The 144179-nt window shown below is 41.1% G+C and overlaps 7 protein-coding genes and 1 long non-coding RNA gene across 24 annotated transcripts in view; 2 read left to right on the top strand and 6 right to left on the bottom strand.

The window, feature by feature from the left end:
• Positions 1-586, bottom strand: part of LOC146383858 (uncharacterized) — a 3067-nt gene extending 2481 nt beyond the window's left edge. Inside the window, exon 1 of the mRNA XM_084935373.1 lies at positions 433-586. The gene's annotated coding sequence lies outside the window, so the exon portion shown is untranslated. The remainder of the gene's footprint in view (positions 1-432) is intronic.
• On the top strand, positions 532-2652 carry LOC146383857 (uncharacterized). The gene is made up of 2 exons (XR_014800790.1): positions 532-632; positions 1084-2652. It is a non-coding gene; the product is annotated as an uncharacterized LOC146383857 (long non-coding RNA).
• On the bottom strand, positions 2251-27121 carry prrc2b (proline-rich coiled-coil 2B). 4 transcript variants are annotated; one of them, XM_084935371.1, is made up of 31 exons: positions 26935-27121; positions 22359-22536; positions 22070-22247; positions 21620-21722; positions 21225-21288; positions 20913-21056; positions 20031-20344; positions 19767-19891; positions 19500-19663; positions 18395-18482; positions 18134-18302; positions 17144-17483; positions 16856-17046; positions 15974-16157; positions 15603-15810; positions 13252-15294; positions 12905-13068; positions 11653-11768; positions 9856-9997; positions 9221-9297; positions 8795-9067; positions 8555-8656; positions 8199-8391; positions 8012-8109; positions 7755-7882; positions 7371-7611; positions 7030-7197; positions 6799-6878; positions 6576-6657; positions 4929-5138; positions 2251-4680 (listed from the first exon to the last, which is right to left on the bottom strand). In XM_084935371.1, the coding sequence occupies exons 2-31, from the start codon at positions 22471-22473 to the stop codon at positions 4513-4515; spliced, it is 6672 nt and encodes a 2223-aa protein (XP_084791497.1). In that variant the 5' UTR covers positions 22474-22536; positions 26935-27121; the 3' UTR covers positions 2251-4512. The 4 variants fall into 4 exon arrangements, with proteins under 4 accessions (XP_084791497.1, XP_084791498.1, XP_084791496.1 ...); XM_084935372.1 differs by having other exon boundaries at positions 12905-13071; positions 15603-15807; XM_084935370.1 differs by having other exon boundaries at positions 12905-13071; positions 22070-22244.
• An 8814-nt stretch (positions 27122-35935) lies between these two features.
• On the bottom strand, positions 35936-44797 carry LOC146383855 (inactive phospholipid phosphatase 7-like). Its single transcript, XM_084935366.1, has 3 exons — positions 44489-44797; positions 43565-44309; positions 35936-37521 (listed from the first exon to the last, which is right to left on the bottom strand). Exons 2-3 carry the CDS (start codon positions 44037-44039, stop codon positions 37133-37135), a joined length of 864 nt encoding a protein of 287 aa, XP_084791492.1. The 5' UTR covers positions 44040-44309; positions 44489-44797; the 3' UTR covers positions 35936-37132.
• fam78ab (family with sequence similarity 78 member Ab) lies at positions 41004-56903 on the top strand. 2 transcript variants are annotated; one of them, XM_084935368.1, is made up of 3 exons: positions 41004-41430; positions 46702-47005; positions 52468-56903. In XM_084935368.1, the coding sequence occupies exons 1-3, from the start codon at positions 41019-41021 to the stop codon at positions 52991-52993; spliced, it is 1242 nt and encodes a 413-aa protein (XP_084791494.1). In that variant the 5' UTR covers positions 41004-41018; the 3' UTR covers positions 52994-56903. The 2 variants fall into 2 exon arrangements, with proteins under 2 accessions (XP_084791494.1, XP_084791493.1); XM_084935367.1 differs by lacking the exon at positions 41004-41430 and adding an exon at positions 45313-45913.
• A 12687-nt stretch (positions 56904-69590) lies between these two features.
• On the bottom strand, positions 69591-100552 carry nup214 (nucleoporin 214). 7 transcript variants are annotated; one of them, XM_084935358.1, is made up of 36 exons: positions 100354-100552; positions 99467-99662; positions 99170-99324; positions 98842-99040; positions 98678-98748; positions 98521-98584; positions 98212-98315; positions 94951-95057; positions 94714-94780; positions 94105-94228; positions 91441-91599; positions 88989-89547; positions 88771-88898; positions 88566-88654; positions 88018-88104; positions 86859-87008; positions 86455-86613; positions 86212-86315; positions 85924-86097; positions 85560-85642; positions 85368-85454; positions 84724-85032; positions 84384-84548; positions 83926-84037; positions 83292-83355; positions 82472-82541; positions 82274-82358; positions 81732-81784; positions 80120-81637; positions 79366-79433; positions 79039-79258; positions 78646-78798; positions 74018-74189; positions 72685-72863; positions 71764-71797; positions 69591-70219 (listed from the first exon to the last, which is right to left on the bottom strand). In XM_084935358.1, exons 1-36 carry the CDS (start codon positions 100393-100395, stop codon positions 70183-70185), a joined length of 6147 nt encoding a protein of 2048 aa, XP_084791484.1. In that variant the 5' UTR covers positions 100396-100552; the 3' UTR covers positions 69591-70182. The 7 variants fall into 7 exon arrangements, with proteins under 7 accessions (XP_084791484.1, XP_084791486.1, XP_084791487.1 ...); XM_084935360.1 differs by having other exon boundaries at positions 88018-88101; XM_084935361.1 differs by having other exon boundaries at positions 72685-72830; positions 100354-100551.
• Positions 100553-101615: 1063 nt separating this feature from the next.
• On the bottom strand, positions 101616-137723 carry nacc2 (NACC family member 2). 7 transcript variants are annotated; one of them, XM_084935352.1, is made up of 8 exons: positions 112696-113242; positions 112053-112278; positions 111463-111644; positions 110585-111355; positions 108929-109105; positions 107465-107570; positions 107139-107236; positions 101616-107044 (listed from the first exon to the last, which is right to left on the bottom strand). In XM_084935352.1, exons 3-8 carry the CDS (start codon positions 111572-111574, stop codon positions 106521-106523), a joined length of 1788 nt encoding a protein of 595 aa, XP_084791478.1. In that variant the 5' UTR covers positions 111575-111644; positions 112053-112278; positions 112696-113242; the 3' UTR covers positions 101616-106520. The 7 variants fall into 7 exon arrangements, with proteins under 7 accessions (XP_084791478.1, XP_084791481.1, XP_084791479.1 ...); XM_084935355.1 differs by having other exon boundaries at positions 112797-113242; XM_084935353.1 differs by lacking the exons at positions 112053-112278; positions 112696-113242 and adding an exon at positions 137181-137723.
• A 4413-nt stretch (positions 137724-142136) lies between these two features.
• The window catches only part of tmem250 (transmembrane protein 250), a 2429-nt gene continuing 386 nt past the window's right edge, over positions 142137-144179 (bottom strand). Inside the window, exon 2 of the mRNA XM_084935350.1 lies at positions 142137-144091. Coding sequence (XP_084791476.1) covers positions 143515-143934 — 420 coding nt within the window. The 5' untranslated portion in view covers positions 143935-144091 and the 3' untranslated portion in view covers positions 142137-143514. The remainder of the gene's footprint in view (positions 144092-144179) is intronic.

Genomic DNA, 144179 nt, shown 5'->3' with positions numbered 1-144179 from the left:
AGTTAACTTTATGCGGCAAAGATGGCTGCCGTATGTTCTGTTAAGGAGCGATATGGATTTTTTTTCTTTTTAAGCAACTCTTCCGTGAACTGCTAACGGGGTCTGACGAATATTAAATATTAAAAAAGTCCTATTAACGAGGATCGTCTGTGTGAACAGGCAGTAATGAGGAAAAACAGCCAGCTTTTAGCCAAGAGCCATTTTTCCCCTGCTTGGATTCTGTTTGTAGTAGAAAATGCTGAAAAAAAGAAAATTAACTAATTAAATATTTTTTTAAAAAAATGTAAGTTTTCAGATAAATTCAGAGCGAGGCGGTACTTTTTCGCTGTTTATCGTTATCGTCACGAGTGCAGCACAGGAAGAAAAACGTCGAAGAAGATGGTGCATCTTTCTGTCCTCAGACAGCGAAGAAGAAGAAGAAAGAAAAGTTACCTTAGCTATCTGGCTAAGAAACACACCACTCCAAAAGCTTCGTGGAAAGCCGCGCGGTGAGGTATGCAAACTCCCGCTCCGCACTCAGGAAGGAAGGAGAAACTTTCTTCGTCCAGACTCGCCTCCTTTGGGTTTTTTTACGCCGCAAAACTCTCCGGAATCTCTGACCCGAGTGACGTCACCGTGCCTGAACCACACAGGTGCGTTGTTGCCGTGTTACTACGGAAGTTATTAATACATGTGGACGTTTACTAAAGGTAACTTTGTGATTACAGTTAAACAATGTACAGCACAAAAGAAATAAAGCAGCAAAGGCGTTGCTCCCAAGACACAAAAACCTGCATTGTGTGTCCACTGCTGACCGAATAATAGAGTGGGTGTAAAAAAATCTGAAGAGAGTTAGAGTGGGTTTTTTTAGAGTGGAGAAAAAAAGGCAGAAAAATACGTGGAGCTTTTTCAGTTTTCTTTTTGTGCCTCCTCAGTTTTCGTGACCCTTACATTTATTTTGTGGGCCTTGGGGAGTTTACCAGAATTTCTAATCAGAGTGCTTGCTGATCATACAAAATATATCATTATTATAAAACCATTATTTAGATGCCACAGCCTACCTATGTATTGTTGCTTACTATATCCATCCCTTTATGTCCACAGTTTGCGCTTCTTCGGGACAGCGTGCCATGTCACAAAGCTCAGACTACCTCAAACTGCTTTCTTGGACATTGAAATGAATCCACAGCCAATCTCAGTCCATCAGAGCACCTTTGGGATGTGCTGGAACAGGAGTTTCGCATCCTGATGTGCAGTCAACAAATGGAACCAAAATCTCTGGGGAATGTTTCCAGCAACTTGTTGAATTCATGCAACAACAAAAAAAAGTTTAACCTGAGGGCAAAAGACTGAGTCCAACCCAGTCTTGCCTTTCAGGTGTCTGGTAAGTGTATTTCCTGCATGGATTTCATGGGGTATGTCAAAGTTGATCTTAAGTTGGCCAGACCAAATGAAATTCTCTTTTCTGTCAGCACAAAGAAGTTTAACTACACATTAAATCCTTAAGATATCATTGTATAAGAAAAAACAAGTATAATTTCAACAGTATGTCTCATTTTTTCTACATGATAAAGAAATGTTGCTGTAACAAAGAAAGAAATCTGTCAACATGACTCTCAGGGCTTAAACTGTAAGAAATAAATATATAATAAATATATTTCTCTAATAAATAAAATGTCCTAATGAAAAAATGATGGTAGCTTATTGGCCAGGCTGTCCTACAATACTAAAATAAAGTTTTTGTTTATTCTTTTTTTTCTAAACTGTTGAGCCAAAAAGTTCTCATATTCTCTTAATTTAATGTTCATCTATTACTTCATTGCCTTAGGATAGTATGAATGGCATGGAAGTCTTTATCAGTAGGAAAAGCCGTAAAACCTATAAAAATACACTGAGAAGCACAAAATCCATGTTCCCCTTCACATCTTTCAGTGGGCCAGATTGGATTAAGAGTGACTACCTATCTTGCGTCTCCTTACAAAAATGAAAACAATGAACTAAGAGCTGGCAGTCCTCAGGTGTGTGGCACAAACACCTCAGACTGAACTTGTCTATCTTCAGTGTTAAAAACAAACATGGTTAGCAGAGCCTAAAACTTTAAAAAAACTTTTTTTTGAAACTTTCCTTTGAAGCTCACATATTTAGTAGACAGTTAACCTTACTGCCCATCAAGAACACCACACATTCAACAAACTGCAAACTATTCATCCCGATAATTGCTGCCATCAGAAGAATCTGAGGTACGAGAGAGAGTACAGAAACAACAGTGCATTTAAGAAATCACAACTGCTTTATTTATTTTCTCTCAATAAGCTCTTTTTCTTTAACAAGGGAGAGTAATGACCAAATACCTGAAAGGATAAAGGTCAGAGAGGATAAATAGAATGCTGGATCAGCTGTAGAAAGCACTGGTCCTCTGACAAAAACTGAAATATGCATCTTAAAAGTAAAAAAAACAAAACAACCTCAAAATGGGCAACATTGCGGTGCAGGTACAATGATGAGAAGCGCCAAGATCCTTTCAAGAAAGGGGTAAGAGGCCAAAAAAACCAACAACAAAAAATAACCCACACTCCAAGCCCGATAAACCTAACAGGTGAAAGCAGTCCGTTCTGAGAACACAGTGACCTTTTTTTTTTTTTTTTTTTTTTAAAACATCGAATCCTTTATAGTGCCACAATATCTAAAATGAAATGCAAGTTTAAGCCTCCCTTTGCTCACAAGGCTCAACTGTACAGTTAAGTATGCATATACACATATAGCAGTGAAACACTGTTGTAAAGATAAACATTTGTAGTGTCATGGAGCATTATAGTAAGCAGTAACAGTTATGGCAGGGGCGTCGTGAGTTTCAAATTGAGCGCCCGTTATAAAAACAGAAGACGAACAAAAATAAATGATTCCATCAGCTTCACATTTTCAAACAGAACACTTTTTTTTTTGTTTTTTTGTTTGTTTGTTTTAAAGTCCTTCGTAGTCTGCTGGAACTGCTGTGCTTGCACACACAAAAAAAAAAAAAGGTGCATTTGAGTTTAACAAGCAAACACCCCTCGTTATGTGATAATTAGCTTCTAACGGAGGAAAAAAAATTAATTGGACCCTGATTGTGATTATAGTTAGGCTGCATTTATTGCTAGTGCCACCTCAGAAACCAGATTTTGAATTATCAAATAGTGATGAGATTTTTTTTTTTTCTTTTTTCAATAACTCCCCTCAGTGATTTTGAAATGGGATCTGAACAATATGAAAGTCTTTCAGGAGCCCTAAAGAAAAAGAAAACAAACGCTAATGGATGTTAAAGAAGGAAAAAAGAAAAATCGCTTACATCACATGTTCATTAACACAGTTTGATTTCATTACAGCCCAAAGCAAGAAAGAAAGCAAACATTTCAATCAGCTGTCTGAGAGTCCTTTTACAGCAACTGTGAATGCCCACCTCTCAGCCCTCCAAAACTTCACAATGAACCCACAAATGTTTTCAGCGTGGTCAATCCAAATCCACACACACACACCCCCGCACGCAGACAGAGCACACGTCAGCATAATAAATGCCGAGTTCAGGTACAGTCTTTGTGAAATGTTGCCAGCTTCTAGGTAGATGTCCTGCAAGTTTACACACATTCAACACATCACATGCACACGCCGTCGATGCCAGTGAACTTCCCATGGAAGCAACATAATTTTGGTAAAACCTCCATCTCTTTTTTTTCTCCTTTCAATTTACATACAGAGTGAGCAACAGAATCTAAAAGCAAAGAACGGTTTAAAGAGAAAAAAACGTTTCTAAGAATCTAAGCAGTTTTTACGCAGTTCATGTGTTGGGTTAAGTAGCCCAAAAAAGACGCATTTCTGAGGTGATCCACTTGACTTCTGCTATGTTTGACATGCATGATGCCCAACAATTGTGTTTTATTTTTTTCCTGGGTTAATGAAATAAGTCTTTTAGCATTAGTATGGATGTCTGGGTCGTGACTTTATTTATCAGCAAAAATACCAAAGAAAACCAAAAAGTGCCCCACACTGCATTTCAAATTTGCTTTAAAGAAAAAAAAAAAGTTAACAGACTTTGTTTCTCAGTTGTATGAAATTTCTGTTGGGTCTTTAAGGGATGCAGTCCATAAACAGGGAGTAATTACAGTTTGGCAAAACAGTATGGAAAATGAACCAAGTGAGCTGGCCATTTTCCTCTTCCCCCACTTCAGAGAAAACGCACACACAAAAACAAAATGTCTTTTCTTCTTACCAATATCCCCTTAAAAGTGACTAATAATAAATTAAAGAGGACCTTGAAGAGATCTGTTTAAAAGACTGTGTTTATGCATATATTTATATATATTTATATATCTCTATACGTGATGTGAAATAACAGTGTCCAGTTCTGAAAGTTCAAGAGGGGGCATTTCATTATGTTGTCTGCCTGCAGGCCCCGGGCCTTCGAGCCTTGGGGGTAAGGTGGGTTTTAAAAAGGCTGACAGTGGTCAATGAGCTTTGTGTTGGCAGGCTTGGTGGTGATGAGGATTTTAAGGTCCATTGTTACGCCTTGCCCTCTTCTACTTTGACAGCCTGGGGTTTGATGGCTCCAGTGCGTGCTGGTTTGGCTTGGCCTGTGGAAGGTAGGGGCTCCTGGAGTTTGCTGGTCATGCCCCCGGACGGTGTTTTGCCCTCTCCCACCGCCTTGCGTACATCTCTTATTGTTTTATTCTGTACAAAAAAGACAGAGGACTTATTAAAGAGACAGCAGTGCCTGGTAAGCCATACATATATGCACCAACAAGTGTTTTATGTAACACCATAAAAGTTTCACATTACTGAAAATGATTTCAACACTAAAAAAATGTTACATTTTTTTAAGTCAAATCACACAACAGTGAACATGAAAAGCATTTCAAAATAAGAGAAAGATAAAATGGATTAAATTAAATTACCTATATTTACAGTGGGTGGCTCACCTTCATGCCATCCTCTTGCCCTTTAACTGGGGGCTCGGAAGCTGAAGGAGGGGTGGAGTGGGGAGGGTCACGGCCAGGATTGGGGTAAGGGGGGGAACGGATGATGACGGGCTTATTGACCTGCATAACAGGTCTCTGAATAGGGTTGGGGAAGGGGCCTGTGGTGGGGGGCCGCATGTGCATCACCATGCTGCCCTGAGCAGGAGGGACCTGTTGGTCACAGAGGAAACAACAGGAGGAAAAGCAGGTGAAGGGTTGGGAAATAAATGAAATGCAAATAATTAGCAAGTGCTGAATTCCTTAACACATTTTTAGACTTGACTTTTAGATTCCAAATACTGATGTTCAGGCTAAAGGATGTAGCGATCCTATATTAGGAGTATGCAGTATGCATCAAAGACTCACACTGAGCAGAAAAGAGACCAGTAACAAATACCTTTTTAAAAAATAAAAAACATCTTGGTCCTCCTGTTATTTATTTAAAATAATAAAGCCCAAGCGAGTAAGTGCATATTCTTGTATTTGTATTCACCTGTGATAGTTTACTTGAATAACGTTCAAATCCAAGTCTGATACTGGCTTAGACATAAAATACCGGGGGGCTGCCAGTGCTACCCCTCAGCCTCCTAGTAAATACACATACGGTATGAATTTCAAACTCCTATGACTTTGAAATTCATACCGTATGTAAAAACAAAAATGATTCCCCGTCTCTTCTTTAAAGTAAAGTGTAGAGCTTACTCGTACTTAGTGCTCTGTATGAGCAGAAACCAAGGTAATGGTCCTGGAAAGGTTTTTTGTTTTGTTTTTTTACAGTATACTATATTCTAATTTAGGGCTGTGCGATATGACCAAAATCTCATATATAAGAATTCTATCATCCCGATAACGATATAAATCACAAAAATGTAACATTTTCTGTAAATTCTGTGAATCTCGGGCAGCTCGACTTGCGTGAAGTGTTTCCAGCTGCGCGTCGTGTAGCTGGAGTCGAGTGTTTTAACCGATGCATGAAACGATACATTTTTAGACATAGGTTGTAACGGCCGCCGTTTTCTTTGTATCTATTACACGGCGTGCTGCGGGGAACAGCCTGTTCTAACGTTTGAGTCTGGCGGCTCTTTTTTAATTCTCATCCGTAAATAATCTGCTCTTTCACGTGATTTAGTTTATTTTGAAAAATCTCAACAGGATCTTGAGCTTTATTGTGAAAGGTTTATGTGGAACATAAGCGGACACGCGATGCTGTTACCGTCGTTGTTGCTACCCACAACGCATAAAAACAGGCGCTTGTCCGTCTGTAGTGTGGTTATATTACATATAAGAGAAAGAGAGAACTTTAAGAAATTAATATAGCCACTACAGTGACCATCAAAACGATGAAAAAATATTGCCGTAAACCGTTTATTTTGCGACACCACGAAACAAACGATAGCGTAAAATGAAACGATAGACGTTTTTATATCGTCATCCGATATATATCGTTATATCGAACAGCCCTATTCTAATTGCATAATGGTGCATTTAACTAATCATGTCTAGAAAATAAAACATACATATAGGAATATATTGTGCGGCCCACTTTTAAAACAATGGTCGTATAAAAACAAAAAAATATGGTAATATTTTAAGGTGAAAAATCCATACCTGCTGAGCAAAATGTGTAGGCAGAGGGCCTACAGGTCCTCCAGGACCAGAGGGCTTCCCGCCGGGGCTAGCAGAGCCAGGTCTGATATATAAAAAAATAATAATAATAATAATACAAATGAATTAGCCAACTGTGCACTGTTACACAGTGGAGCACATCTGAAGTGATAAAAAGATCTACATAACTAACTTCTACTACCTTCCTCAAATTATTTCCACTCACCTGTAAGAACCTCCAGATATGCCTGGGGAATGATTGGGCTTCTCAGAGAACTGAAAACCTTTCATTTCCAACTGTGAGCCCTGACAGTGGAGAGACACACAGAGGTACATTGTCAGACAACTGTAGTGGAATTTCAGTAATGGTCAGCGGTGTAACAGGTAAAAATGGCACACCAGTGCTGAGATATCTGATGGATGGAAAGTTGAGTAACATGAAGCCAGTAAGGCTCACCTCTCTGCTGCCAGTCATGACAGCTGCCTGCGACCCTGGTGGTAGCATTCGGCGTGGGGCTCCCACTGACAAGTTCTGTCCCTGCTGCAGCTGGATGGACTGTGGGAGGATGAGGTGTTGTTGAGCTGAACCATAACGCAGCTGAGAGCCAGGCAGGGGCATAGTGACCTGGTGAGAATGAAGAATTGATTGTAAGCCTTTAATATAAGACAACAGTCCAATTATGCCATTTATATGACGGCTTATATTTGTTAGGCTAAAACAAACACTATGAACAATTTTAAAATCCTCTTATACGTTAAAATGGATATTTTAGTCCTGAGCAGCAACAGCCCACAAACCTGAATGAGCTGAGAGTCCATTAACTGTGAAGAGCCCATGCCAGGCCCTTGGTTCATCTGACTATCATAGACTAGCTGCTGGCTGCCATTCATAGGCTGGTAGTGTGAGCCTGACTGGGGTTTAACCATGTCTGATGGCTGCATGCCAGGGAAAGCTGAGTATGGGCCCTTGAGAGGGGCTCCACCTGACAGTACCATGGGGCTGGGCTGTGACAAGTTGGGGTGCATGTAAACCTGGGACCTGAAAAAGGAAGGAAAAGAAAAGCAGAGTGACACAATGAGCGAAAGGAAAAAGTATTTTTTTTTAAAACTCTCAAAAAGATTTTATCTGCTTTCTAAATAAATGAAGTGAAGCAATATGGAAATTCTTTAAGCAAGCAGTACCTGAAGGGGGGGATGGAGCTGAACATCTCCTGGGACTGAGAAACAGGCAGACCTCCCCGAAGCCCCAACTGGGCCTGAGCCTGAAGAGACGTGTGTAAAGAAATGGGAATCTGCTGGGCTGCAGCCGCCTGAATGAGTGAGCACATGCAGCATGATGACAATTTGCTGGTACACAAGCAAGCCTGTGTGTGTGTGTGTGTGTGTGTGTGTGTGTGTGTGTGTGTGTGTGTGTGTGTGTGTGTGTGTGTGTGAGAGACCTGTTGGTAAGTCTGCTGCTGGGTCATGGTAGGTGGTACAAGGCGTGGCTGGCTTGGAAAGACGTGACCATCCAGATACAGCGGGGGAATATGATTACCTGCATCAGGGGCAAAACCCAAACAAGCTTTCATTTACTCCTCTAAGATAAATCCTTCATCAAACTCAAGAAACAAAATGTAGTTTTACCTTGCATGGACATGGAAGGTGCTACCGATGCAACGGGCATTGGTGGCATGGAAACGCCTCCAAATGAGCTGTAACTGACACCAGTGGATGAGCCGGCACTGCAGGGAGGCTGAGCACCTGAAGCGCTGCCACCAGGAGAGCCCTGCTCAGGAAGAGACTGGGAGTTCTCCCACGCCTTGCGTGCTGACTCCATCTGCAGAGACACAAACATTTATAACTGAGCTGCACATTTCACATCAGCGTTTTTCTAATGTTTCCTACTAAAAGCACCACAAATCAACAGGAGTACCATTCTTTCTAAGTTATATATTAAAAAAAATAAATAAATATCTGACATTGGATTGTGATTTAAATACCTTGAGAGTGAGATCAGCACTGGGAAAGGAGATGGGGTTGAGGTTGATGCCAGGCTGCAGGTGGTTGGAGCGCAGAATGGGGATACTCTGATTCAAAGCCGTCTGTTTGAGGACAAAGAAGATTATAAATACTTACAAATCAACATATCTTATTTTCAAATAAGACACTATTCCATTAATGGGTTCAGATGTATTATAGCTAGTTTCATTGATTTCGATAAAGTACAGTAAGTCACTTACGTCCTGAAGCTTGTTCACAGGATTGGACACGGGTACTGGGGTAGAACCCGGCGGCAGGCTGAAATCGGAATCTTTGGCACTGACACCAAACTCAATGGGTGGGACAGGCAGCACAGTGTCCACATGGAGGTCCACACCATTGACTGGTGTGATAGGGCCACCTTCCAGCCTATCGACACCTTCTGAGCCCTTCCGGTGTTTCAGGGAGCGTTCATTTCCGATGGGCCCTGGTTTGTGCTGCTCTTTGTTTTGTTCTGGGCCCGCATCAGAGTCCTGTCCCAAAACATGCAATGTTATGAGTCTGTCTGTTTTTGAAAGCAATACTAGAACAACTGAAACTAATGTGAAAAAGAAAGTTAAAATGAGATTAAAAACAAAACAAACAAACAAAAAACATGCAGTTTAGTAGCAGCTGCATCACACTACCTCAGAGTTGGGCTCACTCCCAGTGTAAGACACCTGTTTGGTCCATGAGTCTCCCCCTGAAGACTGCACTGAAAGAGCTTAAACAGATACACAAACCTCACTGTTATTAATGAAAAATGCAATCATTTGAAAAACAAAACGTTCACAAAAAACTCAAGCTTTCATATTATGCACATTCATATTACAACATCTGTTCTTTATGGACTTTGCCATAAATACTGGGAATAATGCTGCAATGCTCTTGTTCTATATGTAGGTTAGATTATATGATTAATTTCTCATGGAGTAACGAGTGCCCAGGCTTCACCACAAGCTATGAAAGGACTTGTCAGTTAATTTTAGTTCATTTTGAGTCCCAGGAAAAAGGAGAGTAAAATTACTTTAAGTTGGTGCAAAACGTTTTGTTAAAGCCCTAAAATTAAATATAGAAGTCTGCACTTAAAGCATGCCTTCATTGTTTAAGTTCACTGTGATAGTGAACAAAGGTAACCTTTCAAAAAATGTAATTGCCCAAAAATTCATGGGGCCTGACTGTATGTGCCGTCAGTGTGTGTTGAGGCTAAAGGTTTATGTTTAATATAACAAAATGCATATCTCAATGAAGCACTGACCAAAAATTAAATAAATAACAATACCTGAGCTGTTGGTCTCCCAGATTTCAGTTCCCAGATTGTTAGAAGAAATTCCTTCCTCGGGTTGTTCAATGCTCATGCTTCCCTGCTTTTTGGCAAAGCGTGGTGGCATCTTGGAAGTGACTGTCCTGTTTTTCACTGGTACCTAAGATGGTTAAAAGAAAAAGCTTCAAGGTTCGCTGTGTAAAAATGGCAAGCAACTAAATGGAATGAACACTTTTGTGTAAACATAATGTGATATATCCTAGAAAATACTGCCGGCCTCCAGTGCTACCCCCCTCAGCTTCCTTGTACATGCACCTGAGTTAGAAATGTGAAAATCCTAGATCACTTCCTTGAGTTATCGCTGAAATTTTAACTTGTCCCAGAGTTTTGGTACCTATAGTACACATGTGAAATTCCTATGCCATCACTTTTTTATGCTTGAGGGATAAAAAATATATATATTACACATTCCCTCTCTTCTTCACATGCCGATGTGCTTGCAAAGTCTGATGTAATGAGTTAATTTAGTTTTAATAAGTGTAATTAAGGGATCAGTGCAGCCACCTTCCCAGAGATCAGTGTCCAGGCATCACAGCCAGCACTTACTAAACTAGGTATCATCTGTGTAATACAAAAAGAGTAGCACTGCCATGTATTTGTGCCTGTTTGTTTTGTTTGGACATGTTAAAGTAAGGGTTGAATTATTCTCAAATTTAGCACATGTTCAGCGGTCAGTCAGGCAGAGACAATTATATGGAAGAAAAGACACAACAAAAACTGACAGCATGGCAGGCAACAGAGCATCTTAAATAAAACAACATTAAACATGAGGTTGCTGTGTGATTTAAGTCAACTACCAGAAAGCCATGATAGAGGGGTTAATCGCTATCCCATAATTCTCCTTGGCCCATCTGCGAGTCATCCTTTCTCAGAGAGGACAGAGTGCACACTCTCAGTTTTTAAACTCAAATATCTAATATACTTCCATTACTAATCTAATAGTAACGGAAAAAACAAGCTGTGCATATGTAGAATGACAACTGAATCGCTTTTCAGGACTCACATCTTGTAGAGAAACAAATGAGCGGTGCTGCAGAAAGCTGGAAAGATAAGAAGGCTTTGCCAATGCAGAAGGAGCTTGGACTCAAACAGTATTATCAGAAGGTCATTGCTGTATCACTTAACAATTAAGTAAGCTTGCAGCTTTCTCCAACTCCAACAATGCATGAATGTGACGATTAGTTTGTAGCATTTTTTAGCAAAGTTGTTTGAAAGCGGGAGGCGAGCCAATTTACAAGCAAGGGTTTAGCGAATTGCTGAACTGATTTGCTCAAGTAAACCCTGTCAAGACTGTATTATACCATTCTAGGTAGTTAAGATCACATCGGTCAGCTAACCCTTGGCGACCAGTCGCCTGGGGAAAAAGGTATATTTCTCAGTGGGGTGTGAAGTAGCTTTAACTGGCTGCTGCCAGGTAAAATATGTGGCAAAAAAATCAGCTTGCCCAAAAACCTCCTTGTGAATTCACAGGGACATTTCCATGGTCAGCAGTATTTTGCATAGTAGACAGTGACTTTCCTGAAAACATCTGCCAACTGCTCACTGATTGGTGACTGAGTACTAAAGAGCATTAACAACCAACCACTGCAGGACTCATAAAGGGAGCAATAGGGCACTTATAGGACTGCAGTTCACATATTGGGCCAACAGTGTCATAACAACGACTTTCAGAATTAAACACATTTTAGAGGGCCATTTTTATTAAAAAACAAACAAACTAATAATATTTTTGAATTTGGTGTATGTTAAACTTACAGCTGCCCCTTGTTCTTTCCTCCTTCTGTCATCTTCCTGTGGGCGTCTTTGCTTTTTGGACAAGGCATCCTGGTATCCATCTGCATTTGAACCTGGTCCCCCTGCGTCTCCTTCAACTACAAAACAAAGTTTTTGTCAGAGGAAAAATCAAGAGTGCTCAAGTAAAAGCTGCAGTGCTGAATCGCATCTGTACCTGTGTAAAATGCTCCATTAATACATTTTACCCTGAATTAAATTACCCCACCTAAAATGTAAAGCTGCTAAAGACTTTCTCCCAGTTTAAACCTAAAATATGAGACCTTTCAATTAATTTTACTATTTAAAAATTATTAATGGTATTCTCACTGCACCTAGAAAAAAAATCATAGTTATTCTGCTGTCTGAAAACAAGAAAGGAGGTCACCAAGACTCAAGCTTTTTTTTGTTTTACGAGACACACCTATGGTATCAATTTCAAAATCCTGTGTTTCCTTGTTCTCAAGTTATCGCTTTCAGAAACTTGTGTCCTCACCCCCTACACCAGCATGGTAATGGCGCCTTTTACGGCTAAGGGGTAGAAATGTGTATATAAAATATAGCATATGTGAGCACAGAGAGTGAGAGAGAAAAGAACAGACGTCAATTGCAAACAGGAAGCCAGCTGGGTTTAGCTTGCACTGAAGTGAGACAAAAAAAGAAAGTAGCCCACACCAGAACTTCTTTATTGCTTGCAAATCTGTTTTTCCACCACCCATGGTTATCCCTCAGCATTAAATTTTCCCCATAGCTTTGGCCTGTGGGCATGACATCAAAGTTAATCATCATGTTAGCCACGTTAGCTGGGTTGCGTGCAAACAGGATTGTCCTACTGCTGTGGGGACACTGCCATAAAAAGTTATTTACTAACTTTTCAGCTTGTCAGGGGACAAGAGCACATTAGAGTACTATTTGTAGGCCTCACACCTCTAACACGTTATCTGAGTGTTTAGTTCTCAATCTATATTAACAGACATGAACTTCACCTTGCAGCACAGGAGTTGGTGTTCTGCAGCTGTGCAACTTAATTTTTAAACAAGTTAGTCTGATTCCACACATGTTAAGAAAAACAAAATCACATAACACAAACAAGATTCAAGGGGATTAGAGGAATGAATGAAAGCAAATGTGTTTACAGTATTTTTAACACTAAAAATACACTATTGCCAACACTTCATTTCCATCAGAGTGCATTCCCTATGCATTCCATAAAGATGTGAAAGGAAGTTGGACTCACTTGGGTAGCTGCTGAGCTCATATGGGGACAGTGGTTCAGTGATGTCTGTTTTGACAGGTCCTGGCTTCAGCTCCTTGTCTAATTTCTTCCCAGCGGGCTCAATGGGCTCCCTCTCTTCTGGCAGCTGCTCTATGCTGTATACAGAGCCTGACTCATCTGGACTCCTGCTGTGAACAGGACATAGAAAAAGTGCTTAAATTGTGTGTTTTTTCAAAATAAACCAAATTGAGTAACTGAAAATGGTGTCCTTGTAATCAAAATTATAGTCATCATCATACAAATAACAATGTGTTGTTGGTTTCTAAGTAGCTATAACAGACGACTGGTCAGTAAGTTATTTGCCTCACCTTTTACAAGAAGTGCCTCCATTCTGCCAGCTGTCACTCCTGTTCGATGAGGAGGTGGGGGGATTATCAGGTGCACGCACCATCTTGCTTGCGTCCAGCAGTGATGGTTCTCCTTTCCTGTTCTGCCGTTCCACCAATGGTCTCTGACTAGAGAAGCTTCTCTTAGAAAGCTCCCTCTTCTCACTGGAGCCTGGCTCCTGGCCAGAGTCTGAGGGAATATCGCCATGGCCCTGTGTAGCAATGCCTCCACTTCCACTCCGTTTCTCTCTCCAGTCACCAAAGTCGCTGTTGTCTGAACCAGTCTCCCATTCCTCTGTCTGGCCATGCTGGCTAGAACGTCCAGAGTAGTGGCCACTGGGCCAGCTATCATCACCAGTGCTTTTAGAATGACCTGGCCAGGGATTTGCAAAGTCTCCGTTTATGTACTCATCACTTGTCCACTGATTTGAGCCAGGTTCACGCTCTTGTCGTAGACGACGGAAGCGCGGAGGCTTGTCTTGACGTGGAGGACGCCTTCTCCTTAAAATCTGTCTGTCAGGGTTCTCACTGTCAAAGTAGTATTCTCCTTCACGCTCCTCTGTTCCATTTTCCATGAAGGAGCCAGTAAATTTAGGAGTGTACTTGAGAGCGTCACGCTCAACTGGGGGTCTGCGGGAGTAAGCAGTCTCTGCTCCAGGACCATAACCATTTTCTTGCATCGAGCCACTACTGCTGCCACTAAATTGAGGCCCACGGCCCCTCCATGTAGAAATATCTCTAGATCCTCCAAAGCTTCGACTGTAACTACCAGTGGTGTTCAGTCGTGGAGGCAGCACCCGATTTCCAAAGCCTCTGGTGACCTTGGTCTTTTCTCTGGAATCTGGGGCAGTCTGATCATCTGTGTACACCTTGTTGGATCTCCAAGAGTCTCTATCAGCTTTACGGACATCCCCAGACTCTGTATAGCCTTCTCCATTTTCAGATCCTTTCTGGCGACGCCTCTTGGGAAGTTCCTCATACTCTGAGGCTTCACTCAATGTTTCACTGACATTTCGCCTACGGGGTTTGCCCCTCTGAAACTCCTCGACCTTGATTAGATCCCTGGGTGGTGCTCGACCTCTGCCTGCTCGCTGAGTGCTGCTGCCACTGCTGTTGTTATTGTTGTTATAAACACCTCTGAGATTATCTCCACCGCGGCCACCACGGGTTCCACCTCTGGAGTTAAATTCCCGGAAGCCTCGACTGCGGCCTCTACCCGTCCCCCTCACTGCACCAAAGGCCTGTTCTTCATCAATAAAGATCCAGTTATTGCGCCGTGGTGCCTGGGGTTCTCGGTTCTCCTGACTATCTCTAAGTGACTGGCTCTTAGCACTGCTCCAAGTGTTCTCCTTGGGAGAGTCATCGCTGTGGGTGCTCAGAGGTCTGTCCATTTTACTGGGAGCTGGAGACTGGCGCTGCCTCTCTTCAGGTTGTTTTTCAACCACAGGTGATGCAGAACGCCTACTGTTGGCAGGCTGGTTGTCTTTCTTCAAGTCATAAACGTTAGTAAGGACTTCTTTCTCCAGGCGGTAGGGGACAGGCTTCTCCTCAGGCTCAGGTTTAGGCTTTTCATTCTCCTTGTCTTCCACTTTGAGAGCCTTAAGAACTGGTTTCTTGATGGGACCAGTTCTGCGTATCAAGGTGCGTCCACTAGCCTCAGATGGCTGGTTGACACTACTTGAACTGGAACTGGCTTCAGACCACTGGTTTTGGGCACTGTTAACCCCTCCGTCTTGTTTCTGGCTACCATCTCTTTTCCAGTTGTCTGTGGAGCCATCTAAGGCCTCGTCGTGGGATTCAAGGCCATCTTTCAGATGCTTGTCTCTCGACTCTTGCTTTGGGTATTCACTATCTGAATAATTCTGAGAGAGGTTCTGAGCCGTGGTGAGCAAGCCTTGGTCATGTTGTTCTCTGTCTGAACCTCTGCTCTGATAACTGTGATGGAGAAGATCATCTTGAGTGTGGGACAAACCATCACTGGCCCTCTCTTCATAGGAGTCCTGTTGGGAAGAGGCCATATCACCTCTGTGGATACGAGGAGACAAAAAAAAAAAAAAGATTAGGAATGACAAAACCAGACAGAGGCCCATTAACAGAGCCTCTTGCCCTTAACAACATAGATTCCATTAAAAAAAAAACATGGACTTTACAGTGTTGATAAGAAAATCCTCTCTATATACTTAAAAATAATGTCAGCATATCCTTTATTTCAGTAATCACTCAATTCAGAAGACTTAAAGGAATTATTAAAATGCTCAGTTTCACAGATTAAAACACAAGAGGGCCTCATGCCTTAATTTAAGGACTGCAGAATTCGAACAAAATAAACTTACCTGTCATCGGGATGTCCGCTTTCCGAGCTTTCACGCTGTCTCTGGTAAGGTGGAGTAAAGCTACGCAAGGGATAGCCATCTTGATTCCACACTGGGTAAGGCTCAGTGGAAGGCGCTCGTCTCTCCTGAGGCAAGTTTGGATGGCATCCCTCATCAGAACCGGGACTGTTTAAGTGATCTTGGTGCATCATAGGTTTTACCATTCCTGCTGAAAATCAATCAATCACATATTAATCATGTTAAACATGGTGTGCCTGTCCTTCCGTTATCGACTGTATAGTCTGTCTATACCGAAACAAATGTGTCTGGCCAAACCACCTGTTCTTTGTTTAAATTTAATACATATAAGTATATACAGATTTAGTAATTACCAGGGTAGTAGTCAACAGGAGAGCGTCCCTGGGTCATGCGGGGATCCATGAAAGGTGGCATCATCATCCAGCGCGGATCAAAACCGAGGACATGTGGAGGGTAGTAGCCCCGCTGAGTGTGGCTTGACCCTGATGGATTAGGGTGACCTGACTGCTGCCAATGCTGCATCTTGAACATTTGTTCCTTTAAAATCCACACAATAGACATTCAATAAATGGGCAAAATTGACACTGTCTGTTCTGTGTAAAATGAGACAAACTAATTGAAGACATTTCCAGGCTAAGCTAACAAAGTCAGCAGGATATTGTTCCCCATTTAGCATTCATAACAAAAAAATCAAAGTACATTTATTCTCATATATTTTAGAATGAACCAAGAAGGTGCTGGAGATTCTCTTCTCAAGAAATTAGACCTAACTTTCTAAATATCCTAGTTTCACTTCTCTAGCACAACCCCATCATGGTCAATATCAAAGAGGCTGTTCTTTATGAAGGTGACAAGTTCCAACACACAAGCTGTACTTGCCTGGGCTGCCCAGGTGTATTAGTGGCCTAATGCCGCATAATAAGGTCAGCAAGTAAGCCATCTCTAAGAGATCCTGAATGCAGTAACACTAGAAGTTCCAGATGGCTAATTTGTGCCTCTGTAAAGCTGCGGGGAGTTTATGGTTTTCACCCAAATATACACCAAAGGCTACTGTCACACATTTGTTACATTATTTATAGATGTTTTAGTGCAGCTCCTCATTTCCTAAATCTCTACAACCAAGGTGGACAGTGCAATGTTAACATGACCATGGGCCACATTATTAAGAACAGTGCAATGAAACCAGAATTCTCCTTAATTTGGAGTTGAAGCTATTGGCATCAGCTGGTGCTCACCTGCTGCTGGTGGTGTTGTGGTTGCTTTTGAAAGCGGGGTGGCACTGGTTTGATTGGCTGACGCCCACTGTAGTCTCCTGATGGTGAGGAGGGCTCTGGGCCATCGTCTTCACTGCCACGGTAGGTAGAGAAGCCAGACTCTTCACGGTAACTATGGCCAGGGGAATTGTCCGAGGGACACTCGCTTCCATCTGGAAATCGTGATAAAACACGCTTGAATAGTTGCATTTGTGCATTTTTAAAACTATATTTTATATAAAATAAAAAGGACTAAGGACTCTTTTTTACCTTTTGTGCTGTAGTGCCAGTTATCATGGTGGCCTCGACTCTGTTCCCGACTTGGGGACAGTGGAACTTCTTTTCCCTCTACCTCCTTCTGGCTGTCATCCGTCCTTGATGTCTGCCTTTCAGTCTTCCCAAATTTTTCATCCAGTTTTTTGAGCTTTTCAGCACATGCTGCCAGACGTTCCTCACGAGCACGCCTCTCTTCCTCCTCCCGCCGTCTTCGGGCTCTCTCAACAGCCTCAGACAGCTCAGGCGACACATACTTGGCCCTAGCTGGTGCCTGAGACTGCCGCTGGTGATCATCCTGGTCAGCAAGTGGGTCTCCTTGGTTTCTCTGTTGGACCTAAAGGAGTTAAAGGGGAGGAACTTGAGTGATGAAGATTATCCCTTTCTTTTTTTCTTTTTTTTTTTTAAGGAGGTCCATTAGATTTTATTTCACTCTAAATTTATTTTGGGGGGAAAAAAAAGGACTAGCAACTATTTCTCCCAGATTAGTTGCTACTCAAACTCGCTGTTACCCGTAGGTCATAGGACACTTGTCCTGTTTCTTAAATTGCATATCCTATAGTATCTCTTGCTAAAATAAACAATCACCCTGGGAACAGATAAAAGCTTTGTTTTTACTGTAAGACATATTTTAATATTGTGGCATCTTTAGCTTATTTTAAATAAGTGGTTTGACAAATTTTCTACAATGAATTGCAACTAACAAACACCAAACGGACTTGGCAAATGAAAAGTGCTTAGACATATCACTATGGTTACCGCAAGGTCATATCTCCTAATTCGCAATGACAGACTCACTTCAGGGTATGTAAAGGCAGACAGCTATTCATATGCTCTACAGTGGTGTCTCTATAACGTTCCACAGTCACAAAGGAATTAAAGAAAACTGTGTGTTTTGACTGTGATCATCATAATAATTTGATCTTAGGTAAGTCATCTCAAAAGAGGAGGGCTGAAATGGAAAAACACTGCCCTGTGCATGGTTACCTGGGTGTCTGTGGAGAGATATTTGCCGTTGGTCTTCCTGGGAGGCTCGTGGTGGTGATGCTGGAAAGAGTAACTCTCTTCTGGACCCTCTTGTGGGTAAGATGCCTCCCCCGAGCTAAGGGAGGAATGGCAGTCCCGCTGGTTATCTCTCTCCCTCTCCCAGTCAGCCCTATGAAGAAAAATAAAGCCAGAAACATTTTTAAATAAAGACAAAATTGGAGTGTTTAGAGTAATAAGCAGCCTTAATGGACGCGCTCTCACCAGATCTTGTTTTTGTCACTGGAAGAGTGTTCTTCTTCATCATCACTAAATTTGAGCTTCTCACTATAATCAACCTCCTCATGAAGTCCTGTGGGCAGGGGGAAAACAAAACAGTCAGTCACAGTGGTGAATCAGGGTGAGGTCTAAACTATACTGTCCTGGCTGTATTTATAGAGTGAGGTAACACAAGCTGTGAGGTTGAGCAGACAAACAGTTTGTTCTCCTGGGTCGTATTTGTATTGTGAAGAACAGTCACCCTGTTCTTTAGAATCACAGTTTAAAGCAACTCTTTTTCCCCCATTTATCTGTCAGACTGTGGTGAATAAGTCACTTGACTTGCTCTAAACAGGTAGGCCGACATCCCATTTATTTAACAACAGTCAACCAGAAAACTGTTATTAAAAAGCCACAGTTGGAACTGGATCTCCTCAGCAATTGCCAAATTACACCGAGCTGGTATTTGGTTTTCATAGTACATACAAAGCCCATCTGATTGCGTCCTCTGTGGCTTTGCTTTGAGAAATATATACATGACCGTTCGCAGTGTGTGTGAGGAAGATTAGCATTACCCTAAAGTACACAGGCTGCACCATTGAGGTTATGACGAGATAAAGAGAAAGCACCACTCCAAGCCTTTAACTGGAATCTCTTGATCATGTTACACATTCAATAAAGTAACATTAACATTTTTTTTCTTACTTATAAGCCACAGACATATCATGCATCCCCAGGGTTTTTCCTCCATATAAGAAATTTTAATGGCCACTAATGAGATTGTGACCCTCTCCCAAAGGAAAAAGATCACTGTGACTGCAATTTAAAGTTTGCAGTCACAGTGAAATCTACTGTGAAATATATTTTTTGTTAAAATGGTCAAAAATGATGGGAAATACTCATCACCTTCTGTAAGATAAATTAACAGACTGATCATGTATGATGAACATCTATGGCCAACCACAAAAGGCCCCAACAATGAATACTAGAAAGTGATAAATACAGCATTCCACACATAAAAATATAATGGTGAAAGATATTCACAAGCTATAGAAGAATCTCACAGTGAGAAAGTGTCTGGGACCATTACACATGTCTAAGATATACTGACCAGCCCATCCATCTTCACAATCATTGTCAAGCTCATCCAGATCCTTCAAATCCTCTGGATTAATAATGGCTGGGCGAACCGGTCTGTCAGTAGGTCTACGGATAGGCTGCGAAGAAAGTCGAGGCGCAGCACGGACAAAGCGATTCTCTCTCCTTACGTCACCACTGCAATGAGATTGTGGCAAATTAACAACTGCCAAGTATCCCAGATCTCTATGTCAAACTGCTGAAAAATGGATAACTACTTGGATATTTAAAATGAACTTACTTTACAAGCTCAGGTTTGGCATAGCTCTGCCTAAAAGTAGGTTTGCTGTCAAAACGGGCGGGGGCTGCTACGGTGGTGGGAACATGGTCTGTACCCGTAGCTTCACGTGTCTCTTTAGAGCACATCTGAAAACAGCAGGACCACACGGGACGATCATATCAGGCATGCAAATGCCAAACACTCGGTTTTAGATTGTATCTAAAAGTAGGCCATGTTGTTTTCTTCCACAATGACCTGTAATGTTATGAGTCATACAGTACTTACAAAGGCAGGCAACATGTCATGGTAGACAGCAGTTGAAGTGTGATGAAGCTGGTACTGCAATGCAGTAGGGACGGCTGTTCTGCGGACAGGCTGAGCAGGTCGCAGGGAAGGCTCCTTGGGGTCAGGGCCTGGTGACGGAGCCGTCACCGCACTAGATGAGGTGGTGACTGTGGCGGAGGAGGGGTGAGACGAGGCTGGAGGGGTGCCAGTCTCAGCCAGGGCAGTGGCCTTACCCTCAGGATCTGCTGGCAGGCTGAGGGTCAGGGATGAGGGCTGAAGGTTCCTGCCACCACCTTCCCTCCAGCTTGTCACATCTAGAAGTAAAAAAAGAAAAGGTGGAAAATATTAGAGGACCAGACCAAGCTAAACTAATAAAATGTCTAAGGCCCTGTGAAATTAGGAACTGCACTGAATTTCAAATAGCAAAAGGTAACAACTTTCATTGAAAACAAGCAATGACTATAAATTAAAAACACATCCACTGACCACGTTGTTTCATCTCATCTCAATGTGGTAATTTCAAGAACTAATTACAAGTGAATTAGTTTCATACTTTTTTTTAATCAGAAATATTTAATCGAGTTCCCAGCCTGCATAGACAGATCATGGCCAAATGTGAGGGTGGGTGGTGTGAGCCAGTAGTCGTTAGTAAGAAAGTTGTCAGATTTCTGCTCTGAAAGACAACTTGCTTGGAAACTATGCAAGTAAATGACATCAAGAAGCATGAAATGCAGGTTAGAGGAACTGAAAAAACTGCCCTCTTTCCTTTATTTCTTAAATAAAGTAATGTCTGCCAGTTTAAAGCTTTGCCTTCCAGGAGGTGTTACCTTATCTGTGAGACTGCCAATTTCTAAAGAAGGTGAAGCACAAAACATAACTTACTCTGGGGGCGGAGGCTTGGTCCGGGCCCATACGACGGATCGAAGCCGCTTCTTTCCTTGCCAGCCCTGTCCTGTTCTCCAGCTGCCTTCAGTGTGGGAAATTCCTCGTGAGAGAAGGGCTGAAGTCGGTTTGAGGCCCTTGAACCTGATGTAGACATTGAAAGACACCGCATAAAGAGAGATGCTTGTCTGAGCTGAGCAAACAGAAAGCCATTTTCTCAACTGGGGTTTGAAATCTGAACAGCATACTGAACACCAACTGCGTGACATTTCATTTTAAACAGACTTTATTCTGAATTAATGAATGACTCACCATCTTGCTCTACTGCCTTTCCATTTAGCTGGGCCCATTGCTTTGGTCCACTTGTGTTTGTGTTCTGTGAAAATTAAGAAACCAAAGTCACCATCCCCACAGACCTAATGGACGTTTCTCTACCTTTGAGGCACAAATGAGAAATTATCTTAAATATTCACAACCTTTCTTGTTCAACTTGGTAGTGTGAGCTTTCCTCCATAAAGAAGGTATAATTCTTTGCTCTTCTGCCATTATTAGTCTTCATTAGAATATCTACTAGACACTCATTTGTATACGAGTAGCTCTCAATTAGCAAATAACCGAAAACATTAACACAATCAATGTGTTAATGAAAATCTGCAATAAATATATGACTGAAGCAGATTTATAAGCATACGTATACTCATACACACCTCCTGGTTGGCTACCGGTGAGGACTTCTGAAGATTGGAGACAGATTTCTGCAAAGCCAGCGGCGGCTGCAACTCCGGCAGCTGTGGTGTTGATGCAACAGAACTACGAAAAATAAAAAGACAACTGTGAGAAATCAACCCTCAAAAGCCTCTAAACTGCTTCTCTTTCTTCCTGGTGAACAGCTGACTCCTATCAAGATCAAAGCTTTAACTTATTTTATCCTGACACTGATCCCTAAAAAATATGTGAGTTTAATGTCAATGTTGATACTTCAGGAAGGACATTTCCATTTCAGCCACTGTAATCAACTAGAAAGGGTGTCTGACTCCCAGTGCAATGATACTAAGTGAAAATAGAAAAAATTATAGCATAATTAATTTACTTTACATATTTTTTTTTATTTTTTTTTTTTTAAATCGGAGAAAGCGGGTCTATAAAACACGCCTTACTTCTTTTGATCGGGTTGTTCCTGCTTGTTCGCCCATCCTGTACCGTCTTTGGGCACTATAATCACGTTGGGATCGTTTCCTTTGTTTTCGGACTTCAAGCTCGGCAGATGAGCTGGTGGGGGCATACGCCGGGCTGTGGCCACTTTACCAAGACTCTGCAAGCCATGTCGCGGAACTACTGGGAGACAAAACATGTAGATAAAGAAGTAGGACCAACATTAGTAAAGGGGCTTAAATTAGATAACAGATGAAGAAAAAGTATCGAGTGGAGAAACAAAATGAGCCTTACCTGTGTTTTTCTGAGTTTCTATTGATTTTCCCTTGTACTTATCAAATAGGCTGAGTGAGGAATACTTGCTTTTTCCATCCTTGGACTTGGTTATTTGCCCCAAACGATCGGACATTGCGATGTAATGTCATCTAGTATGGAAATTTTTCTTTGCGCCTCTTCCCAGTGCCTTCTGATTCTAAAAAGAGGAAATGAAATATCCACCTTAGTACAGAAGTCACCCAAGGAAAAACCAAACCTCAAGAATAAACAATGTTAATTCACAACCTTTGTAAATATTTAGTGTTAATCTGCTAATATAGACCAAACCAAAAACTATACAACACAGCACACTGTAACTGAGATATTCTACATGTAATACTGGTTTACAAAATACCCATGTAAATAAAAAAGATAAATGTTCACAGGAATAATACACATGAGTAAACAGTATACAAGTTAATATAATATAAATATTACATATTATTAATATCAGTTAATGCACTCCAAGTAAGCCAACAGGGCATGTAAGCAAAGTGTGAAACCAAAACAGCCATTAAGTCGCTTAGAAACAATTTTACAAGTCCCTGAAACTGCATTATCTCCAGAAGAGATTCACTCGTGTGACATTTTGATGGTGTTTGATGGTGGAGAGAGCATCAAACACATGTCCCAAAATCTTCAGTTGGTTCAAGACCCGCTGACAGTATATGATCGAAACACTTTAGTGATATCACATCCTCTCTGGATCGGTCCACGGCTCCCTACAGAAATGTTTCATCAACTCTTCCGCGTGTTCCACTTTATTAGTGCAAAAAAAAAAAAAAAAAATCAATGTATTTTCACTTAAACAAGCAGCTGTTTTTTATGTGCATTAAAGTTATATAAAAATTTTACAGTGCAAATGCAAATTCCTGTCTGACAGTTTAACCAAAAGGCATTTCCAGTAGAAACTGGCCGACATATCCTCAGCATAACCATGTATAATATCCACAAAACTTAAAAAGAGGTTACGATAGCCGTAATGCTCCGACAATCCATCAAGCGGTGCGGCTTCGTAGCTTTGCAAAGTCGTACTAAAACATTTGACTGATTTTCGAGCGCCGTCTACCACATAAAATCGTTTCGAGGTCAGTAAACACAACCAGAATTCAAACATAAGGCACACGGGATTATAAGGGGCACTGTCGATTTTCAGAAAAATCAAAGGATTGATTTTAAGTGTGCCGTATCTGACGGACGAAAGCTAAACCAGTTCCACACCACTGAAGTTGCAGCATTTTTACAAACCCCTTCTGGTTCATCCGTTTCATTCAACGATCCATTTTCACCCTTCTCATTCTCCGTCATACTTTTTCCGCCATGTGCGTATGAAAACAAAGGCACTGCGCATGCGCGTTTTACCCATATTCTATCGCGATATTTCATTTTCTTATCGTTGCCCAACATTATACCGGTATTACCGTGAACGGTATGATATGACCCAGCCCTAATCTCAAGTCAACATTATTCAAGTAGTTTATCACATAAACTTGAACCACAATACAGCCATCTATTCTGAAAGACAGAAGAAGACAAATCCCTGGGTAGTAGCTGCATATGTGGATCCATCTGCTGTGGTGACCCTTGTGAATAAGGGAACTGCTGAAAGAAGCTTCTATATGAATCATGAAACAAGGTAATACAAGAAATCCATGTGTGTAGTTTTTACTGTGATACACCAAATTTCTTCTGAAGCGATCCAAATCTGCTTTGTAACTCAACGTGCTGTTTCACATGATTTTACACATTTTTTTCCTGGTGAATTTCTGCACATTTTTTAAATTGCCATTTCTCATTTCTCTCGTCTATAGCAGGAAAATGTATTGAGGATATGGTTTAAAAGAGATGTAACACCTGCCCAAAAAAGAAAATTTACACTATCAACGCATAGACCTTATGTTTTAGTACGCATGCATAGAACATCTTTATGCAGTCTTCAAATATCCTCTGCAGGTAAACATCAGCCAACAAAACATTACGGGGTGACTAACCGTGAGATACAAAACACTATAAACTTTAAAAACATCAATTACTCTCACAACATTTGAGCTAAAAAAAAAAAATGCAGAGCTTAAGACAGTCTCTAAATGAATATCTGATATTGTGTCCAGGTCGATGTCTAGTGCTAAAACCAAACAATGCCACCAACTTTCAAGAAATTATCAATAACAATGTCATCCTATGTTAAGCCCAGTTTTCTCCTACCATTTCAAGAAACACTGATCGGGGAAAAAAAATAATCCCACCTCACACCAATTATTAAGCACATCCCTATGTTTTTTTTCTTTTATGCACTTAGGCCTACATTGCCACTTTACCACAGTAAGGTCCTGACATGAATGATGGCTGCAGGTTTAAATGTAAGCATGAAGAATGGTTATCTGTCTTTAATGTGTTCGCCTGATGTTAAACCGGCAACCTGTACAGGGTGTACCGGGGCTTTCACTCAGTGACAGCTGGGATGGGCTCAACCACTATCCCCACAACCCTGAAATGGACCAGCAGCTAGGAAAATGGATGGATTTTTATGATTAATAGGAAATAGTTTACACTGAAAACAGTAAGCCAGTATGATTATTACAGCTAGGAACCTTGCTTTTGGTATGCAACATCTTGCTTTTTAAAGTTTTTCCATTTTTTAAAAATACATGTGGCACTGCGTCCCAATATCTCAGTAGCAGTTGTCTTGACACCTAATTATAATTGCCAGTATTGCTAAATATCTCTTTGGGTAACAGAAAAAAAATTTTTATGCAATCCAACCTGAGAAAAATAATGTGACATGTTAAATTCAAATCAAACTCAAGCATGTCCATATTGACAGGAAGCAAATGTCACAATGTTGCAATGCCAAGAATTCCTTCTCTTTCCTGGCTGGTTCAAACTCCATTTCCATCTATTCTTTATTCAGTGTTGAACTATTCTGAACAAATGATGGAGGTTTGCAGAAACTATCTGAATTTACAGGATACTTTAGTGAGAAACATCAAGTTAAGCTGACAGAAGCCATAGCATGAACAAAACTAGAGATGGCTTCTCAACCCCACATGTAAACAAATAGTATTATGGTGACTTACTTTTTCGGTGTGATTAAGCAATACACAACCTTGGTAACACAGTTACAAATGTCTTCTTTGTCTTCATTTAAACAGTTTCATGTATTTTTTTTCCAGTGTTAAAATTATTGTTGTTGTGCTTGGTCAAGCGTCTTTTTTCATGATGGCTACATGAGCAGATTTTTCAGTGTGTTGGATAACAGTATCAAAACAAAATACATCTTGATAGATTTATAACAGGACACAAGCACTAGTGTATACTAGGAGTATTTTCATGTGTGAATGAAATTAAGCAGGTTTCAACCATCAGTGGATAGTTGATTATCGTATTTGCAAATCTAAATAATAGTAAATATCATTTGAAGCTAACACCCGTCAATCCATAGCACAGTGGAGGCCGCTCGGTTAAAAGCTCCGCATAGGCGTTTTACAAAGACTTGTAGCCATAAATATGTCCATCAAGCTAAATTTAGTTGTGCAATACACTCTGTTATGGTCGCTCGCACTACTCCAAAAAAACATAAAATCTACCAACCTCTCCAAACACAATCAATTTTTAAAATACATTGAGATGTGTAAGCTAACGCCTTGACGGCTAACGCTAGCTCCGCCTTGACTTTGTGTGAATTTCAAAAGGCTACATCCACCAGAAAACCCAAAGAAAACACCACAAGCAATAAAGTGGGCATTATGTAATCGTAAAACAAAAATTTGGACTGGATTTTAGTTTCACCCCGAGTTACTGTTCTTATTTTTTTAAGCTAGCATACATGCTAAGCTCTCCAGCACAAAACTGACATTAGCGAGTGCTGCACAAAAACAAGAAAGTCAAAGGCTAATGCAATCGTTTAGACTACAAATCGATCGTCTCAGGTCTGTTTAACACACTTATCAAGACGGGCTAACTGTCTGTTAAATTGCAAGAGATTCACACAAACGTTACCAAAGATGTAGCGGCTACTACTCGGCGACAAAATATGCTAACTGCTGGCTATGGTTATGTATATAGCAAATGGTCGTAGTGAGGATCCTGTAGAGTCATCTAACTTCACAGTTAAACGACGAAGACACACACAAAAAATGTAAACTGCTACTTTTCTGTTTTCTTTTTCCCCTAACAACGGCTCTAACTTAGCTTCAGCTAACAGCCTTGACTCTGGCAGCTTGTTGGAAAATTAGCGAAACGCCAATCCCGTAAAACTTCCAGTGGAGGATGACAAATTACAACCGGTGTTTTTTTCAGTGCTTCTACAGTGGTGCTTTTATTACTGGGGATATACAGGCTTTTCTGTGGAAATTCTCTATAAAATACTCTGACCTGTGCTTATTTTTTTCCCAATCCCGCTTGGCTTTTTGAACGGCCTGAACACAGCGATGGGAATGTAGGACAAGACGATTAAAAATGGCTGCTGCCAGGAACAAAGCAACAATAAAACTGGGCAGCGGAGAAGACGAGCGAACCGGGAGCTCCCACGGAGCTATCTGCACATATAACTCACCGATTCAACAACTTGGAGTGTCTTCTGATCAGTGACGGTGAGAAATTTCCACAAAATGTTGTCTACTCAAAGGATGGCTTGCGATTGTACAGCCGAATCTTCTTTAGGTTTAACCGATTGCAATGTTGTTGCTGGGGTCCTACCCGGCCTGAGAATGAACAGGGCAGAGTGGAGGCTGGATCGGCTCGGCTCACTACGTCCTACGTCACCGAGGGACGTCGCCAGCACAACATCGCCTCCTGTCGTTTAATTTCAGAAATCACAAAAACACTTCCCTTGATATTTCTAGGCCCTTAACCCCCAAAAGCCCTTTTTGATTGACCCCTACACACGAGAGAATGAAGCACAGCAGTTTTTTTAAGTATTAAATAGATTTTTGCATAAATATTTTACAGTGAATGCGGTTAAACTGAGAGATATTTAAAATACAAAATAATAACAAGACAACTACAAGATGTTATAATTTGACTCACACCTGTAATTTTATGATGGAGGCATTGATTCATCATAAATTGAGTGTAACAGCAGGCTAATGGTTCCTCTAGCTGTCTTCAAAAATGGATGTACTCCTCTTTATGCACTGAAGAAATACAGAACTTCTTTTCTGGATCACTTCTCCACCTCACCCTAGCATTCTTTTGTCACACCAACCCTCTGCATGTCCTGTTTCACTACATCCATGTGATCGTCTTCTATTCCTTTAACCAAAATATGAAATCTCTCTTTACATTAATCAACTTCTTTCAGAACTTTTGTTACACAAATACCAACGTGTTTTACCACAGGGATGTCAAAGCGTACACTGTGTGCACGTTTATGAACAGAGAAAAGTTTATGTTTTCGGATAGAGAGACCTTTGAAAAAATTCCATTGTCTTGAATCATCATCTGAAGTTCATCCTTGAGCTGCCTTCTGCAGTCTGGCTTGTTACAAGCTGTTTTCTTTTTATTATTATTCTCACAGTTCTTTAAAAAATGAAATAGCCAGCAGCATTAAAGCAATTTTGGCTGCTTAAATGAATAGTCCTTGATGGAAACACTAAGAAACCTTTCTTTAAAATGCTGATTAAAGACCAGATTAACTTCAAAGTGAAATAAATCACAGACCTGAAAGCCTACTAAGGAAGGCCGGGTATTTGACAAACGTGTTATTAAGCGAGCATTGTCAAAAACATAAGAGATAAGGTCTTTATTGTCATTGCACAGTCATACATAGTACAACAGTACAATTAAATTGGAAAACTGTCCCACGTCGGCACTACGTACAATACAACACAACACAGTAACTTAAGTAATAAAAAGAAGAATAAGTGTATGTTTATTGCACATTGTTATTATTGCACCATGTTATTAATATTATTATTGTTATTGTTGTCCCCCCCACCCCCACAAAAAAAAAAGTCCAGGGAGGTAGAATTCAATGGCGCAGCGGTAGAAGACGATCAGCACCTCCTTCTTCAGGTCCATTTTTCTGAGGATTCTCAGAAAATGGAGATGCTGTTGGGCCTTCTTTAAAACTGCTGAGGTATTTGAGCTCCATTGGATTTCTGTGTCTATGTGCACACCCAAGAACTTGAAAATGGAAAATGCTGACAGGCTGCATCAACGGGGGCCTTCCTTCTTCTGAAGCCGACTACCAGCTCTTTTGTCTTGGTGATATTGAGATCCAGGTTGTTGTCTACACAACAATCTGACAGCCTCTTAACCTCAGCTCTGTATGCCGTCTCGTCTCCCCCAGAGATGATCTGCGAACTTAATGACTGCATTGTCTGGGTGGAAACTGAGGAAAGATAAGGCCCCACTCTAACTCTGTGTACACGGACTGAGAGGAAGTCTCTGATCCAGCGGCAGGTGGTAGAAGGAAGTCCGATATCCAGCAGTTTAATTTTAGTCTGTCCAGGAGTATCATATGAAAAGCAGAGCAAAAGTCAACAAAGAGCAGCCTGGCTGTAACGCTCCTGTTGTTCTGGGTGAGAGATGGTGGTGTGGAGCATTGTAGCAATGGCATCTTCAGTTGATCTGTTAGCTCTGTATGCGAACTGGAGCTGGTCGAGTGTGGGTGGCAGGCAGGACATGATGTGACGTCGGACCAGTTCCTCGAAGCACTTCATTATAATAGGTGTTAGAGCAACTGGTCAGTAGACGTTGAGGCTGCAAATGTTGGTACGCTTTGGCTGTGGGACAATTTTGGCCGACTTTAGGCATGGCAGGATGCAGGACTGGGACAGTGAAGCGTTGAAGATTTTAGTGAAGATCCCAGCCAGCTGGTCTGCACATTCTTTTGGAAACCTTCCGGTCACCCCATCTGGACCGACGGCCCTCCTGGGGTTCACCGCCCTCACTGTGCGCCTCACGTCATGTTCCTGCACCATGAGGCTTGGGCTGTTGCTGCCGTCTGATGTTTTAGCTGCCTCTAGTCCCTTCACCTCAAAGCGTTCTTCAGTTCCTCCGCAAGCACCGCGTTGCCCTCAGTCAATGTGGTATTGCCAGGTTTGTAGTTGATTAGTTCTGAACTCCCTGTCATACCTGTCGTGAGTTGTTGCTGAAGTGGTCTTCAATCCGCCTCTTGTACGCTGCCTTGGCCTCTCTGATAGCTCTTTTCAGCTCAGATCTGGCTGTACTGTAATGCAATAACATCACCGGATCTGAAAGTGGCATCACTTTGCTTCAGCAGGACCTGGATTTCTTTAGTCATCCAAGGTTTCTGGTTGGAATACACCCGGAGACATTTGTCACAGTAACACTGTTGATACAGAAGTTAATATATGAGAGCACTGATGTTGTGTGCTCTTCGAGGTCCTGGTGTTCAAACACACTGTGCTTTCAAAACAGTCCTGCAGCTGATGTGATGCACCTTCTGGCCACCTTCAGTCTTTCTGGCTGGGGGACTCTCCTCCTAAAAGGAGTGCATGCAGAGATCAGCAGCATGGACATGTGCTCTGACAAACCTAGATGTGGTAGAGGGGTTGCTCTGTAGCCTTTTTGGATGTTGCTGTAGGCTTTATCCAGTGTGTTTTTCCCCCTTGTTGCACATTTAACATGCTGTTCAAATCTGGGGAATACTGACCTTAAGTCAGCATGGTTGAAGTCCCCAGCTATAATGTGCACTGCGTCGGGATGGGAGTTCTGCTGACTGCTTATTGCCTTGTCCAGCCCTGCAGCCACGCTTTTGCCTCCTCTGTTTACGTTTCCTCTTTGGCTTGCCGCTGGGAAGAACCAACCACGGAGACCCTGGAGTTCTTATTATGTCCTCTGGAATGCCGTGGAAGTGGTGATAGTCTGACGTAATGTTCCTTGCACAGCGTAATCCCAAACTCAGAAGGTCCTGACGACTGTAAGTAGACTCTACTCGATGTAGAGTAGTAAAAAACACATACACTCACACATATACACGTAGAAAATATAAAAAAGAAAGCACCGAACATGAGGCGCAGTGAGCCGCTGCGTCTGTGCCCGTCACCATCTTTAAAAGAACATGAAGAAAGACACGGCAATGAGACTCCTGACTAAAAATCTAAAAAGGCTTCCGAGTAACATTTTTCAAATGTTACTTTTAGATAGAGTCTGCAAACTGTGTTTTATGATGGGTGCTGAATGATAAGACTTGCTTCTAGACAGATTGTTGGCGATTGCTGTTAAAAAACAACAACAACAATAATAACATAAAAAATTCTCTTATTCAACATTTTAACACGATGACTTTCAATATTAGCATTGTGTTCATATGTAATTTCTCACTTATTCTCTCGAAGACCTCTGTAAAGTCTGGTATTGATGATTGGGGTGCTGCTGGAAACTCTAAAGTTTGAGAGACTTTTGCCTCCTCTTTGCTTTTTTTTTGCTTTTGCTTTTTCCTCTTCATCAGCATTTTCCTTTGGTGGGAATTGGGTATCATTGTGCTCCCGTTGGTCTCCTCCAAAAAAAAGCCCACACAGCAACCTACGTTTGTCCACAGCCCGACATTCACACACAAGCCCCAATATATGCCCCATCACTTTGCACTGCCACACTGACTGGCCATAGATGTAGCCATCTGATGGCTCTGTCAACACTGACTTGTAGTATCAGGGCTAACCCCATCTCAGACATGCATGGATATATTTTTCTGACATTTTCAGCGGCAGATTACCCGTATCTCCTCCTCCTTTTTTCCTGCCGTGCTCACGAGTTTGTCATGGATTCTGATATATAATGCAGAACCTCTGTGCTGTCAGCATCCCAGATAACAATATTTCCTTTTGCTGAATGCAATAAGTACTCCGGGTTCAGGCACATTCGTAATAGCAAATGTCATATAATAATTAAAAGTCAAAAACAATTGTCAAATAGTCAAACAGTCACTTGTTTCCTGAAGCAAGCAATCTGGTGATTGAGCTCTTTTCCATATTAAAGTTCCACTTCCCCCTGCAGAGAAACTGTGCTTCAGAAACGCAGGATGCTGGAGGGATGCTGAACTGCATGGTGTTAAGGTATCCCACATGGTGATCACGCCATTTTATCAAATGGAGGCAACTTGCTTAAAAATGCTGCAACAGAGTGCACACACAGGTCTTATTATGGGATCTTTTTCTTCCTCGTAGACAGGAATAACTCACTGTTTGAGTTGTAACAGACTGTGGACCCAGATCCAGTCACCCTTAGACCAGAAAAGTAAATTCAAACTGCAGAATGAAATCACCGAAGTTTGATCAGTGCAACTGTGTATGATGTGGGTGATGAGTTTATGGTGTCCCTCTAACTTATATTTCCAGGATGTTGGTTTGTTTGGATGCCACAACCGCAGTGATATATCTGATCCACCAGTCACCAACCTCGGAAATGATGAGGATCTTTCAACACACGCGCAACACTCTTAAAAGAACCATTTCTTACAGACTGTTTTAGATATGCTGGGTTTGGTGAACACAGGTGAGAACAGCGAAGATCGAGCAAACAATTGAATCATGCTGCACACACTGATGAAGATGGGAATCCTAATGTACAAAAAAAGACTTAAGAGAGATTCTTTAAGAGTGTTAAAGGATATGCGCCTCTGTATGATGGGAGATGAGCACAGACAAAAATTCTTTTGAATCACCAAAGGAAATAAAAATCCCTTTGAGGCCACTGGATCAGCAGTGCATGATCACCACTGGGCTGTCCTGCTTGATAATGCAGTACTTTAATTCAAACCGTTAAGGGAACTCATTCCACATGCACAATATTGGGTCTCTGTCATCACACCATAACTTTGTTATGCCATATCATCATCATCATCATCATTTATTTATATAGCACTTTAAAAACATACCTGGTAGACCAAAGTGCTGTACAATACAAATATGCATATAGTAATAAGATAGCAGAAACCAGACATAGCAATAAAATTAATAAAAAAAAAATTTCAGTTACCCACCGAGTTAAAAGCCAGGGAATAAAAATAGGTTTTTAATAAAGACTTAAAACTGGCACTGATGTAGCCTGTCTAATATGGAGAGGAAGGTTATTCCGAAGCATCAGCGCTGCAACAGAGAACGCTCGGTCTCCTCTAAGTTTCAGCCGTGACTTTGGGGCCGAAAGCAGCAACAGCTCAGCTGACCGAAGGGAACGAGTGGGGACATGGGTCTTCAACAAGTCAGACAAATAGACAGGTGCCAGACCATTTAGAGATTTAAAAACCAATAAAAGGACTTTAAAACGGATTCTAAATCCAATTGGAAGCCAGTGTAGAGAGGCCAAAATCGGAGTGATGTGATCAAATTTCCTTCTCCCAGTTAAAAATCGTGCCGCAGCATTTTTCATATGGAGAGATACACACATCTCTGACTCTTTCTGGGATGTTTTGCATTTTTGGAGTTGCTATTTGAACTCCTGGCAAGAAGCTGGTTCTTATAATCATGGATCGCAGATATTCATTGATGAGTTCTTGGATTCTTCCAGCAGAAGGCAGTTTCTGAAACTCAGAAATTCGAATGAGATCCATATCAAACATAAATCTATAAAATTGGATTCAAATTTAAAATATGGTATAAAGCAGACTAAAGACAGCCGTGGCCCATGTACGCATCTGAAAATCTCCCTCCAAACCTTCACTGAGGAGCCCTTTTTATGTGGCAGGTTTCCTCTGCATGCTCTGTTCTCCTCCTGCAGTCCAGAGACATACATGTTAGGTTAACTGATGACTCAGAGGTGGCAATATGTGCAGATGTGAGCTCGATAAAGCTATGAGTGAGCAGTAAACCTATAAAAATGCAAGCCCAAGTGTGTGAATTAATATTATAAATACATAAAAAGCTAACATAGCATTAGGGTTCAGGATAGGTGTGTGGGGTACAAGCCACAAAGATAATAAGTACACCTTCACCAAGTTGTCCTTGCATGACACAATGTGGTAAAACTCCTGGGATCAAATCTCAGATGCACTTTTTGTATCCATCTGTCCGCACAGTCGTGTTCAGCAAAGTCAGATTCTCTGAGCACCACAGTTCTCTTTTCCTAAGCCCTTTAAATCGTTTCTCCTGACCTTTCCCATCACAGTCAAATAAAGGTGATTAGGAAAAGGTTGGACTATATCCCACCACAGCCCACTGTGTATTTGGATATGATGTCCTGGAGTGTAGTCAAGAAGAGTCCTCTAGAGGGAGCACCTGTCTAACCTGTTACTTTTTATTAAAGCTGCATAAAGCTGCAAATGACCCCATAGCTTCTTTTCATTGCCTTGCAGTATTATTTTTATGGCCTATTGCACTGCAGTTGTTTTTAGTCCCCATGCTCATGCTTCAGTGTATAACATTCACAGTCACACACTGAAGCATGACAGCATTTTACCCATGATCAACATATATGTCCAAGAAACTATTTCTGTCTCTTCTGCACAACACTTACTGTCTTAAACTCTCTGTTAAATATTCAAATAGCACATATAGTTTCACAATAGATCCTCAGTTCCAAAAACATTAAGGTGAGAATCTGATTGATTTTGAAATCAGTTTTCATTCCTGCTTTTGGTTTCACAGCGCACTCCTTTGCATTGGTGCGGTTTCCTATAAAAATCCTCTGAGATAAGAACAGTGTGACAGGAGAGCTATAAGGGTATGAAGTATTAACAATAGTCTGAATCGGCACATTAAAGTGTGCTTTCTGGATAAAAACTCTGTCGAGTAAGCGTAATCTTGGATATTCCTGTCTATTTTTGGTCCCATTTAATTTGTGTAAATTAAAATATTAATTTATGTTGCATATTCAGTCGTGTAATTTCATTTTATGGCTTTGCGTGATTGAGTTTATTATACTATTAAATACTTCATTAATATTTAAAGGCAGACTGTGGCCTGCCATGCACCCAGAGCATTTTAATCTATAATTGTGATAATACAGGAAAAATTAATTAAAAAATTAAATCTCTTTTTCATTAAGTAATTTTAGGTTGATGGGAGGCTGTAGTGCCCATGTTATGCACACTCATCAGCCACACCTTGCTAGTATTGGAATGCACCTCCTCTTTCAGCCTTCAGAACTGCTTTAATTCTTCATGCTATAGATTCAGCAAGGTGCTGGAAACAGTTCTCAGAGTTACGGTCCATATCGACATGACAGTGTCACACACTTGCTCCAGATTTGTTGGCTGCACATCCTTGATGTGAATCTCTTGTCCCACCAGATCGCAAAGGTGCTCTATTGGATTTTAGACTGTGGAGGCCATTGGAGTACAGTGAACGCACTGTCATGTTCAAGAAACCAGTTTAAGAAGCTTGAGCTTTGTGATGTGGTGCGTCATCAGCAGAACTCAAGACTCATCCAATCAAGGAAGTTTGTTTTGTTTATGTTTTGTTTCTCCAGCCTCCTACTGTCTGGTTTCGTGAGACTGTGTACCAGTTTCTGTTCTAAGCTGACGGGAGTGGCAGCCGGTGTGGTCTACTGCTACTGTACCCCAGCTGCCTCAGGGTTTGGCATGTTGTGCGTTCCAAGATGCTCTTCTGTGGTGAGTGGTTATTTGAGTCATTTTGTCTTCCTATCAGCTCAAAGCAGTCTGACCATTCTCCTCTGTCCTGAACTGGCGCTAACTGGATATCATCTGTTTTTCAAGCCATCCTCTGTAAACCATAGAGCTGGCTGTGTAGGAAAATCCCCGTAGATCAACAGTTCTGAAATGCTGAGACCAGCGTGACTAGCACCAACAACCATGCCATGTTTAAAGTCACTTAAATTCTGATGCTCAGTTTGAATGCCAGCAGGTTGTCTTGACTATCTCCATCTCATCTGTTGTGGATGGAGGCAGTGTGCAAAATGTGTGGTGTAACTGTTGGCCAGAGGGGCCGATATGGCAGCCTCGCTTCTGTCAGTCTGCCCCGGGGCGGCTGTGGCTACAACTGTAGCTTGCCTCCACCAGTGTGTGAATGTGAGAGTGTATGAATAGTGGAATTGTAAAGCGCTTTGAATGCCTAGAAAAGCGCTATATAAATGCAATCCATTATTATTATTATTATTAACTGGTCTGTGAGCCCCTCATGCTTTTGCTGTTGTTTATCCATTGGCAAGTCACAGAGAAGAGTAAAGTTATAACATGTAAAGAGCTGAGGTTGAAAAAGAGTGAAACGTGTCCACTGCACCCACTATAGTGGGTGCAAACACCCCATCTGGAAAGAAATGGTGTAAAATGGCTTTCCAAATGAATAGCCCTCTCCGTATGACATCTCTATGGAAATCCATAACTTAATTTTCTTGAGCTGTGGGGAATTTTACAATCCTTGTGAAGTCTGAAGTAATTAACATACTTTTTTTTGGAAAGTTGTCTTAAGAGCAGACAAATAAGCTACTGGTAAACAGAAAACAACATTTATCCTATTAATTGTAATAAATATTTTTTTCCCCCACATTCTGCTTGTGACAGATCTGCCCAAATCTTTAATCACAGACAGAATAGAGCAGCAATCCCAAACACCCACAGGCACATATACATGAAAACAACAAATTTGGACTGCTAGTGGCATCCTCTTACCAAAACTAAATAAAACACATTTGCATTTTCCTAACGGTTCATTTCATTTTATTGAGATAGAACAACATAGTAAAAACATCATATACAGATCCCTGTACAGCACATACTCGCGTACACTAAACTGTTTAATCATACTAAACCAATGAAATGATGGCAGAGTTCATTCAAAGCCATAAAAAAAAGGCATAACATGTCCACAGCTGATATTTCAAACCAATGTTTGCTTCTGCTTCGTATGCATATGTTCCCACACACATGCACTTGTTTTTAGTGAGGCATAGAATTAGTTTCACTGACATAAACAGTTTATGATCAGCTGATTTAGAGATTTTAATGAATCATTAAAGACCTTTAATGAAAGTGCTGTGGAGAAATATTAGCTTTAAAAATGATTTAAACTCATTAAATCACAAATGGCACATTGATAGAAATTATACTTGAAAGGGTAAGAAAAAAAAATTCTGGGTGATAATTGTACATAAACAGCTTAATTAAAAAAAACTTCAAATATGATAAACATATGAGCAAAAGAAATACACAAATGTAACAGAACAGTCATGCCACTTATAAAAAAATGTAGACTATCCAAACTGCCTTACTTTCATATATACTTGAATGTTACATACAACAATATAACTCCAAATTTCAGTGTTCAGCTGTGGCTTCTGTGTTTAACTCTCCTAAAATAAAAGAGAGAAAAAATGAGATCCAATAGAGTTTGGTGTCCTTGATAGAAGTTAAATAAGAAATGAATATGAATGAAAGTCTTTTGAAAAAATCCAAACCACTTTTCCTTCATGTACACTTTCAAGAAAACCTGTAGCCAGTCTGCAGATATTTTATTTTGCTTGTGGCTGTTAGTGTTTTGTTAAAACTATGAAGCAGTGTCATACTAGAACTTGTAAAGCGTTATGAAGGTCTTGCGAGCTTCCTGGTTTAGGAATTGCATGCAAGTCAGCATCTGGATCCGAATATTAGTGGGTTCCTGCTTGCAGCCTGCAACGAAAACCTGCTTTGCAACTTTAACCAACGCAGAGGTGACAATTTAAAGGAAAACCCCAAAGACTTGAGCCTTCATCATGAACAGAAGAATGCAAGTCTTGTTGAAACAAAGCCGAGGTGCATTAAGGCTGTTCTGGCAGCAAGTGTTTCCTTTAATTTGTCACCCGTCTGTGTGTTTGATATTGCAAGGTTAAACAAGCCATGTGTGCTAGTAAAAAGCTCAGAAAAAGGGGCTCCAGCTCAGCGTGCTTATGGAAATAAGAGTCTGACAGGTGTTTGATGAGAGCCACACCGTCTCCATTAGGCTAAAATGGAGCATGCCAAGCGCAAAGCCGCACACCATATCTGTTAGGTGGTGCTTGCCCAAGAGCACCCGGGACATGCCCACTAGGAAGGCCCACAGCACCAACAGGATGCGAAGCGGCACAGCCAGCACCAAGTGGGACAGCAAGAACTTGGAGACCATGGCAGCTCGGCTGGCGTGGGCAGCGGGGAAAGAGTACACGTCCATGGCGACGCAGTCCAGGAAGCTCGGTGTCATCTCCCAGGGTCCTCTCCGTTTCACCAATCTCTGGACTCCAGCCACGGTCATCACGTCAAGGATGAGGGCTATCATGAAATAAAGAAAGCAGACAGTTAGTATGAATATGCAGTGAAAGTCAAAGAAAATGGTTAAAGGAGTACCTGACTTGCATCATGGTACAAGTAAAAGATCATCGTTTGAAACCATATTCAGAGAAGTATAGAGGTGTTACTGGTGATATGTACATTGATTTTAAGGTAAAAGTGATCATTTTGCAGAAAAACAACCACTGTGAGTGGTTTTACTTTGTCTCCCCTAACTGGACATCTCTAAGGTGTGAGATGATTAATGGGGATGGATGTAGCTTTAAAAAACTTCAAATAAAGTAAATTCAAATGGACATCAACTCAATAATCAGTTTTATAAAACTATTGGTCCATTTGGTAGTCTTCACATAAAACAGAACAACTGCAGTAAATGTGTAAGTAGATATTTCGGTGACTAGTACTAACCAGCGAGTAACATTTGCTTCACATACCAGACATTCGGAGACGCCTTTTATAACTCCACAGCACTCCCCAAAAATATTTCTACTCTGACCATCAATAAAGCCATTTAAAGCCATCACACTCACTAAACCAAGCCTACGTTAAATAACTGTCAAGTGTCTGAGGTACTAGTTATACTGCTCTAATACTTGCTATCCTAAAGGGACCGTTCTTTCAAACTCAATCTCAGCTCATTAAAGGCAATACAATGTGTCCATGCATATAAAATCAACTAAATCTGAAAAAGTTCTCTCAGAATCAGCCGAATTGTTCTGCACAGTGAATTTAGTCTGTTTAAATTTTACACTCATGCAGTGAATTTTTTCCCAGTTACAAACCCTACAGGGTCTCACACGGTCTATTTGCAGTTTGTGGCTTCATTGCTTTTTGGGCTTGTTACAGATTTGTTTTGGCGTAAAATAACAGGTCTCTTTTACTGAATTTTCTAAACTTTAGAAGGGGGAATTCCAGTTGCTAGGACCTCGTCTGCTGGCTCATCCACTGACTAAAGATGTTTGATCAGTGTGATGATTCCCAGCTCTTACACAGAACACCAACGATGAGTGTTAAAATATGACAGAAAATCATTTGACAGATCGAAGATGAGCCTGGAATCAAAACGCAGATAAAAAAAGAGGAGACCTTTCATAAGCAGCCGCACTAAAACATCCACAGTACCAATGCTTGATTCTATGTCACAGACATCAAATTGGTGTCATCATTTTGTTAATGAAGCAATAATATATCCCACAATACTGACGCTTAGTGTTGGTTATAGGGAAAAAAAAGTACCTCAAAGGCCTACAACTTGGAAATATCACCAATTGGGAGGTAAAATTTTGTTATAGTTCAAATAAAATGAGGCATAAGATGCCAACTGATATTGAGTAGAGGTGCAATGGAAGGACATTTGGGGTCTTTGCTGCACGACCCCATTGTGCCATCTCAGCAGACGGGGACGGTGCTTGCAGCCAAACAGTGACGCATCATATCGGCTGTAAGCACAAGTCTCTTTGCGACTGAGGTTCTCTAAGGTTTGCTGTCAGTGCAGACAAACTAAGATTTTCTCTGTGCTCCTTCTGTGAAAGATTGTCTGCAAACCTGCGGTCAGCATTGTGGTTAGTTTTCAGAAGTACGTCATCTAAGATTTGAGGTGATGAACTTAGATTTGCCATTTGAGGGTGGAAACTCCGATTCTAGGAAATGTAGCAGGCGTGAGCAGACAGTAGGTCAGGCTGCTATGCGCTGCTGAGAAACAGAAGGAGTAGTCAGTCTGTCGTGTATTCTAACAAACACACTGTGGTTAGTCAGCTCACATGCACTTATAGTCCTGCTCTATATACTCTACATAGATGTAAAACACAGTAATGACCACAGCAAGCCATTTTTCTATGTTTGCTATTGTTCACATTTACTTTTCAACAAGGGAGGTTACATGTATTTATATAAGGTTTTTTGTATTGGAGGGGGCGGCATGGAGGCACAATGTTTTTTGTGCCATTATTGGAAAGTACAATGAGAAAGACACGAAATACAATAACAAAGGAGCAGGAGGGTGACATATAGTGAAAGTCGAGCTGGTAATCAAACTAAGAACTTTGGGGAATCCACCTAAACAGCTAAAAGTGGAAAGATTGTTGAAATTTCCGTTGTGAAAACCAGCGATATCTCATATTTTCATCTCAAACAGACATCCCCTGCACTGCAACACTGAGATATAGACAAAGCATTTGTGAAGTATGTGTTTAACATCAAGAAACACCATTCATTTACTGCTTCTCAAAAGACAAAAAGAAGGGAAGGAGGGCTACACAGGTAAGCCTCTTGAAACACAAAGCTAAATACTGAGCTATCTGTTCCATCAAGCATGATGAAAAATTAATTAGAGACAACAGCTGGGTGAGCATGACCTAATCCTGTCTGTTTGTTACTGTCACCCTGCACACAGGCCTCCGCCTCGGCACAGAGAGATGGTCATTCAGAGCACAAGGGACTCTCTCTCATTCATCCTTGTAATAGCGGTGAAATGGATGCTGACAATAATGTTGCAATCTTACCTGCATACTTAAAAGAACCATATAGATGATAATGTAACATGAAATAAACTTGAGTACTTTAAAAGGAGAAACAAAGCCACACACACACACAAACCACACCTGCTAAAAATAGGAACATCCCCTCCACAGCTAAGACACGCTTTTTGGCGTCTCTGACATGTTTAATAGTCTTTAAGAAGGTCCCAGGTTGCGTGCGAGTAAAACAACTTAAAACGTAAAGGAGAAACATTTCTACGCTGCATAGCACCACGTGTTTGCAACAGTGGGCTGAATCAAACTAATCCCGACAGACCAGTCATGGCTGATTAGTTTCCCCGATAGATAAAAACAAAGTATACTTTCAGCGAGTATTTAACATTAATTCCTCTGCCCACTGTTGACCATGTTGGGATATTTTCTCCCGACAGACTTCAACAGACCAGAAATTATCCTGCAACCAACAAATATTGAGCAAAAAAAAAAGTCCCAAACACAATTCAACAGTGTCCCAAATCCAGAGATTTAATAGCTCCCACTCAGAGAACAATGCAGCTACAGCTACACAAGATTTGTGTTTCTGTTTGGTCTTTAATCTGTGTTTGGGACTGTGTTTATGTGTGCATGCCTGCACATGAACAAGCATACACACAGGTCCCCCAGACTTTCAGAAAATTCTGATCTGATGTAGTGAGATCAAAATTTTACTGCAGGATAATATTGAATGTGCTGTAGTAAAGCTTTATGTAGTTACTGATGGAAACAATAACCCAGTACTGAGTCAGTAACAGGACTTGTAAAAGCAACGTGTGAACCCATTCTTAGGAATCTGGGTCTTTGCATTGTTTGTACATACTGTTCCACTGTACCATGGCAACCCTGATTGGAAACATTGATAAACTGCTCATGAACACAAATAAAAACTTCAAAAGAGGATATTTGAAGGGTCTCGAATTGAAAGAACTTAATGTGAAGGACTCACTGTTGTCCAGCTTCATAGATATGACGCATGGTCAAACTAAAAAGTCTGCTTCACTCAATGCAGCCAGCCAGGACACTGCGCTGTGGGACACTGTCACCTGTCCTCAGCCCTACTCCTGCTCGACACCTACCCATCAGTCGTCCCGGGCTGAAGTGATGGTCCATAGCTGCCTGAGGGATCAGAGTGGTGCTGTTTCTCCACCCAGCCTGAACCTCTCCAGCTGCTACACAGCAATGCCTGATGACAACTTACTCCATGTGGACGGCCAAGCGGGTGTGGACCCAGAAACAATGCCTGCTAACACTGCAGCTTTTCCACCACTGGTGGCTGATAACACTAGAGCGGCCGGCCACCCCACCATGAAGCCAAATAAACGGACCTCATCCCAGCGTAGGATGCTACAGTTACAGCATTCTCCTTTCCGGGCACAAAGTAAGGACTATGCACTTCTTTTGCGTAAGAACAGCCTTAATCTGTCATGCCAAAAACTGATTTTCCCCTATTTGGCAAAAAAAAGAAAAGAAAAGAAAAGTATTTAAATTGTTGTAAATGACTTGTTGGTATATAATCTGTCTAACATATAAAGTTATTTTGGGTCACAGAGCAAATTCCTGTCACAAGGCAGAAGCTGCAATCAGTTTTTGGCAAAGTGACTTTTTTCTATCCTGCATTTATCCGGGTCAAAAGTTTCACTGGCGTTAGAAATGTCCCTTTCAAGAGTGACTGGCCAAGAGGGCAACAGAAATGGCAACAAATATAAGATAATAGTTCCATAAAGATTTTCTAATTAGCCAAAAAGGACTAGATAGATTATAATGTCATGTCAGAATCATAAAGACGCTTTCAAAACAGGCAGTTTTTTAATTTTATATATAACTTCTTTCTTAATCTTGTTCACTACAGCCTATTTGTCATTATAAACAACAATATTACACATGAAAAACACAGAAACAGCAGAAATCACTTTTTGGCACGACAGCAGCTAGTCTGGTAATGATTAGTTGTGTTTTATTTAGCAGCTCCCCTTTCAGGCCTCACCAACTGAGTACGCCGGATTGCCGTCCTGTGTTCATAACGCTGTCACCAGCTCCTCTAATGCCTTATGTTCAGTCGTACTCAATGCCCATTATCCGTTTTAATAAACCAAGATCACAATTTAAAACATAAAGACCCAGTTATAGTATTTCACCAACCTCATATTTCACTGATGCTGCCGTTTTTTACCAATCCCTGTAATTATAAAGGCACAGAAGCAAACCGTCTCATTTTCATCAAATTTCTACTTCCGGACTTAATCATTTAATTCCTTTGCCCTCTAAATCACAGCCCTCAAAGCCTCTAAGTCCAGCAGTTACTGCCCTTCTTAACTGCAGATCTTTAATCTTCTGCCCATTATCTGTGACCTTCTGTTCTGCTAACATGTGTGTATGTAGGAATGAATGAAAGCCTGTGGGCTTGACTCTGCGTCTGCATGTGTAACCATTTAGACTTTTTTAAGTGTTTTTATCCAAATTGTGAAGCACTTTGTAACTGTTTGTTTTAAAAAGTGCTATACAGATAAAGTTGGTATTGTTATGTATGACTGCTGATTTTGCCTTTGGGGGCATGGGTCAATTTGTCCGGGCTTTCAGTACAACAAGAACTTCCTGTCTACTTCCTGTTCCAACGAATGCAGACAGATCAAAGAAAGGAAGTTTCCAGGTTGAGTTTCAGCAGATGAAGTCTCTCTTTTGCTCTTGCCACATACAGTTTAACTCTATATGCAATCAGAGGCACCTCAGACGTGGTTGGTCAGTTGGTTAGTCTACTCGAACTACAAACAGAGTACAAATAGGAACCAGAAAACCTGTGGTGGAAAGAATCTTGCCCACAGATTTCAGATTCATATGTTTTAATGAAGACGGTTCAGAAGGTTCTGAATAATCGCTGAGTGATACAATTTGACAGAAACGTACTGCAAAAGACAACTTTTGCTTGAATGATTGACTGCTTTGACTGCAGCAGTATTAGATTGTGCTGTGTTACCAGTTTGATTCGAATATACTGTTAAGTTAAATCCAAACCGGAAAACTGAAGATTTACTAGATGAGAAAATGATAAAGGTTACATTGCCTGCATAGGAACCTCAATACGCAGTTGTGACGTCACTAAAAAAAAAAAACAGACTAGGTGATATTTTGTCTTTTTCTTTCTGAATTTGCAGGTTTTCCTCTCTGTTGCTTATTGACAGCTGGGAAAAGGTATCAAATGTTGAGATTCTCATTGCTCTACTATAAAAGCAGCAGTTCAAGTAATATTAAGCACACGAGATACGGTCTATAAACACTTGTGAAATGTGCCTTCAGAAAATGTCACCCACACTTGTTTGTCAATAAACCCGTGCACTGGGAGGCCGAATACACTGAAACTCATTTGGCAAGCTCATTTTTGGCACAGCTGGCTGGTTTCAAGTGTGAGAAGGACAGGAGTGGGAAAGACACTGTGTCACTGTGGGTGCCAGGTATGGCTGCGTGGTGCATTTTGGGTACTGAACGACAGAGGTTGGTGAGTGTGGTGTGGCATTTACCCAGCAGCAGGTTGACTAGGACCTCCTGTCCAGCCAGGGTATTACTCCGTGTGAGACACACGATAGTGCCAATGATCCACGTGATGCCATGCCCTGTGAGAGCCAACAGGGCAACCATGGAGCGGCAGCCTCCCCAGGAGGACGATGTGTAGGCGCACACCCCCATGCGCTTGGACAGGCAGATGTCAATGGCAAGCAGGGAGTTCATTGCTATTCCTTTGAAGGAAGGGTTCAGCTGCATGCAGTCTTCCTCTGGCATTTTGGTGGACTCTCTTCTGTCCCTGCTGCCTCTGTCGGTAGGTTCTTCACTCTGCTGACTTGTTTGGTGCTTGATTTGACCCAGTCGCCTTGAGCTGCCTCGGCTCTCAGCGGGGCCCCCGCCGCTACAGAGGGGCTGATGGTTGAGGGACATAAACTCAGGTCTGCCCAGGACACTGTTTCTCTCCCGCGCCCTGGATCTCACACTGGAGGGCATACTGGGGGTGTTGGGGCCAAGTTTTCTTCTGTGGCTATAATGACCGATTGCCAATCTCCAGAAGATAATGCAAGTGGTGCGAGACAGTGAAATGTCCCAGGATAAACCCCCCTCCCCTCCCCTGCCTACACCACTCCTCCCCCACCTCCTGTGGCCTTAATAGATATATTTAGACACGCTGGAATGCACGTTGTCTGTGGTGTTTATGCCATGCGGGGAGGAAGAGTGTATTAAATAGCATCTGCTCCGTCCAATCCAGAGAAACACGATCTAAAGCACGGAGATAAAAATTACAACATGAGCATTTCGTTACGCACCGATACACCACTAACAGGTGCCTCACTGCGCGTGCTTTTGGTGGAAATCAAGCTCAGTGCAAATTTAAAACAAAAGAAGAAAGAAAAACACTGTGTAAAGAGACTACGAAAGACACGGCGTTGTCATCTTACCGAGCGAAGAAGAAGGGAGAGCACGGGAGCGCGCACATCTCTCTAAATCCTCTCCGATATACAGAGAGGACGTTCACGTATATAAAGCGATCCGCGCAAAATCAGAAGAAAGTTGACAATCACCAAACCGTCGACAAGAAAAGAGAAAAGACAAGGCAGCGCAGCGCAGGCAGTGCAGCGTTTGCTTGTTCCTGGCGGATTTGACGTAGCTTACGCACGATTCCCGATTCAGCCTGGGCGCTGCGCTCCAGCGCGGACAGCGGAGTTCTCCAAGGTGCTTAAACAGACAGCGCCAGGACGCACAGAAACCCCGCATTCGGCTTTATTACACACAAAGACAGGGGGCAGGGCTTATGGAGGGCCACGGAAACAATTTCAAATGTTCAGAAATGGTAAAAAAAAAAAAAAAAAGAAAAAAAAAGAAAAAAGAAAAGAAAAGAAAAGAAAAAGCGATGAGCACACAACCTACATTTTTACAGAATTTATCGCACCGATCAGACCATTTGTTGTCTGCTACTGCCACACTACAGCAAAATACATAAATAAATCAAAATTTATCAATCATTTATAATTTATTTAAAGCTGACTGTGATCCACTGATTAGTCAGTGGAAAGACATTTCCAAAATCCCCACAAAAATGATTTCATTTGTCTGTGTCCAAATTTTCAATACCACCCAAAGAGAGCGGACACGCGTCTTAAGTTACCTGTGGGGGCTCTTTTAGGCTCTCAAAAATCACTTACTAATTATATGTTATCAGTTATAATTATAACCTTCTCAAAATGAGGGACCTTTAGCCTCCATTTCCCAGCATGCTTGCAACACTCGCAGAGCGGAAGTGTCGTCAGGAAGACTACTAAAAGCTGCTTCCCAGGCAGCTCAGATAGACCAATGCGTGTCGGGGTGAACCTGCCGAGGCAGAGATGGGACGAGCGCGGAGAAATGACAGCTTGTGCAGGAATTTAGGCTGAACTGCAGCCCATCTCTCGGAGCACTGCAGCTGTCCGCTCGGTCGAACTATGTAACAGTTGGAATTTCTCCCATCAGAGCTGCATTATACATATTTTGTATCTATATATTATTATTATTTTTTTATTCAGTTTGACACCTGATCCCGTGGAATGGTCGCAAAAGTTGACCCGGCGCCGTCCTTTTGGATGTTGCGGTGCTCAGTCTCAAACTCGACCAGACTGTCAGCGCTCGGAGAAATGCTACCTCTGTTAACGGGACGCTGAAATTGTTTGCAGTTGGAAGGAAAAGGGAGAGAAGGGGACGAAGAAATAAATAACGGGATCGGTTGTGGAAGGAGATAACGGAATTACCTCTGTGACCGGAGAACTGTGCGAGCCGCCGTTTACGCTGAATTTCTCCGGGATTTCGCCCCAAACAATTCAGTGGAGACTTTCCAGTGAATTGTTTTATAGGTAGACTTTTCTTCTTCTTTTTTTTTTGCATGTTGCTTTGTCGGCTTTAAAAACGGGAAAGAAAAAAACAGACCTCAGTTCGTAATTGCACTGCGAGAACCTCTGTTTCGCAGATGTAGCGTTCAATGGTACTTTTCCTTATGAGAAACTGAAGCAATATTTTAAGTTTGGTGGAACATTTTACGCTTTTGTTAAACGGACTTTCGGCTGCTCCGCGTTACAGTAGAGGCATTTTAAACTGTGGGCGTCCACTCTTGAAAACCTCCAATATTTGTGATTAGGATTCTCGTCACCAGCTGGACGCAGTCACAGGGTTATATCTTTTGAGTGCACACGCAAAGGAGAATCTGATGCCAAGCTGTAACACAAGTAGTTTTTTTTTTTTGCGTGTGTTAATTATTTAGCTCATACATGCCACGAACCTTTCCAAATGGACCCACTTTTCCCAAAGGCCAGAACTTTGTGTGGCAGTGTCTTGTAACTTTGGCAGCATGAAAACATCTGCGCTCGGATAAGAACATTTCTGGTGCCAGAGTCTGTTTTGGTGAAGTTGCGTTCACGCACTGGGAAGCATGCGCTCTGTTGCGAAGATTTTCTAGGCCTGCCTTCTTTTGTAGTTTTGGATAAAAGAAAAAGAATGCATGGCTTTTCGTGAGAAACATTGCTTCATATAAATACTTTCTTTGTGCTGGTAAACCATTTTTTTCTTCTCTCTGTTGGGGAAACATGATGTGGAGCCAACTGTGGTGATCGTTTGCTTGTTTCCATGCGTCTTTCCTCTCCTCCAGACTGCTGGACGTTCTTGTGGACTGTGTTGCTATTTAATGCAATGGGCTGCATCCAGAGTATCAGATGTAAGCCCAAGAGTTTCCGAGACAGTATCGTCATCCTGGAGCTGAACGCTACCATCGACTCCAACCCCACCAGCATCGACGAGACATCCGGCGTGGTCTTGCGCTACCGGACGCCGCACTTTCGAGCGAACGCCCGAATACTGGTGCCACCAGTAGCAGCTAAGGAGACGTGGACCATCGGCTGGATCCAAGCCTGCAACCACATGGAGTTCTTTAACACGTATGGGGACAAAGGAATGTGAGTATCCTCGGGTCTTGTTGTTGCTTGGTCAGGTGTAAGGGATGACAGCGCGTTGAACGCATGTGGATGAGATTCAAATATGAAAAAAACAAAAATCACCTTTGACATCATTCCAGCTGATGAATAAATATGTCATTTGAGTTAGTTTGCAAGTGGCATTTTTTGCTATTGACACTTTTGGTCAATATTGGCTCTTCTACTTTTAATTAAATGAATTTTATTCCAGTTAGCCAACTGTGAGCTTGGTTTCCAAAAACTATTCAGATTATTTTGCCATTCTATTAGATTTAATCCACGACAAACCACAAAGAAAGTATCTAATGCTCACAAACGTTAGGGAACTAAATGTGGTTTCTAATGTACGAAATGACCCCAACACAGGGAAACAATCACAGCTTCACTACTTGTCTTATTTTTGTCTGAGCAAAAGCTCAGAACTTGAAACTATTTAGCTCACAGATGTGACAAAGAGAAGTTAAAATTTAAGAGGCTTAAAGCTGACACTGTTATAACAACTTTTTGGGAGTGCTTACATCTTGAAAATGTGAAGAGTCCAATTAGGAAGACTTTAATTGGATCAAAAAATCTGCCAGGAACAGTTACTGAAAGGACGTCTAGGTAAAAGGTTTAACCAGTTTAACATAAGCAAATGAGCTTGAGTTCTTTAAGTACGGGCAAAGACGAGTAGCAGAAAGAGTCAGTGCCAGCCACCCAACAGAGCCAGAACCTTAATTCCTGTGTAATTTATGGTTTAAATTGTAAGAATATCTCAGTTTCTGTTTTATATTGCAAATAATGCTAAAATTACTCCTTAGAGGAAATATTTCACAGTAGTGAAACTAGCCTACGGTTGCATGTGGTTCTCCCAGTTCAGCAAGGGCACAAGTGTGCGTCATGCAAGCGGAACGTCACATATCAGCATCAGTTTTAAAGAACTTAAAAGATAACTGTGAGTGTGTTTTAATAATCGATAGCTCGACTGTCCCCACAACACATGGGCTTTAAGCATATGCTTGCAGGCTGCAAACGCCTTCAAGAGCTTACACATGTATGAGTGCGGGACACTGTGATGAGAAATAATAGTTGCTGTAACCTTTCTGATGCCCCCTCCTTGGAGTGGAGTTATTTTTTCATCAGTCGTTATTAATAAAGCAAACATGAACAAATGCTGCTTTTAACTGTGCTCATCTCACCCAGGGACTATAAAAAGGTCTCGCTCGCTCTTTAATTTCCTTTATTTCTCAGAACGAGTGTTTACGTACGTAGGGTTTGTCTTGTATCATGTGATAGGCAAACGCAAGTCGATCCGTGTGCTTTATCTGTAGACACTGCAGCAGAGGATGTTTGGGTGCTGCACGACTAAGATTAGAGTCCCCTCCCGGACACCCCACACCTCAGTATGGGCCTGTATGACACAGAGAGAGGGACAGAGCCCAATTACTTTCTGAAACTCAGTCTCACTGGGTCTTATTGGCCCTTTTATCTGGCTAGATTTTACACTTTCCATCTTTTGTCAAGTTCTTTTTTTTAGATAATGGTATACAAATACATGCTGAGAAGAAAACCCACATTCAAAACCATGCATGCATTTAAAAATGCTGAACTTAAAAAAGACGTTTTTTGCAATATACCAGTAATGAGAATGGCTGCGGTAGTTTGAAACATAGATGAAATGCAAATACATGTATGACCATTTAAACTAGCACCTGTAACTATCTGGTTACGCAGCATATAAGTGGTGGTATTGTACCCCTGCGTCTGTCACCTCCCACCATAAAAAGACAAAAACATAGTCGCTATAAGCTCGCTGTCACCAACGCCACGTTCCCGAAACAGACAGAAAACAAAATAAATGACGCTGAAGATAAACTGATGGCATTATGCTTTTCTCAAATTTTCCATAGCTGTTGAGATAATATCATTTTGGTAAATTTTGTTTTTGACATTACTGGTAATGAATGTCTGATATCATGACTATATATAATTCCACTTACCACATTTTTCAGTCTTCTCAGAAACCACATAAGTGTACACTCACAACCATTTCATTAGTTCTACTATGCTAGTACCAGCTTGGACGCATTTTGCCTTCAGGATTGGATTGGATTCCAATTCTGACCCTCCCACCCAAATGTTGCAAAGAAATCGAGGCTCATCAGTTCAGGCAATTTTTCTCCAATCTTCTATTGTCCAGTTTTGGTGAGCCTCAGTTAGAAGTTAACAGGAATGGCACCTGGTGTGGTCTTGGCTGCTGTAACCCATTGCTGTCCACGTTCAACCTGTTGTGCATTAAGAAATGCTCTTCTGCAAACCATGATTGTATCAAGTGGTTATCTCAGTTACTATGGCCTTCCTATCAGCTCAAAGCAGTCTGGCTATTCTTCCAAACTCTGGAATCAAAGAGACAAGTTCACTCACTGCTTTTTCTTTTTTTTCTCAGACCATTATCAATAAATCCTCAGACCAGCTCATCTGGCACCAACAACCATGCCATGTTTAAAGTCTTCAAAGTGACTTAAATCACCTTTCTTCCTCTTTCTGTTGCTCACTTTTAACTTTAGCAGATTGTGTTGACCATGTCTACGCACCTAAAAACACAGAGTTGGTGTACCTGATGAAGTGGCCAGTGAGCGTATAGTAAATGCACTCTTGACTTGAATTACCCTACATGACTGTAACAGATATGGTATATGTATATATAGCACTGTGCTGTATATAGGGGTGTTAGAATGTGCACACCCAGATGTACAGCAGTGTTTACAGAGGGAAAATCCTTCAATCTCGTGCATTCGAACATTGACTTTAAATCATTGTCCAGTGTTAGGAACACTAAGCATTTATTTCCTGCAAAGACAAACAATGAAAGAAAAGGCTGCCTATTCCTTATGTACATTTTTAAAGGCACACTTAGGTTGTAAGAGATGAGTCTGCTACCGCTGCTGAGACTCTCATACTAAGTAGCTCCTTTGATGCTAATAAAACTTCAGTGTACTGTAATTGGACAGAACAGCCGAGGACGGTAATGCTGCTGATTTCTCTGCTGGCTTTGGATGATGTGCTCGGGATTCTGTTTGCATCCATCACTTCTTCTCCCCCGTGCACCCATGGGCTTTTAACGAGGCGCAGTTTATCGAGTTTGAACAGTTTGTGTGTATTTAGAAAAAAACATAACAGACATGCACAAAGAAAACAAACAAAAAAAATCCAATTTGTTATAGCTACGTCTTGAAAGAAATCGTATCCCTGTTGCATACAGAACATAACAGTCATGGGAGGAACATTTATTTTCACAGAAAACGGTGAAGCTCATTGATGATGCAATTATCTTGTTGATTGCTCTGACACCCTGTTGTCTTTACTTTTGTTCCTAGTCTTCAGTCTCCGTGGGGGAGGGGGAAAAAGAAGCATTTCCTGGGCGTCTTTATCATTTCTGTCTTTCTTTTTTAAAAAATCAAACAGACTACTTTCCAAACTATTTGCCTGCAACATGCAAATGAGTGTGAGAGCAAAGGTGCAAAAACAGGAAATAAGCAATTTCACTGCTTGCTTTTGTTCGCAGTTGTGATGAGACCTTTTCAGTGCATGGACAAATCCTCAAAAAAGCTTATTTAAAATCCTTTCTTTCGTCATAAAGCTTCAACTTTTCATATATAATTCAGTTTTAAATAGATTCTTATTTCGAACACATTTTGGTAGGCAGCTTTCAGTTTTGACATGCAGCGTACGAGGCCTAAGACCGGAAGAATTCTAGGTGACAGGGAATCACAACTATCTTTATGACAGCAGCGGTTTAGTTTTTTTTTTTTAAGACTTGCCACATGAGCTAAACTACCTCTTCTGTAACATCACACAATTCATTCATTAGAAGTGAATAAACCAGATGTCATTTACTGCATACTCAAAGTGGGGGTTTTTGCAAAGAATTTGTCATACAGTTAAACTCAGTATCTTGGTCAAGTTGCTCAATTTTCCACTGATCCATTTCTTTAAACGTTTTTTTTATTGCCTTTCTATCACCACGCATTCAGTATTTCTGTAATACTTTTAGCCATTTACACCTTTTTAGCCATTTTCTCAGACATGGATTAGGCCTAAGGCTAGACTGAACATTTAAATCCAGCGAGCTTCTCCTTTGAAACGAAGTTTTTAGTCTAACACTCATCTCAATCTATGTCTGGGAAACAGAGTCTGTCTTTATTCACGCTAACTCTGAGAGTTACATGTTAAAACTCTTCTGCTTTCCAAATATAGATGATAATTTAGATATTTGTATCTATGGTCTTGCACACGTAACATTATACAGAAACTGACATGCTCACAAGTCACGGTGTAAAAAACGGCCTAGCAGCTCTTTAAAAAAGAACGAAAAAAAAAAAAAAGAGTGGGTGAATCATTTTAGCGTGTCTGCGGTTGTGTCACAAACACGACCTATGGGAGGCCATTTGCTTGTGACAAAGCAGGCAGTGAAGGCGCAAACAGGAAGTAAGCCCTATCTCTGCAGTGCTTTCCCCAGGCGTGATCAAAGTTCCTCAGCGTGTAGATGAGCCCACAGCTCTAGGTTAATCCTCCTCTGATACATGTGCTTTTTTTTTTTTACACTCAATGAAACACAAGCTTGAGGTTTACCGTAAATCATACAGTCATAAATGATGAATTGGAAGAATTTTCAACAGAAGGTGTCAAATAATTTGAATTGAGGAAATGTGTGAGTTCATGACAAAATGGAGAGTTGCTGCAAAATGTTTGGGAGGCATCGTATTAGATGATGAAGGGATCCTTCAGAACAGAAATGCACATTTGCACACAGACACACACGGGCCTGCTATTAGCATGCCTGACATGCTAATCTCACCAACCCCCCTGGGTGAATTCATAAATCACAATGTGAGGCCAGGCGTAGCAGGCTAGTAAGTCATGCGGGCTGGTGATCGCACTGTTATCTCTGTTCTGCTGAGCCTCGGTTTCTTTGAACGAAAGGTAATCTTTTTCCTGCTGCGGGCGGAAAATCGATAGGTGGACAGAGCAGAGGTGCAGGGTCACTTAAGTCGTTCGGTGTCGCCCGCTGTGCATGTCAAAATATTTCATCACTGTATTGGGTTCCAGCTCAGCGGGACGTTACTGCTGGAAGCATCCAGCTGTGAGACTTTGATCCAATTTACTGTTCCTGTAGTGCGTTTGGTAGATAGACAGAAAAATCTATCAACTGAGGAGGCGGCCACACTTGTGGTTCCATTTATTGTGTATTTACTGTTCTTCATCATTTTTATCAGTGTTTTAAAGGGGTCAAATGACCTAAGATAAAAGGTCAGATTACTGTGCTGCGTCTTTCATACCCTGTTAAGCATTATTATATAACATTTTACATGTGCTTACATCCAGTTTTCCCTTCAAAAACAAATGATTTTAAATAAAGGATCAGTGTCTGTGAATCCTCATCTGTGCCTCCTTTCAACTTCCAGGTCAAGTTGGGAACTCCCTGATCTGCGTGACGGCAAGATCCAGGCCATCAGCGACTCAGACGGCGTCAACTACCCGTGGTACGGAAACACTACTGAAACCTGCACCGTCATAGGCCCCACCAAGAAGGACAGCAAATTCGTAGTCAGTATGAATGACAATTTTTACCCCAGCGTGACCTGGGGAGTGCCCGTCAGCGACAGCAATGTGCCTCAGCTCAGCAGCATCTTCCGCGACCAGAGCTTCACGACTTGGCTCGTGGCCATCAATCAGGCCACCTCAGAGACGCTGGTCCTGCAGACGATCCGCTGGAGGATGCGGCTTGACATAAAAGTGGACCCGGAGAAGCCGCTGGGTCAAAGGGCCGTTCTGAAAGAGCCCGTGGCCCAGGTACAGCCACAGATTCTGGGAAAGAATGAGCCCATCCCCCCCAACGCCATGGTCAAGCCCAATGCCAACGACGCCCAGGTGCTGATGTGGCGGCCAAAGACTGGTGACCCTGTGGTGGTCATCCCACCTAAATACTGACCTGTTTTCCCTCTGACTTTCACTGACTGGCCTTGGATACCTTAACAGTATCATCTTCTTTAGTTTCTTTCTCTCTTTTACTCCTGCTCCTCACCAGCTCTCACTGCTTTAACTCTTCTTTTTTTCTGTCTCTATATTCTCTCATGTTTGAAAATGAAACCAGCTCTCAGAAAACAAAACAAAAGACCAGCTGTTGCTTTGAGGTACGGGCTTGAACACTTTCTAAAGGCACTTTTGAAACCGGAAAAAATGCAACTATTCTACCTTCAGACTTGGTCGGGTCTCACTGTGCTAAACTGCAAAAACGAAAGAGAGCATTTGTTTTGTTTTTTTACAGTACTGTATAATTGTTTGAGCCAACCGACGTAGGGTTTAGGAGTCCAGGGCGGATTGAAGTTTTTCTATGACCGTGCGTGTGCAGGTGGATATGCACAAAGGTCATGAACAAGCATCAGTTGTGTTTTGTTTTGTTTTTTTAATTTATGGACTGGAAGAGAAGCGTATTTAATTGTATTTGATGTTATTGCTGTGTTCTCTACATGACAAATTGCATTGGGTGACATACTAGATTTTAGTACTTTTTAAAGAAAAAAAAACATGCAAGACATTCAATCCATGCTGCCTTACATTACATTGCTTTCCACTGCGAACTTCTTAGCCTTAAACAAAGTGCAATGCAGTATGTGGTAAACTCATGCCCGTTCCTTCCAGACTGTTGGCACTGGCACGTGTGGGTTTAGGACAGGAACCACAGCACTGAGGAAAAACTCGGGTTTCAGATCTTGGCTTGTGGGTTTCATTTACCTGCTGAATCTATTGTCTTAACAAACGCAACTGGCATTATGCACAGACACAGTTACACAACTGAGCTAACTAGCTGAGCTGTGTTTCAAGTGCTTTATGCAAGAGAGGAGATGCTCTGTGCAGATGGACATACAGAGAGGCGAGTCTCATCAGCAGCCCTCAGCACACACACATAAACACAAAAACATGCAATAACAACTTGAGCATAAAAAACTCCACAGCTGACCTCATTTCACTTATTTTACTCAAACCTTTACTGTTTTAGCAAAGTAGCAGAAAACAAGTTCTCTTTTCTCGATATTACGCCATCTCAGGGCCCCTTGTTACTTCCTTCCCTTCTCGAATCTTTTTTTCCACCCATCCTGTCTCGCCTCCTCCTTATCACATTGCTCACATTGAGCAATCAATATCTGTTATAAATAAGAAGGGAAATATTTTTTAATAAGTGGTCAATGAAAACAGCAGTCTGTCTTTTATTTTTTTCTCCTGCAATCTTTTTGTCATCGCGTTTTTATTGCTGCTGCCATTAATTTGCCTTCCATCTAATTTAATCCAATCATTTGTCTTCTATGTTAACAGATTTTTCTGTTTGTTTCCCCCCACCGTCCCTCACCCTCAATCACTTCTAATCTTTATCTACCACCAGTGCTCCTCCTCCCACTCGCTCACTTGTTCACTTCCTCTCTGCCTCTTTTATTTATTTTTTTCATCTGCTGTCGAGGCTGCAAAAGCAGAGCAGGAGGCATGCGAGTTTGATGCTCAGTTGGCATATAGATGACCCACTTCTCCTTAGCTCTCACTGCAGAAATGTGGGGCCTGTGTTTTTTTTATTTCACCGCTGGTGCACGACCCCCCCACACACACATAAGGAAGTGGCTCTGGTCAGCTAAAGATCGACGGTCGATGAAATGATGCGTATTTAAGTGCTAATCTTTGAGAAGGGCTTTGGTGGTGAACTGAAACTGCTTGCAAAAGCATGAAGAAACAGGCTAAATTTGGCAATAAGGGAGGAGGGGGACCATTTACTTATCAATGGTATCCCAAAAAACTATGGGTTGTGTACACAGTTTTTCACTTCCAGTTGTTCGAAGCATCTTGCAATTTCCTTCCGCCCCTCCCCAGTCTCTGTGTGTTCAGTGCCAACTAAAGAAATCATCTGCACTCAAGTCTGATCTGCTCGTGCATTTCACAAAGGTCACTGGGCTGCTGTTTGAGTCCAAGCATCATACGCTGTATACCACCAGACTTGGTCCGGTCCTTCAGTGGCCCTACATCAGCCACTTTCACGTGAGAAAGCAGGCACACACAAATGTAAATAATCACGATCTGTTCCACATAGGAGCGGAGTCTAATTAAGGTGACGGGTAACATCTGCGTTTACCTCGAGCAAAGAGCAGGCGGCTGGGTGGAGGGGTGGGGAGTGGGGGATGCTGAATGTGAAGGTGACAACAAACCGGATCCAACTTAGATCTTTGCAGCAGCTTAAAAATAACGCTGGCATTTTCAGAGAACTTGGATGTCAAGTTGCTTCAGCTTGTGGCTTGTAGTGAAGGTGATGCCGCTCATGCTGCGAACCCACCGACCTCTCTCGGGCAATAAGCGGCCCGTCTGCTCCGCGGAAAGCCACGCGATGACCGGTGGACACCGTGGATCGTACTCAAGTTGGACCACGTGTAATGTAATTAAGTGCTGACACACAGTCACTGACTTTCAGTGTGTGCGTGTGCTTTAATTCCCGCTGGGAGGATTTAGGCAAGATGAGGAGTTTCACTCATGTGCTTATGCTGTTGTTGAGTCATGACCCTCCCTCTGTCTTTCTCTCTCTATTCACCCATCTCACTCACACACATATAAGCAGAGGGCAGGGAAGGTTGTGTCCTTGTCATAAAATGAGCTTGCCCTCACAAACATACAAAATCACCCCGAGGCGAAGGGACCAGCCTGGCTTGGTATCTGTTTGTCACAGCAGTGTCACATTGGCAGTGAGAACTCATTTATCAGCCCGGCACGTGGACCGTCTGAACACATGCACAAGCCATATTCAGCAGCACGCCTGTTTACTAGAAAACAGGAAATGCTTCGCAGCATGTAAACATTGTATTGTAATTGTATTGTATTAAGATCCGAGAGAATTAAAGTACCGGGCTCACCAAGTGGGTGCCTGCCAGCTATCAACAGCATTTATGTAATACTGAAGGCAAAGGGCACCAATTGTCTTCTGTGTGTGTCTCAATCTTTTGAGCTTTGTGTAGATGAAAATGTGTGTTTTGTGTTTGTGCGGAAACTTCAAAAATGCTGTATGTGCTTCCTTGACTAAGCCACAGAAAAACAAAACCACAATGTTGTACTTTTGCTGTACAAATGGTGAAAAAACAAAGGTGCCAAAATTGGACAAAGCCAAAACTATGCATTGTTTTTAGAGACATGTGAACTCAAAAAGCTCTTGGCACTTAGTGACAGACCTGTTTCTTTGGTTGTTTATTATTGAATGCACGTTTGTATTTCCAGAGAAACATTATGAATATAGCCATGCTAGTAGGGCTGTGCCAAGTGAGTGTTTCCTCTCCTAAACCCACACCCTTTACAGTTCCTGTGAGGACTGCTAGCTTTGTTTCATTTCCTTATTTAGTTATCTAGTGAACTAAATTCAAATTGAGTTCACACTCAGGACCACCTGCCTTCATTTTCCGGCTTTTACTTTTGGCCATACCCCACGAAAGTTAGTATTCCACAGGTGCTGCTCCATTGTACTGTTCTCCTCGTGTCAGCGATTATAAGTCGTCGTTTTAAATGTAGCCCAAAAGATAATAGGAGCAACTAAGTGTGTCCCTCCTTTTTTTTGGTTTGTTTTCTGGAAATACAGCACTGAAACAGTTCAGGCCGAATGTGTTTTTTGGGAATTTTTTTCTGTTCCGCTTTGACTTTTACACCAATACTTGAAAATGGGTCAGTTCTGGTAAAATATTTAAAACTGTGAAAATGCACACCACTGGGGAAACAAACCCTCAGAAAAAATAAATAAATAAAAAATTATATATATATATATATATATATATATATAAAATATAAAGAGGTCTTTTTCATGCCTAATAAAATGTAGAAATATTATGCACAGTCTGGCTTTTTTTATTTTTATTTACACGTGCTATTCGTTACCTGCAGATGTTGAAAACTTATTTGCAAATTATAACCTTTATATACATTTTAATTCAGTGAGGAATCCTATATAGTCACGGTAAAAAGAAAGGACACCTTAAAGTTTGATATATAAGGAATTAATAAAGGATTATCTGGTCCTTACCAGGTCTTACGATAAGGTAAATACAACCTGAGATGAACAACACACATCACACAATGTCACTTTATACAAATTTCTTAAACATTTCAATCAGGTTGAGATCTGGACTTTTTTAAGCCACCCTGTTATAGTTTTGCAGTTCGGGATTCTTGTTCTGCTGTCATTTAGCCAAGCTTTAGCTGCCAGACAGATGGCCTCACATTTGACTCTAGAATACTTTGGTTTATGGAGTTTATGGTCAACTCAGTGACTGCAAGGTGCCCAAATCATCACCCCTCCACCACCGTGCTTTATAGCTGCTTTTTGCGCTGATATGCTGGGTTCGTTTTTGTGTCAAACATGGTGCTGTGGATTAAGACCAGACATTTCCACGTTGGCCTCACTTGTTCAGAGAACAATGTTCCAGAAGTCTTGTAGCTTATTTGATGCAATTTTGCAAACATAAGCTGTAAGCTGGGGTTTTTTTGGAGGAACGAATCATTTCCTGGCAACCCTTCCAAACAAAAAGAAAAATGTATTCAGTCTTTTTCTAACTGTCATGAACTTTGGCATTTAAGATGCTAACTGAGGCCTGTATCTCTTGGGAAATTTGGTGTCTTGAATATTTTCCACTTGTGAATAATCTTCCTCACTATAGAATGATGGACGTCGAACTGTTTGGAAATGGTCTTATAACCCTTCCAAGATTGATGGGCAGCAACAACTATTTCTTCAAGATCATTGCTGATGTTTTTCCTCCTTGGTATTGTGTTAACACACTCCTGAATACTCCAAAGTCCCCAAAATTCTGCTTTTATAGAGATGCATACACTGGTTCAGTTAATCAAGTGCATTTGATTTGCAGCACCTGGCCCCTACTATGAAAGTAACGCAATGCTTCTGCAGGATTTATTTATTTTTTGTTAAATAAGTAATGACACATAAGTTTTGTAGTTCATCTCAGGTTGCATTTCCATAATCATAAGACCTGCTAGTATTATTCTTATTCAGTCCTCACATGTAAAAACCTTCACTTCAAAGAGGGTGTAGTTTCTTGTACTTTTTACCATGAAAGAAAAAAGAAGCTGATTATTTCCACTGATAAATGTATCGATTTTATTAGTAGACCACTGAGCTGATGGTTCCTTGCTGCCCAGCATACATTCATCCATGTGTGTCACTTCGGGGTGTTTTTCTCTATGATGGATGGTGTTTTCTTTCAATGTGTACAAATCAAAAGGACCAAGCATGCTCTGAACCAGAACAAAGAACGGCAGAATTTAAGAGCTGAACTGAAAAAATCTTGAAAGCCTGCATGCATACGCACAAATCCCCCAGGCTTCACATACACAGCAGAGCACACAGTAGATTCTTGTAACACTGGTATGGATATTACTACTTTATGTATGCAATTATGTCACATTTTGCTGATGGCAGTAAAGCAAAGTAAATATGGGACATTAAAAAAAGGACAAGAAGGGATTTAAAAAGATAAAGTCCAAGAATGCAGTAAAATATGGCATGGGCTCGTGTGCTCAGACAGTATATCATTTTCACTTGAATTTGATTTAAGAAAGCAGCAAACAAATGTTTTCTGTAGATTCTTTGCAGTCAGTAGAGCTGAAACTACTGAACACCTGGGGCCAGATGTATAGACAGACACAAATACACACAAAAACCAGTGTACGCCTTTTTCCACACGTATACTGGTATTTAGAGGAAAAAGTGGGTCGAAAATGTTCTTAACTACCTCACAAATACTTTGTGTACACAGAATTATCCATATTAATATGCTGAATTTTACAAATCACAAACTGCATTGTAAATAATTGAGTGTGTACTAAATTCTCTCAAGCCATTTTGTATTTTACTGAATTACATGAATTTACATGAAGCTCATGCTTTTTCTTTTTTAACTTCTAGCAGGGGACTTTGTTCTCAGCCTGCAGAGTTGAGAGCTCTTTCTACAAATTGCTCTATGTATCCTATAGAAAAATCTGTGTGCATATTTCTAACTTTTTGTATGCACAATTTTAGCTTAAAAAGAATTTTGGAAAGACTCCAAAACTGCATAAAACGATAGGAATATTTTCACATGAATGGTGTGCAGGGGCATACATCGTACTTATTCCCATTGCAGATCAAAAGCTCTCCGATGCAGACTGTTTGGATTTGGAGACCACAGCTGCACACGGATTTAGAAATCTGAGATACAAAATGAATGAATAAACCCACTTTTTAAATATTTTCAGTTATAAAATATTAAGTTGGGAATATCTGTGTTTTTCGTTTTGTCAGTCAATGCCATCTCTTAATTCTTTTTTTTTACTTTTCTCCTGTCTGCGTCACACAAATCTTTAAAAATGGGTCACTGTCAAATAGTTGCATTTGTATAAGTAAGAACAGCTAGGAACCTTTTTTTTTTTTTTTTTTTTTTTTAAAAAGATGTTATTTAAATAGGAGAAAAACAAGTGCACTGGTTAGGGACTACTTTTGGTTGCTTATTAATGCATATTTGGTGCATTTGAGGATTTTGCAGCACGAGGGATTGACTTGGAATAAACTATAATGCCCAAGGACAGAATGAGTGTTATGCAGTGCAACAACAGAGTTCACACAAGTGCTCTTACAAGTGGGGCTTTTAGCTGCGTCGGCTATGCAGGTAAAAGTTACTACTGGTTTCTTTCTTTCTTTTTTGTGTCAATAAGACAAATTTTGTCTTCACCCTTACTCATTTATGTGTTCTGTCATCCAAACTGGAGGTATATATGCATAAACATAACCCAAATTCCAAAGGATTTCATCTTCAAAGCATATGAAACAGTTAACAGAGAAATAATCAACTTAAATTCTGACATTCAAAACTCTCATTGGATTTGGAATTATTTTTCTATCCCATGAGCACAAAATGTGCTCAGTTTAGTCAAGTAATTTGTATGCAAGAGGACACATATGCTGAACAGTATGGATTTTTCCCCTTCTCACCTCCGCCACGAGTCTCACAGGATGTCTCACAGCCCTTTGTTGGGTTCTTTTAATTTTCCGTTCATCGCTTGTGACCCCATATCTCAGAGAACCACCTCTGCAATGGAGGACACTGACTGTCCAGCTTTAAAATAACAAAATATGTCCATTTACGAAACAAAATCTTACACGCGGTCTCGGGAGACTAAAGAAACGCCAGAGTGACGCGTGGAAGGCCATGTGTAAAAAAAGGGTTTTGTCCAGCAGCCTCTGTGTGTGTTCAGTTACTTGAGTCAGTTTGAGCCTCGACTGTCAATGCTATCCCGGTCGCATTCCTGAACTGCACATTCACAGCTATATTTACACGGCTCAGAGTCTCTGTGAGGGTGCTGCAGTATCCACCTGTCCCTATTTGTAATACCAAATAATCACTGCATCGCTTTATCTTTGGAACCAGACATTTCTATTAATAGTCCCACGACGCCAGCGTTTAAGTATGGAGAGATTGTCAAGTCGACCTGACGATTTTCAAACTGACTATCAGAATGGAGAAGAAAGGTGATTAATACAATTCTGAATGTGGCATGGTTATCGTTGCCAGATGGGCTGATCTGAGTATTTCCGAAACTGCTGATTTAGTGAGACCCCCCTGCACAAACACATGGACGTACTCTTGATGAAAATACCGTGTTGATGCCAGAGGTCAGAGCAGAAAGGCCAGACCGGTTTGAGCTGATAGAAAGGTAACAATAACTCAAATAATGCTTTATTAAAACCAAGGTATGCAGAAGAGCATCATCACCACAGCCACCAGATCTCAAACAAATAGAGCAACTCTGGGATGAGGTGAAATGAAAGATTCACATCATTGATATACAGCGACTGTGTGATGCTGTCGTGTTAATATGGACCAAAGTCTTTGACAAATGCTTCCAGCACCTTGTTAAATCTGTGGCACAAAGAATTATAGCAGTTCTGAATGCAAAAGAGGATCAAAGCCAGTCCTAGCTTGGTGTACATATTTATAACAACTGCACCATTTTGATTCTCATGGTTTGGACACACTAAATGCTTTTCTACTCTACTGGAACACTCAAACATGTCCTATTCACACAAAGCAATTTTTTTCTACACCTAAGTGCTTTCTATTTAACATTCACAAACAGATAAAAACACCAAAGAGCAACTTTGGGTTCGGTATCTTGCCCAAAAGGCACTGGGGCTGCCAGGAATTGATCAACCTACCTTTCAATTAATGGACGGCCTGAGCTACAACCTAGTGTAATCTGTGAATGGGATGTAGAAATGGTTTTCAGACACTGGGGACATGAAGGATTTCCCACAGCATTTTTAACTGTGGGACTGCTATTTGTGGGACAGTGGGTTTAACAACCTGTTATCTTTTACAATTAAAAAAATGCCTGATTCCAGTATTATTAGGCTTTATCTAAGGAAAAACAACTACAGATTTAATATATAATAAAAGAAAAATACAAATAAAAACAAATGTTATATGTTACTTGGGATTTTTTTCACAAAGCTACGGCTTTACACAACAAAGGGTAATGGTTGGAGATGTACCTAATATTTAAAAAAGCTCCAGGGCGAGGAGCTGAGACACAACAAGGACCCAGATATGCCAAGAAATCTAAGCTGTGTTTGTGAGCATCAATTAATACTGGCTCATTTTTAATCTATCACTTTAAGATGCGGGGTCTGCTAGCTGCTACTAGCAACATCAAAGCATATAGCTGACCCTTATGGAGGAAGCTTAATCTAGTACTTTTTAAGACTTTTCAGTGCCTGCAGGAACCATCCAGAAAATATTATGTAACATCTATTTAAAAACAAAATGCTGCAACAAAGCAGATAAATCACTGCTAAGCTTTAGCCCTGACAAACACACTGCAACCCCTACAATTATGTAAGAGATTGATTTATAAACATGTACATCTGGGCTGTCCAGCTGAGCCTTGAATGAGGACAATTACTGCTTAGCATACACCATTGTGGAATTTTCCATTTAAATTAATGATGCTGTTTGAGTGCTGAACATCGCATAAAATAAACTGGGGCAGGGATACATAAGTACAGGGCAAGCTTTAACTGTCTACTGTGTAATTACAGCATGTGACAGACCCCACACCTCCAACATGTTGTAGTAAACTCAAGCAGGGAATGCATCCAAATCCTTTGTGCAATTACGAGTTCAACTACTAAACACCTCATCAGACATGTCCACCATTAACTTCTGCTAATATTAAAACCTTAAGCTCACATTAATAAAACACGAGACTCACTGCGCTTTGATGTCATAATTTTTCTCCTCACGGTAGCACAACTTCATTGACCTCACAGAAGGCCTGGAAATCCAGTAGGCCGGTGATATAAACAACTATAAACGACAGCACATTGTGAGTGGCCTGGGTTTTTTTCCACCTTGTAGTAATCACATTAAAATGTTCTAATGAAAAATTCAACTGATGAATGAAATGAAACGTTCATTTTTAAATTAATTTAAAATTTGCAGTTAATAAAGAGACGATGCGCCACAAGATAAATGATTGAACCGCTCAGAGCAATGACTCTCAGTCTGGAGAGGTCTTATTACAAGATTATTAATTTACTGGTTATAAATGAGCAATGTATTATTTAATAACAGAAACAATAATTTATATAATGATGTACTTGTACAGTTTATTATAGTACTTACAAAAGTGAATCTTGATAACATTGTGAGAAATACAAAAGGTGAATAGGGCTTTCAAAGTTTTTCTTTGCACATTGGATAGCAAAGACAATTTTAAATTTTATCTTTAGGCATTTTGTTACTAGCAGCCTGTTGCAAAAACACATGATTTGGTCCCACTCTTCAGTTAAATCTGTGAAACGTGACAAATGTAACACATTTGGACAGGCAAAGACCCAACACAGGACTTGAGAGATGCATCTGGCAGTGTAAAGGGGGCTGTCAAAAAGCCATCCTTAGGGAAACGAAACAGGATGAAAGGGCAGAGGAATCCCAACTCACACAAGAACTGGAATGAAAATCAGTGGCAACAGATCATATGGAGCAATGAATCCAAATATATGACTTCTGGTTTAAACTGTCAGCGAAATGTGTGTTGTTTGGGGTTGAATTTTAGCCAGTGGACTATTGTCAAAACTGAACAAATTATGTGAAAAGTGTACAGATTTTGATGCAGGACCATGTGGAAAACAACGGCATAATTTTCATAGCACCACTGCCAGTCAGACATGGCAATGATCCTAAACACACCGTCAATGCAGTAACAGCAAAGCTAGATTGAAAAACACACGGTGGAGCACTATTAGACATTGACTGGTCTCCCCAGAGCCCAGACATCAACATTATTGAGGCTGTGTGAGATCCTTGAGACAGAAAACAGACCAAAAAAAAAAAAGACATCCAAACAAGAGCTTTGAATATAATTCAAGAAGCCTGGAACACTATTCCTGAAGACTTTTTAAAGAAATTACAAGAAAGCTTGCCTGAGAGAGTTTTATTGTGAATAAAATATGGGTTTATAAGATCTGCAAATCACTGCATTCTGTTTTTATGTGTATTTTACACAACATTCAATCTTTTTTAGAGCCGATTTTGAATGACTTGTGTGTCCTCTCTTTTAAAGTTCAGGTCACAGAATAACGTTGTGACCTTTGTTTAGTATTTGCTGGCAATAATTCAGAATTACAACATATAATACCATTATTACACCGGCTGGAACAACACAACACCTTATACATTAGAGGGAATATTATTTCCTCAAGTATAAAGTTCTGATGAAACCAAAAAGCTCTGTTTTGGTCTCATCCGCTCAAGAACGATTCCCCAACAGCCTTCTGCTTTGTATGAATGACAGACTTTTAGTGTTCTCTTTATGATTGCCCCATCAAAACATACATTTGGTGTTTTAAGAGAGGCCTACAGCTTTTTACAATTAACCCTGGTTTTCTTTGAGATCTACACACCTTCCTCTTGAAGTGGGTGTGTCAAACATAAGATCCATGAGCCGGTATTGGCCCGGCAAAGACTAATCTCGGTTATTGGGCGGCTTTAGACAAAGGGGAAGGAAGACATAATTTTTTTTACTTTTAACTGTATTTTCACAGGTTTTACAGCTTTTCCTGCTGATAAGGACCTCCCCTATGTCCATTCACAATAAACCAAAGTCATTAAATTATTGATTTCGATAATTTTACACATTTATGTCTTACAATTTAAGCCCAAAGAGTCATGCTGACAGGTTTCTTTCATCTTTATCATGTAGAAAAACGGAGACATGCTGCTGAAATTGCTCTTAGATGAAGAGCTCTCACTGACTAAATGTGTAGTTAAGCTTTTCACATAAAAGTAAATGTGTAAAAGTAAAGATGTAAAGTGATTGACATTCTTGTCTTGGAGTAATCTTGTAAGTAATTTTGGGTGCCCAGGGAGAGTAACAATGGTCTTCAGGTTTCTTTTTTTGGATCTCTGACTGAAATGGTGAACTCTAGACTCTTCGGAGATGAATCTGTAATGTCTGCTGATCTGATGAGGATCCAGTTCACCAAAAAAATCTCCTTTCTTCATGTGATACACTTCAATAAAGGTGTTGAGAAGGTCATATTTTGATAGATCCATGCATATGCTCCAAATAAAAATTCCTGTAACACCAGATCACTTGCAGTGGCTCCTAAAAATATCTTAAGATTCTATTTAGGATTTTTAAAAAGAGGGTGAGAAAGACCCAAAAATAAAGAATACTTTTTGGTGGATATTTCTAAAACATTCATATATTAAAACCGGTGAGGTCAAAATGACGTTTAAAGGGGAACACCAGAAAGCTTCACTGCAGCAGCTGTCATAAGTAGCCGTTACAAGCCTTTTGGCCTTTCTGAAAAACCTGAGTGCCTCTAACATCTGATGCAACACTGGACATTCACGATCATGTCTATTAGGTAAGAGCTTAAAGCCTTTCCTCACTAATCCACTCACATGCAGTGCAAGTGTTGAAATTGTGGTTTCACATGTTACTGATCTTTTCGGCTAAGGCGCTGGCCTGAATACTTTGCATGCACTTGGAAGACTAAGTGAAATTTGCATGAATTTAGAACTTGGAGAATAAAAAAAAAAGGAAAAAAAAATCCTTTGAAGTATCAAGATAAGCGATTAAGCGATGACACAGGCCTTGCATAATCCCTGCGAATGAGTTAAAGACAGAGAGGGGGAAAAAGGAGAGGAGATTTGGAGCTGAAGTAGGGAAGTAATAAAAACAAAAAGAGATAAACCCTGAGAGGTTGGGGGGGCTCAGATATTGTTTATCACTCATTCTGTTCATCGGTGTGCTGCTACAGTGCTCAAAGCTGTTGGTAGCATTTAAGAAATAGGCATAAAGCGACCATCGCATTCTGCCGCAACTGCAGGACAAAAACAGCTGGAGGTGATGAAAGTGAAACAAAGAGTAGAGTGTTCAGTGGTCTACAAGTTGGCTCTACACACCGACGCTTCAAACTATTTAACTGTGACAACATTCAAGAAAAAATGAAAATATCTAATATAATCAGAGTATGAAGTAAAAGCTGAGAGAGATGTTTTTAAAAAACGCTTAATCATTCTTGCAGTCTACATAAATGACTGCAAGAGTTATTTAGGTAAAGAATGAGACAACTTTCAGCTATAAGCAGAAAAAGCTGCTAAACAAGACCAAGATCCTACAGTCACGCTGGCAGCTTTGAGAGTTTGCACTTTTCAACAAGTTTTAGTGCTTATATTCACCAACTTATTTCACTAGCGGGAGAATTCTGGCTTTAGGCATCTCTGACAGAATGCTGTCTTTTCTTCAGTTTTTAGATCCAGTTCACCTTTGGTTTTACAAAGTCCCTTTTCAGTAACATTAACCATGTCCTGTTGAGTCCGTCTGGCTTCAAGATTTAAATGAAAAATTGTTCCATGTACAAATATAATTGTATCACCTTCAGACATTTAGTCACAAACTAAGGCATCAGGATGTGACATTTTTAAATAATAACTTGCAAAGTTTAAGGTTTTATAGAATCACAGGCCATTTCTTTAGGTACATCTTCCTATTATTATTTTTTTCCTCAGATATTTTTATTAAATTTTCTGCATCCATTTTTACAAAAGACAAATTGAACAATATGCCGTTTTCTTTTTGAAGAACATAAAACAATATGGAACATACACTTCCACCTCATAAGTATAAGAGTACCAGTGGGTGTACACAAAAAAAAAAAAAAAAAAAAAAAGAAGAAAGGATCCAATCTAATAATACAAATAGTAAACCCTGGAGTACAAGATAGCAGTTCCTGAGTGTACAAGAGCGATGTGCAGAGTTTCAGAACCCACACCCCTACACAGACTACGTCTTCCTATTATTGGGTTGGGCTCCTTTTTGCCTTTATATCTGCCTCAATTCTTTAAGGCACAGATTAAACAAGGTGCTGGGAACATTTCTTGGGATTTGGATCCATACTGGCGCGATAACATCATGCAGATTTGTCAGGTAAATATCCATGATCCGAATCTACCCGATTCACCACATCCCAAAGGTGCTCTGTTGGATTGAGATCTGGTTATTGTCGAGACCATTTGAGTACAGCGAACTTACCATCTACACAAAGCTACTTTGAAATGATTTGAGCTTTGTGCTTAAAGCAGCCATCAGAAGATAGGCACACTGTGTCTGTAAAAGAATGGGCATGGTCAGCAGCATTACTCACATAGGCTGAAGCACTTAAATAATGATGAACTGGTACTAATGTTTCATGTTGTTTACACCGAATTCTGAACTGACCATCTGAATGTTCCAGCAGAAAGAAGTCTGGGCATTCTTTTCTGATCTCTGGCATCAGTAAGGCAGTTTTATGCAATGTTGTTGGTTTTTGGATATTTCCTCTTTTTAAAACCAGTCTGTAAACCCTGCAGATTGCTACTCTACTGTCATTTTCACACACAACTTCTGAAGTAGTCAGACCTGTGGCACCAATCATTTCAAGTCACATTCAAAGTGACTTTAATCACTTTTCTTCAACCTTTCTGATGCAAAGTTTGAACTTAGGCACACTACCCTTGACCTTGTCTACATGCCTAAAATGCATTTTTATAAAAAGAAAATATCCAATAGTTATTATGAGATTTCACTTGAATTGATTTCTCTTGAAATCCTAAATGTCTGTAAAAAATTTGGCACTGATCTATGGATGAAAACATTTATGTCACTGCTGGCACAGGAGAAAATACCAAGGAATCACCAAAGAGATTGGAATTGATTGAATCCCTTCAAAGTACTATCGATATCTGCGCCCCACTTCACGGCTGTTCATTGGATAGCTGTCAAGATATTTTAGTGTGGGACAAAATGGCAGACTAACACACCAACACTGCGAACCGTTGATGACAGCCGTTACAGACAGATCCCCTTTAACGTAACATAATGAATATGGTCCAAGTGGTCTGTTTTTGATCGTTTCTCTGTTACTGTTAAATACTGAAATATTTCACAATTTCACAAAAGCATAGTTAAGGAGTAAATCCATTGTGCACCACAAAGTCAGCAAGCATGCAGAAGGCAGGAGAAATAGGAAGTGAGGTCTCTGTTGTCTGTTAGTGGATTATTGGATTATCTGCAGAAACACAATTACCCATTAGGGCATATTGTGCATTCTCCTTCAGTAGAGATGCTGCTCACAAAAGCCTTGGTTAACCCTAACCTTGCAAAACAGGGACTCAAAACAGGCTAGCTGCTAAAATATGCACAACTTGGGCCGCTTTAGTGACTGAAATCAGCAGCATTTACTGTAGAAATAGCACTCTGTTCATAGATATGCTTAAAGACTTGAACGAGCACACACCGAGGCTCATGCAGCAATGATGAATATGTGCTCAGGAGCTGCTAATCATCACTGAATGGGGGGGTGGGCTGGGAGACAACAGAGAATGAGGGTGGGGCTGGGGGAGGGATGGGTGGGTGTTTGGTTTGGACTAAACTATTTTTATCCGGATTCCATGAAGACAGCTGCCAACCTCCCAAGTGTGAGACTCTCTTGCCCTCCTTATCCCCAGGAACAATGACATTAGACACCACCTCTGAGTATTTCGGTTAGGCATGTGGTAAAATAATAATAATTACAATAAAGGCTCCTCTTTTAATGCTTTCATTGAGGCCAGTTGTGGAGTGGGTGCTGAAAATCTCATAAGCTCATCCGGTTTAGCTGAAAGCATTACAGACTTCAGGCTCTGCAACAGCCCGTGTGCGGCTGTAATCTGCCATCATGTCCAACTATCAATCTTTACCTGAGATGTCAAAGAGGCTTCGGTGCGATCATGCATGTAATGCTGATAATCGAATTCTTCTTCAAAATAAAATTGAAATCGCTGAATATTTTCTTTGGATCTTCATTGTTCAATTGTTCATTAACCAATTACTTGCATATAAAATCCATTTATAGCCACTTATTCTTCACTTGTGGATGCCAAAGCCATCAAAGGCTCCAGCCTGCTCTTTTTATCTATTGAGGACAGAATGTGGGCTTTTCTTTTTTAGCAGGTGTCTATTACAGGCCACATGCCATGACCCTGACATTCCCATGCCACTTCAGGCCCACCAGGACTTCTGCCATCCGTTTGCAGAGAGATGCAAGATAAGGGCTGACAGAGTGACAGTGACATCCTCCACAGCCATAAGCTAACAATGTAACTCTGCTTCCTGGGGCCACATGCCACAAACATCAGGGCTCTGATATAAGCCACGGACCTCCCTCAACATTTGCCCACAGCCACCTTCAGATCCTTCCAGAAGCAAAGAAGAAAATAAGGTCCATATCATGGTTCACTAATTAATGTTGTTCTTCATGCCACCCACTCGTGTTAAAGTGTAGCTTTATGTTTTCTCCTCACAATTATATTGTGGTCAGTGTATTTCAATGAACATCACTGAGCAGAGAGACTGATGTTCAGATGATGCCTGTTTTTATACTTACGGCATGAGAGTGGAAAGTTCCTCTCAGCTATAATCATATTACAATTTGCAGACAAGTAATGGGCCACCTGTACATTACTCCTACAGAAGATGCTCATCCATGGAAACACATGCCATTAAGCTATTGGTGCAGTTTTTGTGCCGATGTTAATGTCAGAAGATTGAGTCAGCAAAGCGCTGCAACTTTTAGATATTCTGTGACTCCAATCAGTAAGTTTATGTAGTCTGCCACTTCATGGTTGGGTTCTGTAGCTCCTTAATGATTCTACTTTGTAACAATAGTACTTGAAGTTGAATATCGCGGAATATCAAGGAGGGCCTAAAATAAAGGAATCCTATTACAGCACCACGCTCTTAAGAGCCACACATTCTTTCACAAATCCTTGTAAAAGGCAGGCTGCATGGACCGGTGCTCGATTTTACACACCTTTGCAATGGCACTGAAAGCACCTTACATCAAAGATTTCTATCCAGGCAGCTACAGTTGTTTTCATGGGAAAACAGAGCAAGACAAATTATTACCAGTGCTCACATTAAGCGTAGACAAAAAAAACTTGAAATATTTGATTTATTCTTAGTTTTCCATGTAAAAATACACATCCAAGGGATGGATTTAGTGAGGGGAAAAACAAAACAAAAAACAATTTTTTAACGTCTTATTTCAACAAGTCAAAATTTAAAATCAGTTTTTGCTATTAAATACACACCTCCAAGTTTTGCATTTTTCACACATACCTAATCTGTCAAAGTCTGCATTGGCAGCAACGTAAAAGTAGACTGGATGTTGTTTTAACAGCTTTACAAAGTTAAAGAGTGAAAGGTTTAAAAGTAAAGCTCAGGGTTTTTTTTAAGTCATGTTTTCAAAGTGCAAAAATTGTACTTGTAAGGCAACAACCCTTGATGTGTGCATATTGTGACAATGAAGACAACTATACACTCTTTACTTGTAAACATGTCAAAACTTGATTCAACTGTGTCCAAGAAAATATTAAGATCACAAAAAGTTATAACATGTGTCTGCTCTATGAGCAGCCAACCCAAACGCAATGCAGCCTTGCGCTTCTCCCAGAGAGCTTTAAGTGAAGAAGAAGAAATGTCGCAGTGGCATCTACAGTAGCTCAAGGTGGTTTAAAAGACAAAAACTAGCTTCTCCAACTGGAAAATGTTTGAGAATTTGATCTGTAAAAAGAGATCAGAGAGAGAGAGGGAGAGACATTACTGAGAAAGAGTTTTGAATGTTTAAAAAGTCAGCAGCAGGACTATTAAAATGACCTCTAACGAGCAAATCAAAACACAGACACCATGACATCTTGTCCACCCACGCACCCACCCAGTGTTCTTATAGATTTGACATCATGTCGTCCTAACTGCTTTCCGCAGCATTTTTCCAGGCAGGTTGTGAAATAAATCAAATGAAAAACGCGTTGAATTCAGTGAAAGTGTCTGATTTTGTACTCCTGCATTTGCCTTTTATCTTGGCAGCAATGACAAGTGCACATGATGAATGGTTTTTACATTGGAGAGAGCTGCTGTTAAGAGCGCTGATATGCCATATTTTATTGTAGGATTTTGATTTATTGTTAGCAATGATTACGTTTTTCAAAACTGGTTTTAGAGTTGTCAATGGAGATGTTTAGTTTTTCACAGCACAGGGTAATAAAAACAGTGGAATGTTTCTGTTCGTTCTTTTTAAGGTTTAAACACAAATCCAAGGTTCCTACAAATAGTTTCTTGATAATCATGAATGGATTTCATTTTAATTCAGTCTTTTTCCCCAGTGTCATTGTAGTAGAGGGTTTTTTGTTAATATTATTAAATCAAAAATTATAACGCTTGTAGATTTGAGAAATAAAAGTAAAGGCAATTTTGACTTGGCAACAATCCTGTCTGTACAAAGAATGTAATATGCATACAGTTTTGAAGGCAGACACAAGAGAAAAGCAGAAAAGACTGAAAGAGAAGGATTATTAACAGAATGTGAATGTGTCCAATAGACTAAGCCTTGTCTTCACACACTCCTGCACACTTCAGAGTGCATTCCACTGGAACACACCCCGGGGAAACACTGGCTGCCATGTGACACATGGAAAATGAAGCGAGAAGCAGTATAAAAAGGTAGAAAGTGAAACTGAAGGATGACAGGAAAGAAGAGGAGATAGAGAAGAGGAGGGGAAGGAAAAAATAATCACTTTAATTAGTTTTAGGTTTAATTAGTAAGAAAGCTCTGCTTGAACATTTAAACCATGCACAGCCAAGTAAGGAGCACCAGCTTCACAGGGGCTGAGAATGAAAAGCCACACCCACACACCCGTCATGTGCTATAGATTTAGCAAGTGCAGCATTGGGTAGTTTTTTGAATATCTTCTAAATATGACTAAAAACAATATTTTCCTATAATAATTGCTTTCAAAATTTACTGTAAGATAATGCAGTGAAATAATGGTGAATATGAGCGACTATGAGGAACAGAGGAAAGAAAGAAGATGGAAAAGAGGAAAGAAATGAGGTTAGATGAGGTGGTGTTAAATCTGAAAGGTTCTATAGGGAGCACTGCGGTGCAAGATGGAAGCTTCAGCAGAGTTCAAATACCACAGGCACAATGCAGTGCTGCCAGCGAGGAACAGAGAAATGTGGGTCTGTCTACTTATCAGTTCACATTAACACACACAAGAAAAAAACACACAAAAAGACTAATTAAAACTAGATGGATGGACCACACTTACTGGTTTGCAGACCCAAAGGTATTTCCAGAGAATCCTAAAAATATAAAAAATAAATACATGATTAATTTGGTAATTGTTACTGCAAGTGGGGAAAAAAAGACTAATGGAAGTCTCACTTCACAGCATGAGTCACATGATCTGTGTGCCTATGTGTTGGAAGTGGGTTAGTGGACAGTCCTATGTACAGTATGCATATTGTGTATAGTGTGCATCCACAATACCATTAAAACTTCAGAAAAAAAATAAAGCAGAGGACTGAAACAAAGGAGAGAAAAATCAAAGAAATGAGTGCATGGAAAAATAATTTGGATCTTGCATGCATGAAAACTCAGAGGGATGCACACCAGTCATCTCTGCAAAGAAACCTGTAACAGCTGTAATGCAGTGAAAGTTTATAGATGTGCAGGACAGGCAAATTCACCATACAGTGTGTTACAGTGAACCCCTTTCTGTCTCATTAGCCCATGAAACATAAAATGTATTTATCCATCCTTTGTCATCCTTTGTCTTTATCATGTTTGAGAGGGAAGTACTCCTTGGATATGTTTCGCACAAACTTGCCTTGTGTTGCCAAATGAGGAAATTGACCACTTTTTAAAAATCTTAGGGTAGATTGTGCATCAGATGAAAAGTGTAATTAACACAACAAAACACTTGTTTGGTAGCAATACTCAGGAAATTTCTATTGCACAACAATAAAGCCACCTTCCTTTTTCAAGTTTGAAAGACAGTTAAAGTAAAGAAACATGTGATAAACACTGTACAATGGCTAAAATTGTACAGTTGCGGGAAGAATGGCGCTGTTGAGTGACTCACTGTACTGTGTAACTAGAGTGATAGCAGGCAAGATGGCAGCTGAAGATGATGAGGAAGGGGGAAAAAATAAAAACAAAAATAATTCAGGTAAAGTAGTAGTCTCACCTCCTGGCTGTGGCTGTTGTCCAAAACCTGAGAAGCTGCTGGGCTGACTTCCAAACCCAGGTCCCTGCTGGGCCAGGCTCCCGAATGATGGAGCGCTCTGACCGGCTAGCGCACCAAAGGACGGAGTGCTAGGAGGTGGGGCAAACCTGAAAACCGGAGCAGGTGCTGAGGTTGTGATACTGTAAAACGCAAAAGTTACAACTGAAAAAAAGACAGCCACACCTGAATGGGGCTGGTAAGACAAAATGCTTGACAATATTAGGTTACTGGTCTGATAGTCAAAAATTCATAATTATACACACATACATGTGGGCAAATAGTTTGTCCAAGATGTTTTTATTGGTTAGTTAAACATGTAAACAAAGCAGAACATTCAAGATAGTGAATGTGAATTTGTTTAGCTTAATTTTTTTTTTTTTTTACTTGTTTGACATGTGAGGATTGACAGGCTGGGATTTATACATTAATCCTTTCTACAGGACCCAACGCCCGCTCACTCCCAAGGGAGAGAAAAAAGAATAAGCAAAACAGGGAAAGAGAGAGAGCATGTCAGTTTAATCTGCAGGCTTCATGACCCCAGATTGAGATTATCTGGAGGGAATAATCTAGTCTGGCACAGAGCTGGGTTTGTTTTGTGCTGGCAACCATGGTTGCTGGTATCAAAACACATGCACATGTGAACACACCAGAGGTTAATGCAAATCATTAGAGTACAAATGATAAGGAGGAGGGGAGGATTAAAAAAAATAATAATCAGGAAATCCTGCCTGAAGTCAGAACTGCTGGAATTAGATTAGATAGAAATGTGTGTGTTTAAAAGTAATAAAATTAAGCCTCACTTCCCAAATTTGCCTCATATAACTCTATAGACCAATAAAAATGTTTTGTTTCTCTACACTTAAATGTTAATGGGGTTTTTAATAGTGTTGTTAAATGCTGCTTTCAGCTGGTTTGTCTTGTAGTGCTGAGCACACTGAAAGGCGCCTATTATGACAATAATAGCCTGATGACAATGACATTTTCAAATACTCATTGTCTGCAACAGTGGGATGAGAAAAAAAACAGTTCTTTGTTACACTACTTTGTCAATAAAAGGTTGTTCTACTGAAAATATTTGCTGCTTTAAACCTTGAATATCAGAGCAGGCACAGAAAATAGATTACAGACAAACTAGATGCAGATAGAAGTTCTGGAAACAAAGTTCAGCTAAAGGTTCAGCCACCCTGAATCAAAGTGGCTGAACCTTTAGGCTGCTCTAAAGTCAGCTTTAATTACATAACGATGGATTTTTTTTCCATATCAAACCTTTCAAAAAAGACTTCGTTTTGCTTACCCAAATCCTCCCATGTTGGCAGCCGCTGTGCCCTCTCCGAACACTTTGCCAGCCGATGATCCAATGGGGCTGCTGAATGAAGGGCTTGAGCCAAAAGATGCTCCAGCACCAAATGCTGGGGAACCCCCAAAAGAAGGAGGACTCCCAAAGACCGGAGCACTGCCAAAGCCACCTGTAGGAAGGAAATAGGATAACAGAGCAGGAAGTTACTTGGTTTCCAGCGTTCTTTCTACACAGAAAATACAGAAGAAATGTGAGTCATGAAGCAATTTCTGTAACTTTTATAACATTATATGCTAAGTGGCTTATTAACATCAGGCATTACATCCATGTAGATGTTTTTTCCCTTTAACAAAGCTACTGCAAACACTAAAATTTAATCTAGAGTTCTTCTTGGACTCATATGAAGAAACATAAATTGAATTTAGTGCTGGCACTTCCAAAAGGAAAATAAATTCCCAGGTAAAGACAGAAAAAGTATTTTAGCTATGTTTTAAATAAAAAAAATTGCATATCCCCCTATTGTATCTCATCAGAAGCTACCAGAGTACACGTGTGGGCATTTACAGTATTGTTGTGCACAGCCTCTGGAGCAGTAAACTGTTATAAGCATGATGAGTACTTCACACCAATTCAAAGCCTCTGATTGGCAGGAGAGAAAGAGTGTACTGAAATTACAGCCTGGCTAGCAGCATGCCCCAGTAAATAATTGATTGAGCTAATGTAACAAGATTACATTCCCCCTGCATGGCCAGTGATGGAGAATTAGTGTGCTGAGGGTTACCAATATCCCAGAGGCTCTGAGGTACAGCTTGAATAGCTGCTACTACTATGACTACTCATGGCCACGAGCAGCAAAGTATCAGCATATCGGTTTTTAAATTTACATGATGTTTTCAGACAAACTACAATGTGATGTAGACAGGGTTTAAACAGGCCTCTAAGGGTGAATTTAACTACGCCTGGACTGGTTTTTATCCATAGCGCCCCAGCTCTATTCAGAAGTGATTTACACAATAAAGACCACTTTTAAATGTATAATAATGAGTTCTCCAAGAATTGACTGAAAATAATCAGCGCATCATCTCGATAGATTAAGAAAAATATGGTGGGGTTCACCAATGTGTTGAACCATTTAAAATGTTTCTCAAAGTAAGAGTGCAAAGAATATGAGGAATTCAACTTTTACAGGAAATTACATTATATATCCAAGACATGTATGAGTTTAAGTTAGTTGGTGTTTCTAAATTTGAAAGTAGGTGTGAAAGTGAGTGTGAGTGGTTGTCTCTTTGTGTTAACACTGTAACAGATTCAGGCCCTCAGGCAGCGCAGCATGGAAAACGCACATTTCTGGGGTGGAAATCGGGAACCCTTTGAATGCTGTGATCAGTCACCAATTGATCAGTCACCAAAAACCATATCTAAATGAGGGTCGAACGCAGTGCTGCCTGTTAGAGGCTGAGCTTAATTTAAGATGCATTGAGCAGAAGTGGAAAACTATCCCATGGTCATGGTTCTTGACTAAAATGCTTTACAGGTTCATCCAGTGAGAACAAAACACAAGGATTAATAGATAAAAAACGCTAAAATAAAAATAGAATAAAAATAGGAATGCACTGAGATGTCTGTACTCAACTCGAGCTAAAAGCCAGGAAGACCAGGTGAGTTTTGAGTAAAGACTTGAAGGTCTCTCCACTACAAACAGATCTGATGTTTTGGGGTTGGCGGTTCCACAAGACAGGGCCTAGAACCAAAATGGCCTTGTCTTGGGAACATCCAGAATCATCTGATTGGAAGACCTTAGTGCCCTAAGTGGAGCGTGGATACTTAAAAGCTCAGATAAATGGGGGGGGGGGGGGGGTGCAAGGCCATACAAAAACTTAAAAATAAGGAATAGCATCTTAAAATCCATCCATCCATCCATCCATCTTAAAATCAATTCTAAAAAAAGGGACAGGGAGCCGATGAAGACAGGATAAAACTGGGGCAATGTGCTCTCACATCTTTGCCCCTGTAAGATGTCGACCAGCTGCATTTTGAACTAACTGTAAACTTCAGATAGCAGAGTGACCCAGGCCTGCAAAAAGGGAGGTACAATAGTTGGGGCAAATACAATTAAAAGCATGGATAACTCTCTCAAAGTAGATAGGGCTTGACTTTGGCCAACTGTCCGAGTTGATCCAAATTCCTGGTAAAAGGTTAAAGGTTAAAACCCTAAAGTGCCAAAAGTGCGAGCGAGTTACTGAGCTGTTCGGGGCGACCAAAAGCAACCACCTCAGTCTTCTCCTCATTTAGAAATGGGAAGTTTTTAGGTAGCATGAGCAGTTAAGCAGTGGTTTAAATGACTCTTTGTTGTTTGCTTTGATTGAGAGACAGATTTGAAAAATAAAATTTGAATTTCTTTTTCAAAGTCCTACTCATCGTGTACCCAGGTTAAAGAGTATAAGAAACCATCTGACTTTTGAAATCAGCACTCTGCAAAGGCAATCATCCATGATGGTATAGGGATGGATTAGTTCATTTGTTATAGGAAAATTTTCGCCCATAACAAATTTCTATTTATACAAAAAGCTTATTCACACATCTTATTGCCTTTACTTAACAGACGTGATGTCACTGACACATCTTCCTCCTATGGGAGAGCAAAACCTCAGTGTCCAGACACTGGGAAAATGGTCTGTTTGTGAAGAGGCAGTTGTTAAAGAGGTATGAAAAGTTACTATATATAGTTGCTTTTGAGTGATCAAAAGGGATGTCAGATGCAGAAGCTGAGATTGGATACACTACCATGAAAAAAGTAGACATTGAGGAAGTACCCCTGCAGTCATTTCATTATAAATAAATTGTTGCAGATTAAACGCATCATTTGTGTCGTAAATATGAATCGATTCAAATAAACATCAGATCTTTGAGGTCATACACTGTGACTTGGCAATGGAGAAGACTGGCACTGCATAATATTCTGCGGGGAACAATGGAGCTTTTGACAACCTCACAGTTTATTCTGTCCTCAGGGGTGAGGAGATAAGAGCTCAGATGATAAAGGTGAGAGCAATGTCAAGAACTGGCTGCCAAGTATTAAAACTGTTTCTACCACAGTCATCCAACTATCACTGAACTATCACATCAATGAACCAGAGCCCTTAAGCCAGGGCCTGGAAAGAAATGCGAAAGAACTAATCACAGTTTCATGCTTACTCCCCCCGCCCAACGTTTGCAACAGTAGAATTAGTAGCTCTCTTCTCTTGTCCACATAATCGTGCATCGTGTGGTTACACACGGCTTCAGTTGCATGGTTATATGTCAGTTTCCTTTGACACAGCCGACATACGGTGACTGACTTTCTACATCAAAGTTTCAGACATGCACTGGTTTGCACTTTTGTCATCGACATAGTTTCCAACCTCACTTGTTTACAAGTTCCCATCACAGAAAAAGATGGGCTACGGCTTTGAACAAACAGGTAACTGTTGTTTTACAAAATGAAATCATTATTGTTATGCATTATTTAGCTTAACAACTGGTATTTCTGGCGTGACTAACAAATGTAGAAACATTTAAATCATGATATACATAATGTAGACATGTCCTTTTCTTTCAGCTGCTCCCTTTACGGATCATCTGCCTCCATCTTCTCACACTATCCCCAGCATCCACCTCTGTCACTTCAACCCTCTGCATGTCCTCCTTCACTAATTCCATTAATCTTCTCTGTGGTTTTCCTGGTTCCTGGATCTTTTCCTCCCATCTGGCAGCTGCAAATTCAACATCTTTTGTACAGTATACCCACCATCCCTCTACTACACATGTTCAAACCAACTCAGTCTTTCCTCTCTGACTTTGTCAACCACCGGCTCAACCTCACCTGTCCCTCTGATATACAAATGTCTAGTCCTGTCCCTCCTTGTCACTCCCAAGCAAAATCTTAGCATCTTCAGCTCTGCTACCTCCAGATCTGCCTTCTGTCCTTTTGCCTGTGCCACCGTCTCCAAACCAGGGATCATAGAAGGTCTCACTACTGTCTTTTAAACCTTCCCTTTTACTCATGTACAAATACAGCCACCAGCAGGAGAGCACCAAATGACACTTGATCTAGTTTAGAAAGACCACTGAATGATTTAGTCTATCCTTAATAAGTGGATAGATATTACTTGAACAGGAAAAAAAATACATGATGTCTTCATTGTTGTCTCTCTGTTGCCTACTGTGTGTGTGTGTGTGTGTCTGACAGAAGGGATCCTTCTATTGTCGATGTTTGTACTTTTACAAGAACTCCTAAATATGTCTTAAAGTTTGCACATATGTATTTTAGCTGCAAATCCAAAATGAAATATTGACAGTTTTTAAACTCTGCTTTCAAGCCCTGTGTTCATGTCTATAATATCTATTTAAATTAACATAACTCAAAAATTCTCAGTTTTCACCAAAAATACGCTCTTTCCAAAGCAATGGGGAACAGCACACAGAAACAAGTCTGGTTTTAAAATCTCAGCAGCAATAAATCTTATAAAATGTTACCTGTGAATTACAACTAGCTAGGCACAACTTTCAAAACGTGTGAAAATATATCAAGACTAAAAAGCAGGGAGTGAAGAACAAATGCATTAAAATTACAAGGAAAGCTGTACCTGGTTTTGATGGTGTAGAGAATGAGCCAAAGCCCTGGGATGCCACACTTCCAGCACCAGTGCTGAAGGTCCCTGTAGGTTTCTGCTCCCCAAAGGAGGACTGTCCAAAGCTGAAGGTCTTGGCACCACTATTACCAAAGAGACTGTTGGTACCTATAAGACGGACAGGTAAATGTAATTACACAACAATAAAATGATCTGGGTTTATTTGGTTTGTTCTTTGACAAAGTAGTTACCGCTGACTCAGAACAAAGTCTTGAACAAAAATGATGAAAATATTTCTGAATCTGACATAAATCAGCAACTACTGTTCAAATTTTTTAATTAATCTGCAGTTTTATTACATCTTACCACAGTCTCAGAAGACATTTTCATAGAACTGAGTTAGCCTACCTGTCTGACTAGACTGTCCAAACACTCCAGTGGAGGAAGTGGTGCCAAATGGATTCTTGTTGGCAGCGTCCTCGCTTGGTTTGCCTCCTAGGCCGCTGAAAAATCCTCCACCACCAGATGAGACTGCTGTATTGGCTGAACTTGAACCAAAGAGACTCCCAGATGAGACTGCTGCATTGGCTGAACTGGAACCAAAGAGACTCCCAGATGACGGCTGCTGCTGGGAGATAAACATTAATTCACAAAATTTGTCTAGAAGAAAGGGAATTCAAGAAATTTCCCAAAGTTAGTTTAAAAAAAAAAAAAAAAAAAAAAGGTGGGTCATACCTGTCCAAATCCACTGCCACTGCTAGACTGCTGGCCGAACACCGGGTTGGCAGAAGAGCAGCCAAAACCTGTTTGAGAACAAAAGACAAATTCAATTAAGACAGACAAGATCAGATTACTGCATTTGGCCCTTGATGCCAGGCCCATTTTATAGTCATCACTACAGAGTGAAAAGTGGGACCCCCCCCTATAAAGTATGAAATCAGGAATGCCAAGCTGGGACTAAGTGCTGAGTTAATGCACTGACATCAGCTGTGGCATTCTCATACTGCTCTGAGAATTTATAGAAGCTTTGGGAACGGCACAACACCCGCCATCCCACTCAGGCTGACAGTACACCACAAATCTTTCCTGCAAGATGATACCATTTCAAACACAAGTGCCACATTTACCACAACATGTGGAGGTCAGCCAGAGCCAGTGTAAAACTTTGCACATCCTCCACTGCCCTTACAGACATCACAGTTCATAAGCTGTCAGACAGTGTTAGTATAATCACTGTCAAATGTGACTGAACAGCATGCAGCCGAGAAGCTCTGGTTATTGATCATTTCACCACGTCGGTGACACAGTGTGGTCTCTGTTAGGCAGGTGCAAAATGAGAGAATTTTCAATACCAATTTCTTTCTGACATTTGGTGTCATTTTTCCAATTTAGAAAAAGCCACAGAACTTACAGTAGTTTTAAATAAAGATGCCAATGATTTCTTTAAAAGCTCTGAAGTTGATCCAATCAAGTCCAGAATCAGACTCACCTGACGGTTGTCCAAAGCTGAATCCTGAAGATGAGGATGTGGTGGTGTTACTCCCAAACACAGATCCCTGTCCAAATCCAGAGCTTTGGCCAAAAGCCTGGTTTGTGCTTTGTGCAAACAGCCCAGTGCCAGTGCTGCTTACTGTGTTAGCACCGCTCGTCCCGAAGGAGAAAGAACTTGCATTGGTAGCAGTAGAAGCACCGAAAAGACTTCCGCCAGTAGTTGCACTACTAGAAGTCGCTCCAAATGCAGACTGTCCAAAAGTAAATCCACTCGATGTTCCAGTGTTGCTTGCAGGCTGGCCGAAGCCACTAACCTGGCCAAACACAGATTTGCCAAAACCAGTTGATGTACCAAACCCAGCTGAGCTGAATCCTGTTGATGCTGGTGCAGAGGAAGCTGGAGGTGCAGCAGGTTGCCCAAACACGTTATTCACAGCAGTCACTGTTGCACTACTAACAACGGTAGAGGTTTGAGTAGCTGCAGCTGGGGCAGCTGTGTTGATAACTGGTGTGACTCCGACAGAACTACTGTCTGTAGTTGCAGGAGCGGGCTGAGTAAAAATGGAGCCTGGCTTGTCAGACGTGGGGATCTGGAATGCTGGTGGAGCTGCCTGAGATACAGGTGCTGCCTGAGATACAGGTGCTGCCGTGGCAGCAGTTGAAGAGGGTACAGTAGCAGTGGTAGATGGCTCTGGGGTGGTTTCTGTTGTGGACAGAGCACTGGATGGTGCTGGAGGGTTTACTTCTTTTGGTGCAGTGAAAGTCGAGGGAGGGTCTGGGGTAGGGGCAGGTGCGGCCAAAGCAGGAGCAGGTGTTGACACTGCAGGGGTCTGGGTGGTTGCAGGTGCTGCAGGTTCAGGTATCACAAGACGACTGGTGCTCTCTACTTCAGGTTCACTGGTGGGAGGTTCTTTTATAGGGGGCGAAGCAGGTACTGAAGACTGAGGAACAGCTTTTGGTTCTTCTTGCGTCTCTGGTGGGGCTGCAAGAAGACTACTGAAAGATGAGGCGAAAGCTGAGCTGGCTGAGCTAGACTGTGGAACGGAGAAGGCTGGCTTGGCGTTTGATTCAGGAGGCTTAAACAGACTGCCTGACGGGGTCCCTTCGGACAAGTCTGGTGCTGAAGAATCTTCTCCAGATTTTGGAAGACCTGTTCCAAAACTAAACTGTGTCGCTCCCTTGCCCTTGCCAAGTCCAGTGTCCGCAAATGTAAATGCTGCCACAGCAGGTTTGGTGGAGGAATCTTTAGCTTCTTCTCCTTGGCCCACCCTTAGTCCAGAAAAAATGCCCAGAGTCTCGCCACCAGCTGTCTTTGGAGGCTGTGGCTCTATCCTCAGAGTGGCTGTGGTCGAGGTGGGTTTAGCACCTTCAACTGTTGCGTTTGGAGCCAAAGTGGGAGACCCAGTGCCAAGACCAGGGGAGGTGGACTTTGAGGTAAAGGAGAATGACTCTTCTCCAGCCTGGCCAAACACCATCTTACCATTTCCACCAAAAGAGAATTTACTTGCATCTTTCACTGGAGAAACATGAGAAAGAAAAACAGAAATAATGTGCATCAGTACTCTCACAGCTCCTACATCTATCCTAACAAGCTGCTATATCATTTGTACCTTGTGGCATTCCAGCTCCTGGTGTAACTGAAGCAAAACTGAAGCTTGAGGACCTGAAAAAAAACACCATTTAAGTTTAAATGCAGCAACAGTGAGATGCTCATTATATTTTGTAACAAGACATATTTACGTGTGAAAAATGCTGGATTAACCAGCCAATCTCAGCAATACAGCCATGTAAACACTTGCTCACCCCCACCTACAGTTTCTTCTCCTATTAGGCTAGATTTGGATTACATTAGAGAACTCTTTCAGTACACAACTTATGATTTTGCTCCAGGAGCTATTACCACCCAGTCAAGCATAGTTGTAAGCTGATGGAAAGCTTTAGTAAGCGGGCCCAAATCCTTTGTGAGAGGATGCATTTCATATACACCCCCGAGTGCAGGTTACAAAATAATTTGGCCTTTAGAGGAATGTGTTTTAAAACATTTTCTATTATAGTGTGTTTTTATGACAAAAATAATCACAAACATAGTGTATAATCTATAAAATACTGCTGGGCCATTAAAAATATATTATATTTATAAACATCAACTCACACTGAATTGAAAGAAAAACCCTTGCTGCTGGTTTGCTCAGCTGAGCTAGGAGGAGCAACAGAAGCATCAGTTTTGGACGGCTGACCTGAAAGAAAAAGTTTATAGTCAATGTCAGGATTTTACTGTGTGTGTGTGTGTGTGTGTGTGTGTGTGTGTGTGTGTGTGTGTGTGTGTGTGTGTGTGTGTAACAGTGCTTACCAAAAACAAAACTGCTCTGTGGGATGGTTGTAGTCTCTGCAGGCATTTTTTGGACACCCTGGACAGGATTCTGCCGAGACAGTTTTAAATACATGTATGAAATTAATATTACAGCTTAACTGTTAACCTTAGAGAAAAACAACACTACTATGATGCATTCACGATTTAAAAAATATAACACACAGGATTGTTTCAGGTGAAAGCTCAAGTCCACTAAGACATGAACTTAAGGCAGATATAGAGAAAAAAACAAAACAAATGTCTATAGGTAATCGTGCAGCACATGAACTTGGGGCTACACAAGAACAGGATTTCTGCGAGGAGTACCCCTGTCACCCAACTGTAATTTGTAACATCAACATGGGTGGGAGGTGGGACATTTCTCACCCATCTTGATAATGGTCTTCACAGGAAAAACTGTCAGCAAACTGTGAATTCTCACATGCTGAATGTTCTTGAAAGTTGTGAGAAGACGAACATAAAGCTATGAATATACCTTTATTATAACTTTTACTATTTAGCACGTGGACACATAAAAATATACTGAAGACATTTGTTTGTGGTGGCACTCCTTGGAAAAGTACAAAACCACTTGAAAGGTGCATGAAAGGTAAAGTTTTTTTACATGATTTTTTTTCAATTTAAAGTTTTTATTTATTCCTTAAAATATAGATAAAAACGGTTTCAAATATTTCACATGCAAGTCAACTGAGATTTGTGTTGTAAAGATTATTTAATTTGAATTAATATGTCACCCAAGTAACAGGAACGAGAAAGTCAAAGACAAAATGACAGGTCGGAGAGTGATGGATTTCCTCACCCGTTTGGCCTGACTGGAAGAAACTGTTGCAAAGACCTGAGATCCTGGATCTGGTACCGAGGAGCTGGGGACATCAGCACAACCATAAGAGGGCACAGTTTTCACATGGCACAAAAATATAATTAAATTTACATTATTTAGTGGTATGTTTATGGCAAGGGTCCCTCGCAGCAGCCTTTACCATATCTCTTGCCTGGTCACCCAGTTAAGCTATAGTATCACCCCCATATTACTGACTATGTTAGTGATTATTAAAATAAGAATACATGAAAAATGTTTCAACTACATGTTGATCAAGTACATCTAAGTGTCCCACACCTATGTCTAAATATCTGCTAATCTTTAAGGAATTGGTTATTAACTGATTTTCTAACTGATTCTTTTTAATAGCTACAAATAGTAAGTCTTAGGTAATGCCAGTAATCTTGTTTACAGTTATACAGAGGAATAGTTTGTAACACTGACCAAAAATAAAAACAAATAGACTTCTACTTGGGGTTTACTATCTTATTTGAAAGCTATAGTCTTGCCGTATTTGTAGTTTACCCTTGACACATTTTATCTGCTTTCCCTCAATTGCCTTTAAAGGAGTGGGGGTGAGAAGGTGAGAAGTGACCTTTGTTTTAGGTTTTACCTGATGTTGGAAGGAACCACCACAGGAGTCCCCTTGTCCTTGAACTCCTGAACATTGACCACCTGAGGAACAGTCTTCAAGGTGGACTCTGTCAGTGAAGTATTGATCACAGCTGGAATATAAACACATGCATATTAGAGCAATTCACAGCTGGGAAAAAGGTACCAGATGAGACAGAAGCAATCAAACTGAATGTCTCCAGGTTTATTTAAGCCTGCTCTGTTTACATGGAAACATTTTAGCAAATTACTCTCAGGCAGGATGTGGTAATGACCTAACAGTTACACATTATTTGTTCTCTAAGTCTTTGTCTCCCCCTGGTGAATTACTGAGGGAATAACAAAATAATATTTAAAAGATCCCCAAATGCCCACTGTAGCTAAAAACAAATGTGCACATCTTCCTCATTGTTTAAAAACAAATAAATACATTTTTGACTGCTGCACAATGTTACTTACCCAACTGACTGGCCATCTGCCTGCGTAAAGCAGCAGTGGCTGCAGCCTGCTGGGCAGAGATGGTGATGGGCGCGGTCCTCTCAGTTGGTGGAGCTCCATGCTTGACTGTCTTTGTGGCGAGAGCCGTGCTCTCAGCCCCGCTGAGGTTGATCTTATTTGTTGGAACTGGAATATTAATGCGGTAATCAATATCTATAAAAAATATCCACATCTAAGACTAGCGACATTACTTTACATTATTTTCAGTAAAATATGGCATTATAACATGAAGTCATTTATTATTTATGAATGCGTCCTCGTAATTTTTTATGAACAGCAACAGTTGGTATAATTTACTTACTGGGGCTGGCAATAGGGCTGAGTCCAAAGCCCATACCCTGTCCTGACTGAATTTTAGATAAAGGAGTGGACTGGATGGCTCCGAAGCCTGGCTGGATAGAGGGGGTCCTCACAACGGTAGGGTGGCGGGGGGTGGACAATGTTGGAGGTATGGAGGACATGGGAGGGGGCCGTGTCTGCAGCTCCTCTTCTTCCTGCTCTAAGTGAGGTGGGTGAGGCTCCAGGGACTGGGACAGGGAAGATGTTGAACTCGCGTCATCCAAGTCCTCGTAGTATTTAGGTGAAAGGAAGGCTGAGCGAGATAGGTTGGCTGAAACAGAAAAATGAATAAATACATTTCGATTCCAATATGTGAGGTGCTGCTGCATTACACAGTATGAACATCAGCATAGGGATTTCAATATTAATATCACTGAAATGAAGCGGGTGTTGAATTTGGTATTTGCAGTTGTGAGGAAAAAGCTACTGTCGACATGAAATTAGCACTCAGATTTACTATGATTTATTATGAAACACACTAAGAGGGCTTTATTAACATCCCTTTACTTTAAAAACAGGCTTGTTGTATACTTTTTCAAAAGGCGAAATCCACAATCATTTGAACATTTAGGATAAAACTTTCACGTAACCATAAATTTCTAGTACCTGGTGCAGTTGAGCGGACAGGAGGCATCTGTCCCTTTGAGAGAAAGTTGCGCAGCTGGGACTGTTTAACTGGTGATATCTTGACAGCTGCAGAGACATCATACATACTGAAATATACTGAAAAATATACTGAAATAATTAAATATATCCTGTGCTGTTTTTATGCAGACGGTAGGAAAAAAAAATCAATACCTGGAGATTTGGTCTTAGAAGGGGTAGGGTCCAGCCTGGTTTTCAGGAGAGCATCTCTTAAAGTCTCAAGGTCATTTTCCAAACTAATAACAACACAAAAACATGGTGTTTTTATCCAATAGGAGCAAATGGAAGCGTGTGAACATCCACACATTATAAGGAATGCTGCTTGGAACCATTCTTTACCATATATGATGTTTAAGCTGACTAAAACCCTTTTTAATAACTTAAAAACTGACGTATAAACCATAGATAATGGTTAAGTTAAAACTTAAGTCTTTCCTTAAACTACCCCACATAACTAACTCCTAATATCCTCTTAAATCCCTGTTTTTTTCCCCCACATTCTGCAGCCAGGCCTTACCTAGCTGTCGTTGCTGTCACAGGACTTCTAGCAGGAGTGGTTGTTTTGCTGTAGAGGCGTAGTGAATTGAGCTCCTTAACCAGCTGGTCCAGTCTGTTCTTCTGCTGGTTGATGATGTACAGATTGTTGGACAGTGTAGTGAACAGACCCTCACGTCCAGGCACAACCATGTGTCTGTAAAGAGATTTATTTAATAACAAATTATACTCCATCCAATTTTTTATTCTCTCTTTCTATCCAACACACAAACTGCTGGTGGGATTATCTGCCATTTTCTTTAAAACTCACTTCTGCTTTTTCTTCTTCTCCAAGTGTTTCTCCCATTCCACATCCAAGACATCATTAACATCCTCCACAGTGAACATAACATACTGGTATAGCCTTCGAATCTCCTGAATTAAAAAAAAAAAGAAGAAAAAAAAAGATCAAATATACATGATGAAGGAGATTATTTTTATAAGAATATGTAAAACTTTAAAACTGTCAATTCATGCAAACAATTTTGGGGTAATCTGTCCTTTTATTTCTCACCTTGAGCTGTTCCTCACTGCGTGGATCCAGAGGCTTTTTGTAAAGTAGCTGTCTGTAATTTCTGTCTTTGCTCAGTTCACTCTGGGTCTTGGCTTCTTCTGCCCCGGCAAAGCCTTCCAGTAGCGAAGTTTTCAGTGTGCCAATGTCACCATGGAGTGACTAAAGATTACAGACACACACACAAAAAGACTTGAAAGGAGGTTTTAAATGATTTATCAACCTAGAGTGACACCATCTTCCAAACACTGCTTCAGACAGGACTCTAAAGTCACAGTGGTTGAAGTCTTATGGTTGCAGAATTTAGGGTTGTTCGAAATGATTTTTACTGGCTTTCTCAACATCAAATGTTAAAAGGAAGAAGAGCAGTCTGTGGACAGGACTCAGTGTTTCAATCATTGTCTTACCTCTGTAGTTTCCTTGATTTCCAGGGTGAAAATATGGAGGTCTTCCGACTCTTTCCTCAACTCCTTCATTTCCTCATCAGCACCAACCTTAAAGTCAGCTTTTGCACTTCGTGCCTTAAGGTCATCCAATTCCTTCTGGAAGTGCGCGATCTGATGGCAAGTCAGAGACATGTTTAGTAATGTTCTGCCAGACACCACATGTGGTGTCCTGAATAAAGTCCACTACCTTTTCGTAAATCCTACAACTTTGTATGTTAAGTCTTTGGAACTAGTTACTAACTAGACACCTGCACCATTAAAGCTGGTGATATAACTTTTCAACTAATGTACCTATGCCTATTGCTCTATTTATCGAAACACATTATTGCACATAATAAATCGGATGCATCCTTATAAAATAATGGCATTAATATGTACTTGTTTGTTATCTTTTGTCCCTCCATATAACATTAATGTGAATAATAAGACGGTACTTTATTGATCCCAAATGTTGGGAAATTACTGTGTTATAGCACCCGAAACACAAGAAACAACTTAGCTCAATTAAATAAATAATGTATTCATTTCTTCTTCTTTTTCTTCAAGCTGCTTTACAGGTTCATACAGCAGATGATCTGCCTCCATTTAACCCTGTCCCTAGCATGTGACTCTGTCCCACCAACGCTCTGGATGCCCTGGATCTATAATTCTCCTCTGAGGACTTTTCCTCCTGCCTGGCGGCTCTGTCTTCAACATCCTTTGGACATGTGCAGAGGTGAGATAGTGGATATACTGGACAGTTTTGTCAGTAACACATTCAACCTGAATTGTCCCCCCTAGCACTCATTTCTAATCCTCTTCCTCCTGGTTACTCCCAGTGAAAATCGTAGCACCTTCAACTCTGCTACCTCCAGCTCAGTCGCATTTATTTATTATGTATTTGGTATAAGTATTATAGTATTACATGTTCTCTATATAATTTATTTGTTAGTTTATATAATTAAAAAGCATTCTGATTGAGTTCCACACTTGATATGGTGCATTTCATTTTATCACTTTCTTTTCTCTACAGGCTCAAGAACCCATATATTAGAGATTTAAAGCATTCACACGACAAAACCAGCATTTCTTCCCCCACAAACCACTGCTACATGGCACTACAGTACATGATATGTCTCACCTCCTCCAATATGCCAGCCATGATGGGATCAGAGTCTTTCCTTTGCTGTAGCTGTTTCTCCAGGGCCTTCACACTGACACCGGCCTGCTTTTTCATGAAAAGTATATCAAAAGTTACTTTTCACTGTTAGCAACAAACACAAAAAACAGTCTGAACTAAAAAAAAAATATCAAAATGCCTGTCATCTGATATTACTTTTAATCTGTCAGTTTCACTTTGTTTTAGTTGAAGTCTGTTGCCAGTAGTAACCAGTTACTGCACAGTTAAACAGAAGTTTGTTTTGTGTTACTTTATTTAGGATTTGTGAATATATTTTTTTGCTGCAATTAGTTAATTGCTTACGTATCCAGGGCTCTATATGACAACACCTCCTTTGGGTGTGACCAAATTTAACACCAATCATCATCATCATCATTTTGTGTCATTGGTGAATTGTGACTAAAAGGTTGTTGTTGTTTTTTTAAATATAGAAAAAGTCTACCACATCACTGAAAGAAACCTATTTGATATAAGAACAGTAAACTTTCTTTGCAGCAAAGAGATCAGACCTGTGGAGCCTGGGTACGGGTCTGGACAGCAGGAGAAGGTTTCTGGACAACTGCTGGAGAGACACTGGTTTGAACTGGATGCACTGGAGCTGATACACATTTGGAACAACAGACAACATGCATTTGCAATTAAGATTCCAAGAGGACCTTTGTAAGAAAAACTACAACATAAATTTACATATATTAAATACAACAACTTTCTTACCTAAAATAGCTGGTGGTTTGCTGGCTAAAGAAGGAGGGGCAGTTAAACTACTGGAAGTCGTGGCAACCGTTTTGGACAGTGGGGAGTTAAAGGAGAAAGGAGGTTGTGTAGTCTCCACTGTTGAAAATCTTTGGAAAAAGCAGACCAATTTTTAAACATTTAGACAAAAATCGACATCTTAGGACTAATACTGTGAAAAACATGTGATAGTTCAGTACCTGTCATTTAGATTCAGTTTCACTGCAGACTGGGACGCAGGGGTGGCAAGACTCTGAGGAGTTAGACCTGGTGCTGCTGATGGTTTAGCAAGACTCTGAGGAGTTAGACCTGGTGCTGCTGATGGTTTAGCAAGACTCTGAGGAGTTAGACCTGGTGCTGCTGATGGTTTAGCAAGACTCTGAGGAGTTAGAGCTGGTGCTGCTGATGGTTTGACAGAAAGGTTGTTGAAAGAAAAAGCTGAAGGTGCAGAGGGAGTGTCAGAGGGAGGTTTCGAAGCAAAAGAGAAGCCGGATGACCCTGAGCCAAAAGGTGCAGAACCCCCCAGGGAGAAAGCTGAAGGGCCTGAAGTGGAGCAGGTAGTTGGGATGGAGAAAGTGAAGCCTGATGCTGCCGATGACACAGGAGCTTTTGGAACAATGCTGAATGGTGCAGCGGCAGAAGAAGTAGCAGGGGATGGAGAACTGGAAGCAGCTGCTGGAGTAAGACCAAGGCTTGGAAATGCTGCTGGGGCAGATGGGATTGAGGCAGCAATTTTGGGTGGTTGGGTTGCCAAAGAGCCTGTGAAAGAACAAAAACAAACAAACAAAGATTACTTTTATTTGATCTCATCACATTTAAAGCAGTGTGAGTTTTGTCTACAAGCACAAGCTTCTACTAGTTACAAAAAAAAAAAAAAAAAAAAAAAAAAAAAAAAAAAAGTGGAAAGGTGAAAAAACATTTTTAAAATCACATTTCTGACAGTTTTTAAAGGTATCTGCAGAAATGACCCCTTTACGAGTGATCCTGACTGAACCAAAAAAAAAAAAAAAGCTGTTCATAGAATAGAAGGCACTTGAGAATGTAGTAAAAGCTCACTGCATGGTAAAAACAGTTGGTCACATTTAACAAATGTCAGTGAACATCATGGGAAAAACAACAAAAAAATTAGAGAAATAAACTCTTTACTAAATATTACTAGAACCAACAATACACTACACGGCTGCTATATTAGGTACAGCCTGCTAATCCAGGGTAGGACCTTTTTTGCCTTTAAAATTACTTTGATTTTTTTTTTTTTTTAGAAAAGGATGCCAGAAAAATTCCTCAGATTTTGGCCCATATTATTAAAATGACAAAAAAAATAAAAATAAAATAAAAATCACACAGTTGCAGCAGATTTGTCAAATCATGATGCAAACCCTCCACATCCCCATGGTGCAATACTGGATTGAGTCACTTCTGTAGATTCCATTTGAGTACATGAACTCAAGAGATCAGATGAAATCAGGTGGAGATTATCTGAGCTTTGTCACATGGAACTTTGTTTGCTGGAAGCAGCCAGCAGATGATGGCTGTATTGTGGTAATAAAGAGATGAACTGGGTTGAGAACTACTCGAATTTCAACACTCCCATCTGAATATTGGAGGAAAAGTTAAGACTAAGACAACATTTTTTCCGATCTTTTATTGTCCTATTTTGGCGAGTCTGTGTGAATTGTAGGCTCAGTATCTCAGCTGACAGGGCTTTCAAGCGCCATGACCTTCTGCTGCTGTAGTCTATCTGCGTCAAGGTTCAACATGTGCATTCAGAGATGCTCTTCTGCATATTTTTGGTTATAATAAGCAGTTATTTGAACTATTGCTGCTTTCCTATCAGCTCGCAGTAGTTTAGCCATTCTCCTCCAACCTCTGGTATCAACAAGGTATTTTCACCCAGACAACTGCTGCTCATTTTGCCTTTTTTTGCATCATCTGAGAGACGGTTGTGTGTCAAAATCTCAGTAGAACAGCAGTTTCTCCAACTCCAGACCAGCCCGACACGCATCAACAACCATGCCCTGTTCAAAGTCACTGAAATCACTTTTTCTTCCTCATTCTGATGCTCAATATGTCTACATGCCTAAATGCACTGAGTTGCTGCCATGTGATGACTTGTGTTCAGTTGCTTTTTAAGTGGTTGTATGAACACAGTTTAAGGCTATCACACATTTAAAGACATACAGAAGACATCAGAATTAACAAGAGGGATATATTCAGAAAATCTGCTTCCTTAAAGATTAAGTCAGTCATTTTGTGTAGTTTATTTAACATAAAAAAAGAATGCTGTACTCACAAATGTACATTGAATAGTGTGTAATTATGTCTTCCAACAAACGGGTGCATTCTCATAAACTTCAAATTAATCCATCAAAATACATAGGAGCGGGCACCGGTTTGTGGAAGTCTCTGTGTTCCCTGACATTTTGAATACAGTGGCCGAGCTGTACATAGAGACAAATCTATGTGCATTTCAGCCACATACACAGTACGTTATAAGTCACTTTAATTAAAAAAAACAGCACAAATAGTCACTTCAAATCCCCAAAGGAGGAGCTGTAACAATTCAAACACTATGCAATCAATACATTATCTTATTAGGACATTGAGGAAATATTTTAGGCAAACATCGTTCCAATTCACAGGTTTTCTTACCAGGTTTGGGAAGTCTTTCCCCTTCCAAGGCCAGGTTAGAAGGAGCCACGACTAGCTGCTTAACCCCTGGATTGAGGTTGAGTAGAGCAAATGGACAAAGTAATCCCTCTGTGGAAAGCATTAGCATTGTGGGCGCTGGGGGCAAGGTCTTCTCATCAGCTTTATGGGAGTGGAAAGATTGGATATAAACAAAGTCAGACACTGAGCAGTTCTCCACACAATATATTTAAAAGTTTTAAGAACATTTGAGTACCAAGACAGTAGGTTCGCGCTATAGTTATCTGACTGAAGTTGGAGCTTTACGCCCTCTAGTGGTTAAAAAAAAAAAAGTATCCAGTCTTCATTTCAAAAAGATACTCCAGTCAGTTACAGAGACGACTGTCCTAAGATTCGTAATTCGGTAAAAGAGTAAGATGCCTTTCTCTTCTCGCCAAACCCTGAAACATTTTCTGCTCCTCACACCCACTTTCTTGCCCTTTCCAAAGCCTTGCAGTATGCTGTGGGCTGCAGAGAAAATGGCAGATCATGTCTAAACCACCATTCAAATAACGAAACTGACTATTCACGACACAAATTAAATATGCATTAGTCAGAGTTGATACTAGTCATTTCAGAAATGCCAAAAAAGTACACTGAACACACAATCCTCTTTGTTTTCTCTATGACCACGTTTTATATCTAAAAATACTGTATTTATCAAGTATAACTGTTCATGAGTGCATGAAAAAATTTTGCTTTTTCTGACTGTGTCATTAATATCCACCGACTTTGCACCTATTTGACCCATGAGCTACATGCATGATAATCAGTGTCAATGTACACACACAAATACACACCCACACTGACAAATAAAATGCCAAGAAATACACTTGAAGAAGCGGTGCGATTTAAAGTTTTAGACAAAAAGAAAGCATACACCCCCACCCCACCCCAAAAAACTGTATCTAATGCTTTTCTGTTATGAAACTAAAGTTTGAAAGCTTTAGAGACGCAAGCAGAGAGAGGGTGAGAGGGAGCGAACAGACGGGAGAGGCACACGGTAAACCTCATCAGCATTCTGCAACAGGATTGTCTGGGCTTTGTTGTTTGTTATGGTCCTCTAGCTTGTGTGAGCCATTTTAATGAGTGCATTTTTCCCTACAGATAACTCCCTCCTACTCTCCCTTTGCTTTTCCAACCTAATGTCTAACTTTAGATCAAGGTTTTGATCAGACTACAATCATGTCATAATGTTGCTCAAATTGCAGGGTTTTTTTCCCCGTAATGGAGAGGGAGGGAATCGTAGAGCGAACAGGAAGAGATGTGACTAGACAGCAACAGCAGCTCTACGTGAATGTCTGGCAGACTGGGCCAGTTAAGATAAAACAGTGTACTGAGACGATAGCTTATCACTATTCTTTACACATGCTGCAATACAGCACTGCGGTGAATGCTGTATGCACACAGAAACCTGACGGATTTAAGCTTCACTGGCTCATTAGGGGACTTCTCACCAGAAAACATTTTAAAGTTGAAACAAAGGCAAGGGAATGCGCTACAAGAGATAACACCGACTAAATTAAATTAAACTAAACTTAAAAATGACCAAATTAACTTTTGTCTGGTGGCAGAGGAGACGTGCACCGTCGCCTATCTTTAGAGCGTGGTAAGAGGGCTGAATGATGTTTTTCACACCGCAGCTGTCTGATTCTTTAACAAGAGACTGTCACTATGTGTCTTGGTGAAGAAGAAAAAAAGAATTAGAAACTATGCACCCACCACAGTCAACCAAATATAATGCGCCTGTCTCTGCTAAAAGAAATTCACTCGAAACTAACACGAGCCTCTGTGTTTTGCTGACTTATGGTGCGATCGAGTCATTAATTCCTCTTCCATCTATTTCCACAGTTTTCTGCTGACACACAAGTTAGAAGACAGCTCACTACTGATCACCAGATTCACAGCGTAAACACAATAAATCCATGGTGAGCACTAACACTGCACTGCTTCGCCAGTGTTCAAAATGCTGAATTACTTTTCCCACACAATCCACACATTTTTCCAACAGTGTCGATCCAAATTCTTAGAAGCTTTGACTACCATGATAGAAAATGTCAAAATCGTGATCCATGATTATTCACTAAACTTGAATGTTATCCTTAATGATATTTATAAATCTCACTGTGTTGGGTCTCATTTCTAGCATCAGCACTGTGAAAGGTGTACATCTATGTGGCAAGGTGCCAGATGAGGTCAAGGTTTTGTTTTTTCAAAGTGACTTGCAGCAACATTGTAACGATTTTTTTATTTACTCATTTTTTTAAAACCCTGCTTTGTTTTTTGGGATTCCACTGAGTCAGGCATTACAGTTGTTATGTCTGTTAACATTTGCTCAATCAAATGACAGCAGTATTTCTGTCAACAACTGTAGCACAGACAGATCACCTTTATTGTACTGTACGCAGACTGGTCATGCTTATTTGACACAGTCAACAAGTCTGATATATTCTGAAATAACATGAATCATAACCCAAGTCCTTATGAAGGTTATGCCACAAAAAGAGAAACAAACAAACAAAAACAAGGCAAAACAACAACAGTAATAATCTTTATATATATATATGAAATTAACTTCTGCTCAGACAAGTGAAGCAACTAAATACATAAAAAGTCATATTCACTTACTTATGTGGATTTCCTGCTGGCTGGTGTAGTCTATAGCTAAGCCAAGGGGCAAAGTGTCTTCATTTGTTTCAGTCACTGGAAGCTCAGCCCTGCTCGAATCTTCTAGTTGCCAAACTTCCCACATCTAAAAGGGGTAAAAATAAGGCATGGTCATCACCATTTACAGAGAGTAAGTATTCAAACAAAATCCAAGGATAATTAATAGATTTGGGGGGGTGGGGGGTATTTACAATTCCTAAAAGCATCAAGTCTAATTCACTAAAACGTTGAAGCACTCAGATAAAACTATTGGTTTACCTAATTGATAAAAATTCAGCAAAAGCACAAGCTTGCTCAACTGTCACCAAAAAAGTCAGGTAAGCATTGGATATTTGACCTGGTGGGAGCTTAGCTAATCTAAATTATTTAGAAGGAAAGTGTTGTGACTGAGTAGAAGCTGCTGTAACACTTATGCAACCCTCCTCGATTTTTTGGAAGCATTTTACTTTAACCGAGTAAAACAAACAGATGTAAAGACAAAGTAGAAAAATGACAATACATTCAAGACCACTTTCATTTATCTCTACATTTAGACAAACCTAAAACGTTTTCACACATTTTAGCGGTTACCTTATCGTCTTGTCTGGCAATGACGCTGACCTCAATGGAAGCTGCTGATGCTGCAAACACAAGGTCCCTGGATGAAAGAAAAAAATAAAATCAATGAGACAAAGCTTCAATTTACCATGACCTTAACATTAAACAAAGCACAAAACTTTCAGGGCATAAACAATGCATTTTAGCTTATAAGTAATCAGGCTTTCAGGTCACTGTTGGAGCAAATCTATCAGTTGGGATCAGTCTTACCAGTCCTCTACGTGACTGAGGAAGTAGTGGTGCTGACGCTCCGTACAGCTTCCAAAAACAAATTCACCAAAGTTCAGAAACTTTGGCTCCACTTTCTCATCCTTCTTCTGTAAAATAAACAAATAAATAAATAAATAAATGTAGAGTAGAGAAGTGGCATACTTCAGTAGCACTGTCAAAAATGTAAACTGCAGAAAAAGAACCCCAATATGCATACTAGGGCTGCCACGATTAGTCGACTAGTCACGATTACGTCGACTATCAAAATCGTCGACGACTGATTTAATAGTCGACGCATCGTTTGAAGCTTTGTAAGATCCTGAAAGACGCAGGAATAAGTAGTAGGATTTAAGAGTGTAATAACGGACTGAAACAGAAGATGGCAGCACTGCATGTACAAGGATGCCAGCTGCCGTTAAACCCCGAAGAAGAAGAAGCTGTGTCCCAGAATTCACAGCGCGGCTCAGCGCAGTTGTCAACAATGGCGGCAGCTAGTTAGTTTTAATATTACTCTTATTATTCTTTCTGGGTCACAAAATAAATGTTTAACATATTTTCAGGCGAGAATGTAGCTGTGTAAACCTCAAATATCTGCTCAGTTTATCAAGACACCACATATTTTCAAAAGCGCTCCGACGTTTTCGGAGACGTCTGTTACCCACTAGCTCGATAGCTAGCCGGGGGCGAGGCTCACTAGAGCCCGTGAGAATGCCGGACTCCCAGCAAATCGTTTTCAAACCCACCGCCGTCTTTCGCTACTCAGGTTAAACATACATAAGTCACTTAGATAACTTAAAAATGTTATTGTTTGGCTTTTTTTAGTATTTTATTTGTTCCTGAGTAAATCGGTTTGGCTGAGATTAAAGTTATAGTTTTTACACAGCTGAATAAACGTCAAGCAGACAGCTGATTATCAGAAGTGTGAGATGCTCGAGAATTTACTCCGGTGCCCTGTTATATTTTAGATAGCAAGGAGTTTATTAAACTTCACCGAAGCAATCTGCAAATTTCATTAAAATTCAATAAACTATCATCTTGTCTTTATTTTTAGTTAGCACATACCTTAAACACTTAAAGCTGTAAGCTAATGATAGTTATATAAGAGCAGATGCTGCTAGTGCAATAAGCTGTACGTTTTACGTCTAATGGATGCATGATCTGATTAGTCGACTAATCGCAAAAATAATCGGTGACTAGTCGACTATCAAAATAATCGTTTGTGGCAGCCCTAATGCATACAGTAATTTACGTGCATTAACCTGTCAGCCAGTGACATCAAACTGTGTCTCAGGGTTGTGGGGTTTTTTGTGCTAAATCTGCTTTCTGTTAAACAAATTTAAGGGGGATGAGTGGGCCTCAAGAGTCTTGGTATACAGACTGTAAAGCTGTCTGACACACATACAAGTCTGAGTTTTATAAATAAAACTGATTGGACATTAACACTGTTAAAATGCCTTGAGCTACCCATGGGAAACAGGTGCAGCAATTTATTGGAACATCTGCAAACAGAAATGGAAATACAGCATATAACACACTTTGTACAATTTAAACAAGCTTGAAGGTTTACAGTTTGGTATTACCACCTTTATTCTTCATCACAGCCTGAACTCTCTGATGTAGTCTTTCTTGTAATTTCTTTAACCTCCTAGGACCTGGCGTCCACAAATATGGACATCACATTTTGGGTTGTCTAGACCAAAATACTACATTGTGCTCTACAAGGGCCTGATATCCACTTACGAGGACATTATACTGCCACTGTTCTATTGAAATTTTAAACAAATATGCTCATATGTGGATCTCATTTTTCTCAGAAACAAAAATTAAGTAAAAAAAAAAATAATCTGGTAATTCTTTGTTTTTACATTCATCAGGTGCCAATCAGCCCAAATATCAAAGAGAAATTAAAAATGCATGCCATGCAAGAGTTCGGGTCTTAGGAGGTTAAGTAGTCGCTTAAAGGCCATTTAAAGCTCTTCTTTGGATGTTGGTTGCGTTTTGTTAAATTGTCTGTTAAGATGATCCCACACTGTTAATGGGCACTGAGGAGGTCAATCCATGACTGATACAGTGTTGCCTTTTTCAATTTACACACAAACATTCCTCTGAAAATGGTCAGATACAAGGACTGGACAGAAAAAAAAATAGTGGAAAAGCAGCCAATGTCCAAAGAAAAACCTTGAAATACCTTCAGAGAGCCTGCATAACGCTTTGTCTGTCATTAAAAAAAAAACTACAAGTGTAGCTGACTGGAAGCATAATATGAAGAAATGACTAGTGACTCAAGACTTTTGCACAGTAGTGTAAATATGAAAAGAAAGCACAAAAGCCCAATTATGGTCAAAGCACTGGTCACTGCATGCACAGCTGTGATGTCATCAGAGCACCAGAACTACATGCACTGAAACCCAAGGGAAGCCTAAGAAATAAATAAATAAATATATCACAGATTCATAGGAATAATCAAGTTTTTTGTTTTAAATCTATGTTTCTACCATCTGGAAATCTATGTTCCTTCACAGATATGTCATAGAAATGTCTCCACTGACTGACCCGCTTGCACTCACATGCCTCCAGACTGGTTGTGCCAGGCATACAGGAATACTGTATGCAAAAATGCTGTGAAGTTTCTTTTGGTACTCATGGCTGCCAATGGCAACCATTGAAAACAATCGACACTGTTATTCTTTGCTTTTCTTCTGTGGTCATTTTCTCTGCACTGAAACATTTCTGTATTAATCCCGGTTTAATTATTAAAACCTGTATAAAGCTCTGGAGGCATAAAACACTAATGATGAACAATTAGATGTTCTGATGATCAGTTTGCTGGATCATTCCTGCTCTCTTTCACTTCATGTGGGGATGATGTGAATATTTCTGAATAAAGATGACTGTGATCAAACGACTTGTAGATTTTCAGACTTAAAAGCAGCTCTAATGAATTCCTAACCATAATCTAAATGTATTTACGTCAAGCATAAATACACAAATATATTTGTAAACAATGTTTAAAAACTGCTGTGCATTTATATTTTAAGTATAAATTGAACTGTTACAGTTTAAATGTTACAGATGAAAATGTGGATAATAAATTTAACTCTCCATAACTGAGCTGCAGTGATGATTTTTTTCCCCCGATACCCATGAATGGTCTTAACTGAGCTTCATACTCTGATCAGCAGTTCGACCGTAGAACCAGTCTGTTAAACCTGATAAACCCAGATAAAAATCTATATAAAAAACGATGCCTGGCATACTTACAGGGAGTGAGATCAACACTAGCTCAGGGGGGGTCTCAAGTGAGCCATCTCCGGCAGCATATGCTACTGCAAACACATAGGTTTTCAGCCACAGCACATCCACAGCTGTGAGAGACAAATAGGAAAGAGAGACAAGACATTGGAACATCAACAAAACAGCAAGACTTAGCTCCTCCTTTTCCTATACAACTTGAAATATTTTATGGAATCACTGCAATCTATTACTAATCTATCACCACCAAGATAAAAACCTTAGTGTATGGACCATTTTCATAGTTTAATTTTATATACATAGGTATGGCTACCTTACCTTTTACAGTTTCGCCAGGGGTGAAGAACTGTGGACATGGGATAACTTTCTTTTCCTCCAGTCCCTTTAGAACAGAGGAGAAAAATCTGTTCCTGTAGCTTCCAAAGACTGTTAAGCAATTTGCTTTTAATTCAAAATTCTTATTATTATAACTTACTGGTGTATATTGTGTGACTGTACCATCCATTTTTCCAGCTGCAACTTGCTTTCCCTTTGGACTCCAGCATACTGTGGTAAACAAAGCAAGTGAACAACTACTGAACCACATCAGCGATATGGACTGCTGATAAATTTAGCAATTATGTCAAGAGTGTCACTCACTGCAGGTAATTCCACTTGAAGAAGGCAGCCTGGCCTGCACATTGACACTGTCAGTAACATCCAAAATCATTATAGTGCCATCAGAGAGGCAAACAGCCAACACAGACACCTGCGCAGGATTCCACTTCAGGTCCTGCACTAAGACGTCGGGTGCTACAGCTGGCTGGTGGGATGCAAATGGTAGCTTCTGTAGTTTTCCCTGGAAAAGCAAGGAATGCAAATTAAAACAAATATCAGACAACATGATTACATTTAACAGACAAGGTGAAATTTGGCAACAGGTGTTCGACTGTGTTAGCACATTAGGTAGACAGACTGAAATAACTACCTTGTTCATGAACATGCGGACATCATAGAATGTGAGCGACAAGCCAGCTTCCTCAGACATGCCACACACGGACAGTGTGAGCTCATCACAACTGAGAGCCACGTGGTGCAAAATTAGTTCCACGGTCACTTCAGTCAGTGCTGGTATTCCTTTGACTAAAATAGGGAGGAAGATGTTAGTGGACAGTGAAACAGCAAAAATTATTAATGACATGAAACATGTGGTGTATCAGTCATGACAACATTGTGTTTTTAACCTGTCATTATTGCACTATTTAAAACTGCAGTGTATTCATACCTATTTCGTTGGAGTTGCCATCACCTTTATCAGCAGCCAGAATATCTCGAGTTAAGTACACCTTGAGAGTTCTGTCAAGCCCCACAAAAGTTAAGCCATATTTATTTGAGATGGCAAGGAGGCTGGATCTGTCTTTTGGCAAATCTTCGGTGGGGTCAAACACTCTGACTTTCTTCATCTGACGAAACTGAAAGTCCTAAAACGAAAGGCAAACACTTTCATTTCATGGTGACCTGTTATGAACTGTTAACAACTGTGGGTACACTTCGGTAAATGCAAACGCAACGTCTTCGAGACAGAATAATACACACTTTAAATAAACATTGTTGACAAGATAGCTGGTGAGCCTGAAGGGTGATCTCAAAGCCAAATGTTTGTAATGCCTCTCAATTAGAACTATGCTAACACGTTACCATATCGTGTTAGCTATCGGTGCAAGGCTTGTTGTAATGTTACAGCAATATCTAAAACTTAAACAAAAAAAAATGCAATGTGTGTTAGAACACGTTATTTTACAAATGGATAATTTAATAGGACGAATCCACCCAACACAGCGGCGTTTAACTTTACAAGCACAACATCACACCGGCTACGGTGCTAACCCTAAGTAGCGGGCTAAAATATGGTATGAATAAAACTGCAGTAACTACTTTTAATTGAAACGCTTTTAAACCGCTGTGAAAGTCTTTAATGTTTTATCGTATCAAAGTAGTCATTACAGTTCAGTAAATATCGTGAGGATAAGGATACCTAAACCAGAAAACGTAACCCGCGACAAGTGGCTTGTTTAGCTAGCCAGCTAACTAAACTAGCCACTACATTAAGGATGAACTGACACGGTAACTTACACATGCTAACCTGTGAAATCAGCTTTAACAGAGACATACCTTCATTTCCCTCTCAGGAGGGGAGTCCGCATCGTCACTCATTGTGAAATTTTGAGGGTTTTTCTTCCAAAAGACCTGCTGTGTTCGTTTATTTCTTGCTAGTATGTACCACAGAAAGTTTTGGTTAGCTACATCAGGACAACTAAACACACGCCGCGCGATTTTTCCGTAGAAAAAACAAAAACCAGCTAGGATGACGAGTAGATACCAGAGCAGCTTGCGAGAACACGAGCTCATACAGTCGAGTATGTTTAAGAGTTGCAATTAAAGGTTGAATTATCTAGATAAAATTAAAGTTATATATTTTACCCTTTTAATAGTAAGTAAAAAAAATGCATAAAAGTTATATTTGTGTGTGTATACAAAAACATAACTTTTATGCATTTTTTTTTACTTACTATTAAAAAGGTCACACTTTTTACAGTAATAGAATAACATTTTTTCCACCAACAAAGTGATTTCCATGAGCCATTAACCAACACTTATAAGTGTTGGCTAATAGTTAATCTATAATTCTACTGTTCGAAGCTTCAGCATAAATTATCTAAATGGACTGGTGGCTATCAGGGAATGGAATAAAAGCCAGCAAAGGAGAGCTCTGATTGTCCTTTAAATATCCTGGAGAGCTATCCTTGAAGACTAGTTCAAGAATTTACAAGAGTTCAGGCTGTGTTCGAGGATAAAAGTAGTCATACCAAATACTGACTTTCAATCTTGTTAGAGTTGAACACATTCTTTCACCTCACATACCATATAATCATGCGTGTTTCAATAAACTGCTGCATCTTCAGTCTTTGTCATTTTCATAGCAAAATAAATTAAAAAAAATTGAAAGAATGAGAGGTAGCTTAATAAGAGCCCCCCCCCCCCTACATATAAATATTTATATATCATAGATGAAATGCCTAGATTAATATGGTTGATTTGGATCGATCCAGTGTTGCCTGCAATTCTAAACCTTTGCCTTCATGAAATAAAACTGGCTGTATACTGTATGTTACATTCATCTTTGAAGGAACTCCAGTGACTCATCCAGCAAAATTTAACACCATTTTAATGACACAAGAATTTCACAGCTCGGTGGCACAGACAGTGAGAATTATTATTGTCACTAATTTGTCTTCTTTCTGCTGGAATCTCATTACTTACATGTTTGAAGCCATGCAGATCTACAATAAATCGCAACTTCAAGAGAAAAATATATTTCAAGTGCATCCTTTTGTAGGTACTTTGGCAAATGCAAAGAGAGACAAAAGACAGTGTATGGTGAAGTAAGGACTTTTATTAGAAAGCAGATTTTTCTGTATTGCATTTAAAGAAATTGGGTACTCTTGGACTATACAACTTAAAACTGGTGATGGCAAATATGATGGGAATGAAAGGTAGATTACATCAAAAGTGGCAACTTGCATTTCTGTTGTATATATTATTGATGCTTGAGTCAGAACGCGCATAAACATCTTTTTCATTTGAAACATAAAGCGGCATCAACACTGAAATTGTCCCATCCCAGTTTGCCTGATCCAAACCCAGCTGATAGTGAAGAACATTACCATGATCGGTGTAGGGTTGTTGTCCATCAAAGGGGGTTATCAACAAAACCTGGGCTCAGGACCACGTCCAGAACATGCTTACCAGAGCATGACAGATATGGTCCGTGTCCAGCTCTGTTTGCAAAGCACCAAAGTTTGACTCAGTCCTGGTTTTAAAGACACACACTTATAACCAAGAAGGCTGGAGATAACATCACCATGTCCCTCCACTCTGGAAAGGAAGCTAGCACAGACCGAAGCAAGCTGAAGAAAGACAAAGCAAACAGCAAGAGCACATAGCAAGTCATACCATATGTCCCATAGTGCACTTTGGGTCTCGTTCCTATTCTGATTGTCAGCGCTCTGAACACATGGCTTTAAAAGTTGCATTTACTCCTCATTTGCCTAACACCCGGTTGCTCTCAGTGTTGTTCCTTTCACCTTTCCAAGTAGTTCTAAAGTGCTGGCGTTATGTACAAGGACACGTAAATACACAAACAAACCTTCAGTGCATTTTCTTCTGAGTGTGCTGAGCTGTGAACACACTGAACTGTGTACTTAGTCTCTGTATTCCACTCTTTGTCACTACTTTGCTGTCATTAATACAAGAAATTCAGCTTTATGCAAACATTCAGCGAAAGGCCAGGTTGTATAATAAAAAAATCCAGCCCTGCTCACCACAGGACACCTCGATCTTTGTTTACTAACAGTGACAAGAGTTATTCAGCATAAAATACATGGTGCATAAAGATCAGAGGTTTCATTGGGTTGTGGCGAGTGTGCGAATGGCATGCATTTTATGGTACAAGTGTCTCTTTGCATATAAATGTATTGTTTTTCATGATGAGCCAGTCACTGGAACAAAAAACTACAGTGTCCGTGTGGGGGTGAGCAGAGCCCGATGCAAAGTGAGGAAGAAGTTATTTGCAACAAAATACCCTCTATTCAATAACCATCCAAGAAAAACAAAAAGTTTGATATAAATGAGAAACACGTCCGATACATAACATACGTGGAACTGGACTTTTCTCTTTTGGCCACGTCAATCTTCCCAAGGGTTAGCCATGACATTCTCCGTTTATAGTGCAACATCGTTCATTTACCCTGCACAAGAAAAGGATCAAACCCCAAGCGGTCTTAAAGGATTATTGTTCTGTTTTGGGTTTTTTTGATGGCTTTGTCTTGCAGCGGGGCAGAAAAAGTGAATGAGCTGGTCAAAACCGGCGCGTGATAAGGAAATCGTGTGTAAAAAAAAGAAAAATAACCCCCCCCAAACAACAACAACAAAAGCCCGCCACACCTTAAATGTGACTAACCGATGAACAGGTTTGACTATACTTGACTATACTACGAATGAGATTTCATTTGAATCTCTTCCAAGGGTGTTCAACCAGATCAACCAGAGCTGTGCTGTAAATATGTAATACTGGGCTGGTGAGCCAACATGATGGAAAACATAAAGCAAGAATGTAAGGTGAATAAATGACTATGTTATTAATATCATTTATTAGAATAAAAGATTACTAGTTTTTAATATTAAACTCTAAAATGGCCAAAAAAAAAGTGTTATCTGGCTATATTTAGTAGATCCTTGGTCCTGTTTGCTTCTGAACACAAAGTAATGTCACGCATCCACACCCACACATTCACAGTCTAAGGCACTGCTCCACACCCCTTTAATACTACAGTGGAACATATCCATGTTTCCCACCCGTTATTATTTACTGCTTTATTTTAATTGCAGCTGATTTCATATTCCCCATGTATTCAGTATCTCTGTGAAAGTCCTCCTATTCAAAAAGATCAAAATCAAAGATTTATTTTACACAAAAACACACAGAGAGAAATCTTAAATACAAAGAATATCACACTCATTGCCCAGTTTACTAACTGAGTAGAAAGGTTTCTCTCTCTCTCTTTTTTCTGAAGCTATAACAGCTACTTTCTATATTTTCCAAAATAAAGGCTACACATATTTATTTCTCAAGTCTGTTACTCTGACTGGCATAACCAGAAGTGATCAGACATTTAAGTGGCTCAAATAGACAACTGAATGTTGTTTTCTTTTTTTACTGCGAGAAAAACCTGTAAGAATAATAAACATATGATATGAAGGTACAATTTGCAAAATCTCTGTGTTAAAAAAACATCAAACAGAGGGAAAAAAGCCTGCACTGCATGTGAACCTTGCTCAGTTTTGCACATAACGATGTTCACTACACTGGAAGACCTGTTCGCAGTTTGAAAAAAAAAAAAAAAAAATCACTATATCAATAAAGCTTTAGGTTTAAACACCACCCAGCCTCACAGTCGGTATTAATTTTATATTATGGCATATTTTGAAGAATTTACTATACTCAAATCAAAGCTTGGACCATCACCACAGCAGTGCTACAGATTACATTCATCCATCATCCCAGCCATCATGTCACAGTCTTCTTTTATCTACGGCAGATCGCACTTATTCCCAAAGAAAATAAACGCGCTATAAACCTTTTTGTTACTACCTAGTGCAATTGTAACCCTGTGTTTCTTGTGCAGGGCCATCTTAAAACTTCCCCTAACAGACGCTGAAACAAGAGCAGAAACAGAGACTACTCTGGCCCCGCTCATGAAGTGGCACCGCATATATTTTGAGAATAGTATTAGTACTAAGCCTGGCCGTTCTTAAATTAACCTATCACAACCCACTTTCCCCCAAATGTTGGTGGCTTCTCTTTTACTTAAACGAACGGTCTTTTCTGTGATTTCGTTTGCTGATAGGGGGGAAAAAAAAGATACAGGGAAGATCTATGCATTGCACAATGAAGAAAGGCTGTGTGGCAAAAAACAGATATCAAAAGAAGAAATCAGGTATGACGAATGCAGGTTTAAAGTCCCTGTTGGACATTGCTTTGCTCCCCCCAACCCCCTTCCAAAACGTAGAAACAGTCATTGTCAGAGAGACTCGTTTCAGGTGTTGTCGTTACAGCCTCTCAGTTAAAAAGGTCCACGTTACCTCCCTCAGCGTCTCGGCTCTTTACCTTCTTTTGAGTGCAAATGCAATAAGCCAGCATAAATTGCTCGTATAAGTTTGATTCAATAATTTACCCACCCACCCAAAGAAAAAAAGAACAAACAATAAAACAAACAAACAAACAAACAGCCAGGTAGGAAGCAGGACTGCGTAGTATCGGAGCATATCACACCACCACCACTACATCATCGAGGTGGAACAGTGCTTCTCTCTAACATTCGTTCTTCTACTGCCCAGTGTAGTGCACTTCTTTACTACTCCATATATCCAGTCTCCTCTGCTCATGGGCACAGCACACTCTTTAGTTTAAAAAAAAAAACCAAAAAAAAAAACCAAATAAAACAACAACAACAAGAAATTCCAACTGTTACTGTGTAAATCCTGGGTCACAGCCGGATCAGTTCTAACATGCGTCAGACTGCGGTCAGGTCCAGCGGGAAACGGAGAGAGTCCTCTTTGAGCATTAACAGCGTATCTCGAGGCAACGGCAGCTGTTATCTTATTTCAATGCAGGTTTGTGGCTTTGTTGGCGTTTTTTTTTTCCGAGAATTCTTTGTATCCACTGTTTGTATGAATGCATGCAAGCTCGGATTTTTTCTTTCTCTCTCTCTCTCTTTTTTTTTAGTGCATGTTCATGTTCAAGTCTCTCTCTGTATCTCCACAAGAGAATGATTTTTACCCAGAGTTAAAAAGCACTGTTTTTATAGACCATGTATTCTGAATACATTGGCGCAGATATTCAAGGCTATTATCCACGGGTTAGGAAATATGTCTTATCTGTATGCATGTGTGGTTGGGGAGGAGTGGTCTGGAGCAGACACAGGCATCACATTGACAACCTAATTAAACATGTCATGGGCAAATATGCGCGAATAAACAACTCCATGTGATAGAGTTGTTTTTAGACTGTGGACTATAGACATGACGGCTTAAAAAAATGTGATCATATAAATGATGGGTCTATTTAATAGGGAGAAAACCGTTTTGTTTAATGGAGCTACCACAGTACATGGCCTTAAATTGCAAAACTGTTGTTGTTATACATTCATACACGTTCAAAATACAGTAAAGTAACATAAAGCGGTCAACATTGCTCTTTCCAGATCTGTTTTCCCCAAGGTTACACGGGTTAGTTTCTGATGCAGCTTTCCAAGAAAATGGAATCATTTTACAAATCAGTGTACCACACCGGCAAAGCAGCTGTTGCTTTTGTATTGCACTTGAATGATGAATCATTACAGCCATTTGTTCTGCTACCAGGCCTTTGTAATAATGCTGCGGATGCCAAAACACTGAGTACATACTGAGTGTACCAAGAAACGGGCGGAGCAGAAAGAGTCGACTTTCTCAAAGTGCTAATGCCATGCCTGTGTCTACTTCTAAGAACAGTGTTCTGCTTCCACTAGCGGCAATTATGGGAGCACGCAAGCACACGTGTGCGCATGCATGTGCGACAGATTCCTGTATAGTAAGATCAGTGAGTGCAGCTTCTTGTGCTGTGAAATTCCCGGTGAGGAAGCACAGAGGAGGAGGAAGAGTGGCGGACGAGCTGTTGTAAAAGAGCAAGCAAAGAGAAGAGGCTGTCTCTCACAATGTAAGAGACAGCCTAAAAAGGACATTCACTGTCCGTTCACCCTCGCACCTTGTCCAAAATTTTCTGCTTCCTGCTCAGCCGGCGTGTCGCCACAGTTGCCCGCCTCGGCTCCTGGGATCGCCCCCAGTGATCTGTCTACACCCTCTAACCTAGCTTCATCCTCGTCTTCCTCCTGTTCCTCTTGGACTGCTCCTTCGCCTTCATCTTCAGCTTCTGCTCCAGCCGCCCCAGACCCGGGGCTGCCTTCTGTCAGGGGTGGGTGAGTCCTGAGAGGGTCCTTACGATCAGGATACAACCTTTGCTCTAAGGTCTTGAAGTCGGCCTCAAAAGTGAGGGGTAACCCTGACTGAGGGGCACCCAGCGTCAGACCCAGACCTATAGCAGCGCTCATGCCCATTCCTGCACGGTACACATCCATGCTATCGGGCAGCATGGACTTAATCTTGGGCAACCATCGCTTGCGGACCCGCCTCGCGTTTGTGCACATGTCAGCAGCAATCACATTCATTTCACTCTCCTTGAAGTTAGGGTTGAAATTTTGACAGTAGACTGTAAAAAAAGAAAGAAAGAATACAGCAAAAGTCAGCGTGGCACAAACTGCCCCCCTTTGAAACTTCCATTACTTCTATCAAGTATGACCTACGTTTGACAGCGTTGAGGACCCTGCTGTCCAGGGGTTTCCTGCTGGGATCACTAGTAGAAGAGCGAATGCCCGTCCCACAGCTATTGGCTAAAGTGTTTCTGCAGGGATGCAAAGTCAACACCAGGGGGCAGAGTCAGCAACAGGCACATACAGTAGATAAACATGGGAGCACACATAACAAACCGCATTGCACAACATGGCCACAGATGGAGTGTGAAAGTTGGTTTGTGACAACAGCAGTAGTGTTGGAGTCATACACAGAAGTCAAGCCTAAGAGTCGAAATACTTAAACAGTTTGTTCATTATTTGCACATTTTTCTGCTCACCTGTCAAAGAATGTGGCTAACAGACGGCGGAGCAAGACTTTGTGTTTGATGCCGGCACACAGATGACAATTCATCAGCTGGCCTCGAGTCATGAACACTTGTGTACCTGTGTGGGAAACAAAGAAAAAAAAAAAGAAAAAAAATCTTGTGTGAAACACGCTGACATTACAGCATTTTCCTTTATCTTTGAAGGCCCTCCTCTCTTTGCTCCTTTTACCTTTTACTCCACTTTGTGGCCTTTTTCTACATTTGAAGTTGAAGTTTAAGGAGATCTTTAATGGACTTAAACAAAATGGAGTCAGAAATTAGAGAAGAGGAACAGACGGTGACAAAAGCAGCACACTATTAAATTACTCGGTTTTGCTTTCTTTCCAGCGTCATCCCTTCCTCAGCAGTGCATGAGCCCTTATACCAATCGAGTTTTGGATTATTCACCACAACTTGTGCATTATTGTGCTCAGCTCTCTGTGAATTACGCTGGGAAGTACTCAGATGTCATTCTTTTGTGTGGAGAGATTCGGCACCAAATCGATTTAAGGTTTTCTGTCACGTTCCTTTGTGGAAGCTGTATTACCTACAAGGTGAGTTGTACCTGTTCTCTTTGAAGTGCCAAGAGCGTAATGTGGGAGCCAGACCAAAGAGTTCAATTTTTGTCTCATTGTACCAAAAATAAATAAATAAATAAAAGAACTTTTCCCTCATACTCTCAGAGCTCTGTAAGGACCATTTGGCAAACTCCCGGCAGGCAGTCATATGCTTTTTACTCCAAAGTGACTTCTGTCTAGCTACTCTTCCATAAAGACTGGTGATATCTGCAGAGATGGTTGGATGGGTGCAGAGATGGTCCTTCTGTCTCAGCCTTAAATCTCTGCAAAGAAACTTGCAGCTTTATTTTAGCACTTTCAGTCTGACAGACAGAGACGTGGCGCCAGCTTCCTGACCCTTGCCTGATCCGTGGATTAACATGGGTCAGACAATGTTTTCCCAAACAACCTTTTAATTAGGAATATGAATTCAAATAAACGGCACTGAGTTGTAAACATAATTTAACTAAACAGTCTTAATCAAATTTTTTTAGCACTTATGCATAGTCAAGTTGCTGTGAATGAGCAGTAATTCTCTGGTAGGAGTCTCATATTGGACAAAGAGGGCTGATTACATGCAGTTGACCCTTACATTCACTATGAATGAAGGTCACAGGGCTGTGGGTAAATTCTCTAATGGATGGTGCTCTTTGCCCAAGCCTCATTAAAAAGATTTCGGTAACTTTAAACTGACAATGAGCTCTCTATCCTCCTGAATTTATGACTTTAAATTCATTTAGTTAAATTCATTTTTAAATCCAATTTCGATATCTTCCAAACTCACTTGGTGTGTAAGCGAATCCTGGGAAATTCTGCAGGGGTAAAATGTTAGCATCTAAATGTGCTGTGAGTGACTTGTGATTGCTTTGTGCGTGCCTACCCGCCACCAGCTCCAGCTTCTCTCCAGGGTCCCCCTCAGTATAGAGCTTAGGATGGCAACGGTAGCCTATCTGGCTTATGAGGCTTGCAGGCAGCGCCACAAGGTCCCTGCGGATCAGCACGCAGTTGCGGTTCTCCAAGGACAAGGGCATCGACGCCATCTCCGGCTTGTCTTGGACTAAAAAAAAAGAGACAAAGAACCGAAATGCAAACTTTATTTAAAATCTCACATCATAAAAACACATTGGTATCCGTCACTTTACTAGAATAAAAACACCCTAAACAAAGTTGTTTTCCACGCCTACCCCTGTGTATCCACACCAAAATAGAAGCTATAAAATTTAATTAGTAAAGCAGGTTGGGGTAATCTCATACAAGTTTGTTGTGTTTCATGAATGTTTTAGAGCATTGCAGGTGCATCCTAGACAGGTCACTGTGCAGCATCAGCATCTTTAGTTTTGGAGGGGGGGACATATCCAGAGCTGAGTGTTGGGTTCTTATTCAAAAACTCTTTTTTTCACCCCAAAACCTCTAAGACAGCTTGTGAGTGTATACACATGCATACTCGTCCTGCACGCACACACACACGAAACAAAAAGAAATTAATCCAATAACTGCCACACGCATGCACATAGCGAAAGGTGTAGATTAATCAATTTGTATGTGCAGACACATCTGCGCGTGCGCACACACACACACACACACACACACACACACACACACACACACACACACACGAAAGATGTGCATGGTTCTCAAATATCCTACAATGTCACCCTGGGGTGCTCTGACTGATTGCAGATAGAATGGATTTCATAAATATGTGAAACCCTAGAATTTGACAAACCTCCCTTTGAGCTGCAGGATGTGAAGAATGAAGGAGAGCGGAATCTGTGTGTATGTGTACTCATGTGCGAGTTTATCACTATCCATAGGTACCCCGTCGGTGTGTTTATGTGAATGCAAACCATTTACACCTGCATGTATTGAAAAAATCTACACCAGTGTAAAAAATGTGGCAGAAAGCCATAATGAAAAGCGGTACGGTCCGGCTGCTGTAGCCGCGATAAGGAAGATGTTGTTGGTCACGAAGCACTTCAATCATAACTCCATAAAGCTATCTTTAAGCTGAAAGAACCCCCCCCACACACACACATGCACACACACAAACACACACACTGGAAGTACAACAACCTGCTTTTCAAAGACGCGCAGGACACACGATGCATAAAAGATTAAATAAGGTAACTGAGATGAAATGAATGTGCATCAGGTTCTAGTTTTTTTGTTTTGTTTTTTTAATTTTTTGCACAACGTGTAACAGATAAGAGATCTGGATAAACCCCACATTTATAGTTTCTCCAAGTCCTCTCGAGTTTTACTTTGAGATCGCTCTGTTATCAAATTAATTTCCTCCATATAAGCCGAGGGCAGCTGAGAAAGTAATGCACCAAATCAGACTTGACATGACTACAAATTCAAAGTTGCCATTGAGACTTTATCAGAGTCCTGGACTTTGATAAACGTGCTTTAAGGATCGAAGTGCTGTAAAATCAGGGGGTGTGTTGTAAGCACAGCTCCTTATGGCATGCCACTGTTGTTTCATATACTAATAAGCACTGTTAAGGACTTTAGAAACATCTAACACAATACTCACTCCCATAGGGATTGGCTGAACGTCCATAAAGATGACTGTAGGTCTCCTCAGTGATCCCATCGTAGGGCTCCTCCTCAAACTCCTCATCCTCGTTCTGGTAGGACGTGGGACTGTCGGTTGTGGGCAGACTGGAAGCTCCGGGGCTGGACCTGTCACCGCCGGCTGCTCCTCCTCCTCCAGCTCCACTGCCACTAGTCCCCTGGAGGCTGAAAGCAGGCATACCAGGGATAGGGGTCCCTCCAGCTGTTGTGTAGAACAGCGGCCCGGCCCTCCCCAGTCTACTTCCAAGCTCTGAAGGCGAAGTCTTACTTGGCGTTGAAGGTACAGTCAGGGGCAAGGGCTCACCTCCTTCAATTTTAATCTTACGCTGCGGTATGAGCAGAGTCGAAGACCATCCCGGGGTCCCTAGAAGGGCAGCCACTGCCAGGCCGTTGCCATTATTACAAGGACTCTGTGGCTCAGATACCGTTTCTTCTAAGGACCCCATTGTCTGCGAGTCACAGTGAGGTGAGTTTGCCTTAAACATTAGGTCCATGCCTTTTTCAACTATATGCTGAATTTGGAGGTAGCCAGCTGTGTACATGACCACCAGCTGTTCACTAGCTGCCATTGTTAGCTTCCCTGTGTAGCAGAAAGTGAGGATCTGCTCAAAGCAAGCAGGTGTGACTGAGGAAGGCAACTCAAACTGGGTCTTGGTGGAGCTGCTGAAGAGGTCACGAAAGTAGAGGCTGCTGGCGGCCAAAACAGCCCGGTGGGCTTTGAAAGCCTGGCCTGGTTGAGGGAAAAAGAAGTTGAGAACATTGACGAAGACAGTTAGCACTTTGTACAAGTTAATCTATGATTAACAGAGCAACATTAACATTTTTCTGCCAACTGACCTTTAACCAGTATGGATACATCACAGTAGTGTCCCAGCAAGCGCTGCTCATTAAGGGAACCCAGAACCGTAGCTCCAAAGTTTGGGATCTCCACATGGAGCAGCTGGGACATGATGGCCACAGAGTGGAAGGAAGATGGGGCTTCAGATATTCACTGCAGACTCTGCCGCCGAGAGAGGCATCTGTAATAACAAAGCGGAAGGAATCCAAAAAAAAGGTATGGTAAATGCGTTGGAGAGGAGAAACGCACTGACAAATGAAGGAGCAAAAAGCAAACGCGTGAAAGATGAAAAGACATGCCAGAGGGAGGCAGAGGGGCGAGAAGAGAGAGATAGATCCTCTCAGGTTGTTTCTCTCTCTTAGAAAAAGCAAAGAGTAAGAATGAAAATAGAGTTGAGATGAAGTGAGAACACGCATACAGTTGAGGGAGAAGTGAGAGGTGTGCGAAAGAAAGATGGATATGCAGAGATAGTGGGTGAGAGAGTCGAGGCAGGAGAGAGAAAGGAGGAGTCACTCCACAGAGAAAAAAAAAAAAAAAAAAAACACGAACACAATGCTGCGCCTACTGTGCATAGAAGGTTGTGAAATACCTTTAGGCTATGTTGTTTTACATTACTTAAATTCCAAGAACCTTGCACTCCTTCCATGTATTGCTCTTAATGCATCCAGAACAATTTACCCACAGCATGGACTTTGACAGCCTGTACGCCTTAACTTTTCTCAGAAATAAACCCCACACTGAATGCAACCTGTTTTTCATGTCATAGATTTTCCTGGATTTCGCTGACACCGTGGCAGTTGTCCTCTTTCTCAGATCTAGCTAGACAACAATCCAAAGAAAGACAACTTTAAAAAACAAAACAAATAAAAAGTCCTTTTCAGTAACACTCTCCAGATATATTTGCACCTTCATTCCAGCCCTGAACCTTTTATAATTGCCTTTGTCTTCCCACCAACCCACACATACGTACATATACGCACTAGTTTCATTATTGAGCAATGCTGCAGAACAGTTTCCAGGAATACAAACTGAAAAAGATGTCACCGCCTCTCTCTCGCTCTCTCTCTCTCTCTCTCTCTCACACACACACTCTCCCACTTCATGCACTCCATACAGAAAGGCATGCACTGTGGCTTACTTACATAAAAGCCTGCATGCATGAAGACACACACGCACATGCAGTAAAAGCTGCACAGGGAAATTACTGTGTACTCTGGCAAGCAAGCACTCACCTGGAGAAACAAGAACATGCCTTTTCCTCTGCTAACAGTCTCTCACACATGCACAAATGCACAAAAAGAGTGCTCACTCTGTTATCCCAGACAGTTCTGACCTGAGTAAGCCAGTCTTCTGGTTAAAGCACACCATGGAGCCTTGACACACACACACACACAAAACACGCCAGCAGCAGTCAGGACCAGAACAGAAGAGGAGCAGTTAAGAGACGGAGGGCGAGCACTCAGATGTACTCCGTCTGGTCGACTCTTTCTCTCACTTAAAGTGTCATTCCTAGTGTCTCAAAGATGAATCTCTCTGCTGACTGACTTTTCTCTGTCTGTTTTCTCTCGGCCTATCTACAATCTCTATACCCTCCAAAGCCCTATTCTCCCTGCTAACTGTCTGCTCTAGCACTGTCTCAAAGCCTCCCTCTGCCTCCTTGTCATTATCTCACTCTCTCTGTGTTTCTCTCCCCCTCTCCCTGTTCTCCAAGGGTTGAATTCAACAAGTGCCGCTGTAGATAGGGGGAGTGTGTGAGTGAGAGAGAGAGAGAGAAGGGGGGGGGGGGGAGAGAGAGTGAGAAAGACAATGGGGGGGGAGAGAAAGAGAGGCCAGAGCAGAGCAGAACAGAGCAGAGCAGAGCGAATCAATGATGAAAGGAGTGGGAGGCTCAGTGTGTGCGCGAGCGCACGCCCGTGCATGTGTCTGCGCGTGTGTGTCTGATCAATGCAGTATCTATACGTCGCAGGGAGTGGGAGGGAGAGAAAAACACAGGCTACAGTTACAGACGGAGACAGAGACTGGGCAGAGCTAAAGAGAATCAAGGGAGGGAGGGCGGGAGGGGAGAGTTGAGACAGAGAGAAAGTCATTTGAGGACAGTACGAGTAGAGAAAGACAATTAGGTTGAAGCAACTTCTGCTACTTGGACACAGACATGTATATACAGTCTAACAGAATGGGGGGGAGAATGACTAAGACGGAAAAAAAGAGAAACGAGAAGCACATACAGGGGTCATATCCACCATTAATTAAGGAGACATCGAATAGCGAAACTTGTGAGCGGCCAGTTTGACGCAAGTCTGGAAAGAATGCGTCACATCTCAGTAAAGCAGAGCTTTATTAAACTCGAACTATAGCGTGCACAATGCAGTGAATCCTTAAATCCTTCTAAATGTAGAACTGAAAAGATTGATCGAAAAACAATCACCAGTGTCAGGGTATTTCCCATTATTCGTACCATCTTTGTAAGACAATAGCTAAAAAAAAAGAAAAGAAAAGAGAGGCTTTACTTTTGAGCAAGTGTTGTGTATTTTCTCTGAATCATGCAAGGACATCTCTGCCAAACACCTACACATAAACAGAGAGAAGTGCTGTCTTCACGCAAGACTATTTTGTATTTCTACATGAATTGATGAATTAAATGATTAATTTACGCCTCCGCTTCGGTGGCTCGGCTTGTTCAGGTGACATTTCTCTGCTTTCTCTTGGGTACTTTTTTTGGCCAGCCCATAGAACGCTTCCCTAAATGTTACTTGATCTGGATGAAGGAGGACAGGAGCCAGATGTCGCTGCCTGCGACAGGACAACCGCTAAAAGAAGGACAACAGCTACCAGAGAGGATAAGTTCCAGAAAGATGTGTGTGGGAGGGTATAAATGCATAACGGATGAGTAGGAAAATGTTTTTTTTTTTTACAGTATGTGTGTGCATATAAACACACGCACACGAACGAATGCTGTGTAATTTTTACATGTCAGAGTAAAAAATTATAAAAACAACAAATAACACTAAGGAGACAGCTTTCTCGGAGTGCCGTGCTGTGTTATAGGTGACGAGACATGAAGACATCCTTTCAGCGCATGTCGCTTATCTTAAAAAAAACAAAACAAAAAAACATCAAGCTGATGCTGAGGTTTTCTAAAAGTGAGCACGTCTCTCTCCCCCCCTACAAAAACTATCAAGGCACATTGTGCTCAATTCTTTGCCAAAGAAACCTCAAGTGGAGAAAGTTGCGCTAAACTGAGCAAACTTTTACTCTTCAGTTGCAGCGGAAATATGAAAGGGAGGATATCACAAAGCGTTGAATGCAGTGAGTCAGACTTTGGTTTACAGAGCTTTGGCCCAGCAGTGCGATATCTGCACGGCACATATAGGCACACATGAGTGAGCACACACAAAAAAAGCACAGTGAAACGCAGGAGAAACAAATCTGCAAACACTCTCCTGCTTTCTTACACACACACATACACAGGTAATCTCCCTGTGCACACTCAGCAATACACATTCTGTTTGTTTGTCTGTCTGTCCCGCTGTGAACCTGCCAGACTGCTTGTCCACCGGCCCATCCATCCACCGGTTATTGTAACTACTGTGTCCTTACATCGCCTTTTGCGTCCCCCCGCATCCCCAACCCCCTTCTTTCTCTTCTCTATCCTTCCCGCCCTGCATACCACGTACCCACTGTCTCTCTGCCAATTAATGCACACAGGGCTGCATTGCAGTGAGGTTGGCGCGTGCCACGGCAGCAAGCACAGTACAGAGTCTACAGACATGCATGTACGTGCCAGCCAGGCAGAGCGGGATGGAGAGGAGGGGGTGAGAGTGAGGGAAAAGAGGAAGAGGGAGGGCGGGTAAGTGGGTGGGTGAGTATGGGGAGGGGGGAGAGAGAGTGAGCGGAGAATATGTTGAGTCAGGCAGACAGGACGGTGGAGTGCCACACTGCACATATACACAGCCGCATGTCTGTGAAAATGTATGCACGAATGAATATGAAACAAAAGGCACACATACATGTGCATCATGACAGCCCAAAAGTATGCAGAAATGCAAATGCACACACACACACACACACACACGCACGCACACAAACATGCATGCAAATTCCAACCTCCTTATGGCTGCTTTATATATAGACTTTGCACATCACTGATGAAAAAATATAAGGCACCGACTCCCTCAACTTGTTTGCCAAACGAGTCACTATGTGTGTGTGTGTGTGTGTGTGTTTCTCCGTACATTGTGTCCTCATTTGCTACCGTATGTTTGCATTTCCATGTCAAAGTTTCCTGCATACCAAGGCGTGTTTTTATAATCATCATAATATATCCGACTGTGACTTTTGGCACTTCATATCAGGCGCATGTGTGTGTCTGTGTGTGTGCGTGTGAGGCACAGTTTGTGAGTTTAGATATGAGATTCGAATGCTGTTCTGATGGCGCTTGTCTGTTTTTTGTTGGAATGTGTTACATCCATTTTAATCAAGAATTCATACCTACGCACAGTGTTATTAACTGTAGCAGCAGGTCCAGGCATATTTGAATAATATGAAGAAATGAGACGATTCGCCAGATGGCAAACAAACACACACACATGCCGATTTTAACTACTACTTATACTAGAGCTGTCTACCAAATGACAATGCTGTAAGATTCAAACCTAAAACCATCAAAGTCACAAACAACCCTGAATGCACTAACCGTTTATTACTTTGTGGAACAGTTTAAGCTTAAAGTGAAGTTGGTTCACATGATGCAAGTCACAAAAATCCTCACTTAAATACGTTAGCCGGCATCATCGTCAAGGCACAGAAAAGTAATACCATTGCTAAACATGTTTTTGGAAGTAAAGAAATTCATTTAAAAAAAAAAAAAAAAAAAGGAAACTCAAATCAAAAATTTGAAACGAGCCGAGGAGGAGCACATCCGTCCTCCATTGCTTATGTTGCCACTATACAATCTCAATATGAACAGTCCCCTCGTTATAAATATTCAGATCCTGCAGTTGTTCTCATGTTTAAAGTGTACCAGACAACAGATTCTATCCACGTTGAGACAGCAACGCTCCCTGGCAACAGTTCTACCAATCGGGAATGAGCGGGTGTCTGCCTGAGTCTGTCTGAGTATCATTATGGGATGTCGAGAGAAATAGAGAGAGGAAGAGAGAGGCTGCTTATCACTGCTTATAATGCAACATCATTCTCTGTGTACAGACCCCGCTGGGTGAAGTTGTCTGCACATAGTCAGGATCAAAATCATCTCTTCTTAAAAAGAAGAAAAAAAATCTCCCCATGATTCATATAGTTACGTAACAAAGAGACAAATATGAAATGATTTGTTGTGGGCTGAATATTGTCTGGTATCTTTCCACTTGTACTCACTCAATATGCACTAATAACGTAACTTGTGGTCTGACGAAGGAGAAAATAGCAGTGAATTCCACTTTTTAACTGCAATGTTGTCTGCACAGAAATGATAGTGTGAAGCAAAAAGTCCCACAGAACCAGATATATGAGGGTGGGATGATGTAACCAAATATAACATATCACAATTGTTTGGTCAAATTAAATATTAAAAAGTACTTTTTCGCACATTGCTTTTTAATAATCATTGTTTTGTTTTTTGGTTGGATGATTTTGTATTCAAAGTAAAGTCCCTTTTACGCTGGATTTGCTGAACACTACCATGAAGAATTTGAAGTATACACACATTTTGTCACTTACAGTAAAGATGCACTAATGTGTCTAAAAAGAGAAAAATAAATCTAATAACTGTTAACATTATTAGATTTAGTGACAGACAGACTATTCATTTGGTCCCCTCTCCCTACACACAGCATTGCTTTGACAAAAGCAGTCATTTTTTTTGGTCTGCTAAAGGCCTAGAGACCAGTTGGCAACCATCTGCCAACTGGTCATGAGGGAGATATGTGTACTCTCCAACCAGTTGGTGAGTGGTTGCTGGAATTTGATGGTAGTTGCTCTGAAACTTATTGCTAAAGCCCCAGTGATGCCAAGAGATATGTCACTGGGAACAATGTGTATTTCTTGACCAGCGGTGGAACAGTTGCTGGTTGTTGTGGTACATGATGCTGCTTATAATTATTTTATTTGCTAGCACACTGCTGCGGTTGCCAGTGAAAGATGCCAACATGTCTGTAAACACTCTGCAACTACTCTCCAAGTGGCAAAGAAACATTTTCCTTCAAATTAAAAGTTGTGCCTTTCGAAAATCCACATCACACTTTAAAGTTGCACTGCTGCTCATCTAGTTTACTGCAGTAAACGCCAGGACTGCCTCCTACAACGCGGGTCTTGCCACTGGCGATATGAGCGCCTACAAAGCGGCCTCATACGGCGTGCGGCACGCAGTGAGAGATGCCAAACGCCGGTACCGGGAGCGTGTGGAGTCCCGCTTCCACCAGGGCGACACACGGAGTATGTGGCACGGACTACGCACCATTACGGACTACAAAGCCAGGGACACTGCGCCGATCAACGCCGACTCTGCATTCACCAACGAGCTGAATCAGTTCTACGCCCGTTTCGAGGTTAGCCAGGCGGCTAATGCCATCTACCGCCTGAATACCGAGGACAGTGACATCATCAGCGAGAGACCGGTGACCAGCATCGCGGAGCATGACGTCCGAGCGGCATTGAGGAGAGTGAACACAAGGAAAGCGGCGGGGCCAGACGGCATCACCGGCCGTCTGCTGCGCTGCTGTGCTGCTGTGCTGCTGTGCTGACCAGCTAGCAGGTGTGTTCACTTACATCTTCAACGAGTCCCTGGCGAAGTCTGTGGTCCCCACATGCTTCAAAAGATCCACCATTATCCCTGTGCCCAAGAACAGCAAACCCTCATCCCTGAACGATTACCGGCCAGTTGCACTGACCTCGGTAGTAATGATGGTGTTTGAGAGGCTGCTGAAGAACATCATCTCCTCCTCCATCCCAGACACCACAGATCCGCTGCAGTTCGCCTACCGATCCAACAGATCCACAGAGGATGCCATCGCCCACGTCCTGCACACCACCCTCAGCCACGTGGACAAGAAACAGGGTAACTATGTGCGAATGCTGTTTGTTGATTACAGTTCAGCGTTTAACACAATAGTGCCCTGCAGACTGTTCACAAAGCTCAGGGATCTGGGACTTAACAGCCGTCTATGTGCATGGGTGTTGGACTTCCTCACTGGCAGAACTCAGGTGGTGAGGGTGGGTAGATGCGTCTCTAACAGCATCACCATCAACACAGGAGCACCTCAGGGATGTGTCCTCTCGCCACTGCTCTACTCCCTCTACACTTCAGACTGTGTGGCCACCCATGGCTCCAACACCATTGTGAAGTTTGCTGACGACACAGTGGTGTTGGGTGCCATCTCCAACAACGATGAGGCGGCCTACATGGATGAAGTGAAGAATCTGGCATCATGGTGCCAGGACAACCACCTCCAGCTGAACGTCGGCAAGACCAAGGAGCTGGTGGTGGACTTCAGAAGGGGTCAGCACAGAGACTACAAGCCCATTATCATCAATGGAGCTCCAGTGGAGAGGGTGCAGTCCTTCAAGTATCTTGGTGTCCACATCTCCTCAGACCTGACATGGGCTGCCCACATTCAGGTCCAGACCAAAAAGGCTAGGCAGCGCCTGTATCACCTACGACAACTGAGGAAGTTCAGGGTCTCTCCAAAGATCCTCAGGATTTTCTATACAGGCGCTGTGGAGAGCATCCTCACACAGAACATGACATTGTGGTTTGGGAACAGCTGTGTGAAGGACCAAAAAGCTCTCCAAAGAGTGATCCATACAGCAGAACGCTGCTGCAGGATTGCTCTCCCCCCGCTTCAGGACACCTACACCAGGAGATGCCGGACTAGAGCAGCGCAGATACTGAAGGACCCGTCCCATACTGGCAACAAACTGTTCCAACTTCTGCAATCTGGTAGAAGGTTCCGCATCATCCGGGCAAGGACAGAGAGACTCAAGAGGAGCTTCTATCCCCAAGCCATCTGGGCCCTAAACACACTCACATCATCTATAATTGACTGAGACAGGACTCTCTTCCAGACACTCTAAACCAAGGCACAATGTACATTCCAAATTCCTTTAATTTTAAATATGTTTATATTGTCTATTCTGTAAAATAGTCAGATGTCTATTCATATTAATGTACAGAATTCACCTGCTTGCTGCTACTACTGCACATTCACCCAATGTATGTATGTATATACACACACATATATATATATATATATATACATATATATATATATATATATATATATATATATGTATATATATATATATATATATATATATATAAATAATGTTCTTCCTCTACCCCCCCCCCCCATTTTTGCACATGTCGAGGAGCGTGTCAGGCTACATTTCACTGTGTGTTATACTTGTATAACTATGCATGTGACAAATAAAGAACCTTGAACCTTGAACCTAGTAGTTAGCAAGTGTCTGCAGACAAGTCGATGTCTTCCATGCAAACGGCAATCTGCTAATGATCTTAGCAGTCAAAACCAGGTCTTTGGTCCAGCACCCTGTTTTCGATTTCATCTAGCAACAGCCAGCAACTTTCAGCAACTGGTTGGTACATTTTACACATTTTTCCCCAGCACCTGGAGGCTGCCAGAGGGTTGCCAACCAGTCTCTAAGCCTGTGTAAGTGAGGCCTTAATTAGCTAAAATCTTTCCGCCATCTTTCCACCACAATGCAGACATTTATCCTCTCATATTGTTCTGTCACAAAATGTGATGGTAGAGACCAAATTCAAAGCAAAAAAGGTGAGACTATTCTGAATCTTCTGGGATTTTGGAAACACAAATATATGCTGACAACTGCTGTCAAAAAGATCAGAGCCAATGCAAAGCAGCTGGAGCTGGACTGAACAACAGGAGTTCTAGGTAATGAGGTGTGTTCAAAATTTTTCACATATGGCTCTAACTGTCAGTTGTTTAGACTAGAGGTTTTAGAAAAAAAACATACTGCCAAAGGGTTGTTGTGGCTAGCATTTGTTGAAAAATTAAGTACGGGTAAAATCGGTAAGAGAGACAAAATGAAAGCATCTACGGATCAAGCCTGCCAACTGCATTCCCGGCTGCTACTGTATTTAGTAGATACTGTTTACTCTCTTCCAGAGTCTAACAGCTAAAGGGTCAATTATGATAAGTACAACTCCATCCATTATAATCGACTCTCATCAAGGGAGGTAAACACGAACACGGACACACCTTCGCAGAAATGTACATATCTTAATCATGTGCACCGCTTCAGGGGAAGATGCCAGCGATGAATGAAGTTAATGCTTACATTTCTCAGTGGTTGAGCACAGTATTAAGGAAAAAGCTTTGACAAATAACTACTGTAACAGGGGGGGATACCTGTAAGTTTAGCCTGTAGTCGCTGTGATAACCAGACAGACTGAGGGAAAGAAAGACAGAGAGAGCATATACAGTATCTGTGTGTGTGTGTGTAATCCTCCTGAGGCAAAGGCATTGCTAATGGACTCCAAGTGGCTGTGGGAGGTAAACAAACAAACAGTAGCAGTGGCTACTACATCACACCAAACTCTGGTGACTAGCACACTAGACCGGCTGTGTATACCAAACATCAACCCACATACCCTTGAATATACATGACTGCATTGAGTGCTTATAGATATATAAAGGAGTGCTCGAAAGATAGATATGGCAGACTGACGGGTACGTAACGGCGTTTTAGATTAAGAGATGATAAAAGGCCGGGGGGGGTGGGGGGATAAATGAATAAAAGGGGAGAGGAAAGAGAGAGAGAGGGAGAGATAGAGCGAGCGTGTGAAAGATGCAAATAGAAAAGAACAAGAGAGAAGTTGACAAAGCACAGTCACAGGGAAAGAGAGGAATAGGGAAATGAGCTAAACTGACAGAAATGTAGAGCTCGAAAAGAGAATGTGTTCGAGTTGACAAGAAAACTGCAGAATACCTGAAAAGGCATACGAAAAGTTAAAAGTTGGAAAAAAAGCAGCAGACTTGATTATCTGTAATATTAATATTCCCATTTAAACTGTGACAGCCATAAAGCAGACTTAGCATATTGTGTAATCTCATTTCATGTGCTTTGGTCCCCGATTTTTCCAAGCAGGGCAACAGACAAAGCCAGGCCATATGGATAAACTGTCACTTTGTTCCAATCCAAAGAGATCCGACCTCCGCTCAACATTACTCACTCTAAAATGTCAGCTTCACGGTATAAACTTCCCAGACTGTCATTTTCTAGCAAGGTAAATCCTTAGATGACAAAGAAAGGGAAGAAAAACAGGCAGGTTGGATTTTTTTCAGTTAGAATAAACTCATATTGGAGAACCACAGGAGCCCGCGGGCCGTTCCAGTTTAGAGCAACATATAAGTGTGACGTTAGTGTGCTAAGGAAACTATATTCACGCAAGACGGAGATATTTTGACCAAATACTGACACAAGACCAAAAATTCCCCCAATTTCCAACTTAAAAGGAAGCTACGTAAGCAGCACAGAAAGAAAGTAGGGAAGAGAGAGAGACAGCGAGGGTGCGACAAAGCAAGAAATGATTCAGTGTGAGATTGTTAAGTCACAACACTTGAATGTGTAAACGCTAGGATAGAGTATACTGCGCTTATGACTATCATGTGATATCTCTGTCTTTGGGATAGAAACCCTTTACATTGGGAGTGGTTTGCAGCTGCAGTGTGTGACTGTTGGGACTGTTTTCTATGAGCCCGAGGGACGTCATTTCACACTGGCACAGACTGATCTCCTGCCAACAAAGTGTCTGTTTTGATGGGCTCAGGCAGATTTTTTTTTCCTCCTCCTGTCTTGTTTGGTGATTTCATCGATTGCCAAGACGTTGCAGGAAAAATGTCAATGGACAGAGAACAAAGTGACTTTGGTGTCAACCGTGGAATGCAAATCATCTCCAATTACAGCTTAAAAACGCCATTAGAGATAATCGGACAATTACTGCTCAGAAAAACAGAGTTTTTTTCTTTGATTGAAGGAAGGGTAATCTGACTTTTTGGGGAAGCAATAAGTCTAAGTTTATAAAGTTATAACTCTAAAGTTAGTTTTCACATGAAGGGAGGACCTGTTGCTGGGCAGCTACCACACCGAGGTCCACAAAGGTCTACGAGTGAGTAAAAACACAATTACTTTTAGCTAAGTATTCCTAAAACTTGCAATATCTGTGGATGGCTTAGTCTGGCTTTATCAGTGAAGCAGCAGATTGAAAAATACATTTTTTCTTCAGCGTATCAAGGTAGATGCGTGTGTTGCTGCTCAAGCTCACAGAAGTGAATACCAAATAAAAGAAACAATTTGTCCTTGGCCTCGCAATAGGGATGTTGTAGCCCTGCCATGTGACTCTGCTTTGACAAGGACATCAGTTCACTCTCGGGACAAGCGTTTGTGGCATCTCTAATGTGCTCATTTACAAACTATAACTGTGCCATGGCAGGGAGTGTACTGGCTGAAGGAGCTAATTGGTTTTATAGCTGATCCCTGCATCGAGAGCGCTTTGATACCGTAATTTATTCTTACAAGTGCAATTACAAATCAGGTTTGCCACCGTTGCTGTGCTAGCACTTCTGGCTACAAGGCACCAGATAACTGAGTACACTGGATTTATGCAATTGCCCTTAAGTTAGTTAAAAACGGCAGCACCATCCCCCTCTGGAGCATGTGAGGTTATTGAGTTTTTTCTTTTGTTGTCAAGCTGACCAAAAGACTTGTGGTTATTGACATACTGCCTGAGGATAGCTTCGGTATTTCCTCATATATCCCGAAATCCCGAAAGTTCTACTTTAGAGGTGGCATGGGAACAATTTTTATAGGCCAACACACATTTAGTATTCAATCATCAATATCAAACATATCTCATTTCAAAATCAAATGTTAATATATTTGTTTTCTCCTATCAGTTCTTAATATTAAGGACATTTTCAGGACTTTTTAGAGGGAATCTATTATGCCAGCTTGTATATAAGAAGCAGCATAATTCACTTTTGCCCACCTGGCCAGCTGTCTTGCCTTAGATATTCTTTGGATATTCTCTTTAGCTTGACCATTGTCTGGGGATACACTGGCCATAAGATGTCCTGCTGAGTGTCACCATCTGTCACACAAGCTCTATTATTAGATTAGATTTCACAGGAAGTCTGTATGGTTGTGAGTGTATGCGTATCTTGCCTATGCATTTGTTCCAGGGCATGATTTGATTTCCATACTGAAATGAAAACAGCAGGACATGAAAGATCATGACTGGCGATCCTGAACATTTTGAAAAAGATCCTGACTGAAGGGATGAGAGATATTATTTTTATTTCCGGTTTGTTTCCACATTTTGTAATAAAGGTAATGATGCTAATTTTTTTTTTTCTTTTTTCCTTGCTCAATAATACTTAAAAAAAAAAAAGTATCTGTAGCTAAAAAAGTATCTCTTAGATCAGCGGTCCCCAACCTTTTTTGCGTCACGGACCGGTTCATGCCCGACAATATTTTCACGGACCGGCCTTTAAGGTGTCGCGGATAAATACAACAAAATAAAACTAGTACCGGTACCGAAAAAAAGAAAATTTATTCATAACACACGTGAAAAGACCCAGGAAAACTGAGTAAACGATAAAAACGATAACAAAATAACGCTGAAAACCGATAAAAACCCTGAAAACTATACATTTCACACCTGAGCCTCAACTCTCGCAGCCCGGTACCATGGCTCCATCCTGCTTTATATCAACAGTAGAGACAGGTGGTGGTGCCGTAATGGTGTGGGCGATATTTTCTTGGCAAACTTTGGCACACATGAACTTTAACGCAACCCAAGCCTACCCAAGTATTGTTGGTGACAATGCCTATCCTTTTATGACCACACTTTACCAATCTTCTGATAACAGTAAGATAACGCACCATGTCTCAAAGCTCAAATCATCTCAAACAATTTCCTTGAAAATCATAATGCGTTGACTGTACTCAAATGACCTCCACAGTCACCAGATCTCAATCCAATAGAGCACTTTTGGGATGTGTCATAAAAAAACAAGCAAAAAAACAACGATTCACAGCAGGGGCAGTGTTGCCAACTCCTCAGTAAGGAAAATCGCTATTGGCTGTCCTAAAAGTCACTAGAGGTCGCTAAATGACGTCATCGCCTAATTTGCATAATTGGTCATGCTAATATAATTGTAACCTACATTGTTGGAGAGAGAAATAACATCATGGAAGAGACATAAAGTGAGTAAAGAACGTTCTAAATGCATTTAGAATTTATTTATAACTACAAATTAAATTTATTTTAGCAATTATTGTTTTTTTTAATGTCACAATTCCAACCCTGCTCCTTTATCCGGGCTTGGACCGGCAAAAGTGACCCGAAATAGGCACTCTGGTGGAGTTACTGTGTGTGTGTGTGTGTGTGTGTGTGTGTGTATAGGTAGTTTTAAACCTCGTGATCCACAAAACAGCATAACAGTAAAAGAAGAACTGACTGCGTTACAGTCAGTGGGAGAGCAGCGGCTTCGCTCATGCGCGATTCATTTGCAGTTCAGACACATAGGTGTGAACATCTTCTGCCCTGATAGCAGCTGGGGAGGACTATTCTCCGCCCGTGAGCGCTTTGGAATGGGCGAGGTACCCACGGCAGCACCCGCTGCTTGTTGAGAGTAAAAGCGATACCCGCTTTCACGTCAAAAAGTCGTCATAAATAAGTCTCCAATAACACCAGAAAAAGTCGCCAGATTTGTCGCTAGTCGCTTTTTAGAAAAAAAGTCGCTAAGGGGGTCTGAAAACTCGCTAAATATAGCGACAAAGTCGCTAAGTTGGCAACACTGAGTAGGGGTGGGCGATATAAACGATATACGATAGAAACGATATAAATTTGGCCAACGATAGAGATTTTGCTATCGCGATAGCGCATGTTGATGATGTCATCAAGCTGTGCCTGTTTTGGTCGAAAGCATCGCAGTGGCTACTAGGGATGGGTATCGAAAACCGGTTCTTGTTGAGAACCGGTTCCCACTGTTTCAATTCCTTGGAATTGTTTGCCATTTTTGCAAACGATTCCCTTATCGATTCCAGTCGCCCCGAATGATGTCACCACGTTGCGGAGCGTCATTTACCTGGCAGGAAACATGGCGGCTCAAACGCTCAAAAGTTTGGTTATACTTTACGAGAACGGATGACAACAGGGCAACTTGCAATACTTGCAAAGTAGATATTTCATTTAAGGGAGGAAACACTACGAATATGCAAAAGCATTTGCTCACAAAACACGCGATGACCTTAAATGAATGTCGTGTTTTTAATTCCGCTCCGGACTCGTGAATCTCAACCCAGCAGCAGCAGTAACGTTTGCACGTCCTCTCCCGTTAATGCGGCAGGTAAATAATCAACTAACAGTGCATATTATGTTAGCGCGATCTGCCTTATCACAAAACCTGCCATTACTGTGCATTTAGGTGACCATGATGAGAGAGAGAGTCTGGCTGGCTCAGATGCTGGCAGTTCTCGCTGCAGTTTACCGGTAGCGTCTCCTTTCAGGCCAGGATAGACGAATGTCACCGAGCAGTGACAAAGGCTTGCACCTATTTGCCACAGCAGATGCCCCGATTTTCGGTAAGTGAATGTGTTTAATTGTAGGCAGGGACATTACTGGATATTCTTGTGTAATTGCTACAGAATAATTTATGTTATACTTTGTTATTGCTACAGAAGAATATTTATTTTATTATTTTACATTTACTATTTTTTTTTCCTGGGGACCCTGTGACACCCCATGGAAGAGCCATAGGCTGGATCTCTTAAGATCTCACTGTTGGGTTTGTAAGGCCATGTTACTCCTAAATTTCTATCTTGTTCAAAGAGAAGATATAAAACAAAGTTCTAAGCTAATCGACCTTAGTGTTCTCCTTTTTTTAAAAAAAGAATCGATAAGAGAATCGATAAAGAATCGAATCGTTAAACAGAATCGAAACTGGAATCGGAATCGTGAAAATCTTATCAATACCCATCCCTAGTGGCTACGACCATTATCGTCTGCAAATTATGCCGACAGTCATAGCAAAGAGATGAAGCACTTTTGAAATATGGGGAAAGCCAAAAACTGCGCTTCCTCCACTTCCGTAACATTGATTCATTAATGTTGAATTCTCTCGCAGCTGCTCTATTCCCATGTTGTTGCAGTATATTAATAACTAACCTCGTATTGTGGATGAATAATCTCAGTTGTTCTCCTGACTGAAGTTTGGCCCGTGTATAGCATCCTGCTATGCGATTGCATTTGTCCCTGACCACCAGAATCCCTCACGTTAACTTTTATCGAGTGGAAAAAAAAGTTGGCGTTCATCCTCAAGCTTCACTGTGCTAATGTTATGCTAACATAGCTGTGTCGCTAGCAATCACGTAGCACAACATTATATACCAGGTAGTCCAACTTCAGTAACCCTGCAAACGCCACTGCTGTTTAGTTTTCTGTCTTCATTTATCTGAAGTGGTAGCAGAGCTGTACGCTTGAATTAGTTTCAAAAATCTCTCAGTCAGAACATGGTATGTCATGTTTAGGTGGAAACTAGCGAGCTAACTTCTAACTCCGTTAAATTTAATAACTTCTGTTTTCATGGATGCCTGGATGTTAAACTTAATTGTTACACCTGGTAAAGCAGCAACGCTGATGATTTTATTAAAGATTAAAGAATTTAGACCGTTTTTAACTCTCAGTGTTCATTTGACTTTGGGACCAGAAATGGACGGAGTTTTGGACACAGATTACTCTGCGAAGCTCCTCACTACGGCAGCCGTAATGCTCTGACAATCCATCAACCAGTGCGGCTTACCAAAGTTGTACTAAAACATTTTTAACAGATTTCTGCACGCCAAAATCGGTTCAAGGTCAGTAAGCACAACCAGAATTCATACATAAGGCACACTCTCGATTTATGAGGAAATTAAAGGATTTTAAGTGTGCTTTATAGTGTGGAAAATACATTATACAGAAGAAAAGAATATATCGCGATATATATCATTACCACACATGCTTCAAATTATATCGCGATATGAATTTTAGGCCATATCGCCCAGCCCTAATTCACAGGAAGTAAAGCTGATAAATCTGAAGTAACTGTGTGATGCTTTCATGACAACACAGACCAAAATCTCAGAGGAATGTTTCCAGCACCTTGCTGAAACTATGACACAAAGAATTAAGGTTATTCTGTAGACAAAAAAGGTGGGGAGGTGGTGGTGGTGGGGTGTCCAACCTATTATTAGGAGTTAGTGTGTACCTAATAAAGTGGCCGGTGAGGGTACATCACTTGCAGATGTTATTTTTTGGTGTCTGTTCATATTCAATCTGTAGGCGTTTATCTTGTTTTCTAACAGTAATTCTTGATAAAAGTCAACATCTCACTGAAAGAACTGACTAAATAAATAAAAAAAAAAAAACCCACATATATTATTATCATCTTTGTCTCCAAATATTCTTAGTCAGCAAAGCCAAATGGTTTAAAAAAGGAGTTGTATTTGTTGTTTTAGTTCAAGGAACTCCTTTTGGTTCTACTGACTACGATCCTTTTTTTTGGCCTTCAGCGCAGTAACAGATACAAATACAGTGTTTGAACTGATGCAATAGAATCAATGAATCTTTGATACAAGCATTGCTGAACACCAAGATCATCTGAAGATAAATGAGAAGCAATGTGGACATATTTAGGTTCTGCTATTGACATTACAACTCGCTATCCAGACTCTAATTTAAGGGTTGAGGACCAGTTCCAGATTTCAAATATGAACTTGTCTGCAAGGGTCTAAATAAATGTTCTTTTCAGAGGTTATAGCAGGCTGGTTTTTAACTTGCTGGAAACAAGCGACATACTGCATAAGACAATTTCAGTGAAAAGGTTCTGCACATATTAAGAAAAAAAAAAAAAACTGTGGATAACAGCTGCGTCAAGGGTGTCAATCAAACAGGGGCATGCAAAGTGAGAGAAATTTAAAACACACGCAATCAGGTCTCTGGAAGGCTCTTCACACCTTTAAGTGTAAAAGCGGTTGTTTTTAAAAAAACGAAAAAACCTCCTACCTAGTAAAACCACCACTTTTTTAAAACAATTACTTAAAAAATTGTAATCTACGAGGGATCTTCGATAGCAGAAAAAAAGAAAAAAGTTCCCAGCAAACCAGCGAGTCACAGAGCGACAGGAAGAGAGTGACACAAAGGTAGACAGAGGGTTGGAGAAAAAAAAACAACAACAACAACAAAAAAAACCAAAACACAGCGTCTTGATCACACTGCTCTGCTGTGTCTGAGCTGACTGACTACAGTGGCACATGTGTGACATCAGAGAAGCCCAACATGGCTGCCACAGGAGCCCAGTGCAATGCAAAAATGAGGACGCATCTTTCAGCATCAGTGCCCCACTGTCTACACACAAGAGTATACAAACTCACACATGCACACGCAAACACACCCACGCAGACAAAGGCATACAGAGAAAGCAGTCCCTGCAACGAGTGAGTGCCCTAAGTACATTTTTCAATTAGAGCAGACCGAATGATAACTTAAAACAACAACAAGAAAACCAAAAACAAACAAGAGGCAATAATAAATATATAAAGCAGCAGGGGAAATGCATTTGATAACAGAATCAGGAAAGCCAAGCACAGGCCACAGGTCATGCCAAAAAAAAAAAGTGTATCACAAAAGATGGTTTGGTCTAGCAGCAGCAGCACACGTTTATTTTGAGATCTTATACGCAACCCCCTCCCCATCCACCCTTTCCCCAACCAAACATCTCTCTCTCTCTCTCACACACACACACTTTCCTGTGACCTAAGAACCTTCCAGTGAGCACCATACCAAGCCTAGCACACATGTGCTCAAATAGCATGTAACCTTGGGTAACCTCATCGTACTGGTAAAGCACTGAAGTGGGCTGTGGCTGATCCTACGCTTGTTTATCTCTGTCTCAGGCAAGAAATGAGTAAAGAACGTTGAAATAACCATCTCACATCATGAAAATCCCCTGGAGTTTACATAATGTGTGTAGAAGCATAGGTGTTGGCCACGCAGATATAGGAAATGCGCTTACATCATGTAAGGTTTCCAGGAACCGATCAGTTTGATCTGCCTTTTGATGCATGGGTCCTTTGCCATGCTGTTATATAATTCCTCGAGACAGCGTTAAGAAAAAGAAAAATCACATCTGGAATTTTTTTCTTCAAAATACTTTTCTCTGTCTGCCCAGTTATTCACAATGTTAATGGACATGAGGCTTGTTAATGAGTAGAGCGTGTTTCTCCTCCTTAGATCAGCCTTTCTCAAACTTCACAATCCTGCAGCCCAGTTAGAAATCTCAATAAACCCACCAGACTAGTTGCGTTTTAGCAGTTTTAGTTTGATCTTTAACTGACTTGCTTGTCGAGAGCGATTCTTCGTTAGCATCTTTCCTCTCCCCTTATTATAGCCCCCATTTTTAGCTCTTTCCCTGTCAATGCTCACAAAATACACACACACACACACACACACACACACACACTTGTAGATCACACAAGAGCAATGACGGATAATGTGTAACTAAAAACCCCACGGCTTTGTTTTATTAGTTCTGAAAGTAACAATTGTATCAGTTATATTTGATTGTAACTTTTATCTTAAACCGTTTTATCCATTTGGAGCAAATGATGTCTTGCAGCCAACCTGCAGCAGCTTTAAGAGAGCACGCTGTGAGAACCAATGGGCTTAGAGCATTTGCTTTTTGCTGAGGTTTAGATAACAATCAGTGAAACCACTCTGGTAGATCGAGGCTATACATGCCAGAGTCTTGCTTGGCAAGGCCAAAGATGAGGAAATAGTCACCTTGACTCAATGAACTTTTGAAAAAAAAAAAAAAAAAGTCAAGCTCTTATAGACATCTCAGCTAATGTGCTGGATGATGGCCCCATGTTTTGTATGAACAGAAAACAAGCTAAACATGATGATGATTGGCCTTTACGGATGCAAAGGGATGGACTTTTCTTTTGGACTTTTAAAATGAAGCTGGCTATTTCTAACACTCTGTTTCCCCAACACTGGCTAATCGTTACAGTCATTGCAAGCACAAGCCAAGAGGAATTCCTAGAATTGACACAATCCTCCCCTCACCCTCAACCAGTCCCAGCAGATGCCTGCCCCTCCCTAAGCCTGGTTCTGCTGGAGGTTTCTTCCTGTTAAAAGGGAGTTTTTCCTTCCTACTGTCTCCCAGTGCTTGCTCAAAGGGGGTAATTTGATTATTAGGGTTTTCTCTGTACTACTGCAGCATCTTTACTTTACAATATTAAGCACCTTGAGGTGACTGCTTTTTCGATTTGGTGCTATATAAATACAATTGAACTGAATTGAGCTGAAACCCTAAAAAAAAAAGTCAAGAAATCAAAGTGGGTTTCTACATCTTGCCCAATGTCGTGAAATCATCAGGTAAGTCAAGTTGTGATTTAGCAGTAATTGCTAGCACATGTTATCTTTGGAAAAGGGAGGGAGTGAGGGTGGGCTGTGTTGTGAAAACGACCCGCCTCGGATTGCTGTCTTTTTCCACTGGCCCCTCCCGGGATTCGGTCCCAACTGTTCAGACATGAAGAGCACATGCAGGACAGGTCATCACTACAGAGGAGGGGGGTGCTTTCCCCCTCGCTTATTACCTTGCGCTCTAATTAGCAAGCTTTGTTTACAGGCAGGAGTCTTGAGAGAGGCTTGAAGTTTGCAGCAATTTAATTATGCGCAGCACACAGTGAAAGAGCATGGAAAATTGTGTGTGTGTGTGTGTGCAGGGTGGGGGGCTGCGAGAATAAATGCCATCCACGGTGCTCTCTTGCTGGCTCTCCCTCTCTCAGTCTGGTCTACTCCTGTGCGAGTGTGTGATTCTGTTGGGTTTATGCATGCGACTGTGCGCGCGCGCGCCATCCTCTGAATTACAGGTTCCACTTTCACAGCAAGTCTAATGTACCCTCAGTGGGAGTCTGAGAATCTGACAAAATTGCTCTAATCCTTTTCAATCCTTTTTTTTTGCTACTGTTTCCAGTTATAATGAAGCACTTTCAAAGAGAATTTAGGGTTGGAGGTTTTCGGGGTGGTGGTGGTGGGGTGGCTCAAAAAAGTTCGAGATACTGTAAGCGAAAACATACAAGTGGTCTCGGCACACAAGCCTCCCTACAAGGCTACGCAGCTTTAATGAATTTTGAACGGCCCAGCGCCACAAGTGAAGTGAAAAAGTGCATCCACTATGAAGTACCATCAAGGAAAAAAAATCAGATTCTCCATCCTGTTTGAGAATGTGATCCCATGACCGTTTCAGAAACACATCCTCGTCATACTTCTTGGTACTCCGTAATTCTCTGCCATGGCTACGTGCTTCTATTCATGCTGAAAATACTTGGAACAATCAAATGTGCACATGCTCCCTTTCGGTTTTTTTTCTCTACTCAAGAACAAATGCACACACACATGCACAGTCTCTCTCTCTCACACACACACAGACACACACATATACACAACACAAGCACGACATTCATGCCATGTGATCTTGCTAGGCATTATGCCAACGGCCAAACATGTCACTTACAAGAAATCTCTGAGACACAGAGAGAGGGAGAAATTGTGCACATTTGTCAGTTTGTGAGAGCTCCTTGTCAAGTGTAAGTACAGTGCATATACAGGGAGCAGGAGATTTAGCTGCTACAGTTATCTGCAAGTGTAGTGCGGTGTGGGGGCAGTCGATTCTGAGAAAAAACCAGACACGTGATCTCTGAGATCTAATGTGGAATTGTTCTAAGGAACATGCCATGTTTACTGTTCATTGTCTAAATTCTTGGAAGGCTTCCTGAAAAGCAGTTAGTGAGCCAGAGCAGCCCAAATCACTAACATTTCAAGATTCCTAATGGCTTTCGCTGATCCTCTCTCCCTCTCATTTGGTCCCGCATTATTTCGCCCTGTGCGAACATGCATGTTGTGTAATTTCACAGGAAACAACAATAGGTGTGGAAAAATGTTCTCAGCTGCATTATTACTTCTGTGTGCCCTTTGAGAATAACAAAATAAATTTAGTACAGTAATAGAGCACAAAAGAAAAACAAAAAAAAGAAAAACGCCACACATACCTCCAGAAGATATATATATTATCCGTCAATCTGTTTTCCTCGAGAGAGGCAGGAAGGCTGCCAAACCTACTGGTGTTTTCCAAGAAAAAAACTTGGCCTCATTACATATGAAATGAGCAGGAGATTTGAGGAACTGCCCAACCCTGTTTAGTGGGTTTGGCAAATACCTTTTGTGCTGCAAACGTGTGGCACTCTAATAGTTGAGCTGTAAAACAGCAGCGGTGAAGCAAGACAAGAAATGTGAACCTTCTTGTGCCCACTTTAGCATGAAGTCTAAAGGTCTTCACATGCACTGGGAGCGAACATAATGAGTAAAACAACTTAAGCAAACACCTTTTGTAGCTAACAGCAAACACACCATAATGTATGAAACTCCCAACTTCACTCTCTCCCCGATGAGGAAGTATGCGGACAAAGCCTGGTCACTGGGGCCAACAAATTTGCTTAGCATTTACCTGCTTTTCGTGAACTCAGAATGTATACTTCTAGTGTTTATTTGTGTCATTCAAGTCTGCGCTGACTGTGACGGCACGTTTTACTCTCACTATCTGCGCTAGTTGCGCACGTTACATAAACCCTGGCTCCATCGCCTTGCTGCCATTCTGTTTAATCCCTAAAAGTGAACATAACCCGCTTTCTTTTTAGCAAAAATAAGTTGTCACATACACATGTGTTTACATACCCACAAGCTATGAAGGAGAAAAAATCCTGTCCCTCGTGCTTCTTTCCTTTAAATTAGGAGTGCCTGTGAATGAGCCGTGTTGTTTTCCAGCCGGTCGTGATGTCAAAACGGGCTAGGCTGTTACACGTCTTTGATGGAAGTTTCACATCTTATGGTGTCATCTGATCCAGAGTGGCAATACAATCAGTGCATTTGGCTGATCGCACCGGCGTGTCTGAACAAAGTTCACACTACGTATACACGTAGCTTTAAAAACCATACATGCCCTGCCTGTATTTTTAGAATTTCCACGTCTTTCCCCAATTCCTGTTTTTACAGGCTTACTTTTATTATTTGCTTTGACTTAATCACTCATGCTGCTTTTGACAGCTGTATCAGGGCAGAGCTAAAAACCAGAGGGATGGCACACTGAATGAGCGAGTTACCATGTGGCAGTTGCCTGTGCAGAAGTCAGAGAATGCTAAGTTTCCTCTACTGTATTTAAATTGTTTAGCCGTACAGCACATTTTATGCCGTCATCCTAGCTGAGGTATAATTTGCATTTGGAGTGTGCAACGTTAATTGAGGCTTTACATTTGAAAGCAGGAGCCTGCTAAGGTCCGGTCAAGGGTGAAATCTTAAGTCAGACAATGAGGAAGGGGTGGAGTCTAACATAAGATGCATCTAACTACCAACAATTTTACAGGCGATTCCTTTCCTGAGCAAGTATGGATAAAACTTACCAAACAGATAGGGAATCTGAACAAAAACCAAAAAAGGGGGGGATTAACCGGCCCCCAAATAGACCACTGCTTTCCCTTACTGAATCAGTGTGAGGCAATGCTTATTTTAAAGCACTTACTATTAGCATAAGGACATTATTTTCCTCACTTACCCTCTACGTGCACATCTAGTTGACAAGAAACACCAAAGTCAATTTTACAGTGTTAGCAGTACTGGGTTAGGGAGGAAGGAGTCATTTTACTCCAGTATTCTTTAGAAACACCACAAAAAGGAGAAACTACATGGCAAAAACATTTGCATGTTCCCCAGAAAGATCCAAATACACGCATGAATGTTAAAGTCTGAGCACGAATAAGCTTACCTCCACATTTAATTCATGTCACCATGTGCTGGTGTATATAGATAAATAAAATTTATATGTGACTGCCCGATGCGTATCTTTCCCAGAATTCCTGAACGCTTACTAGAAATGCCATGTCTTCACAGTTACCCTTAACTGTTTAAACCTCAGTTCCATGAACAGCAGCCTACATGCCTGAACATACCAGTAGGAGCAGGTTTTTTTCATCCATCAGGGTTTAACTCGAACAAGTAGCATGTGTGTTACCAAGAAAGCACAGAAGTAACCTATGAGAATACAATGTATGACTGTTGGTATCGCATACCATCAGCAATGACTCATGCTTGTCTCAGGAAAGGAAAATCATAGACACATAAACACACTCCCCACACAAGTTTACACGCATATACAGAGGAAAGTGCGCCAAGCATGAGGGTGAACACGCGCACACACGCACACGCGCTCAGTAAATGAAGCAGCACTAGAGATGGTTGCTGATTTTTCATGTAGTCGACAGTGCCCTTGTTTAGTTTTTCTTTAATAAAGCCAGGGTACAAATCTGCAGTTAAGATGATCTTTAAAGCCAGCAGCTGCAGAGTTTGATAACCAGCGTGCTACTGTAAATTACATTTGGGATTAACCCTACTTAAATATTTGCTGTGTAAGAAATAACAGGGGAAATCACCTCCAGGTGGCTTTCTACGACTGCTTTACACACTGATCAAGTGATGAAGTTAACACCACCCCCAAATCTCTTGCAAATCTACAGAAGAATTTACTGGGAACGTCTACTTTCCTGCAGAGGACCTTTTAATTTAAAGGTCTGACAAGCGATGAGGAAACAATCTCACCGTTTCCCCTCTCCTTTGGCCTTTTCTCTGCCAGCGTGTCCACATCAGTTTTATTTATTGAATCTCTCTCGCTGTCTCCTTGACACTCCCTACCCGCACAGCCCCCGGCCCCCTTGTGGAATGCTGTATAGAGAGAGGCCTATGGAGGAAGGGCATCCCGGGACACAGCTAGAGCACACACAGAGGCACACACATACATACACTAACCCACTCACTGACACACGCAAATACATACACACTCTCTCTCTCTCTCTCACACACACACACACACAAACATGCACACATACACACACAGACAAATACAGCTGTTGAGAGCCATCAGAACCCTTTGGCAGATGCCCAAATCAAAGACCACTGGTGTCGGAAGGCCTCCGTTCACAGAGAACGAGGGGGGAAAAAAGGCTCCCATTTTCCATGTATGTTATCTTAAAGGCTGGACATAAAAACTTGGCAGCGTGAGCTAACATTACTGTGAACCGATTTCCTCGTAATGAAGGGAGGGTATGATGAACTGCCCTCATAAAAATCTGTCTCTGTGTTGTCTTAGGGCAACCAGGTACACGTATGGATGCATAATGATTTAAAAGGGCAGCTTAAAATTAGTGCAATGCACCTTCACACCTTCTGATATCCACAGGGTATATTTATATATACACAGAAACAGATGGGTGTTAAAACATAAAGTTACACTGCAGTTTGAAAGGGTTCATTCACCTAATAACCCTACCTGAGTGTCACCTGTTGAGGACATGGAAGCTTAATATGAAGTAGGCTGCATTGCTTAACTTGTTGCCACGTTACCATAAAAGTAAGATAAAATGTATCTAAGATTTTTTAAAAGAAGAAAAAAGAATTTTGTCTTCTTAAGAAACAAACAATTGACTCACCAGTGGACTAGACAATAATAATTACAGCGACAGAGAGAAAGCGTGTTTACTGGGGGAGGAAAAGTGACAGGAAATGAAGAAAACTACCACAAGCTACATGCCGGGTAGCCACACACTGCACCCATGTACACAAGGAGAAGAGAGAGAAGAGGGGGGTGGTGTTGTTTTGTATGTATAGCCAGATGGCTCCTGCTGGGGGTTCAAGTAAGGTAAATGGAACCACGGCTGACAGATTTGATTCAACAGCATGCACAAATAACATATAAACATATATTTTTTTCCAATCCATATATGCCAAACATAAACTTCAGAGCCCCCCTCATCCCCACCTTTTTTAACAGCCATGTACTTTTCTAAGCTAGCCAGTCAGTCAGCCAAAGAGGCCAAGTGTTAAAACCAGACTGTACCCGAAAAATAAACCCCCAAAAAGAAAACCTTGAAACAACAGTCATGAAAATGTAAGCTGATATTCTATAGATTTTTTCCTTAGCGACTACAACCAATAAAATCATGTCTGCAACACCAGTACCTCGATCCGTCCTGTGCTTCTCAAATCTATAGCATTACAATAGATGCATTATGGGTGGAGATTTATCTTTTTTCCTTTTTTTTTTTTTACCTCATCGTGACGCAAGACCGATAATAGCTTGCCACTTTCACCACTCAGTACAGTTGAAACTAATGACAACACCAGTTCCTGTGGTTAAAAGCAATGGCCAACATTATCATTAGACTGCAAATTTTGGGTGGGTTTTTTTGGGGGGCGGGGGGGTGTAGAAGAGGTTAGGGTGAAAAACTACAACTACTATCAACCTGATTAGATTCCTTCAGAGGCGCGTGGTACGGTTACACATTTTCCGACTGAAGTTTAAGGCGCTAACTTAGTTTTAGGTGGCCGAAACAACTGAAATTCCGACTGGCAAAAATAAATAGATAAAATATTTTTTAAATGTAGCTATGAAGAGAGAGGGGGAAACGATAGAGTACTGCATGTTAAAACCTATGCGTCATACGAATCAGGCTCAGTAAATATAAAGCCGAGAGAGAGAGAGAGAGAGAGAGACATACACACACAGAAAGGTGGGGGGGGGTGTATATTTACCCGATGCGTCGCTATTCCATAAAATCAGCTGGCCCAGATGTGGCAGGCTTTTTCTTCTTATAGCCTATAAAGTTTGGAAGGCGTTTGTTTTTTGTTTTGTTTTTTAAAAAGAAGAAGAAGAAGAAGAAGCAGGCCCCGGTTTCCTTTCGTCCGCTGGCTCACTCTTTCACTTTATCTCCGGCCGCTCGTTCCCCATCTCTATCCCACTCTCTCTTTCTCTGCCCGCTTCTGTCCCTTTGCAGGAAGTAAACGCAGCTCACATGAACAGTATACGGACTGCATTCAGCCTGACATCATGCAGCACTCGGCAAATAGTTCTTTTTAAAGACACAGACATTTTTGGACCCGCCAGGTTACTGTAGGTACTCTGTCCTACTGTAGTCTACGCGGCAAACGGGCAGTCGGCAGCAGCGGTCGGTCATATCGTGCGCCTTTACGGACACATGAACTCGCTGCACTCTGCGGGTTTTAAAGGTGTAGACTGCTGCGGAACACTTTTTAACGAGCTCACCGGACAGGTTCGCGCGCCTCCACCCCGCCACTAACGTGTTCCTGAAAAGACAACACACTTGGGAGCACGTTTGGGGGGCTATAAGTAGGGCAGGGGAGGGTTGCACGGCTCAGTGAGACCCCATTCGGTGTCGTCTACATGTGTGGTTACTTCACGTGTCATTATACGATGACAGTCCGGGCTACATGATGCGCATGTGTGCCGTTCTGCTAAATTATAAGCGCCAACTGCTGGCGGTGTGACCTCAAGTCAACTTTTCTTTACTGCAGGCCTGTGTCACAGCACGATAAATCACTGCAGGAGCCTCCAGTCTACCACATGAAATCGCCATATTCGTTTATTTAGATTTTTTCTCAATGTTATACTATATTTACCTTGTTGATTTGAGTTATTTTATGATCGTCCAATCACATTTTTACTTTTCACTTGTAAATTTACACACTGCAATAGCAATTAAAATCAGTGATTTTACCAGCCATTTTAGTGATTTTAACTGTAGTTTATACATACACACGTATATCAGGGATGTCAAACATAAGGCACAGGGGCTAGAACTGGCCCGGCAAAGACTACAATCCGGCCCACTAGACTTCTTTAGAAAATGCAAAGGACTGCATAGATTTTGAACTTTTAACTGTATTTTCACAAGTTTTACAGCTTTTCCTAATGATAAAGACCCCACACCGATCGCCAAGGACATTTTCTGTGAGTTAATGAAAACTTTATATACTAAATTTATAATTACAGGATAGTATAGTTAGTCTGTGCAGTGATCTACCAGAACCCTTTATGTGGAAAAGGATGAGGATGAGTTTTCTTTCACATTTTATTCTAGATAAACACACACACACACACACACACACAGGTACATATATAACCTCATCTAGGCATGAGCACACAGCCACCGAGACGTGCACCTCATCTATACACTCCACAGACATGACACACATAACCTCACACAGGCACAGCAAACACAGCATAGACACAGGCCTGAACACACATGTGAGCCAAGCACATACCGATGGACGTATGAAGAGCTTCTATCTTTGGCCATGTTTGCAGGGTCAACATATAGTACTGTTTTTTGTAATAAAGCTGTTATTGTATGTGAGCATACATGACAGATTTGTTTCTGTAATGGCACCAGCATCACTGGGAGAGTACAGGTCAGGAGGATCCTAGCAAAGAGGAGGCTCTCTGTGAGATAACCTTTTGTGGTACCAGATGCATGGAGCAACAGCGGGTACAAATGTAAATGTGGAGAGGCTGTGTCTTTTGTATTTCCTCTGTAGCATGAGAGCGATAACCCACGCATGAATAAATATCTCAAACTACTTGGAACTATCTGTTTCATATTCTCTTTCCTCAATTCAACCACCATCATTTAGTTTTACTGATCTGGCCCACTTCAAAGAGGGCTGTATGATGTAAAATGAGTTTACATTTACTTACAAAATACATATGAGTCAGTCGTTCTTCTCCCTTTTGATTTGTATATTCACGCATTTTTTAAAAGTAGCCTCCTAAGTATTAGTAGCATCCTAATGACTGGTGACCTCTTCAACCAGTTAATTAATTTTATAGGTTGGCTGGATTATCTTTAGAGGCCAGAAGAGAGAAAAACAGAAAATATTAATGCAGTAGTTGTACGTATCTTTGTGAAACTGGATAGAACGAGTGTAGATATCTAACTGCTGCCCTCAAAAATGGATTTGTCAACTTTAATAAACATTAAACTATAATTTTGAGTAAAATGCACCTGAAACATAGAAAACCAAAGGTTTATTTATTTCAATAATAAATCATTAAGGAAAATGTGCTTGCTATAACCTGAAAGAATACCAACCAGGTACATTTCATTTGACCAGATTCCACTAATTGTAAAATCTTACACTATACTTATATAACAAAAATGTACATGTAATTAAATTAGTCAGCACTTGGGCATTTTTTTTCCAGCTGTATAAATATCTACAGGTGTAAATCAGCTTACCTGTTCCCCATTTTTTGCCCATCTCTATCAACCCAACTCTTTATGCTTATCCATGCAGGCATTTTGTAAATTTAACATTTGATATTTCTTTTTATTTTCACTTTCTTACGGGATAGTATTGTATCTATTTATATATATAGATATATATCTATATATATATATAGATATATATATAGATATATATACCAATTTGTTAGGTACTCCTGTACAACCGCTCATTAATGCAAATGTCATTAGCGAATCACATGACATGTATAATTAGGCATATTGGCACGGTCAAGACAATCTCCAGAAGTTAAAACTGAGCATCAAAATGGGGAAGAAAGGTGATTTAAGAGACTCTGAACATGGCGTAGTTGTTGGCTAGTCTAAGTATTTCAGAAACCACTGGGATTTTTCCATATGACCATTCCTAAGAGTTTACACAAATGTTCTGAAAAAGAGGAAATATCCAGCGAGCGGCAGCTTTCTAGGTGAAAATGCCTTGTTGATGCCAGAGGTCAGAGGAGAGTGGGACAGACTGCCTCGAGCTGAGGGAGCTGCAACAGGAACTCAAATAATCTCTTGTCACAACAAAGTTCTGCAGAGGAGCATCTCTGAATGCACAACACATCAGACCTTGAAGCACAGAGGCACAGACTAAACAGCAGAAAATTGGAAAAATATTGCCTGGTCTGATGAGTCTCGATTTCGCTTTGTAATTTAGATGTAAGAGTCAGAATTTGACGTGAACAACGTGAAAGCATGGATCTAGCCTATCATGTATCAATTGTGGTGATTTAACAGGGCAGTGGTTATTTTCTTGGCAATCTTCCGACCACTTAGTACCAGTTGAGCATGCTTTAAATGATGCACCCTGCACGAGTATTATTGGTCACCATGTCCACAGTGTATCCATTTTCTGCTGGAAGCAGCTTCCAGCGCTGTCAAAAGCTCAGATCATCTCAAACTGGTTTCTTCAACATGACAATGAGTTCACTGCACTCTCTTTCATGAGTACAGTACAGCAGTGTACTGTACTCATGACAGTTGGAGAAATGTTTCCAGCACCTTGTTGAATCTGTACTGCGAAGAATTACATTTTCTGGTGGCAAAACGGGGCCCAACCTAGCACTAGCAAGATTTAGCTAGTAAAGAGGACAGTTAGTGTAAGTATTTAAACGTATTTCAATTAGTTTCCTTAACAATCATTGCTACATATACTAACCTATGCCATGATGACAAATAACTCTTAGTCCTGTGTTATTTCAGCATAAGCGTATATACGTTTATATATGTTATAAAAGTCTGTGGTAGCACTTTAATATTCCTAAGGTTAGGGGTATAATGATCTTTTATTATTTAAGCACACACCTATTGTCATTCATTTTTACAAGGACTTTTGTTTTTCCCAGTTGTGGCTTACTGCCCAGCCAAACCAGTAAAAGCCCTAAGTGTAGCCTAATTAAATGACAGCTTTTGCTGTTTGCTCCAGTAAACTGTCATTTTACAAAGCTGAATGTTGAAACACGATATTTTACTTTCTGCACCGACAACAAAACCCGATCTTTTGTTTCATACGCATTTCCATATTATCGTTTCTCACAAAGGCCGGGTTAAAAGTTCAAGATAAGAGCTGAAAAAATAGAAACAAATGCAAATGTCGGCGAAACTGAGAAGTCATTCAGTCTAAGCAAAAATAAATTTAAAAAAAATCAGCTTTTCATACAGAATGAAGAAATTAAACTGAACAGTGAATGACTTAATCATCAAGCCCACCTAAAGAGCTATGTTGGCATCACGGGACAATTCATATTCTCTAGTTCTGTGTAATTCGGGCTGTCACATTGACCTGGCTCAGAACATGAGGCATATGATGTGTTGATCCAATGAACAAAAGCTTATTGTTGCTCTGATTAGCCATTTATAGGCCTTGTGGGTCTGAAGCATGTCTCAGTCAGCCCACCAGCCACTGTGTTGAAAGTTCAAATCTAAAGTTGGCGCTCTGTACTTCCAGCCTCTTTTGCATGCTTTCCTAATCATGGCTGTCCAACCTGATGCTTGTGCATGACAAGAACAAAAAATAGTTAAAATCTTCAAAGCAAACCCGGGTTTAGAATTAAAGTGCTCATTTCAGTGCCTTCATTAGTTCCAGTAAGGCATACTTCATGGCATGTGAAAATGAGGCTATATAAGGTGATTGGGGCACAGCCATCTCCATTGTTATGCTTGGCACAAACAGCAGGATCTAGTTGTGGTTGGTGTTTGCGTGCTGGAGGAAGCTAAACAGAGAAGTCTGTTAGAGCAGCTCCGAGACCATGTGAAGAACGACTGATGGAACACTTGACCCAAAGCCGTTCTCAGTTTGAACTGTCACACACTCTTATGACACAGCTCGAGGCATGCCGTCATGAGTGTTAGACTACACAGTAAACACATTCATTTGGCCATGCATTGTAAAGCACAAACCAGCTCATGGAGAAAAAGAATTTATTAAACAGCTTTAAAAAAAAATGTTTGTGACTCGGGCTATACCCTTTGCCCTATTTTGCCCAAAACATAAAAAACACAACAAAAACTTTCTGATGCAGCACATTCAAGGCAAAAAAAACCCTCCCAAAACACCTTACCTGATTTTAATTTGGCCACTGCCATCTCCTTGTTCACCTCTCCATCACTTACAGGACTCCTGCTGTTTTCAGATTGCTCTCTGGAAGTCCTACGTTTTAAACACTCACCCCCTCCACGGGCTTTAAACTCGCGCAGACAGGGAACGTCAATACCTGTGTCATCATCTGTCATCTAGCTATGAGACCAAGTCTGAAGGCTGGTTGCAACTAGGAGCACAGGTGTTGCTTATTTCCTGTCACTCACGAGGTTGTGCACCATCAGTTCGCCTCCTCTCCCCTCCCCCAGGAGTCAGACTGTCTAAGGGAGGACATTCAGCACAAGCGACCTCAAAGCTGGGTTTTTTCTTTTTGGTCATACCAACACAGTTGTGGCTTTCCATCTGCCCTCCTCACCAGATTTGGATTTTTATTACTTTGAACACTTCCTTAAACTCTAACTCAGAGTAAAGCGTCATTGTTTTGACACAGTGAAGAAGATCCAGTGCACATCCCAGATTCGGGCGGGAACAAGACTTCCAGGGAGCATTCTAAAAATCACAGGAGTGTGCAAAGGCTTCAAGCACCAAATCAACAGACAGTGGCCAAATTTGAATCCAGGGAAGTTTTTTTTTTTCTATTCATCAGGTGGAGTCATTTGACTTCTTCTTCTTTTTTAAAAACTGTGCTTTCTATTTTACATTGTATTTTTATTTATACACAACATCATTTAAATGCACTGATTCATACACAGTATCATGACATCCTCTTTGTGCTCCAGCATGACTTTTTTGTGGCACAGATCACTGACCTGCATCCACAGTCACAATGCACATCAGTCATCTGTTAAGTCACTCCTCCATGCAACAGACTTTAAACAAACACATTCCTAGACGAGATGTCCTTTAAAGTCCATTAAGACGGTTTACAAATGGCACAAAATACAAGAATAACTTATATAAAGTCACAAGTCTCACTCTCATTTTTGACATTTCTAACTTCTCTGAAGTATGCAGGACTGACATTTTTTAAAAGAACAACTATTTAACTGTTTAAGCCACGCAGGCTGGTTTAAAGATCGCATCAATGCTTCTGATGCTTCTTATTGGATTTTAACCTTATCTACAATAAACCAAATGAGATTTTGCGCCTTTCTGACTACAGCCGAGTCAAATATAAAACAGAGTATTTGAGTGCAAAACATTCCCATCACATGCCACATTTCTCATGTTTCTCATGACAGAGCTACATATCCACGAACACCATTAAGCACCAGCCGAGTCCCCCCACCAGAAACATGGTGATCTGCATGCTGTATATAATCAGGTCATTAAGCACACCCAAGTCCAGTCGCCGGTGCCCCAGCAAAAGCAGGATGACAGACAGCTTGTATTGCAGGCGCAGGAGCACACGCACGCTGATGTACTGCAGGAAGAAGAGCGCAGAAAGCGACACCCAGAGCAGAGAGGTCAGCAGGCTGCAGCCAAAGTAGAGCAGGAAGCGGAGGAAGCTGTACATGCAGCGTGAGCGCAGGTACAGGTCAAAGTTGTTGTACTTAGTCCGAACTAGCTTGGAAGTGTGTGCCGACCCACAGGCCGAGTGCATGCAGGTGGTGTGGGGGCCATGGAAACTGCGCACCCGCCGTGGGATGGGGATCACAGGCATGGATGGGCTACAGGAGCCCAACAAAGTGCACTGGAGTCCTTGATCCAGATGTGAAAGCTGCTTCAGGGGAGGCAGTCAGCTTCATGGGGAGGGGATCCAGGATGCTCGCTTCCCTCTGCTGTCAGTCAGGGGTTCTCTTTAAAAATGGAACAAGGCTCTGTGGAGAAATTAAGATGGTTAACATGCTTTTAAATGCACATTCAAACGGCACACACACCAACAAGAAAGGCAAGCTTATGCAAACA

The sequence above is a fragment of the Perissodus microlepis genome, chromosome 7, assembly GCF_051167445.1.
Source record: "Perissodus microlepis isolate ML-2025 ecotype Zambia chromosome 7, ASM5116744v1, whole genome shotgun sequence".
NCBI lineage: Eukaryota > Metazoa > Chordata > Actinopteri > Cichliformes > Cichlidae > Perissodus > Perissodus microlepis.
The sequence above is the reverse complement of the archived record's forward strand: the minus strand, read 5'-3'. Positions and strand labels throughout refer to the sequence as shown.

Bases quoted from the DNA above. Each gene is read 5' to 3' on its own strand.
- prrc2b (XM_084935369.1), bottom strand. From the start codon at position 22,473: ATGTCCGATCGTTTGGGGCAAATAACCAAGTCCAAGGATGGAAAAAGC. The intron at 22,248-22,358 runs GTAAGGCTCATT...TTTGTCTCCCAG, and splicing joins AGAAACTCAGAAAAACACAG to TAGTTCCGCGACATGGCTTG. The intron at 7,612-7,754 runs GTACTGCTTGCT...TTCCTTTTTCAG, and splicing joins AGCTCCATCCCCCCCTTCAG to GTCCCAGGTTTACATGCACC.
- fam78ab (XM_084935368.1), top strand. From the start codon at position 41,019: ATGACGCATGGTCAAACTAAAAAGTCTGCTTCACTCAATGCAGCCAGC. The intron at 41,431-46,701 runs GTAAGGACTATG...CCTCTCCTCCAG, and splicing joins TTCTCCTTTCCGGGCACAAA to ACTGCTGGACGTTCTTGTGG. The intron at 47,006-52,467 runs GTGAGTATCCTC...TTCAACTTCCAG, and splicing joins ACGTATGGGGACAAAGGAAT to GTCAAGTTGGGAACTCCCTG.
- LOC146383855 (XM_084935366.1), bottom strand. From the start codon at position 44,039: ATGCCCTCCAGTGTGAGATCCAGGGCGCGGGAGAGAAACAGTGTCCTG. The intron at 37,522-43,564 runs GTAAATGCCACA...ATTTCATGATAG, and splicing joins CCTAGTCAACCTGCTGCTGG to CCCTCATCCTTGACGTGATG.
- nup214 (XM_084935358.1), bottom strand. From the start codon at position 100,395: ATGAGTGACGATGCGGACTCCCCTCCTGAGAGGGAAATGAAG. The intron at 86,316-86,454 runs GTGAGAAATAAA...TTTTTAATTCAG, and splicing joins GCAGTGAGGAACAGCTCAAG to GAGATTCGAAGGCTATACCA. The intron at 74,190-78,645 runs GTACAGCTTTCC...TCCTTCCTACAG, and splicing joins CTCTACACCATCAAAACCAG to GTGGCTTTGGCAGTGCTCCG.
- nacc2 (XM_084935353.1), bottom strand. From the start codon at position 111,574: ATGTCCCAGCTGCTCCATGTGGAGATCCCAAACTTTGGAGCTACGGTT. The intron at 107,571-108,928 runs GTAGGCACGCAC...TTTCCCACACAG, and splicing joins GAAGCTGGAGCTGGTGGCGG to GTACACAAGTGTTCATGACT. The intron at 107,045-107,138 runs GTAGGTCATACT...CTTTTTTTACAG, and splicing joins GGTCCTCAACGCTGTCAAAC to TCTACTGTCAAAATTTCAAC.